This window comes from Heterocephalus glaber, unplaced genomic scaffold, assembly GCF_053883595.1.
Source record: "Heterocephalus glaber isolate CG9 unplaced genomic scaffold, H.glaber_assembly_v1.0 deba00001444, whole genome shotgun sequence".
Classification (NCBI taxonomy): Eukaryota; Metazoa; Chordata; class Mammalia; order Rodentia; family Bathyergidae; genus Heterocephalus; species Heterocephalus glaber.
Window position 1 is genome coordinate 5,754,213 of NW_028258297.1, and position 126,373 is coordinate 5,880,585.

The 126,373-nt window shown below is 54.1% G+C and overlaps 1 protein-coding gene across 6 annotated transcripts; it reads left to right on the forward strand.

Annotated features, from left to right (window-relative positions):
- Window positions 1–3,015: 3,015 nt before the first annotated feature.
- Scube1 (signal peptide, CUB domain and EGF like domain containing 1) lies at window positions 3,016–114,912 on the forward strand. Of its 6 annotated transcripts, none has more exons than XM_021258826.2 (23): window positions 3,025–3,187; window positions 6,703–6,834; window positions 22,955–23,083; window positions 44,271–44,405; window positions 64,710–64,772; window positions 68,265–68,381; window positions 70,737–70,826; window positions 80,541–80,657; window positions 85,580–85,702; window positions 87,560–87,676; window positions 88,893–89,015; window positions 97,726–97,845; window positions 98,163–98,267; window positions 99,096–99,212; window positions 100,226–100,363; window positions 101,482–101,685; window positions 103,645–103,806; window positions 105,070–105,237; window positions 105,880–106,041; window positions 107,183–107,380; window positions 108,436–108,588; window positions 108,875–108,954; window positions 109,550–114,912. In XM_021258826.2, the coding sequence occupies exons 1-23, from the start codon at window positions 3,100–3,102 to the stop codon at window positions 109,700–109,702; spliced, it is 2,994 nt and encodes a 997-aa protein (XP_021114485.1). In that variant the 5' UTR covers window positions 3,025–3,099; the 3' UTR covers window positions 109,703–114,912. The 6 variants fall into 6 exon arrangements, with proteins under 6 accessions (XP_004845491.1, XP_021114487.1, XP_021114488.1 ...); XM_004845433.3 differs by having other exon boundaries at window positions 3,026–3,187; window positions 64,710–64,835; XM_004845434.3 differs by lacking the exon at window positions 70,737–70,826 and having other exon boundaries at window positions 3,016–3,187; window positions 64,710–64,835.
- Window positions 114,913–126,373: the final 11,461 nt, after the last annotated feature.

The window sequence follows — 126,373 nt, forward strand, 5'->3', positions numbered from 1 at the left end:
CATCAGTCTAGTTTTACTGATGAGGAGGTGGGTTTCAGAGAGGTCCCATGCCATTCCTGCCAGGCTTGGTCTTCAGTTCCGAAGAGAGGCCTGCAACATGGGCAGTGGTAGAGCCCTGAGTACCAAAGGGAGAAGGAGGGAAGCTCCACCCCTCATCCCTCCTCTCCAAGGCGACGCCAGAGGGAGCCAAAGGGCCCCAGGTCCCAGGTCGCCTGCTCTGGCACCCAAGGCCTCGGGTCCTGCTGATCCCTCACAGCTTCCCACAAGGCACGGCGTGGGGGTGGTCAGGACAGAGTGGGCAGCCTGACTCACCCTTCCAGGCCCCGTCTGACAGGATCTTTTCCCTGGAGCAAAAAGCATTCTCGATGACCAGATGCCCGCCTGTTTCTTTGTCCGGGTTGCCCACTCATTTATGTGACAGTATTCTCCTAAGCTCTGACTGGGGTCTGTGGCCCCAGATACAGATCCTAGGAGATCCAGAATTGAGCTGGTCCTGGGATTCCCTAGCATGGACAGAGACAGATGGGAAGCACAGGGTGAGCTGGCCTGGGGCAGGGCGGGGGCGGGGGGAGTCCGGGAGTCTCGGAAAGCCTGGAGGAAGCCCTGAACCCAGCTTGTGGCCAGGGATGGGGCGCAGACGGAGAGGAGGGTTGAGCCTTGTGAAGAAGGGGAACAATGGGGGTGCTGGCAGAGGGGACTCTCAGGTTGAGGGTGTGAGAAGCAGAGCAGTTTCGGGGTTCTCTTTGCCAGCAGTTTCTGGGAGCTGAGGAGGGGCTGAGGGCCAGGTTGGCCACTTAAGGAGCTCACAGGTCTTGGGAAGGTGACATCGCCGGCCTCAGTCTCCAGGGACGCCAAGGCCCCCTTGCTGGAGTCCTGAGGTGTAGACTCCCTCCTCATCCATTCATCCCATCCTGGTACAGCACACCAGTCTCTGTGGGCCACCCTCGGTCACGTCACTGTCACACACAGTATGGCCTCACTGGACAGCTTTCGAGGTGCCTCTGGAGCATTTACTTTCTCCTTGCCGTGGTTCTTGCCTTCTCTGGGGACCTTGGCACATTCTCTCAGCCCACTTAGCCTCGTCCATCAGAGAATCCCCTTCCTCTGGCTTCATACCCAGCTCCAGGCCACGGGGCAGAAGTGACCTCCTCTCTCTCTGCCCCATAAGCCACCCCAGAGAGAATTTGTGAGGGGCTTACAGGTGTGTCTTCAGTCACCTCCACGCTGTCTCCTGATTCTGCCGCATTGACTGTGAATGATCCCCTTCTGACAGGAACCCCTTTTTCTCGGTCTGCATACCTAGGTGGCAGGGGTGAAGGGGTCTCCAGAAACCTTGACCTGAGCCCTGTGACTTGGGGACAGGCCGCAAATCAAAATTTCACTAAGGAAGTAGGGGCTGTCCCTGGGCTGCAGGGGTCACAGTATAACAAGCCACAGACTGCCTCTGTCCCCACTTTGATTTAAGGGGCAGAGCCCAGGAGGTTTCCTTGCTGCCATCAAGCTGGGGGGATACCTGCCCAGGGTTTGGGGGGCACATTAAAAAATACTGGTTTTGGTGAGTCAGATCCCCCCAGGAGGATCCCCCCCACAAAACAAAAATGGTGTCCTGTTGCCCCGTGCACAAGATAAATGTGGTTCTGGGGGAGAAATTCTAAGGCCACACGATTGAGAAAGAGACACCATAATGCCTGATAAGGGGGACTCCCTAAATAAAGTACTGAGCAGGAGCAACCAGGCAGAAAAAGTGGGTGCAGGGATGGGGGAGAAGCACAGGACTTAGAGGAAGCCAGACCAGCCCTTCCTTCCTCTCTGCCCCTTTCAGGTCATCCCACGTGGGGGACCCTTGCCTTGGCCACCAGGCCAATGCCACAAGCTGGCGTGAAGTTGGAGGGGCAGCCAGAGCCAGCAAGACACCTATTTGCCTCTGGGTGGAGGAGATGCCCACGGAGGCAGCAGGGCAGAGGCTGTGTGCTGGAGCAAGAGGGCACCAAGGGGAAAGGTTGGGCACACGCTGTCACAGGCCGAGTGCACAGAAAGAAAAAGTCCTGTCTTTGAGCCGAGCCTGGAGAGCTGGAGAAGAAAAAAGGAGCTCTTATTGGTGGTTGTCAAGGAGATGGGCCTTGGGGTTTGCTGAACTTTCTTCCCTGCAAGCGTCCAGCCTGGAGCTGAGAGGGGCCATTTATTCCCAGCCACGCCTCGTGGGCTGGGCGGGTCGGCTGGACTCCAAGGCCGAGGGCGTCAGGTGGAGACCCCAGAGCAGTCCGAGCAGAGCGAAGGCGATGTTCCTGCTGTCCCTGCCACCACCCGCCGCCGGCTCTGATGGGGAGGCCCAGGCCTCGCCCTCTCTGGCTGCACTCTCTGCTCGCCTGGCAGACGGCGGGGTTGCCGTGTCGCGGTCCACCACCCACCACCCTGTCGCAGACGCCGGTTCAGGCCCACGACAGCGCACTGCATAGACCATTGTCCTGGGTGGAGTGACCAAAAGTTCTCTAATGCACACCCCATCTTCGTGAGTTTGCCCTGTTTGGCTTGTTGGCGGCTGCCCAGGCAGCTCTGGGCACCATCAGGAGCTCAGGAAACGCGGGCAGATGACCGCGTGGACGGATGACCGCATGGACGAGGGGTCGCCTTCACTGCCCACCGCGACCTCGGGCCTCTGTCCACGCCGGGCTTCTGTCCGCGGTCTCCTCTTCTCCATCGCGCGCGTCTCAGGTGGGGGCAGAGGTGCTGCTCCCCATTCTCGACGCCCCGGGCTCGGGGCTGCAGAGCCTAGGAAAGTGAGCTCAGCCCGGCCCGGCCGAGACCCGCACCCCCACCCCCCACCTGCCGTCCGCCCCAGGGGAGGGGACAGCCCCGGAGGCCCCGCCCTTCCCCTCCCCCCTCGGCCGGCCACCAGCGCCCATTGGCCGGCTGCACGCGGCGCCCCGCCCCCTGAGGCCGCGAGCCAATGAGCGCGTGGCTGTCAGCCCGTCCTCCGCGCCGGCTCCGTGGCTCGAAGCGCTGCGCTGGCGGAGCGGCCAGCAGCGCGGAGCGCTCGGAGCAGCGGTCGGAGGGTCCCGAGCCCCGCACGCCCGCACGCCGGCCCGGCCCGCAGCGAGCATGGGCGCGGCTGCCGTGCGCTGGCATTTGTGCGTGCTGCTCGCCCTGGGCGCGCGCGGGCGGCTGGCGGGAGGCAGCGGGCTCCCAGGTAAGCGCCGGGTGGGGTGGGGGAATGAGGAGGGGGGGGCGGGGGCGCAGGTCCCGGGGTCAACCCATCCCTCGCCCTCGCGGGCTGCAACCCCCGACAGCCCCGAGTCCGCCCCGCCTCTTTGCAAAGTAACTTCTGGGGCCGGCCGGGGCGCCCCCTCCCCAGCCCCCCGGCGGGCAGGGGCGGGGTGGGCTGAGGCCCAGGGAGGGGAAGCGGGGGCGGGAGGAGGAAAGGAAGCGCGACGGCCGTGGCCTCGGGGGCCCGGGCAGGGCGGGGGACCTCTAGCCTCGAGGGGCGCTGCCCCCATGGGAGAGGGGCGCGGGCAGGAGGAGGCCGGAGGGGATCCGCGGCGGCGAGCGGAGAAAAGAGGGTGAGAGAAAGACAGAGAGGAGATGGGAGACCGACGGACCGAAAAGGAGGCTCTGGGGAACACACAAAAGGACGCAGGAAGACGCCTGAGAAAGACCGACGCCGAGGGCAGGGAAGAGAGCAGAAGCGCCAGAGAGGAGAGGAGAAGGCGAGTCACTGGACAGCAGGGAGGAGGAAGACAGAGGGAGGAACGGGGCTTGGGTGGACCGCGCTGCCCATGGAGAGGAGGAGAGGTGGGGACACCGGACACCGGGAAAGACACGGAGGACCGGGAGGGGCGGAGAAGGGGCGGCGCAGGGCTCGGGGAGCGAGAGAGGGTGAGGACTCCTGCGAATAGACGGACAGTCAGACCGGAGCGGGGAGAGCTGGACGCATAGAACCAGGAAGGTAGCAGGTAGGAACCCAGAGGGGTGGGCCTCAGAGGGGGCCAGCGAGCGGCAGACTCCTGCCCTCTCCCCTCTGCTCTCTGTTTGTCTGGAAGTGGCTGGGGCAAAGGCGGAGTCACATTCTCTCCCTCGTCAGGAGGCTTCCTCCCTGTTTCTCCTCAGAGGGGTCAGGAGGGTCCCTCCGGTGCCTGTGCCTTCGCTATCCTTGGAGCTGGGTCCCTGGGGTTGTGGTGGAGTTGGGATCCGGTTTCGTTCCTAGGAGTCACGCCCAGGCAAGGGTGCCCGGCCATTTCCACTGTTCCAGGGTTGGACCTGAGCTTTGCCCCATACCTCATCTTCCAGAAACCGGGCCTTGCTGCCTGTCATCCCCTGCCAACCCGGGTCTGTGGGTGTCTCTTCCAGACTCCTTTGGGGTTCTTCGCTTCTGCAAGTGTCCCTGTGTGTGGCTCTGTCTCCTGCCCACTTCTCCCTTCTGTGAAAGCCCAGGAACTGTGGGAGCCTAGCAGCTGGTCCCCAGCTCCAGCAAACCCAAGTCAAAGTGAGCCTGTGACAGAAGGCCAGGCTGCCCTCACAGAGGACCTCCAGCCCAGACCTGGCCAGAGAACCTGCGTCCCCAATCCCTCCCCACAGCCCACCAAGGATGTGTCTGTAAGGTGTGCTGGCAGACAGGCCTGCCCACCCCTTCCATCCTGATGTGGAGGCGGAGATTAGGAGTGGGGGCCCCAGGCAGGTTCTTGTCCCCCGTTGCCACGATGACCCTTGGGAAGCAGCAAGAGCCATATCTGTGATCAGATGCCCCTGCTGCCCTCCCAGAAGCGGCCCCACCCTTGCCCAAGCATGTGGATTGGTCCTCACTGGCCGCTGCCCCAAACCCTGAGTCAGTGCCAGACCTGCACAGGTCCCACGGTTGTCCCTGCTCCAGGGCTCCTCAGCCATGTTCCTGCTGGCCCCTGGCCTGCTGTATTCATGGACTGCCTCCCAGCCTCTTTCCCCCACGGTCTGAGCAGCTCTGGAGGACAGGCTCTCCCCGAGTGCATACAGCCACCCTGACCAGTGACACTGGGTGTGTGAGCATGTGCACGTGTGTGCTTGCGTGTGCATCTGTGTACGGGGAGGTCATATGCTGTGTTCCTTTTGGTGCCTTTCTTCCCTGGGTGGTGGGCTGGAGCCTTGGGGCTGGGCGGGAGGAAAAGAAGACGTGGGGGTTGGGGAGAGGCACCTGCACAGGTTCAGCACCCAGGTGCCAGACGGAGGAAGAATTCAAAGTGGACATTCTTGGGAACTAGGCGATCTTACGTGAAGCCAGAGGGGTGAGGAGGTGGGGACATCCCAAGCTCTCCCCGGGGACTGCCCTGGCGCTGTTCACCTAGGTCCTTCTGTCTGTCTGCCGTATTTTATCCACAGTGGGTAGAAGTAGCGTGGCTTCCGGGGCAGCTGGTTCTGTGGTGGGACCCAGCCTCTGCCCCTGGTGAGCTGCCCACCATACTGAACAGCCCTGGGCCCCCTTCCTTCGTAGAACCCTGCGGAGAGAGCTTGGATTGCTGCTAAGGTCCTTTCTGGCCAAGCCATCCCTAGGAGCTGGTATCTGAGAAGCAGGTTCACACCTAGATTCCTAAGCTGGGGAAGATAGGGTGGGGTTGGAAGCACAGAGCAGGGTTGGCCTGGTTGAAGACCTGTCCTGCCGCTGCCCTCTGCAGGGGTGTGCAAGCCAGATGGAGATTTGTATTGCCACTGTCTCCAGCTGGGCGGGATGCATGTTCAGGTCAGCTGCAGGAGCCTCCTGGAATGGCCTCTGCTCACTGCTCCCCCAGCCTCAGTTTCCCCATCTGTAACCCAAAGGGGCTGGATTTTTTTTTAATTCTTTTATTGGTACATTTTAGGTATACAATACGTTTACATTTATCATTGGGTGTTTGTACCTGTATATGATGTATCTTGGTTCTTATTTTTTTCCCATTACCTGTGCACCCTTCACCCCCTCCACCCTTCCCTATTTACATAGATTTCGTTTCCGTTTTTTTCTTTTCTCATAATTTTTCCTTTCCCTTCTTTCCTTTCCCCTTCCCCTCCCACCACCCCTACACCTTTGGACCTTTTCCTATTTCAAATTATCAATTATTCCTTTTTTTCTTTGTTTTTGTTTGTTTTTGGTACCGGGGATCGAACTCGGGACCTTGCGCTTTCAAGGCAGGCGGCAGAACCACTGAGCTAAATCCCCGGCCCTAATTATTTGTTTTAATCATTTTAATCCTTATTTACACTTTCAATTTCTTGAACTAGAGAAACTAGTTGGTATTTACACATGTGTGTCCTATTTATTTCACTTAAGAGTATGGCCTCAGTATGCATCCATTTAGCTATAAATGTCTCTAGTTTCTCCTTCTTTATGGCAGAGTAGTACTCCATTTAGGGGCTGGATTTAAATTCCTCCAAGGATCCGTGTAGCTCTAAACCCTTGAGCAAGGAGAACGAGGAGGATGTTCATGGGGAGCCAAGAACACAGAGAAGCTTTTGCTGAAGTTCATTTCTTCATCTCTCTAGTGGGAAAAATAGCCACACTCAGCGGGATTGCTGTGGAAACAAATGAGTCCAAACATATTGGTCAGGAATGGTTGCCCCAAGGATGCTGCCAGTCGCGACTTGCCTCCCCAGATTGTGACGTGACAGCTGTCATTATCAGTTACCCCAGTGATCAATGGAAGGGTGGCGGTGAGAGCTCCTTCCCTGGCCACACTTGACCTGTCCTCTCCCCACACCCAGGAGCAGTCGACGTGGATGAGTGCTCTGAGGGCACAGATGACTGCCACATTGATGCCATCTGCCAGAACACACTCAAGTCCTACAAATGCCTCTGCAAGCCAGGCTACAAAGGAGAAGGGAGGCAGTGTGAAGGTGAGTCCCCACCCAGGGCCTGCAGCTGCCCGTGGGTGGTGACAGCACAGGCTTCTCTAGAACCTCTCCTGCTTCTCTGTGCAGGACATACGCTGCTTTCCCGGAGGGTGAAAGTTGGAGATGTGACTATTGCCCACGTTTTAGATTTTGGGTTGTTTTTTTTTTAAAGAAACTGAGGTGAATCCTCGAATGCTATATTTGTACATCTGTCCCTAACTGGATATGGGGGTTGGTAGAGGCCTGGGGTGATCCACTGCCCCCTAGATCTCTAACTTCAAACCAAAACCACCCCACATGGCCTGTAGCTTCCCCAACGGACCTGCTCGGGAGCTGGCCACAGCTGTTAGTCTGGCTCAGGTCCTCTATCTCCAGCTCCAGCGCTCGGATAGATACTGGGTGTGTCTTAAAGTCTGTCCAGCCTCCCCTCAGTGCACTTAGAGTGTTGGTTTGACTACCTGGCATTAGAGACTAGCAGGGAGAATTCAGAGAGAAAAGAGCGGCCTCACCAGGCACAGTGGCACACGCCTGTAATCCCAGCACTCTGGGAGGCTGAGGCAGGAGGATTGCAGGTTTGAGCCCAGCCTGGACAACTTAATGACTTTGTGAGATCTTCTCTCCAAATAAATAAATTTAGTGGAAGGAGGGGCTAGAGATGTAGCTCAATGGAAAAGCTCTGTGTTTGATTCCCAGTACCTCACTCACACACGCAAAAAGCAGCCGCAGTGGGGTTGGGACCTAGGCCTCCCCAGATGAGGCTTTGGGAACATTTGTCTCTGAAGGTCTGTGTGGTCATCCTGACCCTGTGAGTGTGGGCCAGAGGCTGACCTTCAGGGGAGATGTGGCCCTGGGTGGGGTCACTCGTCCACATCTCCCCTGAGAGTTCCCACTGTGCAGATGGGGGAGCTGAGGCTCAGAGAGAAGCATCTTTTACAGGGTCCTCAAGTTTCACAGCAACACAGTAAGGACTGAAATCCAGGTCTTCTCTTTCCCCTCGGCCACACGCCAACAGCTCCTTCTCTCTGCCCTGCCAGCTCAGTTCTTCAAAGTGTGAGTCTGTGGCGGGGAAGTGCCCTGTGAAAGCAAAGCAGGAACTGGTCCTTTCCGCCAGGGACCTGAGGGCAGCAGTCGGGACAGCACTGTCTACCTGGCTCCTTCCTGGTGGAGCTCCTACCTGCCGCTGAGTGCTGGGCATGTGACATCCCTTGGATCATGCCTGCCGTGGGCACATACCCAGCTTGCTCAGGGCCCAGGAGTGGATGCCCACCCACAACCTCAGGGAAGAGGCCAGGCTGCAGGCGGGGAGAGCAGATCGTGAGCCAGGAGCCTGGTGGGGTGGCTGGCCCAGATGCTGGCAGGGCCTGGCATCAGCTCAGCCAGGCTTCATGTGACTGTTTTCTGACCCTCTGCCAGCCCCTCAGACCCAGTCCCCTGCAAGGGAAGGCCAGGAAGGCTGAAACTGACCCCCTGTCTCTGCCAGGATATGCCACTGAGCTGGCCCCGTCCTCCCTGAGCCCAGTCCACAGGCCCACGCCTGCCTCTCCTGGCCCCTGCCCAGGTCTCCTGCCTGCCTCCCTGAAGCCCTCCAAAGTCCAGTGGAAGCTGCCCTCACCACCTGAGCCCTGGGCTTGGACTCAGACCTGTCCCAACCCTAGCTCTGCCCCTCACTGGCTTCCTGGGCCTCATGCCACCCTCTGCTCCAGAAGGAAGTCATGTAGTAGGCAGGGTGTCTCACACACACACACACTGGCTCACTGTGGCCAATCAGTGTACAGTATGTGTTCAGATGTGCGTGTCATTACCACCATTGTCTCTGCCACCCTCATTGGTCCTTGCTGCCTCTCAGCACCTGCAGCCCGGATGAGATTATGAAGGGTGAAGCTGTCTGACATTCCCTTGGTGCTGGGCACCTGGGAAGTGAGGCTCATGGTGCAACCCAGTCCCTGCCCTCCAGGAGCTTGCTGGCTGATGGCACTGTATAGGCTGAGATTATTTGTCAGTGGGAAGTCTTCCTCAGCATGTTTAGGATGGAGGGGCATCAGCACGTAGAGTAACAGAGAAGATGGTGCCAGTTAGCTACTTGATCCCAAAGCTGCATGCGTGAGTGCTGTCGAGGGTTCTGGGGACCTGAGTGGACCCTGTCCTGCTTCTATCAGATGTTCTCACCCCTGGAACCCACCCACAGTCCTTGGTCTTCAGCAGGCCCAAGGGCCATCAGGTCCCCACCGGCTTCCCCGGGTGGACTGCACACCCCTGGGGGCTGGCAGGCCACATGCAGAAGTGGCATAATGGAGCATGGAGACCTTCCAGATGTTCACTTCCTTGGTTTACAGATGGCCACATGGAGACTGAGAGGGTGGCAGTCTTGCCAAGGGTGGGAGCAGAGCCCAAGTGTGGTGGAACCATTTCTCCACACTGTATCCACAGGTGGCCACTGCTGTCTGTCCCTTCTGCCCCCAAGAAGAGAACACACAGTCCTTATTCAGCCGAGCAGAGGCATTAAAGCATGGGCTTTGGAGCCAGGCTGCTTAGGTTTAGATCCTGCCTGTGTAGCCCAGGCAAGCCACTCAGCTGTTTGCTTATCTGCAGTATGGAGATACTATTAGTACCTACTTCGTGGAGCATAAGGGTGACATGAGTTAATATATTTAAAACATTTTAACATAGCCTGGAGCATAAGTTGTGCTACCTGAGCACTAGTTGCTGTCACTGTGGTGATGACAATGGTAGTGAAGATGTTGATGATGAGGGTGACAGTGATGTTGTTGATGATGATGCTATTGTTCATGATGGGGATGATGATAGTGATGATGATGAAGATGATGATGATGGTGGGGATGTTGACAGGTGAAGGTGGAGGAGGAAGATGAAGACGGTGGTGATTGTGATGAGGAAGGAGGAGGTGAGGATGAGGGTGGTGCTGATGCAGTGTTGATGACAGTGTTTTTGATACTGATCGTCTCCTGTTGCTGTTGATCATGATAAGTTGGTCATCATGATTCTGTTCAGTCTGTGTAAAGGGATGGAGCTTTGTCTTTTCCCAACAGTTTCCTGGACCTAAAATGGCCGGAAAGGAGGCATGTCGTATAATAAGGTGGTTCATATAACCCCTCTGTATACGTCCATATCCCTGTAGAGACATAGAGACAGACATTTGTGCCATTTGCACATAGCCACCTACCAACAAGATGCAATTAAAAATTCATGGGACTCGAGGCTTCCATTTGTATGTGGATGTCAGATATGCTGCCACTTTCTCCCACGGCAGACATCACTAATCGATCATCACACTACCTGGGCGATCACTTTTTTGGTCCCTGAAACCTGTTTTCTTTCCCTGGACTCTTTCATCTGCAGCCCTTGCACTGGTGTGGGGCTCTGCAGGGGCTAGAGTTTTGGGGGGCTGAGCTCCCTGCCCTGCAGAGCTCACAGACTATCTACTGCAGTGAATACAGAGGGCTCACCGCGAAGCATTCCCTGAGAGCTTCCAGCATTCCACAGTTCTTTATGGGAAGTGGGACCAGGTTGTGGGAAGCCCTTTACTGGATCACCTTGGAGTTTCTGCTGGTTGTAAAACTCCTGGTAGCAAACCCAGCACCAAGGACAGCCCACCTCCATTCTGGGCATGGTTTCTTACTGTGGCTTGGTGGCTCCACGCGTGCAGCTGTGTCTGGGGACAGTCTGGCCCACTGGGCGGCTGGCTGTGGCAGACGGAGGGGCTCAGAACACTGAGTAAGGTTCTGAGTGAGGCGGAGGGTACATCAGTGTCTCTTCAATGATTTGCATCTTGGCCGGATTAGAAGTCACTTGGGTACACTCATGCATCTCCAGAGTTGAAAGGACCTCCACAGGGCACCAGCACAGGCCCCGTGTTTGGCAGATGACTGCTCCTCTTTATCGTCCTCTCCAGATGTGTTCCCACCTTAACTTTAGCCCATCGTGCTGCATTTAGCTTTTCCTGGGCTTTCTCCTGGAATGTGGGCCCCTCAGGCACAGGGCCTGTGACCTGTTCAGCTCCCATGAACCCAGCAGAGAGTGGAGGGCTTTCACCAGAGGAAAGGGTGGGTGGACGTATGCCAAAGGTGCACCTCCTTCAGGAGGCCTTACCTGATTCCCCAACCAATGAGTCTTTGTCTATGCGCATTCCTCCTCATAGCCCCTGTCCCCTAGGGTTTATGATGATGTGTGAGACTACCGGAGGCTGGGCCCAGTGGCAGAGTTTGCCAGAGGAAACTGGGTCCTGGAGGTCAGTCTGTAGCCAGATGGCCCAGCTGACAGGCAGGAGGGCTGGACTCCAACACCACACTGCCATGGCAAAGCCCTAGTACGTCGTCCAAAGGCATGGGGAGGGGTTTCCATAGCTACAGAGCAATGGAGGAGGCTGTGGGGACCCTTTCCTATTTTACCGTCCCTTTCTGCTGCCCCCAGCTTGTCTGAGACAGGTCTTGAGAATGTGAGGGGCTAGAATTGTGTCACCCATCCTGTACTTAGTGATGACCCCCCTCAGGCTTAGCACAATGCTCAGCTCACCCACTTAGAGCTGTTTTATAAACCATCCCTCTCTAACCTCACCCCAGCAGCTCTGTCTTTTCCTAGTTCCTCAGATTCTCCAGATCCTTCCTACCCCAGGACCTTTGCACATGCCCTTTTCTCTGTCTCTCCTCCTTTGACTAAGCCTGTGCATCCCTAGCTCACCCAGCCCCATGGGTCTTTGGAAGCTGCCAGGGCCATCCTGTGCCGGCCTCCTGGTCTGCATTAGCCGGGCCTGTTTGAGCTTATTCTGCCGGAGGGCCAGGCTGGGGTATGAGGGGGCATTTCATCCTCTTTAAATGCTTCAACTCATTTAACCTTAATTGCCTTGTTTTCATAGACATTTGCTAAGGAAAAGGACCAAATTATAGCTTGAATTGGGTCTTGCTAATCTTAATTAAAAGCTCTCATTTATAATCAGGACCAGGCCTCAAACGAGGAGCAAACCACCCTCAAATGGCTTGTTTAAATCACTAAGACCCTCTTGCTAATCACTGTTTAGTCTGAACCAGCAGTGTGCATCACCCCCTTCTATGTGTACTTAATTTTTTAGACCATTATTCAAGTGGTTTATTCCACTTGCAAGTTCCAACTCAGGCCTTTTCCAAACTGCTATAATTAAAACTCTTAGGGGAAATAAGTTTTTGTTTTGGCCACAGTATATTAAATGTATTACTATTTTCCTTTCTGTGTGTGTGTGTAGAAAGGGAAAAAATGACAACCTTATGGGCATCAGAGATCACAAAATTAGCATGTACGTAATGAATGTAAATAGTCACTTCCTGAATTTTATATCCCTGAGGCCTACCTGTCAATCACTGAAAGTAGGTAGATTACAGACTATGTTATTAAAGCGTTTTAATGAAACTCCTAATAACGTGCCCAGCGATCCATTTAGTTTAGCATCAGAGAAAAAAACTGAAAACCAATTGGCCTTTTAGGGAGTAATGTCTGTGACCTTATTAAATCATTTTCATCATCATTATTGCATACTTTATTGAAGTCCAGATAAAATTCTGCTTTGGGGAAGCCAGGAAAGGCAGTAGGGGGTAGGCTGGGGGCCAGCGGTAGGGGGAAATTCTCCTTCCAGTCTTAAAACGTGCAATTACATACGCCAACCTGTGTTCTGCCCAAGATGAAAGTGCTCAAGTCCAGCAGAGCAGCGAGCAGGAAGCAAGTGGACACGACTTAAAATCCCAAATCATTACCTGCTGGCAATTAGGCGAAGTGATTCACAGCTGGTCCCGGTGCTGCAGCCGAGTCTGGGCCACTCAGAGAGTCCCTAGAACCCATCTCCGTCTGCAGAAGGAAAGATAAAGAGCTCGTGCTGTTGGCATTCCTGGGAAGCAGGTTTGTCTCCCTGAGCCTCCATTTGCCCATTTGGATTCAGGTGAGCATCTAGAATGCCCACAGTCCGCCCACCGTGCCAAGCTCGGGGCTGGGGCCAAGTCCTGTTTCCTGCCCTGACCTCTCTGGTTATTGGGAGAACAGAGTGGGAAAGACAGGATGACAGCAGGGAGTGGAAACAGACAAGACTCAGGGGGCCACAGAGAGAGGAAAAACAGTAATGAGGGGTGCATATTCATTTGTCAGTACAATTTTAAATATGTGGTTTTATTTTGTTTAGGGTTGTTTCAACCCATCATGACCCAGATAAGGGAAAAGGTTGTGTGCTGGATAAACCGTGATCATGTTGAACCATTAAAAAATGCAAATAAATCAATTTAAAATAAAAGACAATGGGGCAAAGAAGAGGGAAGAGGGGAATATACTAGGTGGGGCTCTTTGGAAGCGGTGTCATGGGTGCCAGGCTAAGAGCAGATCGAAGTGGGTCTCTGGTGTCCCTTCCAGCCCGATAGCCGATACCAGCATGGGCAGCAAGGAGTCTGCGTCTTTGCTGACCCCATGAGGACTTCGAGTGCTGTGACCATCTCAAGTCCAAGTTCCTCATCCGCTCCCCAGGAGCAGCACCTGCCCTGCTGAGCAGCCCTGAGCAGAGGTCTGAGAGAGAGGGACCTCGCCATGCCTGGTGCTTGCATGATGCTTTTTCCTCCGAATCTCTGTTTCTCCGAGGGTTCTGTCCCCGCTTCCGACCCCTGTGTCCCCAGCTCCGCAGGCAGAAGCCCCTTTCTGCCCCGTCCTCCGGGCCCTCTCGCCCCTCTTGGCCGGTTCTTATTACAGTGGCTGTATTTGTTTTTCCATCAGAGGAATGCTACCCAGAAAAAACCATTATTTCTAAGAAAATAAACTGTGGGCTTGCTGGCCTTTGAATGCTACTGAAATGGATGTTGGCCTTCCCCAGAGGCCTTGAGACAAAGAGGACGGGGACTTGTGTGTGCGGGCCAGGTCGGGGCCTCGGAGGGTGCTCGGAGGGGGCCTGCAGGTGGGCCAGGGCTGTGGCCCCAGGAGCGAGTTCATGACTCCAGCCGCCTGCTGGAACCTTCTGGGCTGGGCTCCTACCAGCTGCTGGAGTTAATCATGCCCCCTCCCTCCGGGGTCTCTGAGATGCACCCCTGTCTCTGTCTAGCTGGAAGCAGCCCCGGAAGACCTGGGTTCCAGCCCTAGGTGGCCCAGGACAGGTATCTGGGCCTCAGGCCCAAGCGTGCTGACTGCTAAGGTCAGCAGGCCAGAGGTTCAGGTCCCTCGGGCTCCTATCATGAGCAACTCCTTGGTAGCACCTGATTCTGGCTCAGCTCAGGGGAGCTGGAAGGGTGGTGGCTCCAGGGGCTCAGCCACCTGCCCCTTCCCACTGCCAGCCCCACAGGAGATCTGAGCCTGGCCAGTCCATGGGTGCCCCAGGCTTTGCTCACAGGAAGCTGCTGAGTCTGGGTCTGGGTCATTCTGGGCACCCACTCAGGCTGGCAGCTCCATGTGGCTGGGGCCTGGCCCACGGAAGCATCAGCACAGAAGGAGAGAAGGCAGGCAGTGACTTAATCCACGATGCAGACAGAATCCCTGAATCCCTGGTTTGCTGACTTGTGGGCCTGCTCTGGGCAGTCACCTCCATCTTAGGAGGCTCCCAGGAGCCAGACCACTTGCATTTCAATTTTGGCTTTGCCACTTCCGTGATAGGTGATCTCTTGGAGCCTTATGAGCAGAGGGAAGTTGAGACCTTCCCACCTGGGCTGTCATGAGGTTAGATTGATTGCCTTTAGCAGGGTCTTGGTGTGGACCACTGCTGTTGGCACTGCTGTTATTATTGTTACTGTTGGAGAGAAAGTCCAGCAGGGGCTGGGAGAGAAGGAATGAAATCCAACAGCACTGGACCAGCTCAGGGGCTGTGGCTAGGGTGGAGGTGGGGGGCTGCAGGCCAGGAGAGGAACCCAAGCTGGGAGTGCTGAATTCAAGCTGCTACAGCTCTGATTTCCTCATGAAGTTAGTCCTCCAGTTGCCCTCTTTTGAGCCTCAGTTTCCCCTTTATGGGACCCAAGGCAGTGGGTCAGAGGAGCTCTAGAGTTCCAGCTCACCAGTTCTAGCTACTTCATGTTCCTAATTGTCCTGCTGCTAGGTCCGGAGCAACCCTCAGAGCCTGCAGGTTGGGGGCCAGGAGCATCTTCCCTGCCTATCTCAAAGGGGATGAGAAAATGACCTGCCTGTGCTTGGCAGGAAGGAGCAATGAGAGCCTCAGTGAGGGCTGGCAGAGTCCCTGGACCCCTCCCCGCTGTCACCTGAGACACTCCAGTGGGTCAGTTTTCCTTGACCGGATTGCTAAACCGCCCCCTAAGCCTGGACTAGAGCCCAGGAATGGCTCCTAGGGAGGATTCAAGCACTGTTGAGGGAGAAAGGCATAATTACCTGGCCCTTATCCGATTGGCATGGTAGGGACATGCCCCCTGGCTACCGGAGCCATACCCCACCATGATCCCAGGCCAAGCAGGTGGCATTGAGGTCCCTTCAGAGTGAGTGTCCTGTGGTTCCCCTGCATCTGGCAGAACCCTGCAGACACCCGCAGTAAGAGGAATGGCAGCAGTGTTGACTTGGTTTTCTAAATTTTATAAGCTGCTTCGTTGAGATAGAATTCATATCCCATACAGTTCACCCATTTAAAGGACGCAAGTCAGTGCCTCTTAGGGAATTCAGAATTACTCACCATCTCAGTCAGTTTTAGGATCTTTTCATCATTCCCCAAAGAAACTCCTGACTCTTTAGCTGCCACTCCCTCCCTACCTGTGGCCTCCAGCCCTGTGGCCCTAGGAAGCCACTAGTCCACTTTCTGTCTCAGTAGGCCCAGCCTCTTTTTGAGACTTTGCACAAGTGGAATCAGACACTATGTGGCCCTCAGACACTATGAAGCAGCGTTCACGTTGAAGCACTCAGCCTGGGCCACTTCCTGGATGCCCTCGGATTAGCCATCTGGTCTTGGGCAGGGCAGGCACATCTCTGAGTCTTGGTGTCACTTGCCCTAAAATTAAGATGTCACGTAGGAATCTCAGAGATAGATCATTTGCAAATTGTGAAAGGGCTCTGGAGATGAAGGGCAGGAGGAAGTAAAAAAGAATTGAGATGTAGTATGTCCATATACCAGCTTTCCACCACAAAAGTAACCATTATGTACTACAAACATGTACTCATACACTTTTTAATAGAATTAAGATATTCGTGCAGAGCCTGCATATTGCCTCATGGAGAGCGAGGTCAGTCAGCGGAGCTCCAATCCTGTGTTGGTTTACGCAGGTTTCAGCAGACTTTGGTCGAACACCGTGCCAGGTTCTGAGGCTTACATACAGCAGGACACTGTTCTTGTCCTTGTGGTCCTGCAGCATCAAATGACACATACAGAAGCATTGAGAATGAGGAGAAGTCTGTTGGGGGGTGTGGGGACCAGAGCCCGGTGACAGCTCGTGTCTTCCAGGAGGTGGTGGAAGCTTCAGGGGAAGGGGGTGCTGGAGCTCAGCATGGCAATGTGAAGATGCTTGGGCTGGGAAGGAGCTCCAGGTACAGGAGATGCTGTGCGGGAAAGGGTGGCAGCCAGAAGCCACATGCTGGGGGGAGAGGCTGCCAAGGAGCCAGAACCCCATGGTTATCTTGGATCACAGAGTTGGGTGGGGAACCTCCCCCCCACCACCAACTGGCTTGAGCCACGGTCATTGTGTGCAGTTAGGAATGGAAAAGTGTGTAGATTCGTGTTGGTTTTGTATGACCTTTGACCTTCCCCGTAATTAACTGCTGGGCCAACTTCTGGCATTGTCTTGGCAGAAGAGAAACCTGATCGATGGATGCCAGGGGTCCTCAGAGAGCGGGTCTCATTACTCAGTCATTACAAACCCAGAGTTTAACCCCAAACCACCGGAGACTGGGGACTTAATCCTTCCTGCCAGCCGTGGAGAAACTACCTTCCAGAGAGCACAATTAGCCAACAAACCGGATTAAGATTTATTCATCAGTAAGGACTCAACTTCCTAAGCCATACATCTCGCCCAGAATGGTTGTCTGATCTGAAGAGTGCATAGCTTCCCCTAAAGCCCCAGACAAAGGAGAGGACGTGCTAGCACCCAGGCAGGAGGGGCTTTGTTAGAGCCCTGGGGCTTGCTGTCCGAGAGGAATGTCTAGAAAAATGCCAAGGGGGGGGGGGGGAGAAGACGTTTTCAGTATGATCTCTGCAAGTGGAGAGTGCGGTGCTTCAAAATCCCTCGTCTTGAGGTTTTGGGCAGTCCTGATTTTCAAGAAAATACCCCAAAACAGTATTAAAATATAATGAGAAGGTGCTCTGATTCACTGCAAAAGAATCCTTTAGAACCTAGACATCATGGAATAAATATGTATTTTATAGGGCAGCTAGAATCAATTTTGAATTAAATGGGGGGAAAACATCCTATTTGGGGTCCACAACCACAGCTGTGGGATTGCGTGTGCATGCTGCCATTTTAATATATGGAAAGCAGGACTGAGTGACCTTTTAAAAACCCCATAATGAGCAGTTAGCTCCCCGTGCTGTTTTTTCTGCTCTGTTGGATGTTGGGAGCTGCCTTCTGTTAGAAATTGAGTTTTTGTAAAAAATGAAAATATCTCTAAGCTGGGAGCAGGAATGGAAGGGGCAAGGCTGGCTGGCGTGACTTGGTGGAGCCCTCTGTGGGGTGGAGTTGGAACATGATCCTATCTTTTGTCCTGCCCCCTCTCTGTTCCTACTAACGATTCCTGTCACCGCCCCTCAACTGTCTCTACCACCCCTCCAGGGAGGTTCAGAGATGACATCTGTCCCTACTCTTCCCCTTAATGACTTTGTGGAACATGGAGTACTTTGAAACAATACTCACCCCATGCACCCTGAGGATGTGGCTGTCCGCCTCTGGGGCCACACAGCTCTCTTCTCTCAGGGTGTCTGTGGGTGTCCTCACACTGTACTCTATTTCCTGGGTGTCTGTGTCCTACTTCCCCCCACTTAGAAGGACACCAGCCATTGCATTAAGGCTCACCCTTGTCCCAACTGACCTCATCTGAGCTTGATTACATCTGCAGTGATCCTGTCTCCAAGTCAGGCCACATGCACAGGTACAGGAGGTGAGGGTGCAGCATACCCTCGGGAGGAGTCGAGTTCAACTCCCAGCTGTCCTTTAAAAGTAAGTGTCCAGAGCTCTGCTCCTCCCCCCCCCACACACACACACCCTCGTTTCTCTAGTTTCTCTAGCTCTCTAGCTGTCATGGTCCTTAAACAGAAATCAGAGCCTGATAGTTGTCCTGAGGCCCATAGGCCTTCTTCCAGGGGTTGGTGACTTCAGGGTGTGGTTTTCATCAAAAGAGATTTTTTAGTTGGTTTGTGTATTTTTGCTTTATATATTAAAGGACGAAGTTCAAATAACTTTAAAAACAAAAGTTCAAGGCACAAGCAGGAGAAATCAGGGAAGTTCTGGTTTGACAGCAGGTGTCTCCTTCCTGGGTACTGGGAAAGAAAGTCAAGCTGGCTGCCACAGATGCCTGCAGGAGCATATCAGGCCTGGGGACAGAGGAGGAACTGGTCATTTAAGAGATGCTCAGGTCATGGGGCGCTCTTTGGGGACGGACTGAGGGAAGAGGTGCAAGCAGTGAACCTTCCCGCACTCTTTGGACCATTTTCATCTACTATGGCCTGCCTTATGGGTGGTCAGAGGGAGGAACTGTCTAGAAGTTGTTTCATTGCCTTTTCAGCCATCACTTTAGTATGCTTTTCGGTATGGTGGTCCAATCATTTATCATCCTAGTAGTAAAAAAAATTACTAAAAGTAATTACACCCAGACAATAGGCATGAACTGGAACTATGCCAGGCAAGTTGAGGTGCATGATTCTTTCTTATCAGAGGATGAGACAGTCCCCTGTGAGAAGGCATGGGGAATCTCAGCCCTCAATACTATTAAAATGGCTGGTTTAATTGAATTTTATAGATACACTGACTCTGCAGTGGATTGTGTTTCTTTACTTTGGCTTCTAGGAAGCTCAGCCATATTTATGGTCTACCTCTTTTTAATTGTGCTGGAATTACCAAATATATTTCTGATGCCATCGCCAGTTTATCTTATTCATTAACCTTCATTTCTTTTTTCTTTGTCCTAACATCTTAATCTTTTTTTCATATCCTTTTATTGGTACATTTTAAGTGTACAATATAATGACATTCATCATTGGAGAATGTACCTTTACATACTCTCTTGGTTCTTATTTTTCCCCTTCCCCTGCCCTCCCTTCAACCCCTCCATCCCTCCCTATTTACAAAGACTTTGTTTCCTTTTTTTCATTTTCTCATATTAATTCCATTCCCTTTTTTCCTTTCCCCTAGCCCTCCCACTTCCCCTTCCCCATTGCCCCTTTTCTTCCTATTTCACATTATCTATTATACCTTTTAGTCCTTATTTACACTTTCAGTTTCTCACACTAGAGAAACTATTGGTATTTACACATGTGTGTCCTGTTTATTTCACTTAAGAGTATCACCTCAGTGTGCATCCATTTAGCAATAAATGTCTCTAATTTCTCATTTTTCATGGCTGAGTAGTACTCCATTTTATTAAAAAACCACATTTTCTTTATCCCGTCTCCAGTTGATGGGCATTTGGGCTGTTTCCAAGTTTTAGCTATTGCAAACTGTGCTGCTATGAACATGGGTGCACATATATCACTGTGGTATGATTCTTTTAATTCTTTGGGGATGATCCCCAGCAGTGGAATAGCGGGGTCAAATGGGACTTCCAGTTCCAGTTCTTTGAGGAATCTCCATACTGATTTCCACAGTGCTTGCACCAGTCTACACTCCCACCAGCAGTGGAGCAGGTTCCTCTTTCCCCACAGCCCCACCAGCATTTGTTATTGGTTGATTTCATGATAACAGCCATTAGAAATCTTAATCTGTATGGTGTTTTTTTTTTGGTACCGGGGATCAACCTCAGGACCTTGTGCTTTCGAGGCAGGGGGCAGCACCACAAAGCTAAATCCCTGGCCCTGAATGGATAAATTTTTGAATGTTGGGTATATGAATGAATGGATAGGCATTTAGATATGTTTGAATATATGGATGAGTGTATATGGTTGGTGTTTGGATGTGTGCAGTGTATATGTTTGATAGAGGGGTGGGTGTTTGGATCAGTGGATGGGAGGTTAGGCATCTGGATGGATGAAAGGGTGAACAGATGTGAGGATGAGTGGATTTTTAGATTAATGGAAGAATAGACATCTGGCTGAATATTTAAATAGATGCATGCATGAATATTTGGACATATGGGTGGGGTTTTGCTAAATCAATGGATAGGCACATATTGGATTGGATAAATGGAAGGGTGGCCAACTAACTGGATATTAGATGGATTATTTTAATATAAATAGATAAGTGCAGGAATGGTTGGGTGGGTATTTCAAAGGATCAGTTGTTATAGAGTAAATAGATGAATGGGTGGTTGGTGAGTAGGAGCTGTTTGAATAAACGGATGGCTGGTTGGCCAGCTAGTTGTTTGGGTAGATGGACGAACATGCAACCATGTGCATGTAGTATGGAGGGCTAGATGGGGAATGAGTGGGAGGACAGAGGTGAATGGGTGCTTGGATGGTGGGATGACACTTCCTTTGCACTCTGTTTAAATATCCTACAGGGAAAATAAAATGTATAAAGCATTTTTCCAATGACTGGCATATGATGAATATTCTAACTTATGAGAAAGGACCTGGGCTTTGTTGACTGAAAGGCCTTTGTTCTGATCCTTGCCCAATCACCTACAGTGTGACCTTGAGCAATTACCTAACCCTTCTGTACTTTAGTTTGCCCACCCATAAAAATGGCGTTAAAATACCTATTGCAGAGGGTTGCTGTGAGGATTAAAAGGCTGATGGATGTTTCAGGAGTAGATACTGGCTCACTTCCTTCTGAGGTACAACATGAGAGAAAATTCTTTTATGAAATAAAAGTCCTTTCCCCTTGTCTGACTAATCCAACATAAGTCACCTACCCACCATGGGAGCAATAGCAGTTGCTAGTGGCATGTGCTATTTGGATTAGACTGCTGGGTCAGATCAATCAGAGATGATACTCATGCCAACAATAATGGAAATAAGTGACCAGGCGGCAGCCTGTAACCACGTTAAGTATACAGAAAACTAGCTTGGTAGCTGATTAGATTAGACAGAGTGGGGAAGGAAAACCATATTTAATGCAATAGAGAACCCCAGGGAAGTGCAGCTTGGTGAATTAAAGTTGGGTTTTATTGTCTTAGGGGTGTTATGTAGATCCAGGGGGGAAGAAATGAATGGATTGGTATATCTGGAACTCTGTAGAAATGTCAGGGGTGCAAAGGGAGACTGGAGAGCAATCAGAATCCCTCAGTTTTTATAAATCTATGCATCCTTTCAATAAACATAGTCTTACATCCTCCTTTCATGTTATTTACAATTACTAAAGGTACTAAATATCAGGATTTAAAACAATTCAAATGAGTTGCAGAATCGAGTCTGCTTCCCAGCTGATGTACATGGCCATTGAGGGCACTTGGGCAAAGGTTCCTGTCTCGTGGACCTTTTGAGACCTAGGCTACTTTGTCCGTCCTTCATTGTGCCTGGCAAGGTGGACACCAGGAGTCAGCCAAATAACCCAGACCTTGTACACCCACTTTCAGTTCTGCTGCATTCCCTGAAGACATCCAGTCTACGAGGGGTGTCTGCAGCAGGCAAGAGTCAGGGCAGTGCTTAGTAACCTCCAGGGCAAGGAGGGAGCTTACTACCCACTAAGCCAGCTTCTGCCTTCCAGGCTGGAATCCCTACTGTGATGGTTAATTGGCTCCCGTGGCTTCCGCTACTGCCAGTAGCTCTGCCTTCTGGACCAGCAGGAAGCTCTGGTCTCCCTGGGGTCACTCCTCAGGCAATTGAGGAAGCAGTCAGGCTCACCTTCAGGCTCTTCTCCTCTTGGCACTGGCTGGTACCGTGCCTGCTCTCCAAGCTGGAACTCCCCCTTAGAATCCCTCTCATATTGGATAGGGGAAGGACTGCTTCTTCCCACTGGATTGCCTCAGGAGAGTCATTTCCGGTTCTGTATCTGCTTATTGCAAAACTTCCACCAGTTCTGCTGCTCATCACTTCCCTCTCCCTCCCTCCGGAGGTCATTCTGGAGCCTGTGGATATCATGCTAAGATGTAGGTTGAGATGGTTTAGGCCAGGGAGTATTTGGGAATGTGGAAGTCAAACCCCCACCCCTTGAGGAGCCAGTTCCCTCAGCCATGGCTGACAGAGTCTCCCTGTGCCCAGATGCCCTCCCTGAGAGGCCTATCGGGTTTGAGAATCCAGAGCCAGGCTGCACTGTTGGAATCCCTCTATGCCACTTCCTAGGTCAGGGAGCTTTGGCAAAGTTTTAGCCTCCCTGTGCCTGTGTTTCTTCCATGTCCTTGTAAAGTTGGACGAATGGTAGTAGAGTCTACATCCTGAGATTGAGCAGACATTGACGTGTAGTCTTCGTGACCAGGGTTTGGGTTAGTAAGGCAGCTCACTGAATGTTAACTGGGTGTGTTTCTGTTCTTCTCTGAGGTGTTCCTCTTTTGTTCCCTGGAACTCCAGAACTGATAGCTCTTTGACCTGTGGTGGAAAATGTTGAAAAAGACTTATAACAGCAAAAAAAAGGTGACCTTTACAAAGGCTATTGGCCATTGTTTATGAAACAGAAGCTTTTTTTTTTAACAAGGAAGCTGGAACAGTTGAAATTCAGATGTCAGAGGCTGCATATGGAAGGAAAGTATTTGAGGGAGTTAGTGGACTTTTCTTTCATTCCAGGATTACACTTTCAAGTGATGTGTAAAGTTAATTTTACTCAATTTCCCCTGCTTCAGGAGAGCCAGTTTTCAGGGATTATAGACAGGATCCCTACATACTGTTGGTGCTGAGAGGCTTTGGAGGAAGGCAAAGTGAGAATCTTGCCTGTTTCACCATGGTAGGAATTGGAAGTCACCCCATGGATGCCAGCACGTGGCCCTGCTCTACCACCCGGCTGCCGGCCAGGATCTTCATTTTGATAACCCGATCCCCTAGGAAGAACTCCACTGGATGCCTGTTGAGTCATCCCTTCATCACCCACCTCCTGAGAGCTTCAGCAGTGGTAGGAGGGGGGACCCCCAGGCTCTTCCTCTGACGCCTCTTCTGTCCCTCATCCTGCAGACATTGATGAGTGTGACAGTGACTCCTACAACGGGGGCTGTGTGCATGAGTGCATCAACATCCCGGGGAACTACAGGTGCACCTGCTTCGACGGCTTCATGCTGGCTCACGATGGACACAACTGCCTGGGTGAGTGACACCTCTCAGGCCCAGCTGCCTGTTTCTCACCTCTAGCTCTCAGCGCTGGGGGCTGTGGGGAGTCTTGGCCTCCTCTGGCTCCCTGTATGATTTTGCCCGAGCTGCCATAGCAAAATCCTGCAGAATGGATGGTTTAAACAGGAGATTTCTTTTTCTCACAGTTCTGGAGACTGGAAGTCCAAGATCACGGTACAGCACATGTGGTTCTTTCTGCCTTTCTCTTCGACTTGCAAATGGCCACCCTCTTGCTCTGCCTTCATACGGTCTTTCCTCTGTGCATCCTGTGTCCAGTGTCTCTCTGTGTCCTTATAGGGACACCCATCATGTTGAATAGGGCCCATCTAACAACTCTATTTTTATTTGACTACCTCTTTAACGGTCCTGTCTTCAGGTATAGTCATATTTAGAAGTACTATGGATTGAATTCCTTCAACATAAGAATTTTGAGGGGACACAGCCCATGATCTTGTATACCTACAGATTCCTGTGGTTTAAATGCCATGTTTTAAAACAATTCCATAAGATTTATAAGTGTAAACTTGGGAACCTATAGAACAGGGATGAAACAATTGGACAGCGTTTTGGTTTTGCTGGTGTATTCATGTGCTGCTGTCTTCTCTCTGCCCGGGTGCGTTTTTACTGTTGCGCTGGGCAAATCTGCACTTCAGGCATCTTTATGTGGCCCGTCATCACCATTTTCCTACTGCACCATAGTCTGATGAGTTGCTAATAATTGTATGAGTTTCCAGGGACTTCCATAGCGAATTAACACACTGGGTGGCTTAAGCAACAGAGATTTATTATCCCACATGTCTGGAGGTTAGGAGCCCAAAATCAAGGTATGGGCAGAGCTGGTTCCATCTGAGGGCTGTGAGCCCGCCTGCCTCAGGCACCTTTCCTAACACATGGTAACCTCAAGCATTCCTTGGCTTGTAGCTGGCAATGCTGCCTGTATCTTCACACTGTCTTAGCTCTTTGCATGCCCGTCTCTGTGTCCAAATTCCCATTTGTAAGGATACCAGTTACATTGGGTTTGGGCCCACCATAACCACCCCGTCCAAACCTGATCATCTGCCAAGACCATATTTCCATAACAGGTCACATTCACAAGCACTGTGAGCTAGGACTTCAGCATCTGCTGGGGAGACACCACTCAACACATACTGCTGTGGTTCCCAGCCTGTAACATAGGGAACGGCATCTCCTGGTAGGAAGACCTGCCTGTCCTCAGCCTGTGCTGCCACTGGCTGCTGGGTGATGAGGGCACAACAGCAGGAAGGTAGAAGGCAAGAGTGTGGGTCAGGCAGGAGCGTGGCCATTGGTACACTACGGACCTGTTAGGTCCTGGTCCCTTGCTGGTGAAGGGAGCCTGTCAAGGGCAGTTACAGGGCCATTGTGAGTAGGAACCAAGATAGTGTCCCGACCACTAAGCTATAGGCCTGGCGCAGGGCTCTCAGCAGCTTGTGGCTAGTCCTGTCATCCTGGTCTCAGAGCCCTAGGGCCACTGTAGAGGAGAGTCACTATGCTGCCTACATCACCAGGTTGTGTGTGAGGATGCAATGACAACAGAAAGCTACAGGAGCCGCACTTAGTTGGTGCTAAATAGTCAAAACACAGGCATTATTGTTACTCCAGATGACTAGGCCACCTATCAGTGGGGGCTTTGTTTTATTTTTTCAATGAGAAGCCAGAGGTGATTCTGAGCATAACACTTTTTCTTTCATGTTTTCCTAAATGTTCCTTTAGGAATGCTTCCCACAAGTGGAACTAAAGGGTTTAAAGATCATTTAGACTTTTTATGGGCTTCTATGCTGTGCTTCCAAAAGAGCTAAGCAAACCTCCCGTCACAGCTGCTGGCCTGTGGGCGCGTGGGATGGGCAGCTCGACGCCCTGAGTATTCCAGGACTTGGCCTCTTCGTAGTGTGCTAGCCCAGGGTTCCCTGCCTGTTTTTGTTTAATGCATGTTGAGCCTCAGACGATCTCGTTATGGGAAGTAGATCTGTGAACATGTAATTACACCCCAAACAAGTGCCAAACAGAGGTCTGGACAGCAAGTTACTAAAGCCCAGAAGGGCCTATGCAAAAAGCATAAACTGGGATGGGGTGCGCCGGGGGTGACAGTGGGGCTAAGAGGGGGCTTTGAAGGGGAGGTGGCACTAGGCGGGGTCTCCAGGGTGGGGGGATTTGTGAGGCTAAGGACACTGTGTGGGGAGGGCGGCAGCAGCTCCTCTAGACCAGGCTCAGGGTGTGCTGGAGGGTGACAGTCCGGGACTCCAGAGCCAGGCAGCATCTCTGAGTAGGAACCGTGTGACCTGTACTGTGCCACACACCACAGGTCCAAGTGTTTTCTTATTTAACCCTCCCAGAACTAAGTGCTTCGTTTCTCTAGTTGTTTGCATCCTTTCAGATGTTAAGGGACAGTTGGGGAATCCACGAGGCACTGCCCACGAGAGCTCACCATCCCTGAGGCACTGCCCGTGAGAAGCAGGCAGGAGCCCCTACTGCCAAGAGCACAGCCCTGGGGGACTGCCAGCTGGAGGCTTTCCCATCAGGAGCTATGTGGCCTTTGGCCAGTAGCTTCACCTCTCCCTGTCTTAGTTTCCCCACCTGTAAAATGAAGTTCAACGGCCCTGTCCTGTGAGGAGGACTTGATGAGACCATGGACGTAGAGCAGAGAGCAATGTGCCTGGCACTGACCACCCAGAATGCTCCAGCTAGGGAGAGATGTGTCAGTATGGGCTGGATGGCTGTCTCCAGGACCTTGTAGAGTTTCGTGAGGCTGCACTGTGTCTGACACTTGGGGTGCCCTGCTGGCTCCAGCGTTCCCACCTGTTGTAAACACCCCATTTGGGCCATGACAGAGGCACCCCGTCCCTCTGGAGCCCAAGCCCTCCAGCCTGTGGACTGATGGTGAAGTCCATGTGGATGTTTACAGTAGATTCTTGTTTCACTGATGAATCTAAAGAGCTAGGCAGGACCTCCACCCCTCACACCCCACACCACCACCTCTGAGCACAGGCTGCGACTCCCCAAGGCTCTAACGCACACATATGGCTGCCAAAAAAAGGATCTTTCTGTGCCTCTCTGCTCAAGGCTGAGGGCAGACCCTTCCCAACAGAGTTCTTTTTGTTTGGTCTTTTTCCTCCTCAAGACAAAACTCTGGCTCAGAGTAATGAGGCCTCGGTTCCAGCCGGCTCCAACCCAGACTGACCGTGTGACCTCGGGCTACTCAGCTGAGCTTTGGGAGCCTCAGCTCCTTCACCCACGAACCACTGTGAGAATTAAATACCTGGTGTGGTGTCAGGACACGGGAGCTTAGTACACACTGGCCGAAACAAATAATGCCTCAAGAGGGAGCTGGGCTGGGAAGATTGCAGCTCAAGTTGTGGCGCCACTATGCCTGCGTCTGAGAGTTTCAGACCAGCTCCTCAGACCCTCCCAACTTTAGTCCCCCTCAGCTGTGAAATGGGTCAGTCGTACCAGCCGCAGAGGAGCGCCATGGGGATTGAATGTGCAGGAGATATGAGTGTAAAGTTCTGTCCTAGGCTGCATGTTTCACCATTTCGAGGCACAGGTTCTAAGCCAGCAGCCTGCAGCCCCCATCTGACCCACAAGCACGTCTGGTTTGTCCCCACTCTGGTAGTGCTGTTTGTTATTATTATCACTAGGTGACTTGTCAACACATTAAAACTAGGGCATATGGCATAAAAATCGGTATTTCCACCACCACTGCTGCATGGCCCCAGCCAGCCAGCCCCTGAGAATTGGGGACTTGAGACAGAAGTACAGATAGAGGCCTGCATCCCACACAGCTAATGACAGTGCTGCAGACCTAGACTATAGTCTGCCTCTTGCGCCTTGGCTGACATTCCTTCCTAATGAGCAGGAAACTAGGTTTGAATTTAGAATTCTAGGACTTCTGGGCCAGAAAGTGGTAGCGTGGGCAATGCCTGCTCCTCTCCCCCTTCTGCCCCTGGCTCCATCCTACCCCTCAGCAAGCCTGAGACACCCCAGCCTAAGTGTTGGCACTCTGGCCACTCATCCCGAAAGCAGCTGACTATCTGCATGGCTCAGACTTAAGTGACATTTGTCTGTCTGAGAACTGAAGGCTTGGGACCACTTGGGGAAGGAATTTGAGTGTCTCAGATACACAGGATGTGGTTTAAGGTTGGGAGATCCATGTTCCGGATATCCATGATTCCTCCATGAACGTGTGATCCCATGGGGTGGGCTGCGCTATAGGAGGAGCAGAGCAGGGATGAAGTGTGAGGTCTAGGACAGAGGTGCCCCAGAGGGAGGGTAGGAGGATGCCCCTCAATCCCCCAGTCCCCACCACTCCACCTTGCTCATAGCTGACCGCCTTGGCCATTTAACCACCTGGCTAGAATTAAGAACTATCCATGTGCCACCTGGCAGAGCTTCCAGCACAAGCCTGCCGGGGGCTGCATTGTGACCATGAGAGGCTGGCCGAGCTGTTGGAGTCCTGACCTCTCTGGTCATCCTTGAAGCTCAGCCCAGAGCCATCACGAATTGGGGAAAGAGAGGTGTGGCCTGGTGCTGTTTTGTCTCCAGAGGTCTGGTCGAGAGTTTCCCTGCAAGCATTCCTCTGTGAGCCACCCCTGCGTTCCTCAGGGATGGTGGCCGGGACAAAACCCTGATTACCTCAGAAATAAGTAGCGAAGTTTGGAAAGCATTCTGAGTTGGTTAGGAGACATGAGATGAGTGGCTGAAGGGTTATTTTTTGCTCGGGTATTTGCACTCAAATCTTCTCTTTTCTTTTGAGTACATGAAGTTATTTTCTGGAGATGGCTTGCCCATGACTGTGTCCTGGAGAGGGGCCAAATCTGTCCTCTGGGGAGTGCAACCCTCTCTCTATTTGACATCTTTATTGAGGAATTTCTCAAATATAACAGAAAATGACACCAGAGGGAATTGGAACCATGATGAGATCTTGCCCAACCCCAAATGGCTGCTTTTAGCTGTGTAATTACTTGAAATAGCAGTAGTTCTGTTTGAAAAATATTATTCCAAACTCCACACAATTGGACAGCAGAGCAATATTTAGGCTAATAGAATAAGATTTTTTTTCACCTTAAATTAAAACCAGCAGTGGATAATTTTTTCCTGTCTCCACAGAGTGAGGCTCCTTTTCCTCTAAAGCCATTAGTTCACTTTAGCCAGATGTTTTCTTTGACCTCGATCTTTACCTTGACTTACTGAAAAATATGTTCCTTGAGCTGCTCAAGGAGTTTGAATTGAGACTAGCCTCTCAGCGCTTTTTCACCCTGTCAAAGAGAAGTCATCTGTAGCCAGGTTCAGCAGAATTGAGCAATTCACCATATCACTCAAGTCCCATGGGCGTTTATGGGCACCTACTGTATTCAAAGCCTTGGGCTCAGACCCTTGTGCCTGAGGTGGGGGCCCTTTGGTCAGGTCTCCGCATCTCGGAGCTGCCCACAAATCTGTGTCTGTGTCCTCTTTTGGGTCCTCAGAACACCCATGCCTGGAAGCCAGGAGTATCCTCTTTTTACAAATGAGGAAAATGAGGCTTGGAGAGGGAAAGTGAACTACTCAAGGACACAACAACCAGGAAGAAGAAGTAGCCTGGGGCCAGAGCCCAGGCCTGTGATGTTGCCAGCTCATGACTCTGACCTGCCTACCCTGCCCCATCCAACCATGCAGCGCTCCTATCTTCCATCCAGACCGCACTGTGTCCTCAGGAGCACCGGGTCACCAGCTGGTGGTTCCCAGGGTCTCTCATACCAGGGACCTGCAGCCTTCTCTCCCCTGCTCCGGGCCCACCCTGAGCCCACAGAGCTCTCTGCACATCTCTGCTGTCGAAAGCTGCTCCCTACAACCTTCTCCCAGCATGGACCCGGTGAGTCCGTCTTGGCACTCAAGACCCAGCTCAAATCCTCTGTGGCCTGGAGTCTGTGGCTGCACCACGCTGTGCACCTCCCCTGTAGCCCTGCGTTGTATCCTTCTTTCCCTGCAAGCAGAATTCATCTTGTGTCTCTCCCTGTCTGTCTTCCAGAACCTAGCACAGTATCAGGCATATCATGGGTGTTTAAATACGTATCTGTAACACAAATGGATGGAAGGGTTTGTAAAAGTGCTCCATCGCTGGGAAAAGCTTTACCCAGGTCGGTGAGGAAGGCAGAGACGTTCCCAGCTGTACTGAGAAAAAGAGGCACGGGCTCAGTGGTGGTGCTGGCGCCCTCCACCTGCCTTTAGCTGTTCGTTTGCCAAAAAAGTCAGTCTGAGCACCAGCCATGTGCCAGAGAGCGAAGTGCTGAAGATCCATACCATGGGCTCAAAAACTGAAGCAGTTCCCGCACTTTGGAACTTACATAGTGAGGAGCAGCAGACAGTAAACGTGTACACATATGAGGCAGTCAAGTCGTTTCAGTCAGCCAAATCCACTGAAAACATAGTAAAATAATGAGGAAAGTGCTGGAGGGAGGCAGCAGCTTCGGCTCAGTAGAATTCCAGTTGCTATTGCTGCATAAAACTATCTTTATAAGTGGCATAAAACACTTATCTATTCTCCTTGTGCGTCTGTGGGTCAGAAATTCAGACAGGGCCCAGCAGGAATGGCTGGTCTCTGCTCTGCGGTGTCTGGGGCCTCGGCTGGAAGACACGAAGCCTGGATGACCTGATGGCCAGGAGCTGGACTCGTCCTGGCTCCTGCCCAGCGGTTGATGTTGGCTGGTGGCCAGAACCCTCTAGGGTTGCCTTTAAGTTGGTCTTTCTTCATGGGCCAGTGCGAGCTTCTCCACAGCATGATAGTGGGGTCCCAGCAGAGCAGGATCAAGTGCGTGGAACTTTTACCATCAGCCTTAGAAGTCACTTCCCTGAAGCCACTGTGAAGGCAGTTACAAAGGTTCCCCAGATGTAAGGGAGGAGGCACAGGTGGGAGCTGCAGGGGAGGAGAAAGAGCTGTTTGAAGATCAAGGGACAGGCTTTGGTCCAGACAGAAGCAGGGCACGTGTGTGGCCCTGAGATGGGAACAAGCTAGGTGAGTTTAGGGACTGACCATTGTGCCCGGAGCATCGAGTGTGAGGCAGAGAGGTAGAGGGGAGTCCAGGTCACAGCGGGCCTTGCAGACACCGAGAAGGGGTTTGGATTGGATTGTAAATTAACTGGGAAGCTGTGGGACATTCGAACCAGGGGTTGGTGCATTCTAATTGACAATTTAATTTAAAAACTCTTCTGGGCTGCCATGGAGAGAATGCAGTACAGGGAATAAGAAGTAGGGTGGCTGGAGCAGGGAGACCACTCAGTCGCCTGGCTCAGAGATATTGGTGGCTCCACACAGGTGAGGTGGGGGAGGTGATAGTGGAACTCAGAACATGTTTTGAGAACAGCCGACAGGAGCTCCTGCTGGATGAAACGTCGGGGGCAGGGAGGCTGAGGACCACAGCGGACCACTGAATGTTTGCCTGGTTTCTGTGTGGCTGTGCCAGCGTGGCCGGGATGGGGTGCAGGACCCAGGAGTCAGTTTGGCTGAATTCAGGAACCATCCAGAAGGGACTGGCATCAAGTCCAGGTGTCTTTGGCATAGTCAGACCTGGGAGAACTATGAAAGTTGTTAGCTTTGTGATCCCTTTGAAGACCAGCAAAGAGACCTTGATATTCATTCATTCTGTAAAGATTTCCCAAGCTCCTGCCCTATGCCACGCCCTTGGCAATTGCCTTGCTGGGGTGGCAATTTGAAGAGGGTACTGTGTGTGTCCCCTGCCACCTGCCTGCTTGGAGCCCTTAACCCATCACTTACTGCATGAGCTTGGGCAAGTGATTCGCTTCTGGGCCTCTGGAGCCTCTTCTGGAAGGTGGGGCCAGTGGCCCTGCTTAGTTGCCAGCAAAGAGACAGAAGACAAATGAGATGAGTCCTAGCAAGGGCTCTGCCGGTGGGAAATAGCTAATTATCATGTGTTTCTGATGTGCCATCAGAGCACTTTTTAAAGGAAATGTTTCTCTCGCTCTTTTTTTTTCCAATACTAGGGATTGAACCCAGGGCCCTCACATTAAGCTACATCCTTAGCCCTTTTTTGTTTTGTCTTCTGAAATTTTGAGACAGGGTCTCACTAAGCTGCCCGGGCTGGGCTCCAACTTGGGATCCTCCTGCCTCAGCCTCCCAGAGCGCTGGGACTGCAGGTGGGCAGCACCACACCATGTACCCAGCTATGTGGTTTTGAGCTGGCCAAGATGCAGGGAACAAGACCGAGCCCCAGGCTGAGTTCGAAGCCCTTGAATCACACACTGTGCTCCTCCTCCCTGGCCACAAATCTGCCCCCTCCTCACGGTGGTCCTTGTGTCCCTCCTCCCTTGACCCAGGGCTCCGTGGCACCAGGGCTTCTGCTCCCACTCTGTAACCTGGGTCCTCTGGCCTCACGCCAGTTTGGGCCTCTGCAGCGTGGGGATGGCCCCTCTGTTAGGGCCAGGTGAAGAGATGGATGTGTGGACGCCACTCAGGGCTGCCAGATGGAAGGCAGCAGGGAGGAGCTGGAGGGCACTGGGGGCTCCCCTCAAGGCCCAGAGCCCAGCTGCATGGGGGAGGAAGTTGCCCGGATGCCCAGCGGTGGCCGCCCCCCGCCCCCCACAGCTGGAGACAACGTGCTGCTCCCTGGAAGCCCAACCATGGCTCCAGTGGCCTCTGTTTATTTGTCTTCATACTTCAACATTGTGAATGCGTTTCTTACCAGGAAAAAAATGCTGACCATTGTAACGTAAAACTAAACAGTTTCAGACAGTCGGGCCGGTGGGTGAAAACACCAGTGTTTTCTAAGGTGAAACGAAGAGACCTCTTCCTGTGCTCTTTATGCCCACCCTGCCCCCCACTGCTCCCCTGTTCTTGGCCCATGTTCAGGTGATCCAGACTCCCCTGGCTGCAATGATCTGCTGTCAGAGTGCAAGTGGGATTCGGTCCCGGTTCGCCTCTGGCTTTGCACAGCCGCTAATTTGCTGAAAATCCTTGGCCTGAGAAAAAGAAGCTCGCAGGACAGTGTTATGCCTCTTTACAGATGAGCTTCCCTCTCCCCAAATCACTGCAAAATCAGGCTGTGCGGGCAGCTCAAGATGGGGGGTGGGGATGTCAGGGTGCAGGGAGCCCAGGGAGGTAAAGGGAGAAGGGGGAGTGGGCGGAGTCAGGCTCTTTGGGCTGTTGACTGCTGGGGGACCCCAGGAAACACCCTGTTCCTGCATGCCTCAGTTTCCACTTCCCATGAGAAATAAAGGGAGTGGGCTCCAAGCAGCAGTTTTCAGATTTTGTGCAGTTTAATGACAGCACCCCTCTTTTTCTTAAAGAATCATGAGGTACCAACACTGCCCTGGCTGAAAAGGGAGCAGGCTTGGTGGGAAGTGGAGCCCTGCTCGCACGGCCCCACAAGGCACTGGCACCCCAGGAGCATGGCATGAACCCCCTAGCGAGAGGCTTCTCCCCCCAGCATCTTGTGACTTGGCAGCATGATATCCACATGATTTGGCCTCAGGGACAGTGGCCAGCCCTTTTCTGCGTCATCACAGCAAGATTTGGTCCCTGTCCACCTCTCTCCCCCTCCTGGGCTCACACCTGCCCTCCAGTACTCACACCTCCCCTCCTGCACTCACACCTGCCCTCCTGGGCTCACACCTGCCCTCCTGCACTCACACTTGCCCTCTAACACTCACACCTGCCATCCAGTACTCACACCTGCCCTCCTGGGCTCACAGCTGCCCGTACTGCCGCTGGAATCAACTTCCCAGCCCAAGCTGACAGTTCTGCTCACCCCCACTTGCCCTCACATTGTTGCCGGTGTCAGCCCTGGAGAAAGCCCCTGAGCTGCACACGCGCCCTGGGGGCTCCCTGGGAAGATCTGCTGGTGTAGATCCTCCAGGCCACATCTCCATGCCCAGGTCCTTCCGGTCTCTGTTCTGTATGAGGGAAGGATGGTCTTGACTCCCAACTCCCTTCCTAGCTGGTTGTTGGGGGCAGGCTTCTGCTGTCATTTTGCCTGCTGGAAAGGAGCTGTGCCCATGGTGGGAGCCTCCTTGGGTGCACAGTAGCCAAGTGGATGCCAGGAGCATGGGGTCCCTCCTCCCATTCCCCCACCCCCGGAAGTGTGTTCAGGTCAGCGATTGTGTCATTGGCCAAGGTGGGAGTGTTTGTTCCTGGTCTCTGTTGTCCTTCCCTTGGGCTTAAATCTGTTCACTCCACCTCGTGCCCGCCCCACCTTTGCATGGGTCTTGATTTGGTGGCTTAGGGAAGAAGTCCTGCTCTGTCCTGGGCAGAGAATACAAGTCCATAAACAGCAAAGAAAAACACCCCACTGGGGATGAGGGCAGGCCAGTAGGCAGACACTTGCCTTCGTCGTCTGTTCCAGTTTGCAGTCCCCATGCCAAGGGCTGGGTCAGAACTCTGAGGAATAAACAAGAAGTAAGTGTCTTGAGAAGCCTCTTTAAAAATACTCTGCTACCAAAATGTATGCCCAAACCAGACGTGGTGGTGTGGACCTGAAAAGGGGCATTCGCAAGAGATGAGGGTGTCTCAGTCTCCAGTCCAGTAGCCTCCCGCCAACACTCTTGCTTGTCTTGGAGCCATGGGCCCTGGGCAGCATTTGGGGTCACCGTGGACACATGCAGGACAGGCGGTGGTGGTTTCTATGGTCATTAGCCAGCCCTGGGCATTGGCCAGCCCCAACACCCCTCCCTGTCACCCACCTCGTCCCAGCCACATGCAGCTAGAAATAGACAGCTGCCAGAGACACCCTGTACCCGGCTGGCACTCTTCATTTGTGGGAAGTGGGCAGCCACATGGGTGCTTGGTCTGGGGTCTTATGTAACCTCCCAGGTGGTGACTTAGTGACAAGGACAGGATCCCACAAGCCAGCTTGCTCATCTGCCAGCCCCCAAGGGGTCAGATACCAGGGAGCAGCCGTTGGTGGAGGCCCCTGAGTGTCAACTCCTGGGGTCCCTGTGGGGAGTCTGACTTCCTCCCTCTGGGACCACCCTGTGATCTGTCCCCCGCCTGCCACTCCATCCTGTCCTTGGGCCTCTGCCGCCTCTGGGACCCTGCACATCCTGCTCCCTCTGCCTGGAGACCCCTCTCCCCTCGCCTGCCCTGGCACTGCCCACATGTTCACACACACACACACACACACACACACACACACACACACCTCACCCTCTTCCCCTGCACTAGAATCAGGCAGAGTTGCAAGTGTCTGTTGACTTATCTGTCTTCCACACATGCAATAATTACACAAAACCACTCAGAGAAATCAAGAGCAAAGACAGAAGACGATTCCCCATCATCTGCCCACCCCTGCAGATGAACAGTTCATGCATCCCTGTGTTCAGGTCCTGTACAGTCCAGGTGCAGACTCAACTCCACATGGCCACAATCATCGCATCGGTGCATGTGTGCTGCTCCCCAGCATTCCTGCCATCGGAGCTCACACTGTTGATGTAGAGCTGCAGGGCAGGATGTGGGGACCCAGCCGCCACTGGGCACTGGGTGAGAGCTACTTCCACTGTGACCGTCTGGTGGGGACAGCAGAAGTGCCCGGGAGAAATGATTCATCACGTGGCCAACGCCTTGCTGTGTGCCCTGCGTCCCCATCTCTGCCAGCTCACAGCTTCTGAGATTGGGTAGAGGTGACTTGCCCCTGGGAGCTCCTGGCTAAATGGAAAAATATTCCCACCATGGCAGCCTTTGTGTGATCAGTACCAGGTGTGTATGCAGGGAGGTGGGGCCAGGCGGGCACCTCGCCCTGCCCACAGTACAGGTCCCCAGGTGGAGTTGGGGGGAGGTCAAGAGAGGACATTTTAGAGGGCAGGAGCAGTGAGGACACAGCCAAGAGGTGGTGAGCTTGGCCAGGTAGCACAGTGGCCACCAGCGTGGACGGCAGTGCTCTGAAAGGTAGTATCCGGTCAGCAGAGCCAGGCCTGTCCAGTGCTCGCTGGTCTAAGACCTGGAGGTTCACGCCCACAGGGGTAGGGATGCCAGGGCCTCCTCATGCTCCAGCCTGGCTCTGACCCTTCCTTCCCTACCCTCAGGGCCCTGCTGCTCCAGCTGCCTCGACAGACAGACACACATTACGCACGCACACACACTCCATCCCACATCCCACTCTAGATGTGCTTGTCCCTGCCTGCTCCCTGGCTGGCCACGACACCTCCCCACCTCCCTGTCCCCACAAAGGGCTGCTCCCTGAGCTCAGGCCTTGGCTTCCCCTTCATGGTGTAGCCTGCGTGGGGGCCCGGTGTCCCTAGGGAGTGGCAGACCGGCTGGGAAAGGCCACCACAGCAGAGGCCCTGTGCATGCAACACGCCGGGGGCATGCAGGCAGACGGGGCTGCAGAGGGAGTGAGGGGAGGGGTGCTCACGCACTGGGCCTGGGGTCCGCCTTCTCGGAACCTCATCTGCAGGAGATGATCCCCAAAATGGAAGGAGCTGCAGCTGCCCAGTGTGGCCTTCTTGGGGCCTGTCAGCAGGGACACGGCAACAACAAAAAAGAGACACAACACATGCTGGCGGTGGTAGTTGTGTCTGGTGTGGGATTATTGACCCATTTTTTTCCTTGCTGTTTTTCAAAATTCCCTATAAGTTCAAAATCTTAATGAAACAATTTTATAGGACACGTGATGGGGATCCAGGGTAGCTAGTGTTTGATTGTTTGTTTTGGAGACAGGGTCTCGCCTCGCTACGTAGTTCAAGCTGGCCTCAAACTCACAGCAATCTTTCTGCCTCAGCCTTCCAAGTGCCGGGATTATAGGCATGCACCACTGTAGCCGGCTAGTAGCTAGGTTCTTGAGGGAGGAATACCAGGAACAGGAGGTAGCCACAGGGAAGGAAGCAGCTGGCCAGGGCAGGCGTGGCTGTCCACCCCCACTCTCCATGTGTCATCCAAGCTGTGGAGCTGGGAAGGGAGCAGCTCGCACATCACAAGCCAGCCCGAAGCCACACAGGACATGGGCTGGGTGTGCAGCTGTCGCATCACAGAGACCTCGGGTGGGGACCTGTGTGCAAGGAGAGGGTGCTAGCAAGAAAGAGCCACCACCTGCCCACAGCAGCCTGCAAGGCCTGGATCTCACACTCACCAGCCTTAGGAGGAAGAAGGTGCCGGGTGCCCGCGGGGAGAAATCAGCTCTCTCAGGACAGACTGGGTGGAGGACCTGATCAGCCTGTGTCCCTGAGTGTCATGGGGAGGAGGGTAGTGTTTCTCAGGAGGAGTAGGGCCCCGGCCTCCTCTCACACCCCCTACACCTGCCACAGCCCCACGAGTGCCCAGGCTGCTCGTTCTGCCCAAGCGGCGCCCCTTGCCCCAGGCACCTCACTTTGCTTCCACAACTTGTTTGTTGGCTTTTCCTCCTTCTCCTGCTCCAGTCCTCCTTTCTTATCCTCATCAAAAGATATTTTTCAAAATTCCAGAGCTTCCCACAGATGTCCTACAGGATCACATTCCCAGATGTGCCATCAGGGGCCTGCAGGGAGAAAATCAGGCTGGCTGCTCCCATCCTGGCCCTGTCACCTACCTGGGGACCCTACAGGCTGCTGAGGTTGGCAGGGTGCTGTGGGGAGCTTGCTGTGCCTGGTGCTGAGTGGGGCTCTCGGGACGTGGGTTTCTTCCTGTCTCCCTCAGCCCCCTCTGTCTATGCTTAGAGACTAGTGGGAAAGCTGGGCCAAAGCTGGGGCAGCGACAGGCAGGTGACACAGATCTCTCCTGCGCCCAGGGCCTCAGGCCCCACCCAGCTCCTGGGTGCATGGACTTGCAAGGATGGCTGGGATGCAGTAGTGCTCAAGACAGGAACAGCCCTTGCTCTCTCCCCTCTCTGGGAGAGGTAGAGAGAAACAGTCACAAGGAAGAAGCCAGGTGGCTGGAAGGAGCTCTGAAGGAAGCAGGGCGTGTGACCTGAGGGGTGGCTTGTCTGCTGCTGAGGGTTGGTGGCCTGGAGTGTCTCTGGGGACATGACCTGTGCGCTGAGGCCCGGAGGAGGAGCCAGATTCACCAAAGTGAGGAGAGGACACCCCAGGCAGAGGCACAGGCACAGGCACAGGGCCCTGTGATGGGGATAGGACAGACCTGTTCAGGGAGAGTGGGGACACAGGCAGAGTCCCTGCAGTGGCCAGGGAAGAGCATGCGTGTCCTTGGGGCCTTTGGGGCAGCGGGTAGCACAGCTAGAGGACACTTGGAGGTCCCAGCAAGGTATTGGGGACAAAGCAGAAGCAGGGAGGCTGGGGAGAGGTGAGGGCAGTAACCAGGCAGACTGAGGGTGAGCAGGTGGCCTTGCACCTGGGGTTCTGATGGCAGGCAGAGCCAACAGGACTGGGGCTGCTGAGGGGATTGATGTGGAGAGGGCAAAGCCAAGTGGAGAGCCACTACCGGGGACTCAGGTGGTGTTAGCCAAGACAGGAGTTGTCCTGCACTCATGGGAAGTGGGGCAGGTGTTTGGCTCGGGCTCTGATAACTTAGTGGGGTCTACCACACGGCCACATTCAGGGACCTTGTTGGCCTCTGTCTGAGTTCAGGGCCCAGCGGAGTGGGCAGGCTGGAGGTTTGGGAACTCCTGGGAGCGGAGTATAGATGGGGAAGGGTGGAACCTGGCCTCCCTCCATGCCCTGCCCCTGCCTGAGCGCCCAGTGCCGGGCTGGTCCAGCTGCTTTATAGGTGGTGGTGTGCACAGAATGGGAGAAAGTATTGTATTCCTGCTCTGTATCTGATAAGGTTCTAGCATCCAAGATGTGGGAAGAACTCTTGCAAATCAAGACAACCCAAAATAGGCAAAAGACTCAAATTAACTTTGCTCCAAAGATGATACGAAACTAACCAGCAAGCATAAGAGAAGGTGCGCCCCTTCGTGGGTGGTTGGGGAGATGCAGACCAAAGCCAGGTAAGATTTGTCTTCCCACCCACTAGGATGGCTGTGAAAACAAAACAAACAGGAAATATCAGGCATTGACCAGAGGTGGGGAATTGGAAACCTCACTCTTTGCTAGTGGGAAGGTAAAGTGCTGTGGCCTGTGGAGAAAGCTGGATAGTTGCTCAAAAGGTGAGACACACCCCTATCATATTGTTTAACCATGGCACTCTTAGGTATACATCCAAAGGAATTAAAAACATCCACAGAAAAACATAGACATAGCTTGTTTCATAGCATATCCATAGCATCATCATAATAGCAAAAAAGTAGGAACAATCCAAATGTCCATCAACTAGAGAATGGCTAAACAAAATAGTGTACTCTGTACATGCGACAGAAAATTTTCTATGGCCATAAAAAAGAATGGATTTCTTGATACATGCCACAACATGGATGAAGCTTGCAAACATTATGCCCTGTGGAAGGAGCTGGACACAAAGGACAAATATTGCATAATTCTAGGCAGTATTCTGTGCATAATTCTATGAAAGCTCCAGAGTAGGCAGATCTGCAGAGACAGAAAGTAGCTTGGTGGTGGCCAGGGGCTGGAGGAATTGGAATTAAGAGAAAATAGGGCTGCTTTTGAGAATGAGGGGAATGTTCTGGAACTGATAATTATGGTTATACAACAGTCAGTATACTAAAAACTGCTAAGGTGGTGAATGTGCCGTATGAATTATATCTCAACAACAACAACAAAGTGAAGAAATACAACAGATGGCGCATGGAGAGCACGAGGAAGCTGTCCCACACGCTCCACGTGGACCACACACACAGCTGTGTCCAGTTCCGGGCCCTGTTAGGCACCACAGTAAACTGGGGTTCCCCTGGGGCAGGGCGTAGGTGGCCTGAAGCTAAGTCAGAAAGGAGGCGACTGGGGACCTCAGCGGCCTAGGCAGGCTGAGCGCTCCCCTCTGATGTGGCTGCTGTCACGTTCCCGGGCTGGAGTGGCTGTGCCACCACACAAGGCCCCAGCTGTGAGCTGTTTGTCCGGCAGCTGCTCAAGCTCTTGGTGGTTTGGGGACCAGGCACTGTGCTGAGCACCCCAGTGCCTTTAACTGTCCCCTTCAATTCCTGGACCCGGGAGGAAGCCTAGGCCTCAGATGGTGGAGTGGCCGCAGAGCAGTTTCTCACTGAGCCTTGGGCCCCATCTGGCATGGCTGGTGGGAAAGGGGCCAGGTCCCGTAGGCCGTGGTCACAGGGTCAAGCCACATGGACAGTCCTAATGAGCAGCCAGCAGCCAGTGCCCCGCGCCAGCAGCAAATCCCCATGCTTAGCGACATGGAGCGGTGGGGGCTTCAGGACAGCAGCTGGGGCCAGAGGGCCAGCTCAGACGAGCGGGCGTGGTGGACAGCTCTGAAGGGCCCTGTCTCTCCCGGGCTGCTCAGGGATCCAACTGTAACAGTGGCTTTCAGGTCTGGAATGGTGACCCTACTCATCTCCCAGGTGCCCTGCACTCGGACCTAGGCCCGGCCCGCCATAAGGGGCTGCACACAGCCAAGCTGCTGGGCCATCAGGAGCCCCAACCAATGCCCTCAGGCAGCAGGCAGATCCTTGGGGACTCTGGTCATACCCCCGCCTCCCTGTGACAGAGCTCTTGACAGCTCAGGGAATGTTCTGGATCGGGCAGAACCCAGGGCCCAAAGCTGTAAGACCTGTGTGTATTTTACCCGAAATTGAATCCATCTGGTTCTCATCTATTTACACTTAACTCATCAAATGCAATTTTGCAAGAGCCACTCACTCCTCACTCAATGGCCAAGAGGCTTTTTTGCCTAAGCTGCCTTCCGAGGGGAACCAGGGGAGGGCCAGGCGCAGCCTGGGGCCAGGTGGGAGCGCTCAGTGTTGGAGGTCGGGTTGGGCTTGGAGGACTCGCCTCTGCCCCTGTTCCCACCCTGGGCGGGGACTGGGACAGCACAGCCAGCACTAGCCTGACACACAGTAGGCTCCTGGTGACCAGGGAGATGTGGGCGGGGTCTGAGCAGAACACAGAGTCTCTGTTTCGAATCAGGAAACATTCAAAGGAAACAAAGCAACCAAAGCTGGATCCAGAAGTACTTTTGAGTTATAAATAACCTCCAACCTGGATTCTTGGTCCAAAGCAGGACAAACAGGCAGCTATTAATAAAAACAAACACCAGCATCTTGGGCCAAAACACAGCCCTCATGGGCACAGCATACCACAGGTCTCTCAGAAGCAGATCCACCTACAGCCTACTGAAGAACAACCGTGCCAGCCACAGCGTGGGGGAATGCCCCAACGGGAACCTCCCGCAGCTGGGGGTGTTGGTGGGGCACCTGTGTCTGTGAGGAATGCCCCCACCCCAACGCCAGAGCGGGGCGCTACAGAGTGGGGCCAGGGCGGCCTGATGCCAGAGGAGCAGCTAGGGCTTGATCTTTGGTGTCATGGTGCCATGTCCTAGCCCAGCGAGCGTCCTTTGCAGCTGCTGCCCCCACAGAAAGGATCTGGATGTGGGATGGAGGCCGGAAGACTGGTGCACAACCAAAAGTGCACTTGAAAGAAGGGAGCACATTTGCCCACGGGTGCCCGCTGGTGCCTTCCAGGGTGACAGCGTCCTCTCTGCACTCTGCATCATCCTTTAGCCATCATTATTGCATTGTTTTCCTGCCCTGTAGCTCTGTCCCTGAGCCAAGGGCTCCCTGCCTTCTGGGAACCTTCCACTGTGACTGTAAATAAAGATAAAGGCCCATGAGCTGGGACTCAGAGGCGGGTCACACCCCTCCCCACCAGGAGCCTGCTCAGGGCTCCTGGACCCTGGATTGGAACAGGCCAGTCCGGGCCCTCACTGCACGCAGGCTCAGTGCAGCTGAAGCCTCGGTGACACTGCTGTGCTTATCAGCGACGCGGCCCTGCTCCGCTCCTCTCACCAGCCTTTGCTTCCGAGCACCTTGTCCTCCTCCTGACTCAGTTCACAAATCTCCCTGCACAACTAGGCCCAGGGCCTGCGTCACCTGCTCCAGGAAGCCTCCCTTCCCTGTGCTCTGGTCACTGTGCTTGGGGAGGGTGGGGGCTTCACCAGCCACATAGGAGCTTGGGCCGTGTGTGGACTTACAAACCAGGTGCCTGAGCCCTGAACTGGGGCCTGGCAGCAATGAGTGGGGTCCCGTGTGGTCCCCAGGTCCCCAGTGCCCCTCCACACTCATCTCTGAGCCCACTGGCACACAGAACAGCAGCACTTGGAAGGCTCCCAGGAGGGCAGCCTCTGTCCCTGACAAACAGAGTGCCCTGCAGACCAGGCCCAGGCATGGCCCATGGTCCGAAGGACAGGGCAGGGCAGAACTCTGAGAACCCAACTCGCAGGCCTGGGCTCCCTGCTTGCCATGGGGCAGCCCTGGAACAGAATATGCCAAGTGCTGGGGTCAGTGGAGCAGAGTGCTGGGCTCGCCCCACTTCTAGAGAGAGCTCAGAGCTGTTTCGCATGTGAACCCTATCTGTCCTCACCAGGGGGACAGTGGCTGACAGCCCTCACTGTGGGCCTTGGGGGCTGGAGGCTCAGGGTGCAGGATGTCTGCCCTACGCCAGGGCTGGGGGCCAGGCCTGTGTTTGGACACTGTAGAGAAAGGATGCGGGGGCACCCCCTCTTCCCGACTGCTTAATCCTGGGTTTATTGCTCGGGAGTGAGGAGAGGCAGTGTTTACACGGCCTTGCATCTGTTTCAAATTATTCATCGGCATTGGCGAGTCATTGTTCCCTGCTCGTGTAAACAGCCCGGTCACCGCGGCCCAGCCACCCTGCCAGGTCACTGAGGGCTTATGGATGTGGGACATCAACTGCCCTTGGGTTCCTGGCCTTGGGCAAGGTTCGGTGTGCGCCCAAGCCAGGTGGCTGCAGCTGAGTGGCACCCAGACCTAGCACTCAGGGCTTCAGCTCTCTCCCATTTGCCTACCACTGAACCTTTCCTCCAGCCTTGGGGACTTCGACATAGGACAGACTGAGGGCCAAGGGAACAGAGGTTGTGTCCCAGGACTGGCTGCCAGTCAGGTCTCGTCAGGTGCACCCAGGACCCGCCACAGTCACGTGCCTCATAGTCACGTGCCTCACGGTCACGCTGGGCAGAGATGGGACTGACCTGGGGCTGCTGGCTGCAGCTGGGGCTCACAGTGCACACCCTTGTGCCACTTCCAGCTTAGCAAGGGGAGGTGGCAGCACACGCTCTGGACCTGGACCTCAGGTTGGAGTGGCCTTCCTCTGACCCACTGTTCGGCTGTGCTCAGGCCACTTGGGCTTTTCCAGTGTCCTCCTCCACATATCTATCAGTAACAGTCCGTCACCTGGGCTCACACTAAACTCTCCGGCCTTACTAGCTTTGTGGTATTGAGAGGGTGAGGAGGACACCGTGCCTGCACTGGGCTATTCACAATCCAGTGCCAGCTGGAGCAGATGCTGCCCCCAGCAAAGGTGACATTAGCATGGAGCCTGCCAGGAGCCATCGGCAAGACTTAGAGGAGAAAGATATTCAGAGTCATAATCCCTGTCCCTATTTCCGGCTTCCTGGGTCAGTCCCTTGGGCTCTGGGACTGATCCTATGGCTGCTCTCAGCAAGAGCCACCTTTCCATATGAGCAGCAGCTACTGGTGGCTTTTAGAGCTCAGAGCTGTACCTCCCTCCTCCGGCTGCCACATGCTCACATCTGAGCTTGCCAGAGAATAATGAAGCACCTCGCTGAGGGCCTCAAAGGCAGCCCTGGGCTCCTGGGTTGGAGAAGGGCTGCTGTCCTAAGCCTATAATAGGACCCAGCTGATGCGATGCCAGAGTGGAGCTGTCACCTGGCCCACCACAGGTCACTCTACCTGCCTCTAACCTTCCCATCCTTCAGGTCCCCACAGTAAATGGAACTATATGAAATTCTCAGTCCCAAAACGCATGCTTTGTGTGCATGTGCATGCGTGTGTGTGTGTGTGTGTGTGTGTGTGTGTGTGTGTGTGTGTGTGTGGAGATCAGCTAGAAGCAGCCAGTAGCTCACATTGCCTTTGTGGTTTTATATATTTGCCTATTAAAATGACAATACAGCCATGGGACATTACGGTTTAAGAAGCCCTTCTTTCATTAAACAAACTGACAGAGTAGGGGGTTATGACTTGGGTAATTGAAACATGCTGTTCTGTTTAGGACCAGCACTCCATAAAGACTCTCTGCAGCCAGCATACCCTTTGTGCCAGCAGCCAGAAACCAGTCAGCCCCTGGGTCCAGCTCTCCCCGCCAGGGAGTGGGAAAGACTCTTGGCAGCCTTCCTGGCAGGCCTGGCACCCAGGGGTCAGGGCTTTTCAAATCCTCCCCACCTGCCAGGCTTTTGAAATCCATTTGCAGGGCCCAGCGCCTCAGTGTGGCACAGGCTGCCCTGGTCCCCAACTCTCCACGGCTCCAGGGTCCCTTGCTGCAACCCAACGTGGACTAAAGAAGGGTAGTGGGCTGTGGCTGACAAGGCTCTCTGTGATGAGGGAGACAGCATGGGCTTCTCTGTCTTCCTAGAGACGGGGTCTGATGATGTTGGGGAGAGCCCCAGTTTGGAAGTCAGCCCGCCAGGCTTGAATCTTACCTCTGCCACTTACCACTAGTGGGACCTTGGACCAATGACTTTGTCTCTGTCTTCCTTGGTTTCCTCATCTATAAATGAACTAATACCAGGATCTGTCAGGGTTGCTGTGAAGACTCAAGGACTTAACTTCAAGGGAAGTTGCTTAGAACTGCACAGAGCACACAGGAAGCAGCCAAGGTCAGCCAACATTACTGCTGTTGGGACTGGCCATTTCTATGGAGTCACTCTGGGCAGTACCATTGTGGAGATCCTATGGAGTACTGTGGAGTACCACCATGGAGTACATCCATGGAGTAGTTCTGTGGAGTACCGCCATGGAGTACATCCATGGAGTAGTTCTGTGGAGTACTGCCATGGAGTACATCCAGGGAGTACTTCTGTGGAGTGCCACCTTAGAGTACCTTGGAGTATTTCTGGGGAGTACTGCCATGGAATAATGTGGAGTACTTTCTGTGGCGTCACACCATGGAGTATATCCATGAAGCACCTCTGTGGAGTACTGTGAAATACCATGGAGTATATTCTGTGGAGTACCTTGGAGTACTTTTGTGGAGCGCCACCACAGAGTACCTCCCTGGAGTACCACTGTAGCATAGCACCATGGAGTCCCTCCGAGGAGTCCCTCCAAGAGGTCCCTGCAGTGTAGTCTGGAGAAACTTCACTTGTGTCTCACCAGCTCCAAGTGTGACTTCTTCTCCCCTTCTCTTTATCTTCTCGCAGATGTGGATGAGTGTCAAGACAACAATGGTGGCTGCCAGCAGATCTGTGTCAACGCCATGGGCAGCTACGAGTGTCAGTGCCACAGTGGCTTTTTCCTCAGCGACAACCAGCACACCTGTATCCACCGCTCCAACGGTAAGTAGCCCGGTGCTGACTGCACCCCCATCCCCAGCAGGCATCCCTGGAAACCCCTGCCTGTTGCATTCCAGCCCCTCAGGGTCTGGCAGAGATTTCAGGGTGACCTGAATGGCTTCTGCTATTGGTTCTGTATGGAATCCCTCCCGGCTGCTGCCCTTGTTAGCTGCACCGGGCTGTTGGTGTTTCTCACGTTTCTGTGTGGAGATGAGGTGGGGCCACAGGTAGCAGAAGTGACCAGGCACTGTCTGCCCTTCTGGGTTGGGCTGGCTGTGGCCAGGAAGAGAGGACTCCCATTCCTCATGTTGCCTTCTCTAAAGGAGGCTTGAGGTCTACCCAGGCTGCGTGCCAGCTTCCTTCTCCACCATCTGCCACGTGCTCATGGGTCACCATCTGGCTGAGGTCCTGGAGGTCTGGAGGCCGAGTGCCCCAGCAGGCCTGCCTAGGGACATGCAGAGGAATGGGCACAGACAGGGCTGGGATAGAGCCTGCCCCAGCCAAGCCCTGCAGGTGAAGGCACTCGGGCTCAGGGCATTGGTGGTCAGGTCTGGAGGCTGGGACATCAGGCAGAGGCAGATTTGGAGAAGGCCCAGGCAGAGGGCACCGCACTTAGGAAGGCTCCAGGCCTTCTCTTGCCTAAAATGAGGTCTGGAGTCCCAGGGTGGAGCTGTGCTCTGCAGCAGTGCACTGGGCCTGGCTGTTCCAAGTGGCCAAGGACGATGTGCCCCTCTCCCACCACTGACCCTTGACAAGGAAATTGGAGGGACCAGGCCAGGCAGAGGCCTCCCTAGCATGTGGGCCCAGGAGGGGTTCATGCTGGAAGGTGGGGAGCAAAGAGAACACACTGGGCCTGGATCAGTGGGACACGAGCGGCACCCAGCCCCTGCACTCCTGGCTGGGTTGCTCCTCAGGCAACTGGCTTGTCCACAAAATGGGGACCGTGGCATTGACTGAGCAGAGTGTCACATAGGAAGGAGGGCTGGGTACAACCTGCTGGCACCCACTCGTTTGTTCCAGTGGTTTCTTCACAGGCAAATCTGGTCTGCTGATCCCTGGCCCTGCAGTGTCCCCAGAAGGACACAAAGGCCGAGCTCTGTGGCTCCAAGGCACCCACCGAGGTCATAGCATGCAGACCTCATGGCCACCCCTCGGAGGTGCTCTAGGGAGGTAGGAGGACACCGATCCCTTCCACTAGGAGGTAGCGGAAGATGGAAGTGAGGGCCCCGGACCCCGGCAGGGCCGCATGAGAACCCATGCACAGGAAAGAGTGGGAGGGGACCTCGCAGGGCCACAGCTGCCAGCGCTGTGGCGTCCCCAGGCCTGGCCTCGGAGCATCTTTTCCATCAGGCCCACGCCCTGGGTCCCTGAGAGGACCCCCTTGCCCAAGGCGGGCCTGGGACCGGGATGAGGCCTCTGGCTGGTAGGAGGGCATGCAGGAAGGGTAAGCAAGATGCAAGAAGACAACTGCGGACTGTTGGTCATCGCGTGCCCGTTGGGCTTGTCAGCATCTGCTGGGCTGAGAAGATGACAGATCTTGGTGTCAGCCACAGAAGTGGCTTGGGAGAGGGGACAGCATGGGTGGCAGCAACTCGCTGCCCGGGCACGGGCCTGAGCGCCACAGCAAACCACTCATTAGCCTCCCAGCCACCCTTGAGGAGGCTGGGTGAGACCCTTCTGATGGGCGAGGGGGCTCAGGCAGGCTGGAGGGCAGAGTCAGGTGGCAGCCCAGGCATACTGCCTGTGGGGCTTCTGCTCAGAAGGTAATGCTCTTACAAGGAAAGAAACAGGCAGGGGAACACAGTGGCCAGGGGCAGAGGGCTTGCAAAGAAGCCAAGTGTGTGCAGGAACCCAATGACGAGAAAGAGGAGCATGGAGCTGTGGGGTGAGGTATGCCGGGCAGAGAGTGTGCAAAGGCCCTGGGGTAGAAAGGCAATAGTTATGTGTGAAAAGCAGAACAAGAGCGGAACCATGGAGCACAGTGACCAAAGCAAGAGGAACCCAGGATGAGGGGCACTTGAGAGCCCCAACCATAGAAGGGTTTAGGTTTTGGGTGGAAGACAGCAGTGAGAAGCTGGGGAAGCAGAGATAGGAAATGATGCCGGGGGTTTTCTAGGGGAAGTTGAGAACTTCCAGGAGCTGGGATTGTGCACTGGTGGTGGTATTAGGCACATGGCTCACTCCACTCAAAGGCTCCAGGGGCTAGATCCTGAGGTATGCACGAGGCACGTGCGTGTGTGTGTGTGTGTGTGTGTGTGTGTGTGTGTGTGTGTGTTACTAGGCATGGAACCCAGGCATACTCTACCACTGAGCTATATTCCAGAGGGTTTCACTAAATTGTCTAAGGACTTGAACTTTCGACCCTCATGCCTCAGGCTCCCAAAGTGCTGGAAGTATAGGCATGTGCACCATGCCCAGCCAGATCTGGTTTTTAACTGAAATCAGAAATCCATACTTAACCAAAATACAGATGTGGGGGCCTCAACGTGGGTCTGCATTAGTGGGCACATCAGTAATAGAGTCCCTTCTCGCTGGGGATTTAGCTCAGTGGCACTGCGCCTGCCTTGCCGCAAGCACAAGGTCCTAAGTCCAATCCCCGGTACAAAAAAAAAAGTCCCTTCTTCTCGTTAGTATTTTCAGGGGGAATCTCCCAGTTTTTAAATCTGGGCAACAAAGCCCATCTGAAAAGCATCACTGGATGGTTCAGCATTCGCAGGGTCACAGCAGCTGTGTGGAATGCCCAGAGGGAAGAGGTGGATCCACAGGCCAAAGACCAACTGCTCATTAATTCTCTGGTGGGAACAGGGTTCCTAGGGCCTAAGCAGGTCATTCACCCCTCCAGCCCTCCATCTGTTGTGACTTCAGAGCCTGCCTGGAGTGCCAGGACAGAGCTTGTTTTGCACCCAAGTAACCTCTGATTCCAATGGATCCAGAGCCCTTTGGCAAATTAGATTCCTCCTGTCCCCTGACTTCCAGCGCCTGGCCAGCTCTCCAGAGCCTCCGGGAGCTGGGGGTGGGGGTGAGGGAGGATGCAGGCTGGTTTTGATTAGGGGAACCGGATGTGTAAGGAGGGTGAGCCAGGGTCAGCCAGGCTCCTGCCAAGAAACGACGCCAGCACAGACCCTGGCCTAGTCAGGGTGGGCAGTGTTGGGTCCCCGGCTCCAGCTCTCCTATGGCCCTGGCCACGGTCCTGCCTCTCTGGGTTTGTGGCTGTAAAGAGGCTCACTTCTCCTTCCTGGCAGGGGAAGGGTCCATGGGGGAAGCTTCGAAGCAGTCAAGGGCAGGACCTGCCCTAGGGGAAGGACAGACACAGGCAGAGGCAGCTTAGGTTCTGGGTCTGGGGATGCAACCAGGGACCTCCCTGTCCCTGACATTGACATCTGGCCCGTTCCTCTGCTCAGTACTCCTAGCACTGGTTCTGGCTCCAAAGCAGCTCACACTTGCCTCGTGCTCAGCCCCGGCCTACAACTGCTGGCAGCCCTCTCTGGCCACGCCCTGACCCCTGCTGCCCTGCCTGGCTGACTGCCTGATGCCCATGGCCAGCACCCTCTCACTGTCTCCCTCCTGCTCTTCTCTCTTTAGCATGTGCCCTATTCATGCCCTAAGAAAGCACTGCCTCCCAAGTGAACTGTGCTCTTTTCTCCCAGTGAGGACGCCTTTCCTTTCCTTCTGTCTGACCAGCATTGAGTGGGGTTGAAAAGGCCTCCAGAAGGCCGGGCCTTCCTAGCTGTAGGACCACAGGCCACTGTTTCCCTTCTCCACCCGTGGACGCATTCATGCATTCCTATGCCAGGGTGCGGCTGGTTCCTGTGAAGCTTTCAGTCTAGAAAGAGACTGAATGCTAAGGAAGAGTCCGAGCTCCTGTCATCATGAGCTGGAGAGAAGTGCATGGGGCCCCTGTGGCCTTGGATGTCTCATCTGAACAGTGACAGGAGAGCCCATGAGTGCTGGCTGTCTCCTTGTCACTGGTGCAGGATTGCTGCTGGCACCGGCCCTGTCCTGGCCACCAGGTGGCTAATGGGCTGTGGTTAGAGACGCCCCAGCCCTCCAACAGGACCCTGTCCTGCAGGACTGTGCTCTGCAGCCTCACAGCTGCCTGCTGTGACCCAGCCTCGAGGAAGCTCTGAATACTAAGGAAGGGTGCAACTCAGGCTGAAGTGATCCTCCCAGTAGCTGGAACACAGGCAGTGCACTCCTTGGGGGAACTTTGTGTCCACAGAGCTCAGGATGGCATCGAGGGTGACGCTGGCTCCGGCCAGATTCCGAGGTGGGGGCCAGGAGCGGAAATTCTCGTGTGTGTCCCGTGGATGAGGTGACCATGACAGTGATGGACAGCGCCATGTGTACTGCTGCTGAGTGCTCCCCACGCACTGCTTCACTGCATCCTCACCACACCTGTCTTCCAGCACAGAAACCAAGGGACTGAGAGGTGGGGGACTTGTGCAGGGTTGTAGGTGGCATCGGGGGGCAGCACTCTGCAGTCTGGCCGTGGGGCCTGGGCCCCTGGCCACCTACAGGTGCAGAGGGAAGACAGTGCGCAAGGCCCCGAGACCTCTCTCCGTAGTGGCACGGGGCCATGACACAGCAGATCGCTTCCTGACTGGCGCTCCCCACAGTTTCAGTCCTCAGTGTGCCTGTTCAGGCACCCAGAGCTCAGAAGCCATTTTCCAAAATGTCTGCCACGCTTCCCCTCTCTCTTCAGAACAGCCTCCGTTGGCCTGGCCTTGCCTCCTTTTTGGCCACAATTTGGATTTGGGTTATGAACTCAGTTGCAGAGACTCCACCCCTCTTAGGGACAGAAAACCTTTGTTAATGTTTGTCCGCAGGCCTCTGGGCCTGAAGTGAATGTTTCTCTTCTGATGCTGCCGCTGCCAGCTGTCAAGTACAGCTGTCTTAGGGTGGATCTTGCTCTGGAAGGTGGCAGCCCTGGTTTCCATCGACATCCAGGTCACAATCCGAGGGGCTATGGGCTTGGGGATAGCTGTTGGCCATTTCCACTGATTTCTGAGTATGTACTTCTGCTCTGGATGATTTAGTTGTCTGAAGACTGTTTCTAGTTAAATTAGACTTAGTTGTTGTGCTTATTAAGCCCACATATGACCCAGGCATGGTGACATATACCTGTAATCCCAGTATTCTGGGAGGCCGAGGCAGGAGGATCCCAACTGCCAGCCCAGTCTAGGCATCTTAGCAAGACGCTGTCTCAAAATTTAAAAAATAATAATTTTAAAGAAGGGCTGGGAATGCGAAGTCCCTAGATTCAGTTGTTAGTATAGAAGAGGGGGGGGAAAGCCATGTATGAAGTATTTTGAGAAACTGTTCATTTCATCTGTGAGTTAGTAAGAGGAAATACTCCAAATATAGCTGGAGACAAAATGATAGGAAATAAAACCTTTTTATTTTGAAATAATTACAGACCACAAGAAGCCACAGAAATGATAGAGAAGTCCCATACACCCTTAACCCTGTTTTCCCTGATGGCCTAATTGCCAGTAGCAAATCTATGACACTTGTACCACAGCTGACTGTTTGTTATCATTGAGAGCTCTAAAAGGTTCACTAATCACTGTAGTATTACATTTCCTTTTTTTTTTTTTTTTTTTTTGGTACCGGGGATCGAACTCGGGTCCTTGCGCTTGCGCAGCAGGCGGCAAAACTGAATATTACATTTCTTGAGTGTGGTATCACAGCCGGGAGGTTGGCACCAGTGCTGTGTGCATCTGGTTCTGTGCCCTTTTATTACATATGGAGCCCCATAAATACTGCCACATCAAGGGTATGCCTTTTAAGAATAAATGACTGGGCCGAGGATTTAGCTCAGTAGTGCCACTGTCTGCCTTACAAGCACAAGGTCCCGAGTTGAATCCCCGGTACCAAAAAAAAAAAAGAATAAATGACTGTGTGCTCTTTCTGGGCACTGTCTTGAACACTTTACCTGTCTTACCAGGGAGGACTACATCATTTAATGTCCAGCCAGCACACCTTCAAGAGTGACAGGAAGCACTTCTAGTCTTTATGCTGGGGCAGCGGGTATGAGTCGGGTTGCCCCACGAAAACTGAGACCCTGCCTCATTCGGTCCCTCAGCCCCTGAGGTGGGCACGGAGATTGCCAATGTTGGCCCCTTGAGCCCCTCCCTACTGCGGGGATGGGAGAGAAGCCCACAGAGGTAGAGACTGGGCTGAGGAGCAGGACTAAGGGCCCAGCCAGTAGGGTGGCCGAGGCAGGGGGTGCTGGCTGATTTTGTTTTGTTTCCAACCTAGCCCAGAGTCCCCATCCCAGCACCCTTCTCCCTTCCTGCCCTGTTGATCACACAGGGGCCTTCGTTCAGGCCAGCCTGGCCTCTCCCCATGGCTCAGAATCTTGGACACCTAAGAATGCAGTATCTGGTTGGCCGGAAGAGTCGCATCCTTGAAAGCTTCATTGCCTGTTGGACGTGGCTCTAGGGCCCTGAAGCCTAAAGCTACCCCCACAGCTGGGAGGATTGAGAAGGACCTGAAACCATGTTTCACCGGAATGTGGGCTTGATGTGAAAGTGGACAGTGAGTGCCCTATCAGTTTTGAGGACTGGGAGTATTATCCTCATTTTAAGATCGCCACTGTATTAGCTTTTTGTCACTGTGACAAATACCTGAGAAAAACATAAAGGAGGAAAGTTTTATTTTGGCTCTCAGTTTCAGAGGTCTCACTCCATGGTCGGCTGGCTCCCAGGCAGGAACGTCATGGTGGAAAGGCTCGGTAAAGGAAAGCAGTTTACCTGATGGCAGCCAGAAAGCAGAGAGAGCACAGAAGAGCCAGAGAGGGAGGGGCTGGGAACCAGCTAGAGTCCCCAAGGTCACACTCCTATGATACTCTCCCTTCAACTAGCCCACTTCTGGTTTTTGTTGTTGTTGTTGTTGTTGTTATTGTTATTTTGAGGGTTTTTTGGTACCGGGGATTGAACTCAGGACCTTGCGCTTTCGAGGCAGGCACCAGAACCACTGAGCTAAATCCCCGGCCCCACTTCTGTTTCTGTCACCTCCCAGTAATGCCAACAAATTCTGATCTCCAGGACTACTCCACTGGTTAATGACATTAGAGCCCTCGTGATCCAGTCACTTCCCAAAAGCCTATCAGCAACCAGGCCTTGCACACAGAAAGCCTTTTGGGGGCCACATCATAGCCAAACCACAGAAAGCACTCAAGCTAGGGTGGACAGTAAGGTGAAGAAAGGAGTGAGGCAGCCATGGTGACAGCCATGAGGGTGTAGCGCTCATACAGGGGCAGCATGAGTACAGAGGAGGGTGGCTCAGAGAAAGGGGACAGGAGTCATTGAGAGGAAGATGGCAGGGCATGGGAAGATGAAAGGACATCTGAGGGAAAGTTGAGCAGAAGGTAGCTGAGGGAAAGTTAACAGGATCTTAGGAAGAGGTGACAGGGGAATGACTGAGAGAGAGGTGACAGGATATCTGATGGTATGGTGACAGCCTGTCTGAGGGAAAAGGGTCAGGGCCATGTCTGAGGAGAAGGCCGCAGAACGTCTGAGGGAAAGTGAGTCAGAGGGTGGTTGAGGGAAAGGTGATAGGATGTCTTAGGGGATTGTGACAGGAGGGTATCTTCAAGGGAGGTGACTGACAGGATGGCTGGAAGGAAGGTGACAGGAGGATGTCTGAGGGCAGGTACCAGGAGGGTGGCTGAGGAGGAGGTGGCAGGAGAATGAAGGGAACGTGGCAGGGTAGCTGAGGGGTTGACAATAAGAAGGTGTCTGGGGGAAGGTGACAGGCACATGGCTGCAGAAGAGGTGACCAGGGGATGGCTGAAGGGAAGTGACAGGGTGTCTGAAGGAGTGGTGACAGGAGGATCTCTGAGGGGAGGTGACTGACAGGAAGTTGTCTGAAGGGAAGGCGACAGGAGGATGAGAGGATGTCTGTGGGGAAGTGACAGGAGGATGTCTGAGGAGGAGGTGGCAGGAGAATGAAGAGAAAGGAAGATGTCTGAGGGGAGGCGACAGGAGGATGTCTGAGGAGGAGGTAACTTGAAGGCAGCTGCAGGGAAGGTAGCAGGAAGATATCTAAGGGAAAAGTGACAGAGAATGTCTGAGGGGAAGTGACAGGAGGATCTCTGAGGGGAGGTGATTGACAGGAAGTTGTCTGTGGGGAAGTGACAGGAGGATGGTTGAGGAAGAGGTGACAGGATGGCTGAAGGGTAGTGACAGCTTGTCTGAAGCAGCGGTGACAGCAGGATGTCTGGGGAGGTGGTGATAGGGGGCGGCTGAGGGATAAGTGACAGGGTGGCAGCCCTTGGCAGAGGCGTGTTGAGCTTGCGCTTCAGACCAGTCTGCTACCTGTGTCACGTAGGTGCAGAATATTTCCACAAAGCGTCTTTGGACAAGCAGAGCCTTGTTCTCATTATAGCACATTATAGTCCTGGAGGCCAGGTGGACCTGAGCAGTCAGCTCGTCTCTGCCTTTTTTCTCATGGCACTGGGGACAGAAGCCAGGGCCTCACATATGCCAGGCAAGGCTCTACTTTTTAAGAGGCTAAAAACCGGGACCCAAATCGATCGATGGTCCATGACTGATGTGAGTGAAGCAAAGCTCAGAACTGGGCCACAGGAGCCTGGGCCACATGTGGGGTTTTGAAGCCTTGCATGTGTTCTTGAGGCTTGGGGGGCAGCAGGACCCTGACTGCCACCCTTTAGGCCCTTCAGTGACCTTGTGCCTAAGTTCCTCTGTGCCACCTCCTCACACAGCACTGAGGGCCCCGCCTTTGTGCCAGGGCATATTGTCCCAGGGCCCAGCCTACAGAGGGGCAGACCACAAGCAGGTCCCACCGGACGGTATGCAGAGGGCTCTAGCAGATGCCCCATGAAGAACACAGGAATCCAGTGATCAAGTGCTCCTCAGCAGAAAAGATCACACCTTCAGTCTTTCCCTGCTGTTGTAACGGTGTATCTGAGACTGGGCAAAGAAATCTACTTTTTATAGCTCTGGAGCCTGAGAGGCCCAAGAGCTTGGTGCCAGCAGACTGGGTGGGTGACGAGGAGCAGTCTGCTTCATAGATGGCATACCTTGCTGTGTCTCCACGTGATAGAAGGTTCAAGGGCAAAAGGGCCTTGTTCATCCCCTCCAGCCCTTTTTAAGGACACCAGTCCCACTCAAGAGGGCAGGACTTCACAGTCTGATCACCCCTAAAGTCTCCCCCTCCTAGCACTGGTGCCTTGGGGACATAGACATTCTAGCCAGGGCTTACGCCTACTGCATGGTGGGTCCAGAAGCATTGTTTGCTTCCAGCCAGCTCAGGCTGCTCAGGGCGTGGAGCCTACACAGGGACCTGCTACGGTCAGCCCAGCTCCGAGCTGCACAGGAAGCCCAGCATGCACTGCCTCCCTGGCCCAGCCACTGCCCCGAGCCTGCAGCAGTGTCCTGTGGCTCCTGGGCCAAGGTCACATACGAGTTCTCAGGTACCTGTTCTGTGGGCTTAGGTCAGGGGAGAGATGCAGCTTAGGGGTCAGCTCGTGTCTGAAACCCATGTCCTGGGCTTCTGCCCACCCCCTCCAGGCCGGTCCTTGAGCTCCTCTGGACTTGTCCTCCCTCTGCCTCTCCTGCTTCCCTTGACCTTGGCCTACAGGCTGATAAGCCACCACCCTTCCCCGGCCCTAGCTCAGCCATGGGGCCCCTGGCCAGGCCCAGCTCCCTGTCCCTGCAGCTTCCCTGTGGTTTCCACTCAGGATCCCCTCAACACTCACAGCCACCCTAAGAAGTGCTCAGATGGCACTGACAGCCCCTTACACGAGGCCACACAGCTGCCCGTGCTGCCCCATGAGGGAGTGCTTAGGGACCGGGGCTGCATTTCTGATGCCAGCACCAGCTCTTTCTCCTGTTCTCCACTTCCAGATTCCAGGGAACGAGCCAGCAGGGCTCCCCAGTCCCTCAGGGGCCACCTCAGCCACAGAACGGCTTAGCATCCTCTTGGTGCACTGGCTCCCAAGTCGTAGGAGTTAGGCCAGGCCTGGTGTGGCTCCTGCAGGCCCAGGCCTTCCATCCTCGGCTTCAGGAGCCAGGGCCAGCCATGTGGGCTTGCAGGCTCCCTTCGGCCCCTGCCTGCTGCAGACCAGGTGTGAGGGAGAACAAACGGCCCTGTGCTCAGCAGGGAGATTTATGGTGCTACTGGAAGAGGCCTGTCCCTGCCCTGTGCGGTCCGGAATGGCCCTCAAGGTGGAGACAATAAATCCAGCCCATTATTTTTTACGAGCCTCCCACCTCATAAACAACTCCTTTGCCTGGTAAGCCAGCTTCACACACTCCTCCTGGCCTGGCCTTGAGCCGGCGCCAGGGGCACCCAGGGGCTGACGTCCCCATGTTAGCAGTGGCAGCTTCCCCCATGCTGCAGGACCTTTGAGCAGCCAGAGTTGACAGTGTGGGGTGGAAAGTGAGCTGCAGCTCAGAAGACACCAGCACAGAGGCACCTGGCCAGGCCTGGCTCCTTCTCAACCACAAGTCCTCCAACCTTGATTTCTTCTCTGTAAAATGTGGTGGGCACTAGTGTCTCTCATCACAGAAGCAACTGTGAGGGTCAGGATGAGACACATACACATGCAGTGTCCCCAGAGTAGTGCCCACCCCAGGGTTGGCAGAGCTATGCGTGGTCATCCCTGTGTCACATCACCATGTGCCACACAGCTGAGTGTATCTGTGGTCCCAGCACTGTGCCTAGACTCGGCCAAGAGTCATTGGGTCCCAAGTGTAATCTGTGTGCTGTCGCTACTATAACCCCATCTTATGGGGAAGAATATGGAGGTGGAGATGCAGAGACATTTGACCTTGGAGAGGAAGTAACAGAGAAAGGATTTGAACCCAGGTCTGGGTCCCCCAAAAATCAGAGACACTGAGTGAACAGATAGAGGGGCAGGAGTGGAGAATGCAAGGTCTCGAAGACCTGGAATGAAAGGAGCCCCCTACTGCTCTCCCTCCACCCCGACAGCTCCCAGCACCTCAGCCCAGTCCGTGCAGCAGCTGACACCCAGGCCTCCCCACCGAATCAAGTCTTGTGAAGCCCCCACTCCGTCCAGCCCTCTGGCCTCGTCACTGGCCACCTGGCGGCCCCACCACTCCCTGCAGGGCTCTAGTCAGACCTGCAGCCTGTCCTCATCTCACTCCTCATGAGCCAGCCCCAACCAGCCCCTGTCACTCTGCATTCCCGCCCCCGCCTACACTGTCCCTTTTCTCTGGAGGCCCTGTCCACCCTGGCCATGGCTGGCTTGAGACCCTTTGGTTCAGCATAACCTTCTCCATGCAGGCCTCCTTGTTTCCAGCAGAGCCCGTGGTCCCTGCCTCATTGGCCCGTTCTCTGTCTCCCACACCTCACCTCAGCTCATCTACTCCTGGACACCAGGCTCTGCCTCTTGGGGCCCAGCCTGGTGGTCAGGAGACGCTGAGGAGATGCTCCAAAGCAAAGGTCCCTCAAACCCAAAGGGCCCCTCACCCCAGGTCGCAAGCTGGCCTACAAGCCTGTTCTAGGAGGTGGTAGCAGAGGCCTATCTGTGTTCACCTAGATGTTGGTGGCGGAGCTGGGACTCACCCCAGGCCTCCAGGCCTGAGGCTGGAGCCCACTGAGTACTGGAGCCCAGGCCTGGTTCAGCCAGGGTTGGTGAGCCAAGGCCGAGTGGGAGAACCCACGCACACCATGAGTGCTGGTGCAGAGACCCCAGGGTAGCTGCCCACTGGGCAGCATGGAGCCCACGAGGTCACGGTGTGAGCCTCCTGAGGGAAGCTGGGCTGTGACTGCTGGCCACAAAGCCCAGACATCTCCTGGCAGATGTCTGCCCTGCCTCCCTCTGGCCACAGCCTTCTCCAGGGCCGTGTCCCCCGCCTGGAGGCCACTTGATCACCTCATAAGACTCTCTATTGATGTCCCATTCTGTTCTCTTCCGTGCCTTCCCAGCCCCGACCCCGCTCCTCCTTAGCCTCAGCACAGCCTCAGTCCTCCCGGGCTTCCTAGTGTCCCCCTTGACCAGGAGTGGCCTCTTGTCCAGCTCCAAGTGGGCTCCAGATCACCAGTTTCCCAGTGCAGCATGGCCCATGTCCGGGAGGGGCAGCAGCACTGAGGCCTCACTCCTGTCGTGAGAAGGGATCACCTCCCAGGCCGTTCTTCAGATACCATGTTCACTCACTGGTGTCCTTCCCTCTGCCGGTCCCCTCCCTCCAGCACACCTCAGCTCCAGTGCTGTCACTCTCAGTGAGCCCACTGTGTGCTGTCGCCTGTGCCTCGACTGCCATCCCCACCTCCCTCTCCTGGGAAGCTCATTGTCACCCTTCAAAACCTAGCTCACTCTCCCCTTCTCTGTGCAGCTGGCTTGGACTCCCCGGCCAGCGGTTCCTTCTTCTGAGGAAGGACAGTCTGCCAGCTCCTGAGCAGGCAAGGCCATGTTGAGGGAACTTGTGTTTCCTGCCCCTAACCCAAGGCTGGGCACAGAGAAAACCCGCCAGTGGAAGTAGAAAGAGAACTCGACCTGTCTCACGAGGGAGATAATGTCTGAACCACGTGTGGCACCAGTTTTTCAAAGTGCTTTGCAGTCCCCAAGCCTGGTCCTCAGAGGCTCCAACTTGATTGTAGTGACACCTAGTGACCAGTGTGGGAAACTTCAGGAGCTGAGGAGGTTGGGGGTGGCCCTGGAGGTTCGAGGCCTGAGGAGCAGGCCAGCTTAGGTTAAACTGTGGGGTGCTGAGTGGAGCCTGCACCCCTTTCCCACCCTTTTACACCCTTATGACAGAGATCTGTCTGCCCCTTGAGGGACAGGAAGCTGAGCAGCCCTAAGACCCAGAACCTTACCGAGGCTGGAGTGGGGGTGTGAACCAGGGTTTTGAAGTCACGCTGACCCTTCAGTGCCACCACTGCCCACAGGGACCCAAGGAACCTGCAGACATCTCTCCACATGTGTACGGGGTGCCCCCCCACCCCCCCATCAGAGACAGGTCCACTCCATGGCATGGAGGCCGCTCCAGGGCATACTCATACTAGGACCAGGTAGGTGGGGAGGTGCTGAAGGTATGCAGGGCGTGAGAGAATTCCTGTGCAGGCCTCAAAGCCCGCAGACAGTCCCCACGTGAGGGCCACAGTGCCCGGTGTCTTAGTCACTTTTCTCAGCGCTGGGGCACTGTACTCGACCCCCACAACTTAAAGGCGGAGAGGCATATCTTAGCTCACATTTTCAGTGCATGATTGGCTGCCTCCAAGAGAGAGCAGGATGGCAGGGGGGCCTGGAGGAGGAAATGCTGCTCATTCCGTGGTGGACAGGAAGCAGAGAGAAGGCAGAACTGGAGAGGGAGACACACCCTTGTGGGCCACACCCAGTGATCCATCTCCTCTGACCAGGCCCCACCTCCCTACTGCAAGTCAGCCATAGTCTCGCCATGGTCCAGTCCACTTCCAACAGACCCACCTCTGTGCACGAGTTTGGCGGGGGACATTTTTGATCCAAACTGTAACACCTGGTGAGCCACCTCCTAGTGTGACAGGGAGAACACTAAGCTTGGGACCCACCTTCTTGTTGCTCTGTAGAAGAGGAGCAGCTCCATCCGGGGACTCTCTGAGGCCCCTTCCAGCAGGGGCCCAGAGCCTCAAGAACCCCCAAGGGAGCTCTCTCCCCTGCATCCAGTATTATGTATCAGCCAGAGCAAAGCAGACAGTGGGAAGGAGGGAGGAGAAGAGCCATCACCAGGGCTGACCACCAGGCCTCTGTGGAGCTGGGCCGTGCTCCAACCCACAAGGCATCCAGGGCAAATGCCTCTGACTCTCTGGGCGTCCTCACAGTTGTACAGTGTGTCAGGTGGCCCCTGATCCTTAGCCATGGAGCCCAGCTGGGCAGGTGACACCCACGGCCCACAGTCCCTCCCATCTTGAGTGGGGCTGCCCCAGCTCGTGGTCAGCTGAGCAGTCCAGTGTAGGGCAGCTGGCTGCTGGTGCCATCCAGGCCCGGACCGGCCCTGGGCCCAGGGTGGCAGGCAGAGCCCTACGTGTCTGCCAGAGCCCAGGCCACGCAACACGAGGCTCTGAGTGTGCTCTGCGGCACCAATGCTGTTAGCATACTAGTAGGGGCTGAGGCCAAGCCAGCCCAGCCAGCAGGTGGGTGTGGGCTCCCTGCATCCAGTAGTCCTAGGACTTGGGTGGGAGAAGAAGACAAGCAGGAGAGGCCGGGGATTGGAGCAACCTCGAGTGCCCTACTGGGAGCTTTCATCCTAAGCGTCGGGCACTGGGCAGCAGTCACTGTGTCTGTGTGGTGGGAAGACTCAATCAGCTTCATGCTCTGGAAAGTTTCCTCTGCAGCTGGAGGAGGGCAGGGACCTGGGGTGTGAAGTGAAAGGGCAGGCTCTGGTCCTCCTGCAGCTCTCAGGGGTTCTGGGGAGCCTGGAGACCTGGCTTCTGGTAAGGATAATGCAGGGTCCGAACTGAGGCACCCTGTAGAAGCTGCCATGGAGATGGCCTTAAAGAGACAGCTGGGAAATGTGGTCATGGCCCTGGGTGAGAGGCAGCTGGGCCCCTCTAGTACTCCAGAAGGAAATGGGAAAGCCAAGGGCTAGCAGGGGAGAGGCCAGGGCTTCGCTGGCTTCCCTTTGTTCAGAGATGCCCTGTGGCCTCCTGAAAGCCACCTTGAGGGCAGGTTCTGGGTCAGGCATGGTTTACAGCCCTCCTCTCCTCCCGGGTCCCTTGGCAAGTCACAGGGCCTGTCTTTGTGGCCCTCTGCTCACCCAGAGAGTAGGGGACAGGATCCACTCTAAGAAGCATCCTGAGGTCTCCAGGTTATTCATTAAAGCACTCGGTGGATATTGGTTTGGGGGGTGGGGGGCTGCTTGTTGCCAGCCTGTGCGAGTCGCCAGTGGGCCTGTCCTGCAGCCCAGCACTGCCCCATCTGTTGTGTGTCATTTCCCCAAGGTCAGCCTGCATGTGTCCCAGCATCCATGTCTGTGACCTCAGGCTCATCCTGGGGAGTTAGGGAGAGACTTCGGTGCCTGAGCCTGATGGTCCTCCCCGCCTCCAACCCAGTCCCTGGGTCTGCACCGTCAACCACTCTGAGGCCCTTCCGGATACTTTCTTCCGCCCCCTTCCAAGCTCATGGGAGCTGCTGTTTGCTTTTCCCTGCCTGCAGGGTCTGGGCTGGGAAGGCAGTGACCTCCTCCTGCCCCGCAAGGCTCCAGCCTCTTCCTTGGCCCCATAATTTTCTATTGATGAGGTGAAGGAGAAGAAAATCCTGTCCTCCCCAGTCAAGGCGAGGCGATTGTTCTTTCTTCCCACTCTGCCTTCCCAGCCTTCCCATGTGTTTGAGGGACGTGGATGCAGAAAGTGATGTTATTGATGAAGTCGCTATGGCAACGACCCTTGGGAGGCACACATCTCAGCTTTGTTACCCCAGGCCGGGCCGCCCCGCCCCACTGTGGCCGCACCAGCCTGCAAGGCCCAGGGTGTGGGGCAGCAAGCAGTCCGCCCTCGGTCCTCTGTGTGCGCCTCGGGGCAGTGGCTAACAAGAGTAGGTCTTCAGAAAACAGGCCCTGGTGGGGAAGAGCTGCAAGGCTCTCAGAGGGTCTGGAAGGCAAGACAGGGAAGACCGTGGGGAGAGGAAGGGCTCCCAGCTGGCCGGACTCTGTGTGGCCCAGCACTGTCCTCCACACTAACGCTTCCTGCATGGGGGACCTCTGTAGGCTGCACCCACTGGCCAGGCTTGAGAGGGTTGAATGAAGAGACAGTGTTGTCAGGACCCGTCTCTGCATGGAATCTCCCAGAAACCTCAGAAGAGGCTCTGATGTGTGTCCCAGTCTGGCCTCCCTCCCTTCCCCAAGGTGTGGCCCTGCTATCTGCTCCTTGGTCCCAGCCAGGGTGGTACAACAGCCTCTCCTGGTTCTGGCCTACAGCGCTGTGCCTCCAGAGCTTTCCCCCACATGCCCAGAGATCCTCCTGACTCATTCACATCTCTCCTTACTGCATCCTTCCATGGCTCCCCCTGGCTGGGATGCAGTCCCTCAGCCACCGTGTCTGCCCCTCAGCCCTAACTTCCTCACCCAGAGGGCCTGGAACTCCTGTTTTACACAGAATGAACTCAGGCATCCAGGGTCACACAACCCGTGTCGGAGGCCGGAGTAGACCTGGCACCAAACCCCCATCTCCTCCTTGTGCCTCCGCCTGCCCTGGGCACCAAGGAGACACACAGTCTTGGTTTGCAGAGCATAATTGGATTTGTGCGGGTTGGATCTGATTAGTGTCGACCTGGCGGGCACTGGCTCTGCGGACCAGGGCTGCTGGGAAGGACTCTGCATCTCTGTCTGGACTCCCCGCCCACTCCCTGGTATCCAGGCCTAGGTGTGGTGTGGCTCTTGTAGCTTGGCCCCAACGGGGCCCTTCAGTGCCGGGCTTGCAGAAGGTTGCTGCAGGTGGGCCCCATATGCACAGAGGAGTCAGACTACTCTCCTGCTATTAGCTCCCTGCCCTGGGGAGAGGCCAGGAGGGGAGGTCATCACTGCCTGCGGCTCAGAGGAAGCCCTGTGTTAAGTGACAGGAAAGGAGACTGTTCCACAGGGACTGCAGGACTTCTCAGAGCCTTCAGTGTGAGTCGTGAATTCCCTGCATCAGGCTTCTAAAATGCTGCATTCACAGAACACAGAGCCAAGGATGCCATAATAGTATTTTCAAAATTCTCACCTCGCCGTCTAAAGTAACAGTGGGATCCATCTGCTCTTAGTTAGGACAGCTCTATCAGTCTCTTCCTTCCTCTCTCCTTTCCACCTTTCCCTCTTTTTCTCCCCTTTTCTTTCTTTTTTCTTTCACCCACTGTTCACTAAGCCCTCATCCATTGCCAGATCTGTGCTAGAAACCTGGGATGCAGAACAGAGCTGACTGTCCCTGCAGGGTCCCCACACCCACCAGGAAAGAGTGACATGAATGGTTGTTCCCATTAGGGCTGTGACAACAGCCACACTTTATAGAGCTCTGGGCCACACTTTATACATTCGCCTCCACTGAGTCTCCCCGAAACCTTGGGAGGTAAAAATTCCTACGGCCCCATTCCACAGCTGGGAAAACCAAGGCCTAGGGAAGGCAGCAGGCTGGGCAGAGGCTCCAGGTGGTGTGGGTGGCCTCAAGCCCCAGCTCCTTATACGCTGTTGCCATGTGGTGGCCATGGCCAGGCATCTGAGTGTCTGGCACTGGCTGCTCCTCTTAGCTTTCCATGCACTGCTTGGTGAGCGGGTGAGGGGTAGAGACCTTGCCAATGGTAAAAGGCTTTCTGGTCTCTGAACAGCTGACAGTAAAAGGCACCATGGCCTTGGCCAGCTCTGTGCTGGGTTCCTAATTCTGTTCACCACAGAAATTGTTGGCTGCCAATCAGGATCTGGGTCCCAGATCCCTACCAGTCTCCCCCTGCCCCTGGCCAGGTGCCCATGATCAGCAGGGGAAACCCCAGTCACACCCAGGTAACTGTAACGTCTTACGAGAGGTCACTACAGGTGGTGGCATTCAATGGCACTTGTTTCAGGAGACCCCACAAGCAGTCAGGCCAGCTGTGTAGCTTGCATCTTGGCAGAGCTGCAAGGATACTCCTCTCAGACCCAACCATCCCTGGTTCTGAAAAGATCATTTTGGGTAAAAATATATTCTTTCTGTTCACATGTGATAAGTTTCTAGTTGTTTTCTTTAGATTGCTTTTCAGTATGGTAGATATCGGTAGGTGTGACTCACAAACACAGACACCCCAGTTCATCAGGCTCCTCTGTTACTGTCAGGAATGTAGAAGAGGATAAAGCCACTCCCACTGACGGTCCTCAGTGCTGAGTCAGAGAGAGGGGGCTCCTTCTCTGGGCAGAGAAGAGCAGGGGCTGAGGGGTGTGAGGTGCGTGCTCGGGAGCCTGGGTAAGAAGGCACCGCCTGGGGTCTCTGGTGGGAGGAGAGGGCCCGGCCCCCCAAAGCTGACTGAGGACTCAGGTGAGGCCTTTGAGACCACTGGCTGACAGCAGATGGAGGCTGGGGCTCCACCTCTTTGTGTTCCAGGGACCCTGCATTACTACAGTAATGCCAGATTCCTCCCCCAGATTCTCCTTTGCCAGCAAACTACAACTCAGCATCCTGGCACATTATGAAAGTCTAGATGCTCTAAAACATGACTAGATGGCACGTCCGTGGAGACAGAGAAAGGATTTCTAAAGCCTAATGCTCCATAGTCCAAGGTTCGACTCCCTCAGGACAAATTTATGGCCAGTGATGATGAACAGGGCTTCTCGTAAATTGTGATTCTTTGGCTGAAAATGGAAATTCAAGCTCCCTTTCTTCATCACGTGTAAGCCTGAGCTAAGTGGAGCCTTGGGCTCTTCCTGGCTTAGGAAGACACTCTGATCTCTTATAGTACCGATCTTCTGGGCCAGCCGAGGGATGGCTCTGGGAAATTAACGTGTGGCAGAGGCATGGGGAGGACATGAGGATAACTCAGGAGTTGAGAAGCTTTTCAGAATTTGTAGTGTTTGAGATGGGCCCAGGATGTCATTTACGGAAGACAGAAAAGGATGCCAGGGGAAAGAAGTCCAGGAAGGGGTACGTGGTGGGGGGGGGGGTCCCACAGCATTAGAGGCCTAGGAAGTAGAGTGGGTGGGACCAAGCTAAAAAGCCAGAGCACAGGGAGCTGCTGAAGCCACCTGAGCAAGGAAGGAAGAGTGACCCCAAGCTGAGTCCACCATTGAGAGTAGCTGCTAAGGGCAGTCAGGGAGACAGTTCAGTGGCTGGCACCCACCGGCCAAGTTCTGACCAGCACAAGAGTTTTCCTGAAGACCCAAAGAGAGGCTGAATGTGTCTCAGGGGCCCAAGAAAGTCCCTCCCCTAAAAGGCACCTCAGAAACCGGGCTGCTCAGCCTGGCCAGGGCCCTAGCAAGGAACTCCCTTTCCCAGATCTGCAGGGGGCAGCACAAATCAACAGAAGTCATCTTGTCCGTTACTGAATACCTCATTGGAGTCACACACCTGCTCCAGGAGGCAGCAATTGTCCAGGCACACAGCCACAGGGGGGCCTGACTTTAGTGACCTCGATAAGGAAGCCATGCACTAGTGCTGGGTTGTATGGGTACAGGGATCCCCAGTAGCTTGAAATAGCCAAAGAGGGAGGGTTCGAACCTCGAAATTGTCAGGGGCTGAAGACGAGCCCTCTGCCCACCTGCAGGTGGTAAACATTGATCAGCACACACCTGTTTATGTGATCGACACACCGGTGTCTGCAGAGCTGAGAGGAGAGGCTTGGACTCTGTATGGACTCGTAGCCTCCTGTGAGGAACAGCAGCATTACCGTTTGCTTATTTAGCCTCGGCTTAGTTGGTTATACATTGGTTAGACCTTGCATCACGCAGCAGTTTGATTTGACTGCATGAGAAAATCAAAGTGAAGGAATAATATGAGCAATAAAATTAGGTGAAACTCAGAGTTAGGGTTCCAGGAATAATGCAGGGTCGTGCATCATTCATTTCCATTGTGGAGAGTTTATTTTAACTTTAGACTTAGGAGGTGCCAGGGATGGAACCTGTAGCCTCTTGCATGCTACCGCTGAGCTACACCTCCATCCCTAGACATCTATATCTGTGTAATAGCTGCCAGGGACCTTGTGTTTTTAAATGCATCCTGCATTGCCACATGGTTGTGTTTACAGTGCCCAGGATCAAGATTTAACTAGTTGTCCCCTGGGGCAAGAGGCCAGTGTGTTTCTTGGGGCAAAAAGGCCACCCTGTGAGTTCACCCACCTACAGGATTCCCTCCCCTCTGCACCATCCTGGAGGGCAGAGATGCAAGTCAGGTCACAGAGCCGGTGAGCTGCCAGACAGCGGCCCTTCCCTTTCATGTGCCTGTGGCCTCTTGATGGACTTGTGACCCACAACCTCTCACTTGACCCCTGACCTCATAAATTCTAGAAACTCCTCACAAATCACCAGGAAGATAAACATCAACTGGGGTCAACAGAAAGAAGTTCAAGCCACTCCAGGCAGATTGGGGGAGACTGAGTCTGCGGGCGGTGGCGGGGGTGGGCAGCTGCTGTGGCCTGAGAGTGTTTCCACAGCCCTCACCCCGAAATCTGCCCTGGGACCCCAGGTGTGGTTACAGTGTAGCTCACAGAGCTCTAGCTTCGGGCGCCTTCCCGAGGGATCTCCAGCGGATGGCCGGCGCACCTATGCGTGTGGGTGTCCGTGTGCACATGCTGTGTGCAGTGGAGCCTGTTTGATTGTGACGCTTCGTTGGTTACCTCTTTTCAGCCTGAAATTACCTCTCCCTCTCTCCCCGGCCCCCAACCCCTGTCTTGTCTGTCTTTCTTCCCAGAGGGTATGAACTGCATGAACAAAGACCATGGCTGTGCCCACATCTGCCGAGAGACACCCAAAGGTGGGGTGGCCTGCGACTGCAGGCCCGGCTTTGACCTTGCCCAAAACCAGAAGGACTGCACACGTAGGTAGATGGAGGCAAATGGGCCACACCCCCACGCGTCTCCTGCCATTGTTTTGTGGAGGGTCCGACCAGGGTGCTGGACGTCAGGGTGCAGAGAAGGGCAGGGTCTGCTGCAGGGGCCGGGGAGGGGTTAGGGGACGGTGTGAATCCTGGGCCTGGGGTCCTCCTCTCCTGAATCAAGGCTGGGCCCTGAGCGCCTGTCTGCAGTGGGAATGGGGGGCTGGGGCACAGAGGCCTGAAAGTCCGGGTGTCTTGGTGGCCTACGGAGCCCTGTGTAAGGGAGGGAAGGAAGAGGCACAGGAGGGTGGTTCTAGGGGTCCATTTGGCCCACACTGACCTCACTGCCAGTGATCCCCGTCAGTGGAGGCAGGGGAAAGAGCCCCGGCTCGTTGGAAGCAGGGTACCACTCTGCCATCACATTTGCCCTGGCTGTGTGTTCCAAGAGCCGAGGTGGGCTGTCAGAAGCATGTCACCTCTCAGCCAGGGAGAAGGGCTTCATCAAGTTCACTCCACTTCACCACAGTGGCCAAGAGGAATTTGGCTGGGATTCTCCCTGGAGAACATGTTCCCCACCGGCATTGTCGAGGTGGAGGATGGGGGCTGATGACAAGTGTGAAAGAAGTGGCCATTTTTCCATCCCTCGTTCTGTGCAGAAGACACCTGGCCCATACTGTCCATCATCCTTAGTCGTGGTGACTCCATTGTCACCAGTCCTCCTGGGGGCAGCTTACAACACGTTTCCCCACTCAGGCCAGCCTCCTGCAGTCAGCAAGGCCCAGGGACCCACAAACACCAGATGCTGTCCTCTCTGGGAAGTGGGGCCCCAGCCCCCCATATTCCATCTCTGGGTCCCTCTGGGTCCCAGAGTGCACAGCCTTGCTCTTCACTGCTGGCTTTTTCCCGTGGGACAGCCAGTACAAGTGTGGATGCTATCACCAAGGCAGAACCAATAGATAGCCCCAGACTCCTCACCTCTAGACCAGGTGGATTCCTGTAACTGCCAAGACACACCTGCCACATGGCTGCTTTCAGGACAGAAAATGAAAACTCCAGCTATCCCAGCCCTCCTTGTTCAGTGACAACAGGAGAAAGGCCCAAGACAAGAACATGTGCGGTGGGAAGTGTGATCCTCCAGCACAAGTCAGGCTGAGCCCTTGCTCGGGGCCAGGCCCTAAGTGGGCACTGAGGAGATGGCTGCCAGATGACCTAGCTGGCACCAGCAAGTGCCTGATTCTGAAATACATCGGGACAAGTGCTATGTCGGAGACAACTTGCTCAGAGAACATTTCAGGAGGGCACAACTTGGTCAGAGCAGCTAAGGCACTCACTCACACCACCCCAACCACCGCCAGCTTAGAAAAGGGCTAAACTGTGGCTGGGAGATGTTCCCACTTTAAGGACTGGCAGTGCACCCCCTGCTGGGGGGCTGGGTGTTGCAGAGGTGTGTGCTGCCCAGGTGTGGACAGCCCAATAAGTGGTGACGCTGAGGCCTCACCAGTACAGACTGCCCAGCTAAGTTAGTGGAGTTCATGAGGCAGGGTTAAAAATGGCTCTGAGACCTTTGCTCTAACCCTTGAGGTCACAGTGCTCCAGGTTGGGCTGGGGCTGAGACCTGGCTTAGCCAGCCTGTCTGGGCCAAGAAGACTGCAGAGCTCTACTCCCAACTCCCTGAGCCCTCCAGAACCAGCCCCACTCCGGAGACAGAGGCCCTGCTCCTTCCCTCTGCCTTCCCAAGTCAGGGGCAGGCACTCCTGCATTCAGAAACAGCCCAGCCCTCAGAGCTCTAGGGGACCCTGGCAGCATCATTCTGGGCCACAGACACCCCTGGGTGCAGAGCTTGGAAGAACAGTTCTGTTCCCGATGCCTTCTCAATGCTCCAGCCATGCCCACTCTAAAATAGGGCTCTGCTTGGGCCCGGAAAGTAGTGCTGTCCAGCATGCCTGGGCTCCAGCCTCCCCTAGGATCTGCAGCTCCTGACCCTTGGCTTCCTTGTGGCTCTTGCTACTCAGGAATGAGCTGTTTCAGAGAGAAACCAGGCTCCACCAAGCCCAGGCAGAGAGATACTTCTGCAGAGAAGGGTCCAGTCGGGTTTCCTGAAGATCCTGCAGGTCCTTGAAATATCACCTTGGAAATTGCATCCAAAGTCACATTAACTGGACTACATTAGAGCCTCTGGGGCCCTAGGTAGATGTCTGGCCCTGTCAACCATTCTCAGCTGCTGTACAGACCACAGTACCCAAGGCCGAGGGGCCACCGCCATGCAGGAAGGTGCGCAGGAAGAAGGTGCTGTGTCACTTTCCTCATGAAAGGGAGACCTGGCTGGAGTGACTGCAGACGTCAGTTCTGAAGCATTTGGATGTCCCCTGAGAGCTGCCACCAGTGACTTCCCTCTGCAGCTGGCCCTGTTCATCCTTTAAGAAGATGGGATTATTTCAAACTCTTAGGTTTGGAGTTTGGGGCCCCTCTGACCATAGTTGGCCTGAGATCAGGTTTTGCATATTTAACCATCACTGGGGCTGGCCAAGTAAAGTAAGAGGGTAGACAGAACGGTAGACAATAGGCAAAGTCTCCAAGAAGACGCACTGCCCTCGAAACCTCTGTGTGCCATTTGCACAGAGGACAGCTCCTTGTAGCTGAGACTGTCCCAGAGACCTCAGATCCCCTGGTTCTCCCCCAGCCATTTTTGTCCACCTCAAAAGTGATAAAAGGGTTTCTTTCTAATAAACTTGAATTTACACTTTTCCCACTTTCAGCCGGCTTCTTTATGTTGGTGCACCCCAAGGCTACTGAGGTTGGAAAATGTCTTAAGGTTGTGGGCAGAAAGGAACCAGGTCCTCCAGGCCACAGAGGGCACCAATTGTGTAACATGGCCTATTCAGGTCACTGTCACCACTGCCCCTCAGGCAATAGGAGCTTGCCTAAGTTCTTGTGTGTGGGTACTGCTGGGCTCTGTATGGGCTGAGGTGGCTGGCTGCTGGGACCCAGGGACAGTGGGTGTCCGTGGGGATATCCCTGCACACGGAGCTCTGCCAGAACTGCGCAAATGAGTGTCACCTGGAGCCATGGCTGGACCCCTCCCGCTCCCCAAATTGCCAGCTGTATTAACAGACACTTGTCCCATCGAGCCAGCAGCGTTAAAGTATCTTGTGACCTGGGAAAGTTAAAGCTGTCCAGCGTGTCCCTTCCCCTATCTACTGCTGTCTGAGCAACGACCCCGAGCCCATCGGGCCCCAGCCCATTCCCCTGTAAGGCAGGGCATATGGTCTGAGGCCTGGAAAGACTCAGAGCCCACAGGCCTCCTGTGCCCATCACTGGCCACTGGGCCTTCCCGTCCTTACCCACCCGCAAAGGAAACAGCTACCACCAGCACACTAACCACTCTTGTTGTCATTCTGTCTATACACACGTATATGCACTTGGGCTAAATAGTAACCTGTAACTATGGAAATGGAGGCTGCCAGCACAGCTGCGAGGACACGGACACAGGCCCCATGTGTGGCTGCCACCAGAAATACGCCCTCCACTCGGACGGCCGGACGTGCATCGGTGAGTAGGGGCCGTGTGGCCCTGCGTTGGCCGCTCCCTGCCCATCCTATTTTCCCGGAATGGGGCTGAAGGGAACCAAGGAAGGCCCCACAGTGGAGATGGCGTTGGCAGGTGTCCCCTTGGGTGGCACCTGTGGAGACTTCTCCTGGATCCTGGGGCCAAGTTCCCGCGGGGGAGTCTGTGGTCCCCACCCTCCATGCAGGTAGGTGGCCTGGAGGATGAGGAAGGTATGAACCTCAGAAGCAATAGTCTGCTCTGAAGTTCAGGTGTTTCCTGGCATGGAAAACACTTGGCCAGATTCATGTGATCTGCATCACCCGTGAGTTCTGGTGGGTGCCCTAGCAGCCTGGCACATCTGGGGCTCCTCAGCACATGCTGTGAGTGGCGGGCGGCACTTCGTGGGTGCAGTGTGGGTGCTTTGAGCTGCTTCGTGCCAAGCTGAAGGACTTCCTGGCCACCTGAAGTCCCTTCTCAATGAACCCCGCCCCATCACCTTACCTGCTACGTGGAGTCCTGCATTGAGTTTCAGCCACCTCCCTCCTCTGGGCCCGTATTTCCAAGGGGAAGCTTAAATAGTTGTGATTATTTCATGCTGTAATCACCAGTAGTTGTTTTTTTTTTTTTTTCCTTTTCTCCCATTCAAAAATAACAGCAAATTTTTTAACTGAGGAAAAAGAGGAATTTCAGAGCTGGTGCCCAGTCTTCCCTCTTCTTTCTCTTCAGTGCTGGCACTTTAGGAACCCCCCCCCACTCCATGAGTTAGGAGCCATTACTTTTTTTTTTAAGGCCCCATTTCTTCTCCTCAATCAGGAGGTACCTCCTGAGGGACTTCCATGTAACAGAAAGGGGTTGATGAGCAGGTGTTGGCACACGAGGCCCAGAGTTGCTGTCGCGTTCCATCCCCTGGGACTGTGCCCTCATGGCTTGGGAAGCAGTGTGCCCTGCTGTCCCCTCCGGGGTCCAGGGCTGTCTCACAGGGTGCTGCTGCCTGTGGTGGTTTTCCCTTTCTCTGTGTGGTCTCCTCTCTCAGACAGCCATTTTTTATTTTATTTTATCTCATTTCTCCTGCTTTTCTGGTGATGGTCCCTGATTGCCTGTCTTGTCTGATAAGTGACACTCATTAACTATTTTCAGAGCCAAAAGCCAAAACCAAACCAACCAACCAATCAAAAAAAAATTAAAAGCCAAACGGGGTCTCAGACCAGTGTCTCTATTGCAGCCTGATCCCATCTAGAACCCCCTGTCCTCTGCCTCTGTCCCTCCACTGTCCCGCCCGCACCCCCAGCCACCCAGCCTCCCTCCTGTCTCGTCTGCTCAAGCACCCCAGGCTTTGCAGTCCAAACCTCTCAGCCTGTGTCTAACCCCTTATGTCTGTGTCCTCCTGACTCATCCTCCCTCATTTTTTTTTTTTTTTTTCAACGTCTGCTGCATGTGACGGTCCCTGCTTGAATCTGCCTCCTACAGTAACTTCCCAAGCCCACGCTTTCCTTCTCCTCTCCTTAGAAACCATTCTCCTCCCAGCCCTGCCAATGTGGCTTCCACTCCCAGCCAGGATGAGAACCCTTTCATCTGACTCTGCTCACTGCCACCACTGTCCCCCTTGGGAGCAATAACTGTCCGAGTTGCCGACGGAGCAGATTCTCTACCAGCTAACCTCACAGCTCCTCTGCAGGAAGCACCTTGCACACTCACTTCGTGGCCAGCTCGCCAGGTCCATTCTTCTCTGCAACCTCCTAAAAGGCCCATGCCCTCCTCGCAATCCCTCGTGAGCACTTGAATGTTTAGCTCTGGTGCTCTAGACAAGCAGGCAACCAGCGCTGCCCAAGTCGACCCCGGTTCTTCTGTCGGTTCAGTGGGATCCATTGTCATGTGCACGTGTGTCTTCCTCTGTGTGTTTCATTCTTAATTTTGCACGAACAGCACACTTTCATGTCCATCCTTGGGACAGGGCCTCTGCTGTCCCAGGCACATCCATCACCGGACCTCACGGCCCTGTCCCCTTGTCCTGTGCCTTGTCCTGTGCCTGCCTCTCCAGCCTGAGCCATGGGGTCTGTGACTGCTCTGCAGGCCAGTCCTCCTGCTCCTCCTCCTCTGTCTGTTTGCACAGGGGCACTGTGTCCTTCCGTGTCCCAGGTCATGTGTGGTCACCCGTCTTCTGCACGCCCCACCCCGCCTTCGATGCCTCTCCGCTTTGCCCCAGAGGTTCCTGGGAGTAGCCCTGGGCGAGGACGCCTTGCTGGCCTGCATGCGCGTCCGCTCTGTGTGCGCCATGCCAAGAGGCTGGCTGTCTTGGGCCGCAGGAAGTGGGCTCTCATTAACCACCGGCTCCATGTTTGTCCCTTACTTGTGTTTTAGAGAAGGATGAGGCTGCAATTGAGCGCTCTCAGTTCAATGCCACGTCAGTAGCTGATGTGGACAAGCGGGTGAAACGGCGGCTCCTCATGGGTAACACTTTTCTTCCACTTCCTTTGTCGTACTTGCCCTTTTGTGTGTGCATGTGTGTGTGAGTGTGTGTGTGTGTGTGTGTGTGTGCGCGCGTGCGTGCTGGCTCGTGAGCATGCGGCCAGTGTGTGCTAGTGTGTGGCTAGCATGAGCGCGTGTGTGGGTGTATACGTGGATGGTGTGTGCCTGCGTGTGTACCATCACACACGTGGGGGGGGCTCGGCCACCAATGGGAACTCACTTTTTCCTTTTTAAAGTTTTAACCTCCATCAAACTCTGTGTGTTCGTAGCACAGAATCCGAGCCCCTGTCTAGCACCCTGGGCGTGTAAGGAGATGCATGCCATAGGCCTCCTCTGCTTGCAGTAAACACCCACGTGGGCAGTTAGGCCCCAGGGCCAGCAGAGCCACAGAGACTCAGAAGCCAAGGGGCCTTGGTGGGAAGGGGTTCTGGGGGACGTCCTTCTGTCTCCTCCCCCAGCAGGGAGCCATAACCAGGGTGCCCAGGGAGGCCTGCAGACAGGGCTGACCCTGGGCCAGGTGAGGAGAAGGAAGAGGAAGAAACAGCTGCTCTTAGACAGGGTGCAGAGTGTAGACAGGAAAGCAGGCTGCCACCTCCTCCGTGCCTTTCTCAGTGGTTCCTCGGCTGTGGGATCACCAGCTGTGAGCATAGCGGCAGCCTGCAGGCATCGTCACAGCCTCCTTGGGGGCACCCTGATGGCTCGTGCCAGCCTGGCAGCTGTGGGCTTGGATGGTGGCACCCCCATTTCTCAGAGGAAGGGATGGGTGCCCCTTGGTGCCCTGGCTGCCCAAGACCACACACTGCTCTGCAGAGCTGAGCTCAGCCCCAAGAGCCCAGCCATATGGGTCATTTTAAGTGTCAGGTTGCAAGGCCCTGAAGGGCCCAGAGAGGTCACCTAGCTTCCTAGTCTCCTTGTAGACCTCCAAGGGCCCGGGCATCAGAGAGGAAGGGAGGAGGGACAGAGGGCCACAGGGAGGGATGTGGCCCTGTGCCGGTGAGAGGGCTCGATGCCTGGCTGGTGGGGCTTGGTGAGCCCTTGCACACGTGCTGGGAGGACAGATGCCACCCGCTTCTCAGATGAGAACACCAGGCCAGGGTTCTGAGTGCCTGTCCCTGGGCACATGGCCAGGCAGGCAAAGCCTGCTGCCCACACTCTGGACAGCATTGTCGGAAGTGGCAGGGGGGTGGACTTTGAGGCTCATCCCAGGCCCCAGCAAGCAGGTGTGGCCCCACCCCTGCAGGAGGGGGGCAGACTGGGGTCTATGCTGACAGCAGGAGGGCGCCCAGGAATGGAGGACACCTGGCTTCCCCTGTGTCTCCACCTCCTGTCCCCTCCCTCCGTCCTTGAGCCTCCCTGCAGTTCTTGGGGCCAGGACATCCCAGGAAGGTTGGTCTTGGGGCCCCAGGTGAGCCCACAGTTCAAGAGCTCCTCCTTCTTAGTCCCTGTCTGCAGAAGGGCCCATGTGGTAAAGTAGATTTCAGGCCCTTCCTGGGAGACCCCAGTGAGAGGGTCTGCTCCAGCTGTACTGTTGAGGCGAGGTCTGGAGAATAGGGAGGGGCCACCCCTGTTCTGCCTTGTGCCAATCAGAGCAGAGCGGGCGTCAGGTTCAGTCAGGCCCGCATGGAGAGCTGCTGAACCACAAAGGGGATCAGAATGGGGTGAGAGAGACATGGAGCAGCAGCAGAATACTCTGGGAGACCCAGGCGCTGGCGGGGAGCTGGAGCTCCGTTTGGGCCCTGGGAGAGAGATGGAACAGGCAGAAGGGGATGCTGACACACTCAGGACAGACCCCGGGCCGCCTGACCCCACAGGCCACACCCACAACCCCTGCCCTGGCCAGCTCCCACCAGAGGACCAAGATGAGGACCTGGCATAAAGGTGGGTGGGGACTGCACTGGGTCCTGTGCTGTGAGGTGGCTGCACAGGCTTCTCCCTCCCTGAGGACCATTTGTCCCCCAAGTCGATGGGGCAGTTTTTAGCCTGGACCGGCAGTAAGCAGAGGAGGGGACTTGGGCAGAGGGCAAGATTCATGCCTGCACTCTTTGTGGGGACCACACATCAGGAGAGACTTGTCCTGTGGCCCCAGCATGAAACCTCATCTCCCCATAGTGTCCAGGGCCACATGCCCCCGCCCAGGGACACTGAGGCATCAGGGCCCCTGGAGGTGGTGGCGCTGAGCCAAGCTCGGGCCTCTTCCCAAAATGCTTTGTGCCCAGTCAGCAGAGGTCACAGCCCTGAGACACCTGCAAGTCATTTAAGCAGCTGCCCCAGCCCTGAATACAGCCAAGGGCCAAGACAGGGCAAGGGCAAAGGATGCAAATCCTTGTGCTAAAGCTGGGGCGCTCAGCTGTGTCTGAGCCTTCTACCAGCTCGCCTTTCACCCAAACTGTGGCATTGTGACTCCGGGGGATCAGAGTTTAGAGGCCGGAAGTGACCCAAGCCCCGGCCTTGACTAAAGCCTGCAGCCTCCCAGTGGGAAGGCCCTGGCTGCTTCCGGTGCTCTGGTAGAAACCACAGAGAGGGTGCACAGCGCTCCCAGGGAAGGTGGCTTCGGCCCTGCTGGATCCAGTGGTAGACACTGTCCTTGCCATCTAGAGAGGGTCAGGAAGGGAAACCTGGGAACCATGGGGCACTGGGCCTCAACCAGTTGGCCATGCCCACCAAGGGTCCTCGATGGCACCCACCATCCCTGGTCACAGGAAGCACCCCAGTCACCACGTACAGGCCAGGCCCAGCTCAGGCAATATGTACGCGAGAGGCTCAAACCCGGAGCCAGCAGTAGAGCCCCATGACTATCATTAGAACCTTTGGACTGGAAAGTGAATGTGATACATTCATCCATCCCACACACCTCCCTTGTGGAACGTCAGTCAGGTGCCCACCTCGGGGTACAGATCAGGTCCCCGCAGGCCCCGGGGCCCCTCAAGCAGGACTGATGAGTGGCTGAGTCACACTCACCAACCCCGGGTCTTCTCAGGTTCCTCTCCCCAGAGCATCCTTAGGATGCGTGTATGTTCGTTCCCTGTGGCTGCCATGAACATTGCCATCATCTCTGTGGCTTAAAGCAGCACAACTTATTATTGGAAGCAGCTCACAAATATGACACAGGGCTCCCTGGGCTGGCCAGGGCTCCCAGTGTCAGTGGGCTGTGTCTCCGCTGAGGGCTCCAGGGAACAGTCTTTCACCTTGCTGTTTCCTGCTGCTGGAGGCTGCTGCACAGCTCCGCCTGCAGCTCCTTCCTTCAGGGCCAGTAGCCTGGTGGCTCAGGGCCTCCTCTAGTGTCACAGCCCTCTCCCCTGCCCTCTCCTCCTGCCTCCTTCTTTTACTTTAAAGGACTGTTGTGAGCCTATTGGGCAGACCCAGGCAATCCAGGGTGATCCCTTAGCCCAAGGCCCTTCTCCTATCTATCCCTTTTTCCTTGTAGGGTCCAGGCTCTGGGGATTAGGATGGGGACAGTTTAAGGGGCCATTGTTGGGCCTGAAATAGCTGGCTGGTTCTGAGTGAGGAGGACCTCCCCTGAAGGCAGGGCCCACGCTCCCACCCCCTTGGCTGGCTTAGCCGGGGACACACCTCCTCTGGCCTACAGAAGGCCTGACAGTCCTGAACAGGAGGGCAGTGCTGGCCAGGGTGGGCTTCCCTCCTTTCTAGGCCTGACATCTCCAGCCACCCTATGCCTGGCTCTCCCCTTACCAGTGTGCTGCCTCCCCAGGTAGGGGCCCAGAATGTCCCTCCACATCCCCCCAACCCTGAGAGGCAGCTTTGCCCCCTTTGCAGAGGCCACATGGTCAGCCAGCAGCAGCCTGGGCCAAAGGCTGGCCCTAGGATTCCCTGCCACCACCACCACCCGCCCCCACCCTCCAGGGCATGGGCATGCTGAGCGGGCACTAGCTGCTGTTGGTGAGGGTTCTCAACAGAAAGGTCTGACCCTACCCGCCAGGTCCACAGGCTGGAGGGGCAGCCCAGCACAGTGGCAGCATGCTGGCCCAGCTGTTGGCCAGCTGTGCAGCCTTGCTCCACCTCCTTCCTGAGCCTCTGCAGCATAGGTGTGACTATCACACCCCAGCTCCCTGCTGAGGGTCAGTTCAAGGGGAGGCTACCCAGCAACCCCTTCTCTGCCCTCAGCACCTTCGCACCTAGAGTAGGGACCAGAGTCCGTGTCAGGGAACTCATGCCGCTGGTAGCTGTGCTCCTGTCACCTGCTCTGATGCAAAACCTCCGCTGCCCTTCTGAGACCCGCAGAACCTCTCCTGAGGTCTGTCACCTCCTGCCCTCAGGCCACCCAGGGGGTGGACCCCTCTGGCGGAAGATCTGGCATGGTCCCCCAGGTCCGGGCGGCCCTCCAAGCAGTGGTCTGAGCACTCACAGGCACACAACTGAGTGACATTTCCCGAAGAGAACTCCTCTGAGCAGGGCAGTCTCGGGGCGACAGCGGCCCACAGGATGGGGGTCTGAGCTGCAGGCCACAGTCAGTACAGGGCCTACCAGGGCCACAGAGTCACTTGGGCCACATGCCGCAAGACAGAGTCCAGGAAGCACCCGGGTGGTCTTTGAGCAACAGGGGCAGAGGGACCCCATCCTCCATGACCTCCCATCTCAGCAGATGGTACTCAGGAGTGGGCATTCGCACAGCTTAGGGACAGCAGCGCGCAGCAGCATGACTAGGACCAGAGAACAGGCATCAGTGGATGGGTCAGGGCCTCTCCACTGCCCCCTGCTGGGGGACAAGAGGCACCGTAAGAAGCCTGTTCCATGTGTCCTACACCCAGCACTAATATCAGAGCTGGAGTTCAGGGCAAGAGGAGACCAGAGCCACCATGTAAGGACCACCCCAGGCAGAGTGCCCTTTGTCCCAGCACTGGGAACCAGGGAAGGTCAGCAGTCATCAGGTAGATGGAGAGAACCAATGGTCATGCTTCACAGCCGCCTCCACTGGCTCAATGCAGGCAGCAGGTACCAGCTCCAACGGGGGCTTTCAGGTCAGGCCTGCAGGGACAGGGCAGGTGCAGGACACTGGGCCCACACAGGACCCGCCACTCCTGGTGAGCCCTTGGGGAGGCCCAGGCATGCTACAGGTGGGAAGCCCGAGGCCAGACAGGGGACAGTCATTTACCCAGAGTCCCCTGGTGCTTTGGAACAAAGCCTGGCCACAGCTAGTTCTCATTGCAGGGAAGTGAAGAGCCCATGGCAGGGCTGTGCAAGGCAACCTGCAGCCCCTCCCCACTCAACCGGTGAGCCCCGATCCCTGCAGTCTTGACAGGCCCGACTCAGGGCAGGGACTGGGTGCCCATGCTTCATGTCATTCCTCATAGGCCTCCGAGGTCCCCGTTCATCAATCCAGTTGCTGAGCACCATGCATCAGCCACCCCCACTGTCTGGGCCCCTGAAGGACACAGGGGCCACCCTGACTCAGCTCTGCCTGCAGGGGGAGTGGCCAAGGAGTGCACAGCCATGGGAAGGGATAGTTCTACCCCAGGGGTCAGAGGCCAGGGTCAGAGCAGTTCAGATGATTGCTGGGTAAATCAGCAGGGGACCTTGGGTGCTGAGATCATGTCCAGGGTTCTAAGAAACAACTGAGGGTGTCCCTAGGATCGTGGCCCCAGCAGCTTGCAGAGCACTGGCACCTCCTGTGTGGTTTCAGGGCCATGCAGAATGGGTGTGGTCCCACTGTCACCGCTGTGACCCATCGGGAAACAGACCCCAGGAAGTGAAGCCCCTTGCCCGGGCACACGCAGCCAGTGCGCAGACCCACAGCTCCGTTCATCTGACCCGAAGCTCGTACTCCATTGACACAGGGACTGAGACTCCCTCAGGGGCCCTGCTGGACCCCAGGTGCTGCCCAGGCAGCCTCCTGTCCCTGCCCTGGCCTGTGCACACAGGGCACAGTGGAGCATCCTTCCCAGGGGCTTCCTGGTCTGGGACTTTCCCCTGCCCCTTTAGATCCCAGCCAGCCCCAGGCCAGCCTTCTTCTCCGCCACCCAGCTCCGCTGCTCAGGCTACCCTGGCCCAACCCTAGCTCTCCAGCCTGGCCCAGCTCACTCTGCCTGGAGAGTCACAGCGCTGGGCCCACAGCTGGCCCCTCCTTATCACAGTGTGACCCAGACACTGGCCACTTCTCAAGTGCTCACCCTGTGCAGTCACCAGGCCCCTGCCTCGAGGTGGGCCCATGGCTACTTTAATGTTCCGCTGTCTCTGTCCTGAAATCCTGAATAATTTTTTTTTTCTGAATAATTTTTGAAGACAGGCCCTTGGCTTTTACTTCTCATGGGCCCTACCCATCAGGTCATCAGTGCTGCCTGGCCATATTATTCTACCTCTCTGAGCCCCACCTCCGTCCTGCAGAAATGTCCCTGTGTGCCGCTGAGAGGCCAGCTGAGGTCACTGGGTGAGATGGTGCTCTGCCAACTGGGCAGGCTGTGCCGCAGGTTTGTCCCTGCCATTTCTCCAGTAGGAGAACACTCTTAGGAAGAGCCCTGGTAGCTCTTACCTGGAGACAGGGTACAAAGAGAGAGATGGGGTCCTCTGCGTGCAAAGGAATGCTCAGGTTTGGCTCTGCTCAATTCCCCTTTTCAGCCCCAGTGCTGCAGTTCTGGTAGCTGGATCCATGCACAGATGGGGATTGGCCACCCTGTCAAACGCAAGAGACCCCATGATTTGGGTCACACCTTGGTCTCCCAGCTCCAGCCCACGCTTGGGCCCTGGGAGGGGACCCAGGCAAGGCCAGAGCCTCAGAAGGAAGGCCCAGGGGAGTGGCCCTCCTGCAGGGTCCAGCCCTGTCTGCTCCTTGCAGTGACCCACAATTGAGATGCTGCTGCATAAAAGCCCAGGCTGTTCCTTAATCTCTCTGAAACTGGTCATCTGACCACCAGGTCTGGTGGCCTCTAGTCTTGGGGGACAGAGAGGTGAGGCTGCTTTTCAAGGCGCTCAGAGATGGAAGCTGGGCATTGCCCTGAGCTGATGGCCCCCAAAGGCAAGAGGCCCCCTCAACAGCACCCAGGACCCCACTCCAGCCGCCTGTCCTATGAATGCAGAGGCCCAGGTAGAGCAACACAGCATCACCCTTTGTGTTTTAGACCACTCATATGCCACCCTGGGACCAACACAGCTCAGGAGGGCCCAGTGGGAGCCACCCTCCCTCCCGCATGGTAGAGAAGGTACTGGAGCCTGGGCAGGGACAGCCTGCCAAGGTCCAGCAAGGTAGACTGAGGACAGGCCAGGTGCCTGCTGCTACCTCTACCCATACCTCCTCACCCAGCACCGGGCCTGGCACAGAGAAGTCCTTGAGAGCCCATAGGTCCTCAGCATAGGCCAGTGGCCAGAGAAGAGACAGTTGGGAGGCTGGGCCAGGGAGCAGCAGTAGAGCAGGGGCCAAAGTCGGACCATGTTAAGGAAGCAACAGGACAGTCCATGGGGAGGTGGCGGGGGGGGGGGGGTCCCAGGATTCGGAGGGGACAGGTGTGACAGCCAGTGGCCCCCTGTGTGGCTGCTGACACCCTGGAGCATGGGCTGGCTGGGGACAGAGGGCAAAGGCTGTCAGGGAGGTCCCTGTCCTTGGGGAGCTGGGGGATTAGGGTCAGACCCAGCAGGTCCCTCCAGCACTGCCATTGACTGCAGTCTTGGGCTCCTCGGTGGGCTGCTGAGGGCCCGGGCGCTGTGTGGGCAGGAGCATGAGGCATGGGAGGGACGTGGTGACCGTTGCTGGCGGGTGTGGACCGCAGTGCGGAGGCTGTGGGTCAGGAGTCAGCACTCAAGCACACCCCACAGGGCCTGGCGACGGCCCAAGGAGACTAAGATAAAACTGCCAGGGCAGGAGAGCGAGTCTGCAGTGGGGTTTGAAGAGGAGGGTAACCATCCGCACTGAGCACCAGCACCCCCACCCGGCCTCAGTCAGCTGAGGTCCCGGGGCCCACTTAGCATCCTGGAGGGTCAGACCCCAAGGGCACGGGTGGGAAGGACCTCGGGCTGCCAGGCCATTTCTCCCCTCTTCCCCATACCCCCACCCCGCCTCTGAGCCTTAATTACCCGAACCTGGGCAGCAGACGGGTCTCTGTCCTCTCCCTCAAGAAAGGCTGAAGGGGCTCTTGGGGAGCTCGTTGCCCCCGCTTGGGGTGGGAGGCAGAATTTCCCTGTGTGGGAGCCGAAGGCAACATTTGGCAAGCAGCCACTCCAACACCTGGACCAGTGCTTTCAAGTGGGGTTATGTGACCGTCACCTTGGCCCTGGGAAGAAAGGCTTCCCTCACTTCCTTGCTGCGGAGCTGGGAGGCAGCCCCAAGGGAAGCCTTCGAGGGGAGACCGAGGCAAGAGCAGGCCACAGGGCATGGCACACAGCCCAGCTGCCCAAACTCGGAGAAGGGCTCAGCCCCTTCCTGTGAGGGGCTAGGCAGGCTCCTCTCAGGGGTGGCCTGTGAGCCAGGCCCCAAAGGATGAGCAGGGAGGAGGGAGCATAAGGCTGTTCACCACAGCCGCCCACACCCAGCTGGAGCCCTGGATCTGTGTGGACTCTGAGAGCCTGACTGGGAAGGGTCAGGGTGAAGGAGAGTCAGCTCTTAGGGCAACTCCAGCTCTGCCCAAGATGGCAGCCGTCACAGAGAGGGATGCCAGGCTTCTCTCCCTCCTGCATCCTTCCTCCAAGGTGAGGTTCAAAAGAAAGTCACCGCGGACTTGATCTAATTAGCAGCAGGGACTGCTGGCCCCTGAGAATCCCCTCCATTCCCGAACTCGTGAAGGGAACCCTGAGCAGGCAGCTGGCAGAGTGGAGGAGAATCTTCCAGAGAAGCAGGCCAAGGCCAGGCACCAGGAGCCGCCAGGCAGAGGCAGCAGGGAATTCAGGTTATGAAAAATGGGCACCTGGCGCCTTTCTGCTTCCTAGCAGCGAAGGGAACAGGGAAGCCCAGCCAGGCACCATTTGCCCTCCAGGTGCTCAGGAAGAACCCCAGGTGGCGAGGACCAGGGCTGGGAGAGCGGCTTCCCCGTGGGCCAGGCCCCACCCGTGAGCGGGCTTAGCCAGCCCTCTGCGGGCCTGTGGAGCATCACTAGCACCTCGAGACGGCTGTGTGACCTCGCTTGTGCCCTCAGCCGCCCAGCCCCTTTGAAATCTGCAGAAGGGAAAAAAGCACTAGACAGCCTTCAAACAGACACAAACCAGACACCGCTGGCACACGGTTCAGTGAGAACAGATGTGAGGCCTAGAGCCTGGTGAGGTGAAGAATGGAAAGCAGGCTGGGGACCCCCGCTCTGCAGGCTGCCAGGGCTGAGAGCCACTCTGCATCGGGATGAGGTGGAAGCCCCGGCTGCCGCCTGCCACCAGCCACTACTTTGGGAGCTGGAGTCAGGGCAGGCGGTTAGGGCCCTGGGCAGTTAGATACCAGGCAGGCTCCTCTTAGCATTGCCCCCAAATAGTGATGGTGAGCCCATTGGTGGCGACCTCCACCCATGGATAGGCCTCTGACACTTGCACACAGCTCCTCAACACACTGGAGCCTCTCTGTGACCCAGGGGCACAGTGCCATACTCTCATGTTCCCAATGGGGAGCCTGAGGCTCAAAGGGGCTGCACAGCTACCCGGGGTCCCACAGCGAGAGTATCAGAGCCAAAAGGTGCACCAGGTCTCCTGCCTCCTAGGCCAACTCCCCCTGGATGGGGAAAGATGGTGGCCTCTGCCCTAGGAGACTGAGCGCCTGTCTGTTTCCCTCCCCAGAGACCTGTGCAGTAAATAACGGAGGCTGTGACCGGACGTGCAAGGACACGGCCACTGGCGTGCGATGCAGCTGCCCTGTCGGATTCACGCTGCAGCCGGATGGGAAGACGTGCAAAGGTCAGCACGGGGACCATATGGCCGCATCCCCGCCTGGCCAGAGCCAGTCGCACAGCTGGACCCAGCTGCTGGACTGGATGGTGATGGCACACGGAGGTCAGGAGGAGGGAGGGGCTCTGGCGGCCTCCAGGAAGCGCTACTTCTGAGGCACAGCAATCAGTCAGTTCCTGGGCCAAAAGATTCTGATGTCTAAGGGGTAAACAGTTAGGTGTCTTCATGCAGGGCTTCCTGGGCCTACAGTCCCCAGGGGCACTGGGCTGGCAGGAGGTGCGTGTGTCGTTGTAAGCCATTGTCACAAAGTTTCAAGAGAATCTCAGCTGAAGGAATCAGGAGGCAGGAGGACCTCCATCTGACAAAGAAAATAGGGAGGCTGGAGGCTAGAAAAGAAGGCAGCAGACAACAGAGGGAAGGGGCTGGTCAGCCATCGGCAGGGAGAGGAAGTGGAGAGGCAGCTTCCTGCTAGTTCCCTGACACCCCATGCCCGGTGCCCCTGGATGATGGGCCGAGGGAGGTAAGGAAGGAGAGAGCTGGCCGAGCGTGCGACAGCACTGGATCTGGGCCAGCTTGCAGAAGGGGAACCAGCCACCACCACCCCCCAGCAGGACCAGCGAGGCAGAGCCCAGGCCTTGGGCGGGGAGTCAGGCCTGCGCACCAAAGACCCTGTGCACAGAGGGAGGCGCGCAAAGCTCCAGTCCCCTCTAACCTTGACCAGGGCAGAGCCTGGAAGGGGACAGGGACTAGAACTTTCAAACCCCAGTCAGTGAAAGTATTGAAAACGGAGGATTAGGGTGATTTAAAAATAGGTCAAGGTGGGGCCGGGGATTTAGCTCAGTGGTTTCGCTGCCTGCTGTGCAAGTGCAAGGACCCGAGTTCGATCCCCAGTACAAAAAAAACAAAAAAAATAGGTCAAGGTGGACTGTTTTTAAGCCTGTAAAAGTAGACAGCGATGGCCTCTCTTTCCTTGCCAGCTCGCTGGGAAGAACTGATGACTGTTGACAAAAATAACAGCCCTCCTGGAGCCTGTTTATTTGAAAATAAAACCCTCCAAGGCCACCACTCTGGCCGTCAATTCCCTGATGTCTCCCTGGCAGGCGCGGGCAGACAAGTAGCACCACAAGTGCTAGTAGTCCTCACCACAAGGACCTGGTGCCAGGAGTGACTTGCAAGGGACCCTCACAGCACAGTGATGTCACCCAAAGCCTCCTCATGCCTCCTCAGGATCTGGGCCTCACCACTGGCTCAGAGGCAGGCTGACCCGGGCAGAAGGGCAGGGCTGGGCTGAACCCTGAGGGAGGCGAGGGCAGCAGGAATGGGGGTTTAGAGGCCAGAGCTCCCCTCCAGGACCCAACTGTCTGGGCAAGAAAGGGCCTGGGCATCATCTGGCCCAGGAGGGGCAGCTGGGAGAGGGGCTCCTGCTTCTGCCTCCGGCCCCCACCCCAGTATCCAAGAGGCACTCATCCCCAACTCCATTTCTGAGCTGTGGAGGAGATTCCCAGGCCCAACTCCCATGGCACTTCTTGAAACAGTCGAGCCTGTAACCAGGCCACCCAGGCCCAGCCTCTGGCAAACCCCTGGGGGCCCTCACTCCCTAGCCTCGGGTGTCTGGCCCCCTCCAGTAGAGAAGGCCTTCAGCCCCTGTGTGACAAAGATGACACTGTTTGGGCCGGGTAGCGGTAGAAAAAGCTGAGTCGAGATCTCTCCAGGGGTGCTAGAACTGGAGGGTCTCAGGACCTACCTAGGGCTGATTAACATTTATGATGTCTTCAAGTCAGGAGCCACTCCAGACCCTGGGGTGGGTGTCTTCAGGGCTCCCCAGCTCTGGCTGGAGAGGCGCCCACAGGGCTGGGGCCTTGGCTGGGGCAAGGCCAGCTGGGGATTCCCAGTGACCCGAGGCCCTGGCCTCGGGGTTGGTCTCCAGTGAGGGCCCACACTTCAGCCCTGGTGAGGCTCCAGGCAGGATTTCAAAGGGGTGACTTCAAAGGTTCAGGGTTCTCTGGAAGCCATAAAGTCATTGGCAGGCAAAACAGGTGGCTGGAGGGGCAAGGGTAACAGAGGGTTTGGAAGGCCCAGAGCCTGAAGCCCTGAGCATCAGGATCAAAGGGCAGGTGGAGGCAAAAAAGGGAGGTGGGTATCTTGCCTCATCATGGGGCCTGGGGGCAGGAAGGTTGTTCAGGAGCATGGACTGGCGGGGTGCAGTCTCAGCTTCCTGTTTGGGGTGGTCCTGCTTGCTGTGGGGAGGAGGACATCTTGCAAGAGGATGGGCTTCCTGAGCTGGAGCCTGCCTTTCCCTCAGGAACAACAGCCCCTTCTCTAACACCTCAAAGAACCCCCTGGGAGAACCCCCACCCTGCCTCTCCCCAGGATCCTGGGCCAGGAAGCCCCCCTACCAGGGCTTTTATCTACCTGGCATGAAGGTGCCCTCGCCTGCCCTCCACCTGACCTCCCCAGTGCCACAGAGGGATGCCAGCCACGCCCCTTGCCCTCCCTGAGCTCCCACCCCAAAGCCTTCACCCACAGGGCGGCAGGTTGCCAAGCCGTGCCCTGGATGCCAAAGAGGCTCGGTGGTCCTGTGCATGCCTGGGGCTCACTCCACCCCCTAACACCCCATACACACAGCCCGAGCTCCACCCCAGGCAGTGCACATGAATGTTCCCCTCCATGGCCCAGGTCCCCTCCTCTGGGGCCCAGGTGCCTTCCATAGACTGGGGCCACCTCGACTTACTGTCTGTCTTTGCTGCACATTCACTCCTGCTAGGTCCTGGGGTGCCGGGAAGGAACAGACACCCCTCTGTTGTCCCTGAGGCCCTCTGTGACTAGTCAAGAAGGCTTCCCAGAGGAGAGCTACCCCAGTGGCAGGGTGGGCCCTGGTACAGAGTGAGCAGGTGAGGGTGGGGTGGCAGGAGCCCAGGCTGTGAGCCTCTGCCAAGGGGCTGGGCCTTGATCCTGGGAGGCGGGGGGGCCTCAGCAACCTGCTGGTAGGTAGGGCACACCATGGATTGGCTGTGGCTGGTGATGCTGGCTGCCCCTTGGAGGGTGGGTGGGACATGAGGGGTGCACAAGGAGAGCAGAAGTTGCACCCCCAGGGGCTCACGGGAGGTTGAAGGACCATATGAGCCCAGCACCCCTTCTGCACCCTGAAGTAGAGAGGAGGAGGGGTTTCCTCACTACCACACCAGCCTGGGCCACTAATAAACATGCTTTCCTCCAAAGTCTGGCTGCTACGGCAGCCCTTTGCCCCAGGCTCAGATGGGGAAGGGGTGGGTGGTTCTGAAGGCCTAAGCGTTCCTGGGGCTGAGTATACTCCTGGGCAGTCCCTGCCAGCTTAGCGTGTCAGCTCATTTAATCTTGCCAACTTTGCTAGAGGAGACACTGGCTGGCAGCCCAGTTTGTAGGTGGAAGTTTGGGGCCTAAGAGGTCCCTCCCCCTGGCCAAGGTCACAGGTGACAAGGCCCTGAGATGGGCAGCTGCTCTCCTGCGTGCAGCTTCGACCTAGAAACTTCCCCCTCTTCCTGTGATCCCCAGGCTGGACAGGAGGGAACTGGTCATGCCTGAGCTCTCCCTGGACCTGGCTTCAGTGGACTTTATGCTTCTCTGGTGGCCTCGGGGCCAGTAGGGGTCCTAGGGAGATGCTGGCTGAGGTCTGCTCTTGCACTTGGCCCTGAGACTCCATCTGTGACACAGAGCTCCCAGGAGACCATGAGGGAGGGCTTCACACTACAACCCGGGGCTCCCGGAAGGCCTGAGAGGCACCTTGGCTCACCCTCTGTATCCCCCGGTCCCCTGATCTCCATACCTGGCGTCTAGGTGTGGTTAGGATGGGTTGGTGGGGACACTGCATGGGAACACTGCTCCAGGACATCAGGGCCGCCATCCCATCTCCTACTGGGCTTGTGACAAAGCAGTGAGTGGCCTGGGTGAGGTCAGAATCACCATCGTAGTGCAAGTGACTTCAGTGGGGCTAGCAGGGAGGAGGTCTCTCCATCTTCCGTCACATCCTTTACACCCCTCTGAATCAGGCCAAGTCCATCCTGAAAGTTACCTCTCACTTTCATCACTTCCTGCAAGGTTCTATCTGCAAGGGGAGGTCAGGACTTAAGACAAACTTCACGTCCCCTGGGGCCTCTGATGGCATAGATGCCAGGCTGGCCTGGGGCCCAGAGAAGCGGGATGAGGGGAGGGAGCCGGAAGAGGGACTCGCAGGGGTCAGCCTGTGATCAGGTGACAAAGGTATCCTGGAAGTGTCAGCCAGCTGCCCACTGTGTGAGAGAAGAAGCACTCTGTCAGGAGAGGTGTATGCTGTGTTGCTTAGGAAGGGCCCCGTGGATGACAAGGGATTGGGCCAAGGGACCTCAGGATACAGCTGCCCCTCATTAATGCCTGATTGTAGAACCAGCTGAACAGGTAGGGACTGGGGCGGAATAGTGGGCAGTTGAGCTGACACCTCCTGAACCAGGAACTTTACCTCTCTGAGCCCAGGCTTCTTCATCAAACAGGCAATGAGAGCTACTTTCTAAAAGGTGTCCTGCGGGCTAAAGCACCAGCACCCTAGTAATCCTGGCGATGTCCTCCTGCATGGTGGAGACACTTCTTACCCTTCTTTTGGGGGTGGGCAGTAGCTTGTTCCCAGGGCTCAAGTGGACCCTGCTCCAGCCTCTCTGCCTGGAGGCTGCCTCCCTGGATGTCCCCACCGTCTCTCTGACATAGGGGGATCAGTGCCCTTTTCTGGGACATGACTCTAACGCCCCAGGCCCCAACTCCCAACCTCATGAGCTAGGCCTCAGCCCTGTGCTCAGCTGGGGACCTGGGGCCAGCCCTGGCCCCTGGGTGGCAGGCAGGCCAGGACAGAGTGGAGGATGGTGGGATCCCCGCTGCCCCCTCCTGGGTTCCTGAGCTCACACCCTTGCCCACCCCCCACCCCGCAGACATCAATGAGTGTCTGGTCAACAACGGCGGCTGCGACCACTTCTGCCGCAACACTGTGGGCAGCTTCGAGTGCAGCTGCCGCAAGGGCTACAAGCTGCTGACGGATGAGCGCACGTGCCAAGGTGAGCCTGGGCTGCCCTCGTGGGATCCCCTCGTGGCCTAGGTCACTTCCGGTAGGAGAGGAGGTGGGGAGGCTGCAGGAATGGGTGTGCTTCTGCCATTTGGCATGCGCTCCCGCCTTGTCCTTTGTTTGTCCTTTATGACTCTAGGAGCCATCTAGTACAACCTGTCCCCTTCATAGGTGAGAAACTGGCCCAGGGAAGGATCCATCTGGAACCCTCCCCTCCTTCCGCTTCTGCAGAACCCAGACAGCTACAGCTCCAAAAGGGTGCTGCCACCTAGTGGAGGGCATTGCACACTGCAGGCACCTCCCACAGTCCCTCAGGGTCCCTGGGTGCCTGCTAGGAATAAGGATGGTGGAAGGAGAGGGCTGGGCACACGCCAGGAATCCAGTCCAGGAAAAGTCTCGAATCTCGAGGATGGCCTGTGGAGAGGGGTTCACAGGCGATGGCACCGTCCCCACAGGACTAGCTTTGGAAGAGAGCCCAAAGGGACGGTGCGGGAGGGACTCCATTTCCCCTCACACCGGCAGGGTGCAGCCTGGTGTTTCTGTCCCCGTGGGGCTCCCATAATTAAAGCTACACGTGGCCAGATCTGACTCTGGGGCTACAGCTCAGAGGCTGGGCAGCTAGGCCCCGTGTGCTAGGGGCTGCCCAGGAGGTCACCGCGGGGCCCTGCCAGTCACCCCCCTCAGCCCTCAGAGGGCATCCTGGCTCTGTCCTCACCAACCCCCACCCGTGTCTCCGCCCTCTTCCTGGCTGTTCTCTCTGAGGCCCTGGAGCCCTGGGCTCCCCGCACCTGGCAGCCAGGGCTCCAACCTCCTTTGGCACTTGGTGCTCTGGGCCTGGGGACCCCTGGCCCTCCCCAGCCCCCTGACCTTGGCACAGTTCCCTGGGCACTCCCAGCCCTTTCGTGGGTGCCCTTTCTCTCTCCCAGGTTGGCCCCATCCTTCAGGGTCTAGCCCTAAGCACCAGGAGGCCTTCCCAGATGCCCCCTGCCCCAGAAGGGATGCCACCCTCTGAGCACCCTGAGCACACTCCCTTCCATGTGTTAGTGATTTATACACAAGCGGTGTAGTGACCATGTCAGAGTAACATGAGGTAATGTATTCAAAGTGTGAACTCTCCACTGCTGGACCGCCGGTGTCTGCTTTGCCTGCCCAGGCCCCTGTCAGCCATTTTCCTCCCAATTTGTGTCCAGGACACACTTGTCTCTATAAAATATGGTTCATTTCCTCCTTTCCAATAACAAGAAATCAGAGGCTGTCCCTCTTTCCCTTGTTACCTTGACTTCCAGGAAGCTCACAATCTAATGTCACAACCTATCAGAGCTCCTTTCTTAAGCCTTATGGCTAACAGATTCCCCTTTCCCCCTATTTGTGTTCTTATTTTCTCAAAAAAAACAGTGGAGTGATGGGAAAGGACACTGATCAGGATCCAAGAGGCCTGGCTTCATGTCCCCATTTAGTGGCTTCCTTCAGGCTCCCAGGGAACCGGGGTATCCCTGTCATTTTCCTGCCTGCAGGTGTGGATTCACTGCACTTCTAATTGCACCTGAGTGTGAGGCATTAAAGTGGCAGAGATTCACAATAATCCCTTCTGTTCCAAATCTTTCTACCCTGCTCACCTCCAGGAGAGGCGTGAGGCGGCTTCTAATCCAGAGGCAGAGTTAGTGGAGGAAAATGGAAGATAGAGCAGCAGCCACAGGAACCGCGACACTTACCGTGGGTTGACTGTCCCGAGTCTCAGGGCCCAGGGACTGTCCACACACGGGTGTGCCCTGGGTAACTGGGAGTGACAGGCCGTGCCGCCAGTGTGCCCTGAAGCTCCTCCCCGACTCTGTCCCCTGCGGCCCCGCAGACATCAACGAGTGCTCCTTCGAGCGGACCTGCGACCACGTCTGCATCAACTCCCCCGGGAGCTTCCAGTGCCTGTGTCACCGCGGCTACACGCTCTACGGGACGACCCACTGCGGAGGTCTGCAGCCCGCCCGCCAGGGCCACCTCCCCCTCGAGGCACGCGCCCGCCCACACGGCCCCTACACTGCACTCATACACCAACCCTGACCTTGATGAGCTGGGGCGCTGGGAGGGTCCTCAGGAAGGCAGAGGACTGCTAGGCCAGGGGGCTCAGCCATGGGCGAGGCAGGGGAAGACAGAGGACAGGGAGGCATGGCACAGGAGGAGGGGACAGCAGGCATCTGTGCGTGCCAGCTTGGGGACACAGAAAGCGCCAGACAGTCCTTCTAGGGGCCGGTAAGGGCAGGGTGGAGACCAAGGTGTCCAGAGAAGGCTGTGTGGGTCATGGCGGGAAGCGGTCCAGGGGGACTGGCTGGGCACAGGCTCAGGCACATGGATAAGGGACCAAGGCCACCGTGTGGCTGGAGCCTGGGAGCTCAGGGACACGGTACAGATGCGGACAGGGCCGTGCAGCGGCTCCGGAACCCAGGGGGCCCTGAGGTCTGTTCCCCACTACTGAGAAAGCCTGAGGGTCTGAACAGGGTGCTCTGCTGCTCTGTGGGACAGAGTGACCCAGGGTACCCATGGGGAGCCCGGAAAGGGAGCTGCACCCCTGGATCTGGCCCTGGGGCAGAGTGCAAGGTTCTGGGTGTGTTCAGGGCAGAGCTGAGCTCTGGGGCTTGGTGCTGTCCCAGCATGGGCAGTGCAGGTGGGAACTGGTGGCCGTCTGGCTCTTGTCACCTTCTGTGTCACGCACTGGCAGAAAATATGAAGCTGGGGGCTCCTGGACATGGGTGCACTCTTCCGGGGGTATCCCTGCACGCTTCCTAGCCCCCGCCTCCCTGCTTCACAGGGCCCTGAGTGTCTTGGGGCTCATCCAGGGCTCCTGCTCCTGGCCAGAAGAGGAAGGGCTCAGAGGTGGCTCCCTTCATCCTATCGCCTACCTACTCACAGGAGGGGAAACTGAGGCGGGAAAGGGGCTTGCGTGGAACCCCCGGTGAGATCAGGCCTCAGGGCCCCTGGGCCTATGGGCCCAAAGGGTTCTTCTCCTGGGTTCCCTGGAGAAGGGGTGCATTTGGGGTCTGTGAGGAGCCCTGCACCCCTGTGTGCGCGTGTGGCACGTCTGTGTCCCACGGTGGTATCAGGCTGGGTCGGGTCCGGGCCCTGCCAGCCCTGGGTGTGGCCCCGGAGCGGTCCAGCCTCCCTCCTCTCCTCACTCGGGCTTCTGCTTCCAGATGTGGACGAGTGCAGCATAAGCAACGGGCACTGCGACCAGGGCTGCGTCAACACCAAAGGCAGCTACGAATGCGTGTGCCTGCCGGGCAGGCGCCTGCACTGGAACCGGAAAGACTGCGTGGGTGAGTGGGGAGGGGGCACGCTGCTGGCTCCGCCCCTTCCTGGGGCGGGGCAGTGACTTCGTTGGTGGAGGTGAGGGGCGTGGCAGGTGGTACAGGGACTTACAGGAGAGGAGCCTGGTGTCACGATACCCTGCCCGGGTCTCAGAGGACAACTCGGAGGTGGATGTGGAGGCCCTGCCTCCCCCAGCCTCCCTTGTGCTGCCCAGGGAGTTGTGGGGAACAGGGGTGGGGAAACGGGGTGCAGCAGATGCAGCGCCTGGGCCCGGGGCGGAGGAGCCCGGTGTCTGGCCAACGCTAGCCCCACGGTAGGGGCACCAGTGCCTCTTAGAGATCAAGGAAGAAGGGAAGGAGATAGACCTTTCCGGGCCACGCCCCCAGTGACCCATCTCCTCCCACCAGGCTTCACTCCCAGCCTCACATTTAGCTCTGAACTCATCTGTGGGCTAATCTGCTGGTGAATGTCACACCCCCATGATCCCATCACCTCCCAAAGCGCCACCTATGAACCCATGAGGCATTGGGGACATCGGGATATAAACCAGAACAGAAGTTCTCTGAAAGCCTCAGTAAAGACCTTTAGATGATGACTTCACAGTGCCAGAAAGATCATAGCTAGTCTTCCAAAAGTACAGGTGATAAAGACAGTGGCATTTCTGAGTCATTTATGAATAACTCTCCAATAAACTGTGTCTGCATATTATGAAATGAATAAGTTGGAACATCCCAAATGAGGAACATAACATCTAATATTTACCCCCTGTGAGTGCTGTTATTTTTTCCAGGAGAGGCTGCTTCAACAATTCCAGAAAATAAACAACTATTACCAATACTTAACTTAGGCTCACAGAGTCCAACTGGAGAGGCCCAGTGCTGTCTCAGCATCTGGTTCCAGGCTGTCTTCCCAGCTTACCCAGGATTGTGTGGGTCACAGGATGGTCATGAGCCAGTCTTTCCTCTGCTGCCTGGAGAAAAGCTCCTCACCAGCCCTGTCTAGCAGCTCAGCCAGTCTGTCCCCACTGGGTGCTGGGATGTCTTGGGGCGACGTTAGCAGGTGTCTTATGAGGTGGTTCAGCGTACCAGGGTGGCCTGGCCTCATCAGCTAGCACCCTTCTGGGTCTTCTGATTGTTCCTGTTGCTGCTTTTCAGAACAGAAGCCAGGTTACAGTGGGCCTGGATGGAACCCTTGACCCTCTCCAAGGATGGGTCTCTCTGTACTATAAAAGGTCCTCACCAAAGGACTGAAGGATCAGCAGCCTGGTTAACATAATGACCCAAGAAGCCGGTTCCTCTAACTTCAAACTCTTCTACTTCAGTTACCGGCAGTCAATGCTATGCTGTTTTCATAGCATTGCAAAGTCCCACCATACTGCAGAAGCTTTTCAGCTTCCTGTAAATATTTAACCTTTTATTTTTTTCAATATAACATCCCCTAGAGAGAGCCATAGTTGGGCGACCAGAGCCAATTTGGGTCCCTTAGAACTTGATTCCAAACTGGATGATTCCTGCACATTCCACCTCATACTTCCCTTCTTCCTTTTGTTTCACTGTGGTTGTTATTAACAGCTTTACTGAGAGTAGTTCACTTGCCAAACCATTCACCCATAGGATTTAAAGTGTGTGGTTCAGTGGGGTTTAATATACTCAGGCTATGCATCCATGGTCAGTTTTAGACCATTTTCATTTCTCCAGAAAGAAACCCTGTGTCCATAAGAATTACTTCCCACTTTCCCTAGTAAATTACACTTCTAGTAATTTTGTGTCTGGATTTGCCCCTCCTGGACATTTCATGGTAATGTAATTATGTAAAATATTTTTGACTGGTTTATTTCATTTGGCATTGTGTTTTTAGAGTTTACCCATATTGAATCATGTATCATTATTTCATCCCTTTTTATTGACAAGTTCTCTTTCATTTGGATAGACCATGTCTCCTTTAACTAGTCACCAGCTGATGGATGGTTATGCTATTCCCACTATTTGGCCATCACAGATAATTCCAGTGTAAGCCTTTGTCCCCATTTCTTTGTGGACACGTTTTCAATTCTCTTGGGTATACCTACCGGTGGACTTGCTGGGCCACAGGTAACTCCATGTTTGACTTTTAAGGTACTGAAAAACTGCTTTCCTAAATGGCTGCACTATTTTACATCCTTGCCACCCAATGTGGGAGGGTTGCGATTTCTCCACATCTTCACCAACACTGGAACACTTGTTTCTGACTTTTTTTTTTTTTTTGCATTACTGGGGATTGAACCCAGGGCCTTATCATTGAATTACATCCCCAGCCCTTTTTTTAAAATTTTGAGACAAGGTCTCACTAAGTCACCAAGTTGGCCAGGCTAATCTCAAATTTACAATATCCTGCCTCAGCCTCCCAGAGTGCTGGGATAACAAGTATATGCCACCACACCTGACCTCTTTTTCACTATAGCCATCTAGTGGATGTGAAATGGTATCTTGTTGTGGTTCTGATTTGTGATTCTATTTTTTTTGGTACCGGAGATCGAACTCTGGTCCTTGCGCTTGCGAGGCAGGTGGCAGAACCACTGAGCTAAATCCCCGGCTGTGGTTCTGATTTGTATTTTCCTGATGCTGAGTATCTTTTCATGTGTTTATTGTCCATCTGTCTGTGTTATTTGGAGAAATATTTGTTCAGATCCTTTGCCCTTTTGTAATTAGGTTATTTGTCTTCACTGCTTAACTGTAAGATTTCTTTGTGTCTTCTCTCCATTAGTCAGCCCTCTGTCATTGTAACAAAATACCTGAGATAAACAAAAGGAGGAAGGATTTATTTTGTCTCCCAGTGTAGCAGCAGACACAGTCCACAATGTGGCAGCTCTTAGTGGTATAGCAAGATACGGCCAAGAAGAATCGAGAACACACCCAGAGATGAGAGGCAACTTTATTACACCGCGGACTGATTGGGGACTTCTCCACAAAGCCATCACCCCAGAGCTAGCAGTGAACAGGGTTTAATATGGGTTAAGGGAAGGGGGGTGGGAATACAGAAGCGAGGCATTTATCATCAGTTTAAGGCATTTAGGAAGTTACATTTAGTTTATAAGATTTGATAGAAAAGTACACTGGATACAGACACTTCCTGAGAACAAAACACAATGAAGGAGGACATGTGTTGGGTGTGGGAGGAGGTTTGGGCTGGGGATGGCTCTTTGTCAGGTCAACTAGCCACACGAAAAACTTTTGCTCAGAAATTGTTTTCCAGCTCACTGGTTTCAGAGGTTTCAGTCCATGGTCAGTTGGCTTCATTGTCTGGGGATCTGTAGCCAGGCAGTGCATCCTAGCAGGGAGCATGTAGTGGAGCATGTTGGGAAACAGGAAGCCGCAGGAAGCAGCTGAGGTCCCAAGATCCGCTTCCAGGCCACACCCCCAACAACCTCACTTTCTCCTACTAGGCCCCACTTCCCAAAGGCTCAACCACCTCCCGATATTGCCACCAGCTGGAGACCAAGCCTTCAACACAGAAGCCTTTGAGAGACATTTAAAATCCAAACCACAGCAGTCCTGATACAAATCCCTTTTTAGACGTATTTGCAAAGATTTGTTCCCATTCTGTGAGTCTTCACTTTCTTGATGGTGTCCTTTGTACTCCAAAAGTCTTGAATTTTGTGGTTGCTTTGGCAGCACATATACAAGTTTTGAATTTTCATGAACTCCAATTTATCAGTTTTTCTTTGGTTGCTTTTGTTTTTTATGTCATTTCTGAGAAACTACTGCCTAACCCAAGGTCCCAGAGATTATTACCTTGGTATCCAAGAGCTTTATAACTTTAGGTCTTATGTTTAGGCTTTATTTTGAGGTAATTTTCTATATGATATGAGATAGGGTCCAACTGGTTTTTGTGGGGTTTTTGCATGTGGCTAACCAGTCGTCATAGCATCATTTGTTGGAAGGACCATTTGTTTCCCCTGTTGAATTGTCTGGGTATCCTCATCCAGATCAATTGACCATAAATGAGTGGGTTTACTTTTGGATTCCCAGTTCTGTCCCCTTGATACCTTTGCCTGCTCTTACACTGATACTCACATCTGGATTCTTATAGCATTATACTAAATCTTTTAAGTCAGAACTATGAGTCCTCCAGCTTTGGATTTCATGTTCAAGGTTAGTTTGGCTGTTGCTAAACTTTTCCTTGAATTTCTTTATGAATCTTAGGATCTGTTCATTCCTGTGATAAGTAATAAACAGTACTAAGTGGGACTTGTCATGGAGCATTCAAACGGCTTGTTCCAGACATGAGCTTTTCTAAAGTACCAAGACCCAGGTTGAGCTTTGCCTTCCAGAAAGGATAGGAGAGTTACCCAAAGTGAAGCTGAAAAGAAGAAAATAACCAGACACTATAATTAGTCAATGACAAGCAGGAAAAATACAGAGCATTTTGGCTTTGGTTTTGGTTTTTGCAGTCCTGGGGATTAAACTCAGCACCCACATGTGCTAGAGAAGTGACCACCAGGCTACATCCCAGCCCTCTTTGTTTTATTTTGAGACAAAGTCTTAACTTAGTTGCCCAGGCTGGCCTCCAACTTGCAATCCTCCTGCCTCAGCCTCCCAGGCAGGTGGGATTACAGATGTGCACCACCATGCCTGGCTTAATATTAGGTGTTTTAGTTCACAGTGCAGATCATACTGTGAGTGGTACCCTGAGACTGAAGGGTAATTCTAGTTCAAGATCTAAAGATGGTTCAGCTAACTGCAGCAGGCCTGCACCGAGGCGGAAGAACACGCACTTGCGGCTGGGTCCAGGAAGCATGCAGGCTGCTGATGTCTCCAGGTTGTGGTGTTCAGACCCTAGGAACCAGGCCTGACCTTGGCGCGTTCACTCGAAAGAGCTTGTGGCGATCTGGGAGCACTCAGCATGGACCTTTACCTGGCTCTTTGCCAGCCGTTCTGCTGATGCTGTAGGAGCCTTTGCCCCAGAGAGTCTGTTTCTGAATCCTATGTAGTGCAGGCATGTTAAGGTTCCCTTAGCTATAATTCAAATCATGTGGAAGAGAGTTTTCTGAGACTTCTAAAAATAACCCTCTCCTGTGTATTTTACCTGCAGTCTAGTGGCAGAGTAGAGGCTCCCCACCCACCCCAGTTGTGAAGCCTCTGTCCCAGGCAACGGGAGCTCTTTTTGGGGACAAAGTCCAGAGGAATGATGATGGACTGGAACCAGGAGCACTGAGCTGGTTAGCAAGGGCCCAACCCCAGGGGCCCCCCGATGCCCCAAATCCCCTGATCATGCTTGATCAGTCATGTTTGCCTCACACATATGTCCCCTCACACATACACACCCCTCGCATGTACTGTCACATCCCACATGTCTCACATGCTCACGTATGTCCCATGTGCTCACACACATTCCTCCACACACGATCACACACATCTCTTCACACGTGCTCGCAAACATCCCTTCACAGTGTTCACGCAAGCAGGCGTCCTGCTCCAAGGTTGAAGCCCTTTCCCCGTTTTTCCTTCCTTCTCACTTCCAGCTCCTCTGGGCTCCTCGGAGGGACTGGCTGTGATCGGGTGAGAGGCGAGGAGTGATCGGTATTGACGGACTCTGGATCTCAGGCTTCTCCCTACTCACCAGGGTGCAACAGAAGCCACGGGCCTCCTGGGTAGGGACAATGGACTTTACTATGCACGAGCCATTTAGGAAAACTGAAGTTAGCCCTTTAGAGCCCTGCCTTGGCTGTAGACCAGGCTTACACTCAGCATGGTGACGTTTCCGGGAAGTCTCACTGGAATTCTGTGCAGTGTGCTTTTCCTGTCCTGAGTTCAGCCCAGAGGCAGGGGCTGCTTGCTAGCAGCACAGGAGCAGTAGCAGGTCCTCAAACCACCCAAGTGCCATTGCAGTGACTGCAGCAGGTGCTGCCCAGGCAGAGACTCGAATCCCAAGCCAAGGTGGGGCACAGCTCTTACGGTGAACAGAAGCCAGCTGGCTCTTTGTCTAGGGATGTGACTCATCCCCCACAGCTTCTGAGTACACACATGAGCTGAGAAGTGGCCCTGGGAAAGGCATCAGAGCCCCACAGGATGCACAGGGACTTGGGGACAGCGCCCCCGGGGAAGGGCCTTCACAGGAACCATCAGGCGATGCTGGGGACGAAGTTCCCTCAGAAACTCGCTGTACCCACAAGCGTCCTCATCCCTGGGCTCGGGGGTCTCTGGGAACAGAGGACTTTGGGTTCTGCACTTACTGGGGGCCGGATATTTTCATCTGGAGGACCATGAAGTTTTTTTGTTTGTTTCTAAATTATTCACTTTCTCAGACTCCTTGAAAACATTCAGGCATGTGTTAAAGATTGTTTAAACTGCCATTCTTTCATTCCAATTTATTTTTCCAAGTCTCTTTCAAGCATACCTACAAAAAGACAAGACTCCCTTTACATATTTTGCTTTTGGGTCTCTTCAAAAATGTTGATTGATTGCAGTATAAATTCTATGTTTAAAGTCACCAAGTGAATCTTATTTGTTCAGGTCACACAATTTTGAATCTTTATCCAATTGTTTTCCTCAGGAAATGCTTCTGAACTGGCCTTGGGTACTATAGTTCTGTTTTTCCTTGTTCTCTTAAGACCGTTTTCCTAAATTATGCTTGGATTGGTGTTCAGATCTTCTCCTGGTCTTTACTGTCTGCCACTTTTCATTTTTTTTTCCACTCCAAGATCCTAACAATGAAGTGAGCTCATCGATACAGACACGGTCACCCAGGACAATGATTATCCAGTGAAATCCTGAAACCTGAAGCAAATGCTTGTCCAGCTGCTGCAGTTTAGGAAAACTGAATTTAGCCCTTTACAGCACTTGGCTTGGCTCTAGACCAGGCTTCAAATTCAACGTGCATGACCCACGTTCTCGGCAAGCAGTTTTAATGGAATTCCACACAGTGTGGTTTTTCCTGTCCTGAGCTACCCCGAGGAAGGAGGTGCTTCCTAAGGTCAGGGCTGAAGCAGGGCTTGGGGGGCTGCAAAGGGCTGGTAGAGGTGGAGCTGGGGGATGAGAGAGCTGCAGGATGGTGGGTTCAGAAGACTTGGCAAGGAGGAATCTGAGACAAAGGCACACCAGTGATGGAAGCCAGCTATGAATAGCCAGCACTCCCATCTCCTAACTGTGTAGAGCTCTTCTTTAGCATACTAGTTTATAAATTTTGACCATCCAAAGCACCCGTAATGATCCATGTTATTCTAAGTGGTTGTTACTAGTGGTAGTGGTTTGGGTTCTGTGGCAGGCGGAAAGGGGCAGTTTGCCCTGTAGCAGCCAAGCCCAAGAGTTAGGGTTACAGTCTGAATCCACAAGGATGCAGGAGCTCAGCCAGGACCTTTCCAGCTTTGGCATAAAAAAGCCTCAGTCCTCACCGTGGTCAAAAGCATGTGCTTAGAGCAGTGACCCAGTTTCCCCAGCCAAACAGAGGCAGAAGGGCCATGTGATCCATGACTGCCTGCTGTTCCCCAACCTCGGACAAAGTGGAGTGGCCACTCTGGCTTCTTGGCAGAACAGGGCAGTCTTCATGAGCGCTTCGTCAGGGACTCGGGGAAGGTCCCCTGGTCCTCAGTAGGGAATCCACGTCCCACTGCATCCTTGGGGCTACATTGGATAGGGCAGGAAGTGTTCAGGGCTGGTGTCTCCACGCCTCCCTGCAGCACGGGACCAGTCAGGGGAACACCAAGCACTTGGGATAAAACCACACGAGAGTCAAATGAGAGCGAGAGAAACAGCAAAGTGAGCAGGGCAGACAGTAGCACCCAGGCCAAACGGACTAATCCCCAATCAGAGATCTGCTGGGGACTAGAGGTGTCGCTCCGTGGGTTCAATCCCCAGCATTGGGGGAAACAATCTGTCATCAACACCAGCAAACATGAGCGCTCAGTAAGGCACCAGGGATCGGGGTTCATTCTTTGCTGAGCCACACCCCCACATCTCTCAAGGGCAGTCATCTGCGGGGAAGCAAGAGTGTTCTGAGCCCATGTTGGAGGAGCCAAGGGAATCGCTGGTCAGCACTGTAAACCGGAAAGCTGAGGTGGTAGCTTCTGGGAGAGCTGAGCTCTCTCTGAGGAATGTGGAGACCAGAGGCCCAGTGTCCTAAAAGTGCCTGAGCCAGCCGCAGAGGAACTGATGGAGCCTGGCAGCCCCTCACTGGAGGGGTCCCCTCCCTTGTTGACTAACTTGGCCTAGTATAAGGGGCTCTGATGAGCTGCCTCTCTGAGTGACCCAGGGGCCAACAAATCAGCTCTGGTGTTTACCGTGGCCATGAAACTGTAGTCTTTTCCCTGGGAGTCTGCAGACATTTTCCATCTTCTAAAGTCAAATACATGAGGTGTCCTAAAAAGCTGTCTCACCTTCAGACACCCAAAGGCCTCTCTGGTCCACACCTCAGGGTTGGGTCTCCACCAGGAGGCTCCTGTCCATTTGCTGCTGTCCTTTTCCCCCAGATGGGCAGGGTTACCTGCTCAGGGGACTCTGCCCTTTCCCTGGGGAGGCTCCCAGGTGGGGACAACCTGAGCCTCCTCACAGACAGCGGGGCAAGCGTCTGAGGGGAGAGGGAGCAGGCCAGCTGTCTGACCGTGTCCCCCACTGCCAACTGGACCTGGCCCCTGGCATCTCCCTCAAGTCTGTCTGGCCCTGGCAGGGAAGGTGTAGGAGTTCTTTGTGGCCCTGCTTAGTGGCCTGCAGCCCTGGCCACACTCTCTGCCTTCCTTCTCCTCAGAGCCCGGCAAGTGCCTCTCTCGGGCCCAGGCCACCGCACAGGCCCAGCTGTCCTGCAGCAAGGTGGGCAGTGTGGAAAGCTGCTTCCTTTCCTGCCTGGCCCACACCCTCTTCGTGCCAGGTAACCCCAGGATGTCCCAGGGATGGGGCATGTTGGGGAGCTTCTTCCCTGGGGTCCCAGCTCCCTGCTGCTCCCAGGAAAGAGCCTGACCTAGAAACAAAGGCCCTGGTACCCAAGTCCTCCTGGGGAGCTCCCTGGCTCTTTGGGGTCTGGGCTCCTCCCTGCCCAGCCACATGTGGGCATGTGGCAGAAACAGGCTAACAGAGGGGTCAGTCCTGACCTTCATCTCATTCAGCAACCACTCAGAGGCCTTGAGAATCTGGGGTCCTGGAAGGGAGGTACGCCCAGGCCTACCTCACCCACTGGCCTCTCTTCAGACTCGGAAAACAGCTACGTCCTGAGCTGCGGTGTTCCAGGTCTCCAGGGCAGGACTCAACCAAAGCACAATGGCACCAGCTCTGGCACCGGGCCCAGCTGCTCAGGTAGCCCCTGGCCTGTCCATGCCACACACGCTTGGGTGGGCTCCTGGCTTTGTGTGCAGTGACATGTTGGGAGGGTGGAGGGGCACAGCCAGGGAAGATTCAGGTCAGGAGCCAGCATGTTCTGGGATCCTAGAGACAAGGCAGGGCCAGGCCCTGGAAGCCAGGAGGCTACAACCTGAGTCCCCTCCCAGCACAGTGGGCCACAGGACCATTCGGACTCTGCGGTCAGGGGAACAAAGGGGTTTGGTGGCCCCACAATGCTGTGAGTCCACAGACCTCAGGCTCTGTTTCAGGGCATGTGTCATGTGTCACCTCTGCTGCATGGTGAGGCTCTGAGAGCTCTGAGGCAGAGCTGCCCTTGAACCCCTGACCTGGAGATTCCCAGGCACAGCATGCTCGCCTCCTGCCAGCTCAGGGCCAGGCTGTGTCCTTGCTGCTGAAGTCACAGGATGTGATTCGAAGTCCACCGGTCACAGGACTTTGTAGGAACCTAGGGTTCTGGGTGTCCAGATATTTCAGACCCCTTCCTTGCTTCTGCTTCTCTTCCTAAAAGCCTGACCCATGTCTACGGCTTTGCCAGTGAGGCAGGAGGTGGGCAGCATTCCTCTCCTCTTTTGCAGAGAGCCTCTGGCTGGACCCAGGGCCCATGTGGTCACCTTCTGCAGCCTTGCACACAGGGGAGGTTCCCCAGCAGGGAGGGCTGTCAGGGCAGAGAGGCCCGCACCAAGCCCCAGCTCAGGGGAACTTGTCCTCTGGGAGCCCCCATTCCCCACCACCTCCTTCCCCTCAGGAGAGGCCACCACCTGGGGGAATTCTGACTTTTCCTAGATTCCCCCACTTCCCCCATCAAGCAGAAGGCTCGCTTCAAGACCAGAGATGCTAAGTGCCACCTCCGGCCCCGCAGTCGGGAGAGAGCGAAGGAGACCCAGAGGCAGCCATTGCTGGGTGAGTGTACCACCCTGCACTGCCTACCAAGGAGGAGTGGGGAGTCCCCAAGCCTGGAGCTGGACCCCATGGTCCAGTGGGGCTGGGTTTCTAAGGACGGGGCCATAGCCCAAGGAGCCATGCCTGGGGCGCTACAGATGCTGGCCAGGTCTCTTGGGAAGAAAGCCAGCACTTGAGTAGGAAACCGGGGTGCCCCAGGATCTTAGTCTATTTCCTTGTCCCTGAGACACAAGCCCAACACCCCCAGTTTAAAGAGGAGAGGTTTATTTTGGTGCCCAGTGTACAGAGGCCTTAATCTCTACACAGTCAGCTGGCTCCAAGGCAGGGAGCGTGGCAGAGAGGCCTGGTGGAGGAGAGCTGCTCACAGCATGGTGCCCAGGAAGCAGAGAGCAGAGGGAGGAGGGAAGAGGGCGATAAACCTCCCAGGCCACGTCCCCCGGGGACCACCTCGTCTAACCAGACCCCACCTCCATCAGCGAGTCAGCTCAGAAAGCCCTGCCTATGTGTGCATGAGGCTTTGGTGGGACATCTAAATCTGAAGTGTAACACCCCGTGTCCATGGGGGCCACTGTCCCTGCCCCCAGGGTTCAATGACCACACAGCAAGGGCTTGCCATGTGGCCTGGTTGTGCCCCAGGGAAAGGAATTAGGACACTCACTTGGTGACCATTCTTGAATGAGGTTGGCCAATGAGACTCCAGGCTTAGCTGTGGAGGGAAAGGGGGATGGTGTCTCCACTGGGCAAAACCTCTGCAGGCCCTGGGCTGAGGGCACAGCCTCCTTCATGAATATGCCTTCAGCAACCTCATGAGCAGCCCATGACCTAGCTCAGCCACCAGCTCCACATGAGGCCCTGAACCACCCCTGACCTTCTCTAGCCTCAGTTTCCCCACCTGCTCCATGGTCTTTTGGGCACAGAGGGACCCTTGCCAGTGGCAGTCTCTGTGCAGGGCCAGGTAGGACCCTGTTTCCCGCCCGGGCCACCTTTGCCACAGTTCCCCCTCCATTGTCCAGACAACTCTCACATGACTTCCGTGACCCTCAAGTGTGACTCCTCCAAGAAGAGGCGCCGAGGCCGCAAGTCCCCATCCAAGGAGGTGTCCCACATCATAGCAGAGTTTGAGGTGGAGCTGAAGATGGAGGAGGCCTCAGGTGGGTGAGCGGTTTGCTCGTGGGCTGCCAAGGCCCTGGGGGAACTGCTGGGGGCTGGGGAGGGTGAAGCCAGGATCCCACCAGACCCATGGCAGCAGGAGGCACAGGCCAGCCAAGCAAGCAAGGGAAATGGCACAGCCAGGGACAATGACAAGAGAAGAGCTCCAGGCACAGAGACAGCTGCACGCCTCTCCCCGTGGGGCTGAAAAGGTAAATGCATAGCATCACCAGGACAGTTGAGCGAAGGACTATCTTTCCTGCTTACAGAAGGGTTTGTGACACTGTTGTGTGTTTAACACAACACATTACTCTTGGCTGTGACAGAGGAGTTGAGAGGTGTCAGCAAGTGTCTTCAGTGTGTGCCTGGCCCTAGAAATGGGCACTGCGGCCCCTGCCCTGGCAGCACCAGCAGCCACAGGGAGGCAGGTGTGTGTAGAGGCTACCCCGTCCCAGTGACACTGGGGGGGGGTCGGGGGCATGAGGACAAGAGGGCACAGAACTAAGGTCTCTCCCCCAGAGAGGGGCTCCAGAAGCCTTCCCAGGAGACGGGCCATGGAATTGCAGCTGGAAATCCAGGTTCACTGGCTGGAAGAAGTGGCACTGAGGAGTGGGCAGCCACAGAGGGTGCAGAGCCTGGGGTGTGTCCAGGAAGCAGGGAGGCAGGCAGGGCGCTAGAAAGTGGAGTTCACAGTGTCCAGGTGTCAATGGCTGAAACGGGTGGGTGTCAGACCTCAAGGTGCCTTGGTTGGATTCAAGGCCAGAGAACAGGACATGATCTGGGGAAAGTGGCAGTCCTCAGCGTGTTTGAATCACGTACACACACACACGCACACACGCACACGCACACACATGCACACGTGCACCTGATGAGCTATGCCCTGGGTGTGACTCATAACAGTGGACGGAGGCCTGGCTTGTCCCAGGGTCTGCCTCCACCGCCTCATGCCTCTTGGACCCCTGGCTTCTCATCCATCAGCTGGGGGCTGGCCCAGCCTGCTGTGAGGATGTGCTAAGGTGGTCCACACAGCCCCCCGCACCACACAGGACCTGATCCAGAGCCCTCTGCAAAGCAGGCAGCTGCCAGCAGATGTGAGCTCCTCTCCTGCCCTCTCCCACAGATGCCTGTGACGAGGACTGCCTGCGGAAGCGGGCGGAGCAGAGCTTGCAGGCTGCCATCAAGACCCTGCGGAAGGCTATCAGCCGGCAGCAGTTCTATGTCCAGATCTCAGGCACAGAGTACGAGGTGGCCCAGCGTCCAGCAAAGGCCCTGGAAGGACCAGGGACCTGCGGCACAGGCCAGGTGCTCCAGGACAGCAAATGTGGTGAGTGCATGCCCGGGGCCATGAGATGCCGTGCAGCAGACTCCCTACCCCTCTCATGTACAGCCTAGGTGACCCACAAAGAGCAGGCAGGGAAGACAGGCACACAGCAGGGATGAGCAGAGGGCACTGGGGTCTGCGCCTCTGCCACAGGCAGAGTTGGCATCATCTACATGACGGTGTGGAGCTGGCAGCCACAGCCACAAACTGGAGCTCAGCTCAAAGCACAGGCTGGGCAGAGAAGCCACAAGCAGAGCCAGGATGAGGGCTCAGACAGTGCGGTGGGGAGCTGCTGTGACCTAGGCGTGGTGAGGGGCCTGAGAACATCTTTCTCTTATTTTGAACACTTATTTGGGACTATTTCTAGCTTTCAGAAACATCGTTAAGCAGAACAAAAAACATGCATACTTTCTTCATCTGTATTTCCCTATGCATTTTCTAGCATTTATTATGGTAGGGTTGCATGTGTGTGTGTGTGTGTGCGTGTGCGTGCGTGCGTGCGTGTGTGTGTGTGTGTGTGTGTGTGTGGACTCCTTACTGTCCAAAACATACTCCCCATGACATTTCTTTTTTTTTTTTTTCTTCAGTACTAGGGATTGAAGCCAGGGCCTTCACACTAAGCTACATCCCTGGCTCTTTTTTAATTTTTTTATTCAGACACAGGGTTTTTCTAGGTCACTAAATTGCCCAGGCTGGGCTTGAGCTTATGACTCTCCTGCCCCAGCCTCCCAGAAGGCTAGGACTACAGGCGTATGCCGCCAAGCCCAGATACCCCATTACATTTCATCAGTTCTTCCATGTCCCTTTTCGTCCAGGAACGAAGGTCTCTTCCTTGGCACACTGCTGAGGTACGTGGGGTCTAGCCAGCCCTCTCGTGGTGTGTGGCAAACCCACAATGTGTGGTTCACCCTTGACACTGCCCACTGTGATCTCCTCATGACAGCCGGAGCCTGCTGTGTCACAGGGCAGATAGACCACAGCTGCCATCCCTGGTCCTCCACTCTGTCAGCCGCCACAGGGCACTGAGAGCCCCTGGTTCCTGCTCCTCCACCCACCTTTTCCCCTTGTGATAGTTTCTGAGGACAGATTCTGGGTTCATACAGAGACCCTGCTCCTCAGAGCTCCCATCCACCAGCCCCAGCTTTCCTTGACATTTCCCACAAATCAGGATATTCTCTATTCTGTCATCTGGCCTCCTTAGCATCTCCTGTGAGAAAGAGCTTCCCCCACCACACCCTGAGTGTGTGTGTGTGTGTGTGTGTGTGTGTGTGTGTGTGTGTAAGAGGGAAAGAGAGAGGACTCCATGGCTCACAGTTACCTCCAGTTCCACCCAAGGTTCTTTCTAACCTTCCCCTCCCTGTCTGTAAATATCTTCTCCAGCAGGGAGAAATATGGCTCCCTTCCTCCTTAATTTACAGATTTTCTGCTTCCTTCTTTCCTCACTGTTCTCCTCATTGGCCCAGTGTGGCCCTGTAGCCTGTCACCCTGGCCCTCTCTTCCACTCACGTCTCCACATTATTTCCCCAACAGCCTCTGTCCAGCACCAGACCCTCTTGCCACTGTGTTCCTGAAGCCCTCAGGTGCCACCCTGCCTGGCATCCTGGGGTGCCAGCTCCCCAACACAGGAAGGACAGGCTGGAGGGTAGGGGTCTGGAGGAAGTGGCTGTGGGACATCCAGGTGGAGACTTCCAGGAGGCAGTGTGGTAAAAGGCCAGGAAGTCAGGCTGGAGGCCGGGATGTGGAGCGGAAGGACCCCAGGAGGGGCTGGAGGGGTCTGCCGGCCACTGAGGTCCTCATGGACGACTGCCACCCAGGCTGCCCTGGCTCTTCCAGGCTGGAGCTGGGCCCCACTGGGCCCTGGGGTGCCGTATCTGCTGGGGGAGAGACTGGGTGGGCACCCAGGATGCAGCCCGGCCCACTGCCCACTGTCGTCCTAGCTGTCCCTCCTCCCTGCCTCTCCAGTGGCCTGCGGACCTGGCACCTACTTCAGCGGTGAGCGGGCCCAGTGTGTGCCGTGCATGTCGGGGACCTACCAGGACCTGGAGGGCCAGCTCAGCTGCTCCCCATGCCCCAGCAGTGACGGACTTGGCCTGGCCGGTGCCCGAAACGTGTCTGAATGTGGAGGCGAGTGTGGGCCCGCCTGAGGGGGCGGCTGGGCGGGGGCAGAACCCCTGGACTGAGGCTCCTGAAGCAAAGGCAGAAGCCCTGTGTAGCCACAGAGCATGGCATTGTCTATAGCACTTTGCCATTTCAGAGCCACTCAGTTTCCACACAGGCATCACTCAGACCGGGCATTGTGGCTCCCGGGGTGCCCGTGCCTCAGAATGCCCCATCATTCCGCAGCTCTCAGGCACCCTGAATACTTGGCATCAGGCAGCTTGCCAGAGACTTTACAGTGTGCACACACCTTGTGCCTTACAGATCAAGGGGGCTGTGGGGGGCACAGAGTCCTTCACGCTTGGCGTCACATCCTGTGCAATGCTCTATCTTCACCAAAACACATCACTGGCTGAGCCATGCACTTGCTGGGTCAGGAACTTTGCTCCACACAAAGAACTTTACAATTTTGGACCAAGCATGGTAGTATATGCCTGTAATCCCAGCTACTCAAGAGGCTGAGACAGGAAGATCACAAGTTGGAAGTCACCCGGGCAACTTCATGAGACCCTGTCACAAAATAAAAAGTAAAAAGGGCTGGGCCAGTGCTTCCTGGGTTCAATCCCCAGTATCACCAACTAACACAAAAAACACAAAACACAAAACAAAACCGTTTTCCCTGTAGCTGGTTGAAAAGGAGCCCTTTTTCAATTTACCAAGCACAGTTTAGTTTTTGAAGGGCTTTACCAGTTAGCACCCCACTTAGCCCCTCTGTGAGATGGGTCTCCCAGCAGCCTCTTCTCCTGCACCATTGTGGGGCTCTCCCTGAAGAGGCCACAGGGACCTCAGCACTGGTGGGGGTGTGCCTAAGGGGAACAGAGACCTCTGTCCTCCTTCGGTGCCCTCTCCGAGTGTGGCTGCCCCTGGAATGGTGACTGTTGGAGCTCAGGGTGGCCACAGGAGGAGAGACCCTGAGTCTGGGCTGAGAGGACCCTGAACCCACTTCTCACCCAGTGCCGGGATGCCTGCACACTTCCTTCCTGCTGGACTCTAGAACATTCTTTATGCTGAGCTGAAGTCAGCTTTCCCTTGGTCCCCTCCCTTTGTCCCAGCACTACCCGTGGATCCTCAGAGACCCTCCGCCTCCTCCCACTGCTCTGACACAACTGACCACCCCTCTCCATGCACAGGGACGCCAGGCTTGGCCAGGCCGCCCCACCCCACTCTGGTGCCTGTCCCAGGGCCCGGGGCCACCGACACCCAGCCTGAGCGGTGACCTCTGACTTGCAGGCCAGTGCTCTCCGGGCTCCTTCTCAGCCGATGGCTTCAAGCCGTGCCAGACCTGTCCCCTGGGCACATACCAGCCCGAGCCCGGCCGCACAGGCTGTTTGCCCTGTGGTGGGGGACTGCTCACCAAGCACGAGGGTGCCACCTCCTTCCAGGACTGCGAGGCCAAAGGTGAGGGCCCCCACTGCCCACCGCTGTGTGCCTCCCATCTCCTCTGCCTGGCCACCCTCAACATCAGGGGTACCCTCAGGACTGCTGGACACCAGGTCCACACCGCCTCTCCAAGCTGGTGACCCACTTCCCCTTCAACGGGCTCCCTCTCCTCGTCTGTCTGTCAGTCTGTCTGTACCACCAGCCAAGGCCCTGGGTCCACAGAGCCTTGCGTGCTGGCTGCTCCACCTCAGCACAAATCAGCCAGCCCCCAGCGCCACACCCACCTGTACAACAGTCTCGCCTCATTCTTTCCCCTTCCTTTCCTCCCTTTTTGCCCCGAACCCCTTCATTCACACAGTGGCCCCACTGCTCCCTGAAAATTGCTCCCATCAAGGTGACCTACAGTATCCCTGGGTTGCACACATGTCCTCTCTCTGCCTCTGGCATGGGCCCCTCCATATGCTCTTCCCGGTGTCCAGCAAACAACTCTTGAGCTGTCCTTGTGTCCTGCCTGGGTGGGCACTCAGCCTCCTGACCGTCTGTCCCCTCATCCCCCAGTGGAAGGAGATCCTTGGGTGGTAGAGGTCTTGAGGGAGCACAGGATGCTCCTTGCCCTGCAATGGTGCACCAGACCCCCACCCGTGTGTCCCCCGCCTGCAGTGCACTGCTCCCCCGGCCACCACTACAATACCACCACGCACCGCTGCATCCGCTGCCCTGTAGGCACCTACCAGCCTGAGTTTGGCCAGAACCATTGTATCACCTGCCCGGGCAACACCAGCACCGACTTCGATGGCTCCACTAATGTCACCCACTGTAAAAGTAGGTGCCACTCTTGAGGGAGTGGAGAGGCCGGGCATGCTGGGTGGGCATGGGTGAGACCCGACCTCAACCCTCTGAGAGGAAGCACCGATGCCACCACCCCTGCTCTGTGGGATGCCTTTGGGAAGGCTGCATCCATCCTGAGCCCAAGCCAGGAAGGCCAGTGTCCCCCCTGGCCCACTGTCCGAGGGCATTGTGCATCGGTTCCCCTCGCTCGCCAGACTCGGCCTGTGCCCTGGAGTCCAGGCTTTACAGATTGAATGCTGTGTTACTTTAAATTCATTTTGTAGTTTCTGCATTTTACCTTTTCCTAACCAGTTTTCTGGGGCTATGGGTCATGTCTGGAACCATCTAAAAACCTGTGAAAGGGCATTTATTCCTGGATGTGGCAGCTGGGGACACAACCCTCAGAACCAGAAGAACAGTGCAGCAGAGGAGTCTGCAGATGGAGGGTTTTAGATGTCTTGATGGGTAAAAGTAGAAAAGCCAGGTGATAGGGAAGCTTCTGGAATGCTGGAGGTGGGAAGAAAACATTTCCCAGAAATCTTGACAGGAGAAAATACTTAAATGAGAATGCACAGGAAATGAATGTATATTTAATATTTACATTTAGTTCATTTTGCAAAATTGATTTCCTTATACCTTTAAGGCGCAGAGCCATTTGGCTCATTAAAATGTCACATCTGGCCTCTACGAGGATGTACTAGTTAGCAAAGAAAGGAAAACATTTATCTCTTCCCTCGCTGCAGTGCCCACCTGTAATCTCCTGCCCCTGGTGGGGAGGGCGCCCATGCCACAGCTGGTGGGCTCAGCCAGGGTGTCTGACACATCAGATGGGTGAACCGAGAGAAAGGGCGGGCAGGTGGGGCTTCACTCAGGAGAGAATCGGGCAGCCAGGTGGGGGCTGACAGAAATGCAAGGTGAGCCTGCATCAGGCAAGGCAGCCCCCTAAGAAAGAGCTGCTCAGGGTGGGCCTCAGACGCCAGCAGGTGGAAAGGGCCGAGGGGCAGCCAGGCAGGGCCCCAGGCCAGGGCTGGCGGGTGTGGGAGAGCTGGGTGGAGGCTGGGCTGAAGACTCAGCAGGCTGTGCCCATCCAGCCGAGCCTGATCGCTGATCGGGCCCTCCGGCCCGGTGCCCACAGACCAGCACTGTGGTGGTGAGCTTGGTGACTACACAGGCTACATCGAGTCCCCCAACTACCCCGGCGACTACCCAGCCAACGCCGAGTGTGTGTGGCACATCGTACCACCCCCCAAGCGCAGGATCCTCATTGTGGTCCCCGAGATCTTCCTGCCGATCGAGGACGAGTGCGGCGATGTCCTGGTCATGAGGAAGAGCGGTGCGTGCTGGCCTCAGGGCTGGGGCTGGGGACGGGTCTCAGTCTCACCTGAGCACCAGCACCCCTCCTCACCTTGGTACAGCTCCAGGGGCAGGAAGAGGTGCCAGGGTGTGCACTCTGTAGGAGCAACGTGGGGAAGTCGGGGAGCTTAGAGGTGCCCTAAACAGGACCTAGCCAGCCCGATGTCTTCTCCCAGCTGGGCCGTTCAGCCAGCTGCAGTCCCCTCCCCCTGCTTCCTGTGCTTCCTGCCACACACTCCAGCGAGACCCCGGAAGTGCCCTCCTCCTCCCTCTGAGGCTTGGGTGAGCGAAAGGCCACCCAGGCACACCGTGAAAGCTGGAGGATTGAGCAGAGCCACCTTCCACAGGGGCACGGACAAGCATGTGCCTGTGTCCTGGCAGTGAGAAAGCGGAAGCAGCTGGATGCCCCTGCAGCAACCTGGCAGAGAGCTCCTGCTGCTGCCGGGTGTGGGCACTTTATTCCCATGTCTGGCACCACCTGCTCAGTGAGGCTGCTGAACCGGAAACAGCCAGGGAGCCACCTGGGGTGCCTCAGCCATCCAGAGCCCAGCCCAGGGCCACTGCCCCGCCCATCCCCGTCAAGGCCCCCGCCTCCCTGCACTGTTCACCCACAGCTCACCTACGTCCAGGAGCGCCCAGGAAGGCTCCCCAGGGAGAAGCAGGGCACCCTTGCTCATTGGCTCACAGGGGGAGAGGCCTCTCAAACCTGACCCCAGGCTCCAGCAGTCCATGGCGGCCTGCACGGCCCGCTTCACAGCCCAGTGGGGCTCTGCACAGGGGGAGACAGAGGCTATGATAGAGGAGCAGCTGTAGGAGTGGGTTCACCAGAGCAGAACAAGAACACGGAGGGGGCATCTGGAGGCTTCCTGGAGGACGCAGGGCTCAGAAGGACCAGGAGCACCAAGGCAGATGCTGGGGAAGAGCTGCCTGTTTGAGGAACCAGGCATTGTGGGTGCAGGGGGCCAACTGGGGGGGGGGGGGAGTTGAGGCCCTGCAGATCTGGGGGCGCTTCCACAATGGTGCGGCTCCCCACAGCCTCCCCCACATCCATCACCACCTACGAGACCTGCCAGACCTACGAGAGACCCATCGCCTTCACCTCTCGTTCCCGGAAGCTCTGGATCCAGTTCAAATCCAATGAGGGCAACAGTGGAAAAGGCTTCCAAGTTCCCTACGTCACCTACGATGGTAAGGCGGGACCCTGTCCTCACAGCCAGTGTGCCAGGCCCAAAGGACGCACAGTCACCTGTCCCTGTCACCAGGCAAAACAGAGTGAGGCCACCCCTGCAGGGTTTGGAAGGTTCCGAGGGGCAGCTGCGTCTGGAGGAGGAAGGATGTGCAGGTGGAGGAAGCCCCAGGTGCTAAGGCCGGGCAGAGCTGTGCCCCGGGCCATCGTACAGCCAGAGCCAGGGAGGCAGGGGCCTCAGCGGGAGGGTCTCAAGCCCTCACCTTTCCCTCTCGCCCGGCTGCCCAGAGGACTACCAGCAACTGATCGAAGACATCGTGCGCGACGGGCGCCTGTACGCCTCGGAGAATCACCAGGAAATCTTGAAAGTGAGTTTACTGTGGGGGAATGCATGCGACTCTGGGATAGATGGTGGCTGGGCCATCCCTGCCGCCCCGCCCCGCCATCCTGATCCCTGGCCCCTGGAGAAGGGAGGAAAGACATTGACAGGAGGGGAGGACGAGATCCTGGGGGCAGGGGTCCTGGCACAGGTACTGAGGCTGGCACATCTGTCCCCCAAACCAGGGCCCTGAGGCCAGCTGGCTGCTGGGGCAATGGGGACCTGGACCTGGTCACGTGGCCTCGGGCAGGACCTTTGCCTAAGGTTCTCAGCCTCACTTGCTTGCCTGGAAACGAGGGTCTTTCGCAGGGTGGTGTCTTAAAATGAGCGGGTTCCACCCACTGCTGTTGTCACTTACAGCCACTCTGCCACTGGGACTGGACTCCCTCCTCATCCTGCTGTGACCTTGAGCAGCAAAGCCACTGTGCCATAAAGGGGAGGCTGTGGCTGTCAGTTAGCAGCACTGGTCAGAGGCCCAGGGATTGGTTCTCACCAAGGGGGCCAGACCCGGCGTGGGCCCTGGCCCAGCCTCTGGACAGTGGGTCCCTCGGCATTTGAAGACTCCCACAACCTGTGTCTTGCAGGACAAGAAGCTGATCAAGGCGCTGTTCGATGTGCTGGCGCACCCCCAGAACTACTTCAAGTATACAGCCCAGGAGTCCAAGGAGATGTTCCCTCGCTCCTTCATCAAACTACTGCGCTCCAAAGTGTCCCGGTTCCTGCGACCCTACAAGTAACGCTCAGTGCTGTCCTTCAGGGACGGTGAGGGGAAAGGAAGACTCCCTTTCCTCCAAGGAGGAGCAGAAGGCGGCCCCTGGGCCTCTGTGTCACCTTGGGAAACCCATGATGTGTGCCCCTTGGGAAAGCTGTAGAGGGCTAGGCCCAGGCCCAAGCCTTTTCGGATCTCCCTCGGATCTGCCTTCCCAGGGGGCGACTCTGCTGCAGGACGCCTTTGTCCCTCCCTTCACCTCTTCATTTCCCAGGACACCACAAGCACTGTCTCCTGGCAGGACGCCGCCTGGCTGTGACATGCCATGCCCGCCTCATGGGTGGTCAGAGAGTGCGTGCCCTACACCTGACATTTCAGGAGAGAAGAACGTGGCCCATGCTCTCCCTGGGACACTGGAGGAGGCGTGGGAAGATGTTATCCACACAGGAAGTCTCCACACCGGAAGGAAGGAGGGGAAAGGAGCTGACACGTGGGATTGACAAGCCTGCCTTGATGCCCGCAGGGCTGCCACACCCTGCAGGCTCCTCCAGCCTTGGGCACAGGACATGGTGCCCTGTCGCTGGCCTCTAAGGATGCTGTCATGGACGGGACACAGCTGCGAGGGGAGAAAGTAGGTTTGTGCTTTCCCTCCATGGGACGGCTAATTAAGTACTGTATATATAAATATAAATATAAGATTATATATATATACTTCTATTTGTGGTACGTTAGGAAAATGCTTGTTAGTGACTCTCAGTATGGGTTGCTGCTGCTAGCCTGCCTAGAGGATTAAGCTGCTCCTCCTGCCACTGCCACCTCCCGTGGCAGGCAGGGAGAGCCAGGCTGCCCCCAGATGTGCTTCCAAATGTGCATTCTTAGGAACCAGGCTCGGGTACTGTTGGACCACCGGCCCCACCCTCACGCTCGTCCCTGCCCTCAATGGGACCCAGTGGATGGCAGCCTCCCCCTGGGGTTGCAGGGCCCAACCACAGACTTCAGAAGGGGCCTGAGTTCCAGCCCTGTGGTGATGCCCCTTGGGTTCCGTGTTGTGCTCACAAATCGCCAGGAAATGAGGTCTTTCTCAAGGGGACCCTGGAGCGGCCACTCACTCCTCACCTGTCCAGCCTCCTTTCTGCCACACCGAGCTGCCTGTCTGAGTCCTTTTGGACACAAGAAGTCTGAGTGTGACCAGGAAGCCAGCACCTGGGACACAGCCAACTGAGGGCACCAGCATGCCAGGGTCCACAAGTCCTCGCTGCTTGTCATACCGCTTGCTGCCACCTGTAAGCTGGGCATAAGAAATAGTCTGTATTTTTCAGGTTACCAAATCTTAAAACTTCCAAGGGACACAGAAAAATCTTAAAAGGAACTCTGGCCACTGATTCCAAGTGGCCACCAGGGTTCCTGCTCCCAGCCCTGCCTGACTGATGGGAGGTTTGAGAAATACACATGGCCCACAGACACTGTGACAAGGCTGACAGGTGAGCAAGGTCACGAGACCATAGCCTGGTGACCAGCACGCAGGGTGTGACACATTCTATAGTCCAGAAAAGGGCTGGGGACTCAGGAATGAGTTGCCACCATTACATGCATCTACCAAAGCTGAGTCCCTGGCTGCCACTAGCCAGTTTCTCGGCTCAAGTCCAAGTGGAGGATGGCGGGCAGAGCTTTTGCACTTGCTGAAAGGTTGGGGTTAACTCATAGCCCTGCCAGGAGCCACTGCACCTCTGCTGGTCACAGTCCCTGCAGGTCAACCTCAGTTTCCAGAAAGAGACCTCCCTTCCTTTGTCAGGGTCCCCAGAAACAAGTGCAGATGGCAAGTGCCCCAGGAAGGACCCTGTGAGGGACTTGAACTCTTTATTAAGGTTCTCCATGGAAACAAGGCCGACAGGATATAGAGAGAGAAAGATCAGAGCAGACTTATTGTGAGAACCACCCTGAAGAACCATGGAGGCCAAGACGCTCTCTGAGGTGCCATGTGCATGCTGGGGAAGCAGGAAGTTGGCAGCATAGTTCAGGCTGAATCCAACCAGAGAAGCTGGGCACCCTAGACTCCAGAGGCCCAAGAACCCAGGAGCAGAAGAGGGATCTGCCAGCTCCCAGAGAGTAAACTGTCCCTTCCTCCACCTTTTTGTTTTATTGGGGCCCCTCAACCAACCCAGGTACTGCATGGGCCCCCATGCTGGGGAGGGTGGGTCTTTGCCTGCTCTGCTGGTTCCCTGGAAACTCCCCTAGGAACCCCACAAGGGAGAGTTTACCAGCTGTCTGGGTCTCTACTTAGGCCAGTCAAGCTGACACCTAAAATGAACCATTGCACTTCTTAAGGATGTTTTCAATGCCATCAAAATCCAGAAAGCACTCTCAGGCTCTCTCAAGTTTGCCCTGTGATTCCTTAGTGGTTCGGGCATCTCTCTATATGCCCACGAAGCCACCCCCCCATGTCTCCTCTCATCCCACATCTGTCACCACCACTGTGGCCACATCATGCCCAGTGGCCCCAGGGCAGAGCAGGACAGGGCAGGCATAGGGCAGGCTCTTCCTCCTTCTCTTACCATCAAACTCTTCTTTGGTTCTCATGCTACAAAAGAGGCTTGGAGAAGAACCAGGCAGCCAGAGACGCTGCCCTCACCACCACCATGCAGCCCTCCTGGTGAAACACCACCCCCACCATCCCGGTGACATAAAGCCCAGAGATAGGGTCTGCTGCAGCTCCCCACACCGGTACTTTGGATCCCAGCCATGAAAGCCAAAGCCGACCCTGGTTCTCATGGGGCTCTCTGGAAAACAAGTCCATTTCCCCAAAAGCTCGACTGCTGCAGGGCACGTCTTCATGGGGAGACTTGGAGAAAGATGGAAGCGGGGGTCAGCTATGCAGGAGCCTTCCTGGTGAGAAACCAGAAACGGAGGCCCTGAGCTGGAAGCCAACACAGCCTACCCCTGGCTTTGGCCTTGGGCAGCCCTAGTCCCATGGCACTGCCAGTCAGGGAGCTCCAGAAGCCACACTGCACCCTGTGCTCCCAGGGAAACAGCACAGGACAGCTTCTGGAAGCCAAAGCTCTGCCATCTGGTGAGGCCTGGAAAAGGGTCCGTGGTGCCCCCAGATTCCTCTGAACTTGGTGCAGCTCCTGGGCCCCTAGCTGGGCTTCCTGGAGAAGGCAGCCAGAGTGGACCCAGGAATGCAGGAAACACCCTGGTACTTCTTCCTGCACACCTGGCCCCTTCTGCTTTGCAGGCCCACAGGGAAAAAGTCTGCACTGAGGTTCAGTGGCCAGCCACACCCTCAATCAGCCTCCTCTGCTGCCCAAAATTAGGCTTTTTATGTCCAGGTTATTCTCCTTATGCTGCCCCTCTTTGCTTTGGGCTCCACCCAGTCCCTCTAACAGCAAAATCAGCCTGTGTTCCCCAACATACCCCACCCTGGCCAGTAGTGGCAACCACTTTTCCAAACTCTGGCTCCTGCCCTTGCTGGGGACAGACACCCAGGGTGCAGGGCCCCAGAAAGCGCTGGCCACAGAGGCCAGGTGTGGAAGCCTTAAGAGCGACCTCTGACCTCTAACAAATGCACTGTCATGGTCAGGGCTGTTGTGAGTCCTTAACTGAATCTAGGAGCTGATGTTATTCAGTGCCTCTGCCACTCCAGCAGGAAAATAAGACACTGAAATAAGCTGGGCCATTTAGCAGCATTTACCAAGCATTGACTGTGCACCAGGCTCCTAGGAAGACAAAGAAGAGGGGAGACACAGAGATGAAACCTGCCCAGGACAGCAGCCACCATCCCTGCCATCATTGGCTGACCCTGCCCAACACAGCCAGTGCCCCAGAAGGCAGGCACCTCTCTTCTCACCCAGGGAGCCCAACTGTCCTACTCCCTGCTGAACCTCCTGTAGCTGATACCAAGGTCCCATCGCTTCACCAAAGATACACATGGGGACAGTGCCCAGCTGATGCCATTCAGGCCTAGGCTGAAGGACTTGATATGTGTGGAAATGCCCGTGGGACACACAGAGACAAATAAAGAGTCCCTCTCCTCCCTGCTGCCTCAGCCTCCATGGCATTCACAGGTCATGAGCCCTCCAGGAATGAGCTGGAAGCAGGACAAGGCTGATGTCTACCCTGTGCTGCCTGTCTTGCTTGGAAAGGTACAGTGGAGGAAGTCATCTCAGGGCCATGGCACGTGCTGCCTCCAGCACCCTCCTCTTATGGCCCCCACAAAGCAGGCCCTGGGGTCCCCTGAGGCCTAACAGCCCCTGCTGGGCCATGCCAGCCTGGAGCCTGCTGGATGGTCCCTTTGAAACTGTCTGCACTCCACAAGCCTTACCAGGAAGCAAACATTCATTCAGTGCCTCCTATGTGCCAGGCACCCAGCTCTACCCTTGCCTTCCACGTGGATGGTCCTCTCGGCCCAGTGAGGCTGCAGGGCTCAACACTGTCTTCATGTGTGGCATCAGGACTCAGGGAGACCAAGAGACATGGCCAAGATGAAAGGGTTAGAGGTCGGTGGAGTTGGAATCCAACTCAAGCCCTTTTGGACCCCATGGAGAAGCTGTCACCGTGAATGTTGATTCATCTGAATTTACAGGTTGGAGCCTCAGCCAGGCCAGCCTGGGACAAGGTGATCTAAGACAGGAAGGGTGTCATGGAAGCATGGAGAGTGACCTCAGTGATGCTTCCTCCCTTAACAAGCACTAAACATTCAGAAAAATGATGGGCTTGAAGTCTTCTCTTAGGCCAAGAGACAGGGTGCTCAGATGTGAGCTGGCATTGCCACCTGCCGCCTATGCCTGCCCGTGTCCCAGGGACGCTCCTCGGCATTGCAGAGCACACTGAGCGTGGTGGCTATGGGCAGACATGGGGAAAGGCAGAGAGGCAGCTTCATGGTGCCAAGGGTTTAGTTTCCAATCCAAAGGCCACGCAGATCTACAGCAGGGAAACCAGATTCTGCCAGATCAGAACCCTAAACACTGAGCAGACCCAGGCCATAGTGCCCTGGTGTCGGCCGCCAGGGAGCTGTGCTCTCACCTACAGCCCTCTCCTCCACCTCCTGCCAAAGGCCCCCACCCCCGGCCCAGCACTCACCAGCCATCTTGTTGCAAGGTTGACAAAAAGCAGTGTAGCCAGGTTTTTCTGTCAGTTGCCTCAAATATTCAAAGCTTTGTGTTCACCAGCATGTCCCCTCACATCCATGTAATTCAGCATTTGTGAGAATCACTTTAATAATAAACAGTAAATTAACCTAAACATTGCTCTGCTCTCTTATTCGTTAGAGGTCATGATTGGAGGTGGGGAAAGGCAATTGGAATCCAAAAAAGAAAAAAAGAGTAAGAAATGTCATGACTGTTGAGGGCTGAAAGGGGCTACAGTAACCCTCTGGAAAGCAAAGCAGGGAATTAGAGATTTGCAGGTGGAGAAGCAGAGGGGTACCCCGAGCTACTGCCACGAAGAACCTTTCTGTATCTCCAATCCCTTTTCCCCAAAGACTTACATTTTAAAAAACAATGTTCTTTGGTGTTGTGGGTGTAGCTCAGTGGCAGAGCATTTGCCTAGCATGTGCAAGGTCCTGGGTTCCATCCCCAGTACCCCAGAGAGAAGAGATCCAGAGTTAGATGCACAATACTCTGTATGCATTTTTCTGAGAATATAGCCCATGGCTTTCACCAGATTCTAAAAGAAATCTAGATCCCATAAAGGCTAATAACAACTACTCTCCACAATAATGCACCCTCTATATACCATACACTCAACAACAGAAAACAGTTTATAAAATACCAGTTGACATTCTGAATAAATAACAGGGTGAACATTTCTTGGTTTATTTCATTTCTTTTTTTTTTTTTTTTTTTTTTGGTACTGAGGATCGAACTTGGATCCTTGCACCTGCGCAGCAGGCAGCGAAACCACTGAGCTAAATCCCCTGGCCCGTTTTATTTTGTTTCTTGATTTAGCACAGTGGTTTAGATGTCTAAGGAGCTGCCAGGGGTGTAGCACAGTGGTAGAGCACATGCTTAGCATGTGCAATGCCCTGGGTTCCATCCTAGCACCACAAAAGTAAGTTCAAAGTGACTTTTCCATGTTTACCCAAGAGAATTGAAAGCAGGGACTTGAACAGGTGTTGGTACACCATGTTTGTTCATATCATCATAATTCACAATCGCCACAGTGAGGCAGGAGATTAGGGCATGGCCAGTTGGCTGGAAATCCAGGAGACATGTACCTGGAACCAATCAGAAAGTGCTATCTTCAACTCTTGGCCACTGTGCTCTCTCTTTCACAGTGGTCCCCTCTTACCCTGCAGAGTGTACTTCTTCGCCTACTTTTCATTGGCCCACACCTGCTCTGCAGAGCATGTTTCTTTTCTTACCTTTAATAAATGTAAAATCTCACTACCTTTTGTGCTTGTCTTGACCAATTCCTTGTTCAGGACAAGAGGAACCTAGAAAAAAAATCGTCAAAGGTATCTCAATTGTATTTGAGCCACGTGTGATGGCACACACCTGTAATCCCAGCACTCAGAGGCCTAAAGCAGGAGGATTGCCGTGAGTTCGAGGGCAGCCTGGACTACATAGTGAGACCCTGTCTCAAAATATAACAACAACAAAAAAATCAAATGTATTTTACTCTGGAGGGCTGAAGCAGAAGGACCCCAAGTTGAGTCCCACCTGAGGAACTTAGCTAGACCCTGTCTCAACATAAAAGATAGAAAAGGATTGAGGATTTAGCTCAGCAGCAGAGCATCTCTAAGTTTGAGCCCCAGTATTTAAAAAATCAATTATATTTCTACATATTAACAATGAATAATTGGAAAATGAAATTTTTTAATTCCATTTATAGTTGGATGTGATGATACACACCTGTAATCTCAGCTGATTAGGAGGCTGAGGCAGAAGTGTCACAAGTTGGAGGCCCACCTGGGCAACTTATCAAGACTCTGCTTCAAAATAAAAAATAAAAAGATCTAGGGATGTGGTTCAGTGCAAAGGCTCTAAGTCCAATCCCCAGTGCCAAAAAAATCCATTTATGATAGCATCAAAAAGGATAAAACATGTATGTATAAATTTAACAAATGAAGTATAAAACTTGTGCAATGAAAACTACATAAAGAAATTAAAAGAGATCTATATTCTTTTTTTTTTTTTTTTTTTTTGGTACCAGGGATCAAACTCAGGCCCTTGAGCTTGCACAGCAGGTGGCAGAACCACTGAGCCAAATCCCGGCCCTGAGATCTATATTCTTGAAGTAGAAAACTTAATGTTAAGATGGAAATATTCTACAGAGTGATCTATAGACTGCAATTCCTATCAAAATTCTGACCACCTTTTATTTAGAAATCGACATGAAGGTCCTAAATTTCATATGGAAATACCAGGCATCCATAATAGCCAGAACAACATTGAAAACAAAACAAATGTGGAAAACTCGCACTTCTCATGTTCAAAACATACTACAAACTCACATTAATCAAGAATGTGTGGTACTGTCATAAGGATAGACATGAAAATACATGGAAGAGGGCCGGGAATTTAGCTCAGTGGTTCTGCTACCTACCTTACAACCGTAAGGCCCGGAGTTCTATTCCTGGTACCAAAAAAAAAAAAAACATGGAAGAGAATTCAGCATCCAGAAATGAACCCTTAAATTTATCATCAGTTGATTTTCAACAAGGATATTAAGACAACTCAATGGAGGGAAAATAACCTTTTCAAAAAATAGTGGTAGGCCACAGGGCATGGTGGTACATACCTGTAATCCCAGAACTCAGGAAGCCAAGGCAGGAGGATTGCCATGAATTCAAGGCCAGCCTGCACTACATAGCGAGACACTGTCTCACAAAACCAGAAAAAAATGGGGGGGGGGGGAGTTACTGGGGATCAAACTCAGGACCTTGAGCTTGCAAGGCAGGCAGCGGCACCACTGAGCTAAATCCCAGGCCTGCAAAAAATTTTTTAAAAATAAATAATAATAATAATAACAATAATAATAATGCTAGGACAACTGCATATACACATGCAAAAGAGTGAAGTTGGATCCCTACCTCACACCATATACAAGAAAATTATCTCAAAGTGATCACGAACTTAAATGGAAGAGCTAAAACTATAAACCTTTTAGAAGAAAAGAGAAAAGTAAATTTTTATGATCTTGAATCAGGCAATGGCTACCACCAAGAACAACAAAAAGATAAATTAGGCTTCCTCAAAGTTAAACACTTGAGCTTCAAATTATGAGATAAGAAAAAAATGGAAACAAAGTCTGTGTAAATAGGGAAGGGTGGAGGGGGTGAAGGGCGCACAGGTAATGGGGGAAAAATAAGAACCAAGATCCATCATGTACAGGTACAAGCACCCACTGATAAATGTAAATGTACTGTATACCTAAAATGTACCAATAAAAGAATTTAAGCAAAAAAACCCCGAAAAACAAACAACTTGAGCTTCAAAGGAAAGTGAAAAGATAACTCACAGAGTGAGAGGAAATGTTTGTAAATTCATGGCCAGCCTGCATGATTTAGCAAGATCTTCTCTCAAAATAAAAAATGTTAAAAGGTCTGGGGATGTAGCTCAGTGCAAAGGTCCTGGGTTCAATCTTCAGTATTATAAAATATAAAATAAACGTAAATATTAAATAAAAATAAAACCAGGAATAATAGTGCTTGCCTGAAATATCAGTATTCTGGGATGCTGAGGCAGGAAAATGACAAGTTGGAGCCCAGTCTGGGAAAGCTAGCAATTCAGTGCGACCTTGTCTCAAAATGTAAAAAATAAAAATAAAAAGGCTGGGGATGTGGTTCAATACAAAGGCCCTGAGTTCAATTCCCAGTACCGCAAATAAAGAAATAAATGGATAGATAGAAGATAGATAGATAGATAGAGATAGATAGATAGATAGATAGACAGACAGACAGACAGACAGACAGACAGACAGATGAAAAAGGCTGGAAGGTAAATCTGTGGTAGAGAGCTTGCCTAGCATGTGTGAGGTTCTGGGCTCAGTCCCCCAGTACTGCCCAAAGAAAGGAAGGGAAAGGAAGGGAAGGGAGAGCAACCTAATTTGTAAATGGACAAAAAATATAGACATTTCTCAAAAAAGAAAGATGTACAATTGACCGATGAGCACATGAATAGATACTCAACATCATTAGTCCTCAAGGAAATGCAAATCAAAACCACAACAAGACAACATCTCACAACTGCTAAGATGACTAACATTTTTTTTAAAACAGTCATAGAACAGGGCCGAGGATTTAGCTCAGTGATTTTGCCACCTGCTGTGCAAGCGCAAGGACCCGAGTTCGATCCCTGGTACCAAATAAAGTCATAGAACGGCAAATGCCAGCAAAAAATGAGAGCCTTCATACACTGTTGGTGGGAATGTAAAATAGTGCCACCATTCTGGACAGCTATTTGGCAGTTCCTCAAAAAGTTAAGCACGCATTTATCATGACTGAGCATCCTCACCCTGGGTATATACTCCACAAAACTGAAAATACATTGCACAGAAACTACTTTCATGTTCACAGCATCATTATTCATAATAACCAAAGAGTGAAAATCCAAACTGATAAATGGACAAGCTTGGTATATCCATATGATGGGATATTCTTCAGCCATGTACGTGAATGAAGTAGAGATAGATACTAAAATACAGATGAGTGCAACCACTGTGGAAATCAGTGTGGAGATTTCTCAAAAAACTAAAACTAGAGGTTCCATTTGACCCAGCTATTCCTCTTCTTGGTATCTTTCCGAAAGAAAAGCATCCTACCACAATGTTATATGCTCACCCATGTTTATAGTGGCACAGTTTGTAATAGCTAAATCTTGGAAACAACCCAAATGGCCATCAAATGACGAATGGATAAAGAAGATGGGGTTTTTTTTATATACAATGGAGTACTACTCTGCCATAAAGAAGGATGCGCTTCAGACATTTATAGCTAAATGGATGGACCTTGAGGCCATACTCTTAAATGAAATAAATCGGACACACATGTTCGAGGGCCGCATTGTTTCTCTGGTATGAGAAACCACAGGTGGAAATAAGGACCAAAACTGGGGAGATTAGGTCAGTAGTGTCCAAAAGTTGTAGGTTCCTTCTTATTCTAGGCAAGGAGAGGTCATCCCTATGTCCGGGACTGAATGAATGTTTGAGACTTTGCCTAGTGGGAAAGACATCTTAGGAATGGTATTTCCTAAGTCACGGCCAAGAATCCAGTAGATGATCAGATGGGGGCTGTGTTTAAGAATGGCGCCTTTGAAATACTGGTGGTCCCAGCATCTGGTTATCCACCCAAAGGCCTGCATTTTAGCTCTTTTTTTTAACATCCACTTAATCTGGCAGTCTGAACCCTTTTCCCCAACTGAACTCTGACTTTTATGCTCTGAGAAAATATCCCACAGGACTGGGCCCTCCTTAACAGTCTATCTTCCTTCTAATCTATATAGATTTCTGCGGTGCCTATCTTATCTAAAACACAGTCAAAATTTATCGTATATAGTTTCTATTAAATGTTAAAGAAAACATGAAAAAAAGATAGATAAATAGGAAGTAGGGAAAAGTTCTAAAATTCCCCAGATTATATATTCCATGGTTTCAAAAGTATTTCATATATATATGCTAATTTGTTTCATTTATACCACTAAGTTCTCTTAGTTCATTGAAATGGTTTTGTACTATTATCTATTTGTTTCTTTTTTTGTAAGAGACTTTTTTGTCTATGACTTGTATTCTAACATTTTAGCCATTCTTTTAAGATTATGGTACGCCAGGCTGGGGATTTAGCTCAGTGGTTCCGGTGCCTGCCTCACAAGCACAAGGTCCTTGAGTTTGATCCCTGATACCAAAAAAAAAAAAGGATTATGGTACACAGTGTATTAACCAACGTTATCCTTTAATTAATTTGTTATGAAATTTTGTTTTATTTTTTCATAGAAGAAGACTTTTTAAAAAATATTTTCTTTATTAATATCTACTTGTAGTACATTGAAATAAAAATTAAAATTAAATAAAATATGGGTGAATCTTGAAAGCATTCTGCTAAGAAGCCAGTCACCAAAAGTCATGTATTATATGCCTTCATTCATAGGAAATGTCCAGAATCTATAGTAGTATAGTAGAAAAATCTATAGAAAGAGAAAGCAGATCAGTAGTTGCCAAGAGCTGGGAAATAACTGCAAATGGGAACAGGGTCTTTTTTTTTTTTTTTTTTTTGCAGTAATGGATGGAAATTTCCTGAAATTAGATCATGGCAATGTTTGCACAACCTAGAAAATATCATAAAAGCCACTAAAGTAGCTTCCAAAAGGTGAATGTCCTTGTATGTGAATTGCTTCCTAAAAAGAAAATTCATAATGTAGTGTGAGAAAAAGGTCCCAGCCAGGATGGTGACATTTGCCTGTAGTCCCAGCACTGGGAGTTCAGGCAAGAGAATCACTTGAGCTCACAAACAGAGACGAGCCTGGGCCACAGTGAGCGCCTGTGTCAAAATAAGAAAAAAGGAACCAGACAGAGTGATGCATTCCTATAATCCCAGCACTCCAGGAGACTGAGGCAGGAGGATCATAAATTTAAGCCCAACCTGACACTCAATGAGATTCTGTCTCATAATAAAAAATAAAAAAATAAAGACAGATGATATAGCTTAGTATGAAGGCCCTGAGTTCAATCCCCAGTGTGCAAATAGAAAAAAGCTCCATAACATTATAACATCATATCTTTAACTCTCAAAAACAAGTAAAACTAAACACATCATTTAATTAAAGATGCACTTGTATCTGGTGAGAGGTTCTAGGCATGGGAATTATAAACATCCAACTCACTACAATTATTTTCCTTCCAAGTACCTGGAAGGTGAAACAATGCAGTCTATGACCAGCAGTGCCACTGCTTAATCAACTGCATGTGGTATCACCTTGACCTTGGTCTGTGTCAGGTATTTCAAAGGATAACAAAGAGCAGCGAAGCACAGTTTGAATGCTTTCCTTAGGGAGATGCCATGTTGTCATCATGGGTGTCAGCTCCATGGTGTATGAAAAACCCATTTCCTATGAGTGCTCTCAGCACAAAAAGCTTCCAGGGACCTGAAGTCAGCCTGGGCTTGCCACGTTTAGAGAAGAAAGCTCTTCTTTTTTTTTTAAAGCATTTTCTCTCTCTTCTGCATGAGGGGTTTGAGGGGACTCCAACAGGTATTTTACACTGATTAACCACACATTCAGTGGTTCCTGGGGGAGGGAACCTTTCAGCAGAGAGATGCAGAGGACGTGGAAAAGTCAAGGTGGTAGACAAGGGCTCTGGAACAGAAGGAACAGTGAGATGCATGGCAGGAGCTGAAGCCTGGCAAGCACCACAGGGAGGGACAGAGCGTGGTGAGAGAAGGCTGGAGACGTCTGCAGGGCAACAACACAAAGCCTTGGAGCCTTGGAGCTGTCCACTACAGTTTGGATCTGGAATATTCTGGAATGTTCTCTAAAGGCCTACTTGTTGGTCCCCGGGGGTGCTACGGGGGTCCCCGGCAGTGCAGATGTAGGAGGTGGGGCCTAGCAGGAAGAAGTTAGGTCACTGGAGGTGCCATTGAAGGGGATATTGGGACCTTGACCCCTTCCCCTCTCTCTTTCTGCTTCCCAACCGACCCTGAGGTGAACAGGTCTCTCCTCCCACATCCTCCCCATCATGATGGACTGTCCACCTCAGGCCCAAAGCAAGAGGGCCAGACTGAAACCTCTAAAACCACAAGCCACAGTAAACCTTTCCTCCTTATAACTTGATTACCTTAGGTATTTGTCACAGTAATGGAAGGTTTCAAGGAGAGCTCCAACACAGATTGCTGTCTGGGAGGAGCATGTAAAACCAAGCCAGCTTGGTCAAAGCAGCACATTCTCCTAATTGGGGAGGTTTATCTGACAGAACCTGAGAGAATCATTGAGACTCAGGCTCCCTTCCTTAGTAGGGTTGGGTCCCTCGGAGGATGTGGGTTAGAGCTGTTGCAGCCACTTTGTCACTGTAAGGCAATGCCTGTGGCAGGAAAAGCCAGGCACAGAGGAACAAAGCTGAAAGAAAGAAGAACTGGCCTGGTGCAGTCATTTGAGCCCCTTGATCGAGTTGCACCTGAAGCCCATATGAAATTCTTTATGTAGCCCAATAAATACCCTTTCCCTTAAGCCAGTTTGAGTTGGATTAACTGTCCCTTGAAGCAGACAAACTCCTGACTTATATAAAGAAAATAAAAGTGTCAAAGACAACAGGCTTTCAATTATTGCAACATATGAGAGTTCATAATCAAATAATTTTAGTCGGTATAATACAGACTAACTATATAGGCATAAGACTGTAAGTCATGATAAATCATTTAGTCAAATAACATCACCAGACCTGAGAACGGTGATGATCAAGTCTCTGAAATAGATAATTCTTACCTAATTTCAATACTGTTGTTTACTAAATATTCACAGTGAGGTCCTGCTGCTCCTGCAGGACTTGAGTTGTGCCTATTCTATGTCCTTCGAAATGCAGAAAGCCCCAGGGAAATTCTAGGGCAAGAGCTGTGTTAGCTTCTTGTTGCTTTGACCAAATACCTGACATAAGCAACTTAAAGGAGAAAGGGTGGCCCTCTCTTTCCAGCGGGCTAAGCAGGTTGCCGCCATGGGCATGGCCCGGAAAGAACATGTGACAAAATAGTGAGATGGTGGTCATCTTTAAGGCAAGAAGAAAGGCCTCCCTGGACACCACATCTGTTGGCACGCTGGTCTTGGACTTCCAGTCTCTAGAACTGGAGTCCTCCTTAAGAACACATGAAGAATAGAGGAAAAAATTACTTTTCCGTCCACTACATTCCAGACAACCAAATATTAAAAGATATGGGATCTAATGAATAGTCCTGATTATCTCCAGGAAATAAGAAGAGTGGCTTGCAAAGGAGGGCCATATCCTAGAATAACGCTTCTAACCTTGGCTTAAAAAGACATGAATAGACCAGCTAGGATAGTAGAGAAATCAGAAATAAATCTCAACATATATAGTCAACTACTTTTCCATAAGGGAATGAAGAAGAAATAACAGGCAACGTTCATTTAATATATAGCGCCAGAAAACTGACATTCTACATAGAAAAGAATGAAATTGTACCTTTTCCATACATCATACATAATAATCAACTCAAAATGGATAAAAGGCCTACATGAAAGACCTAAAACTGTAAAACCACTTGAAACAAACAGGGAATAAACTACTAGGCATTGACTGGCCTTGGGCATAGTGTTTTGGGTATCATGTTAGAAACTCAAGCTACAAGAGTAAAAGTAAATGGGACTACATCAAACTAAAAACCTTTTTGTATAGCAAAGAAAGCAAACAACAAAGTGAAACTGGCAGAAAATTCGTTACAAAAATATTGGCAAGGGCTGGGGATTTAGCTCAGTGGTTATACCACCTGCCTGAAAAGTGCAAGGACCCAAGTTCGATCCCTGGCACCAAAAAAAAAAAAAATATTGTCAAGCCATATATTTGATAAAGGTCAATCCTCAAAATTCATAGGAAAAAAATTCTTAAAACTCATACAACTCAATTGAAAAATTAGCAGAGGATCCAAATCGACACTTCTCCAAAGATGACACAAAAATGGACAATGGGCAGAACAAAGTGCTCAACATCAGTAATCATTAGGAAAAGGCAAGTCAAGGCATTATGAGTTATCACTTCCTATAGACTAAGATAGCTATTATCAAAAAAGATAAGACATAACAAGTATTGGCAAGGGATAAAAGGGAGCCATTGTACGCATGTAGGCATGTATATCCATTAAGGAATACAGTGTGAAGGTTTCTGAATTAATTAAAAGTGGAACTAACATATGACCCAATAACTCTCCTTCTGGGAAATGGCAAAAAGAAATAAAATCATAACCTCGTGTATATATCTGCACTCCTATGTTCATTGCAGCATTATTCCCCATGACCAAGACATGGAAACAAAGTTTCACATATGAAAAAATAAAGAAACTGGTCCATATGCACAGTGGAATAGTATTCAAGCTTTAAAAATAGATCTTGGTATTTTCCCCAGTGTAGATGACCCTAGAGAACATTAGGCTAAATGAAAAGGGAGATAAACCATGAACAGAAAGTCAAAGCCTGCGTTATCTCTCTTACATGTGGAGTCTAAAAAAACAAAGTTAAAATATATAATGATAGAGAATACAATAGTGACTGTCAGTAGTATATATCAAATATGTACCAGGTTTACATACTTGATACTTCAAAGTATCAGATATATAGGATGAAAAAATCTAGATATAGAATGTACAACATGAGGCCTACAGTAAAAAAAAAAAAAATATATATATATATATATATATATACACACACACACACACACATATGGGACTTTTGCCAAATGGGTAGATGTTATTAGTTGTTTTTGTTACAAACCAAAACTGATTAAAAAAATGTAAGATAAATGAAATGATCATTTGCTTCAAAGTGGTAACTACTTTATTATCTGATGTATTACATAACATCATATTGTACATCTTTAATATGTAATAATATGTAATAATAAACATTATTTGAGGGAAAAAAAAAGGAGAAAGGGTGTATTTTGGCTCACAGTTTCAGAGGTTTCAGTCCATGGGATGCTGGCTCCAAGGCAGAAACATCACGATGGAAAGGCCTGGTAAAGGGAAGGTGCTCACTCCATGGCAGCCAGAAAGGAGAGAAAGGAAGGGGTTGGGAACCAAATGGAGGGCCCCAGGTCACACTCCATAATCCACTTCCTTCAATGAGCCCCACCTCCTGTTTCTAACACCTCCTAATACTCAAATTATGATCTCATCAGTGGGTTCATCCATGGATGAAGTTAGAACCTTTATAATTCAATCACTTCCCAAAAGTCCATCAGCAACCAAGCCTTCATGGCAACAGGCCATTTGGGGGATTGATCATAACCAACACATAACGGGTACATGAAACGTGTGGGAAATATAGGCTGAGAGGGCCTGCTCCAGATCATAGAGAGAAGGATGAACACCTTTGGTGCAGTGGTTTTATTCCCTTTTCTTTGGAATAAATATAGCTTTATATGGGGGGGGGGGTCGTGTTGTTCTTGCTTTGTTGGTTTTGTTTTGGATTTTTGATGGCACTGGAGATTTAACTATCACATTGAACTACATCCCCAGCCCATTTTTATTTTGAGACAGTCTTGCTAGTCTCTAAATTGCACAGGTTGAGCTCGGACTTGTGAACCTCCTGCCTCAGCCTTCCAGAGTACTAGGATTACAGGCCCAGCAGTTCAAAAAATTGTAATCAAAATCAACAAACGAAGCACCAAACAAACTTCAAGGTTTTGAGCTTTTCTAATAAACAAATATTACAAAGTTGAAAACAGGAAGACAATGAAGACAATGCAACAGAGCTGAAAGACCAATGAATGTTTAAAGGTGAATGCTAAACCAGGCGTGGTGTCTCACACCTGTGATCCCAGCACTCGAGAGGCTGAGGCAAGAGGATCGCTGCGAGTTCCAGGGCAGCCTGGGATACATAGTGAGTTCAGGGCCAGCCTGAACTGCAAAGAGAGACCCTGCCTCAAAAAACAAAACAAAACAAAAAAGTTAATGCTAAAGTTCTTCAATGCACTTCTCAGCATCTCAAGTTGTCAGGGGAAAAAAACCTTCTGATGGTACACCTAGCTTTAATGGGACTGATTTACATTCTCA

Excerpts from the sequence above, each read along its gene's own strand:
- Scube1 (XM_004845433.3), top strand. The coding sequence starts at position 3,100 with ATGGGCGCGGCTGCCGTGCGCTGGCATTTGTGCGTGCTGCTCGCCCTG. Across the intron at positions 23,084-44,270 it reads CGATGGACACAACTGCCTGG|ATGTGGATGAGTGTCAAGAC; the intron begins GTGAGTGACACC and ends ATCTTCTCGCAG. Across the intron at positions 64,836-68,264 it reads AAACCAGAAGGACTGCACAC|TAACCTGTAACTATGGAAAT; the intron begins GTAGGTAGATGG and ends TGGGCTAAATAG.